Source organism: Schistocerca piceifrons, chromosome 7 (assembly GCF_021461385.2).
Source record: "Schistocerca piceifrons isolate TAMUIC-IGC-003096 chromosome 7, iqSchPice1.1, whole genome shotgun sequence".
In the NCBI taxonomy this organism is placed as follows: Eukaryota; Metazoa; Arthropoda; class Insecta; order Orthoptera; family Acrididae; genus Schistocerca; species Schistocerca piceifrons.
The window spans coordinates 521571469-521715647 of record NC_060144.1 but is presented as its reverse complement, the minus strand read 5'-3'; the positions used below and the strand labels follow the sequence as shown (position 1 = coordinate 521715647).

The window sequence follows — 144179 nt, the reverse complement described above, 5'->3', positions numbered from 1 at the left end:
AGATTGCTGTTATCTGCTATTGTCACTTTAGCAGCTGTGGTCGATTGGAAAGTGTTGAACGAGTCTCTTTGATTCGTCATGTGTCGTGAACGCCCGGAATCCACATACCAGCCATCACTATGATGCGAAGATGCAGTTAGAGCCATTAACACAGTTTCATTTTCAGTACTCACTGCATTCGCAGAATTTGAAAATTTATTTGGTTTCTTTGTTCTACACTCATTCGCCTTGTGACCAGGTTTCTGACATTTATAATACTTAAAAGGCTTGATATTTCGCACATCATGTTGGATATTTGTCTTCTGGTGTTTACTGTCCTGGTTACTAGCTACCAGTGCCGAATCTGTGGTCTCATTTGTGGATGTAAACTGACGTTTCATCGATTCTTGAATTAATCACTGACTTACTAAATCAATAGTAATCTTGACACCCGAATTCTCAATTGCCATAATCAAGGGTTGGAAATCTGCTGGAAGTCCACTTAGCATAATTGCAGCTACGAAATCATCGTCCATTTTCTTACCAATGCTTCAAATTTGTTGAGCAACTAACATAATTTTCGACAAATACGCCTCCATATTTTTCTCAGAAGGCAATCGTACATTCATTAACCATTGTAACAGCCCAATATAACTAGGTAAACTCTTATCTTCAAATGCAGATTGTAAATTTTGCCATGCTTCTTTGGCAGTCGTTGCTCCACGAAGTTTTGGATACACAGATGAATTTACAGATAAACATAATTTTGGTAATGCTTTCTGTACATTCTTCTCATCTTTGTCAGTGCCAGCAATTGTGTCCCATAGTCCCTCATGTTTCAGGTACATTTCCATCGTGAATTTCCAGTCGTTGTAGTTTGTCATACCGATCAAAACTTTTCAAAATTAAACAGTGATTGTCCACCCAAAGCCATCTTGAATACGTTCAGAAAATAAATCTTGAAAGTTTCTCTGGGGGGCGGGGGGGGGGGGGGGGGGGACAAAAAACGATAGCAACACGTTGAACACACGCGAACATTATGTAGCCTTGATTTATCAGTTTATTTCTTTGGTATGGAAAGTTCACTAATCTCTCCTGGGCCCATAACCTATTAGATATTGTCTCTAATTAGTCCTCTGTGAGATTATAAAGTTTTGACCTTTTAATCAAATATACAATACACCATATTGCCAGGAACACACATTTTTAGAGACTATTTATTCAGCGATGTTACATAACGAAGATCAAAGAGAAAACATAAACTACCATACATATAACACATCAAAGAGTAAAATGTGATTGTTCCCAATCTCCTCCACTTCAGCCCAAATGCAGTCATAGTCACAGGCAACATTGGCTGCGGTGGTAGTCCTCAACAGGGAAGTTAATGTGATAAAGATAATGGAACTATGTGATGAACATTTGGTTACCTAGAGGTAACACACGACAATAACACGTGGGTAATAGCATCACTATATGCCCAATACAGCCACACAATAGAGCCTTATGCAGATCAAATAAAACAGCTTGCCGACTATGTAAATGGCAGAAAACTGGTCATTTGCTCTGATATAAATGACAGTTCCACCCTGTGGAACTCTGACAGAACTTCTGACAGAGGTACAACTGTTAACGACATAATACAGGAGAAAAGACTGAGAATCATGAACATAGACGCACACATACTGACATATAGTGGGCATAGTGGACATACATCTAACGTCGACATAACAATTGCAAATAACGCCGCCAACAGACGAAATCTCAAACTGGATGATAATCGAACACATTACCACAAGTGACCATAACACAATAACATTCACCCTAGAACAGCAACAACACAGACACATAACACCACTTTCCAAAAAACTCATATTTAGCAAAGCAAACTGGGAGAATGTAAAACAAACAATCGTAGACAAGAACATAGACGACATAGCAGGTAGTGTAGACTACAGGGCACATAAACTCACAGAAATCATTACACTCACGCAAAACACTTCAATTCCAATAACTCATAGCACAAAACGACAATCAATACAATGGACCATATAGGCAAGCCAAGGACAGATACAAACAACAACTACTTAAGACAAGAAAGGATTTCTAGAACAGATAAGTAGCCACACAAACATATGGGGAGAACCCTACAAAGTAGTAATGGAAAAAATAAAGAGTCCACTAGTTCTGGATACACTGAGACAGGATGATGGCACAGTGTCAAAGGGATGAAGACAAACAGCACAATTCCTGCTAAACAAGCTCCTCCCAGATGACAACACTGATGATAACACCGACAACAGTCAGTCCTACTTACAGAACTAAACACACCATTCTGCACCAGTACCATCACCTGTCCATTTGCACAAGAAGAAGTCATGCTAACAATCGCAGAACTCAAAAATAAGAAAGCACCCAGGTCAGAAGGTATCCATTCAGAGATAATGAAACAAATAGCTCCACAGGTCACCCCATTTCTAACAATACTGCTAATTATGCATTAAGGCTGGGCTGAGTACCTCTGGTATGGAAAACCTCAAAAGCAGTCGTAATCAAGAAATCATTAGACAGTGATCCCTCAGAGCCTGTCATATAGGCCAATCTGCCTAATAAATACTTAAGCCAAGATCCAAGAGAAATTGCTCTGTAAACAATTACAAACACACAGAGTGCCACAAGGCCTAACCCCACACCAGTTTGCATTTTGATCAGGTAAATCGATCGATGATGCAATAAATAGAGCTCTCAAGATAGCACACACAACCCCTTCCAAATATGTAATGGCAATCATGATCGACACTGCAGGTCCATTTGATAATTTATGGTGACCTGCAATGTTCTAGAGGTTAAGACGTCTAGAGATACCAGAAACTTTCTACAATAGTCTATTCAACCACTGCAAGGATAGAACTGTCATTTGGAAAATGGACAGCCAGAAAGTGATCAAGCTTATCACGGAAGGTTGTCCCCAAGGGTCGATCTGTGGCCCCACCTTCTGGGACATCACAGTGGAACCCCTGCTACAGATACTGGAGGGACATGAAACGACAGATGGAGTTGTCGCTTACGCAGATGATCTAATGGAGGTCATAGCGGCTGGCGGCTACACGGGTAGCGGAGGCTGTGTGGCATGAACTGGGCGGTTTTTTAGGTTAGAAGGCCTCAGGAAAGTACGGGGTGGGCGGCAATCTCAAAGGGTGCATGGCAAATACAGGACGTGCTTGGATCAAGGAACAGTCGGAATTGTAGTTGTAAATTGTTGTAGTTGTGCTGGGAAAGTCCCTGAGCTTCAGGCGCTAATAGAAAGCACAGAAGCTGAAATCGTTATAGGTACAGAAAGCTGGCTAAAGCCTGAAATAATTTCTGCAGAAATTTTTACGAAGTCTCAGATGGTGTTCAGGAAAGATAGATTAGGCAGAATTGGTGGTGGAGTGTTTGTGTCTGTCAGTAGTGGTTTATCTTGTAGTGAAGTCGAAGTAGATACTCCATGCGAATTGGTATGGGTGGAGGTTATACTTAACAGCCGAACTAAGTTAACAATTGGCTCCTTCTACCGACCCCCAGACTCCGATGATATAGTTGCTGAACAGTTCAGAGAAAATTTGAGTCTCATAACAAATAAATACCCCACTCATACGGTTATAGTTGGTGGGGACTTCAACCTTCCCTCGATATGTTGGCAAAAATACTTGTTCAAAACTAGTGGTAGGCAGATAACATCTTCCGAGATTGTCCTAAATGCTTTCTCTGAAAATTATTTTGAGCAGTTAGTCCACGAACCCATGTGAATTGTAAATGGTTGCGAAAACACACTTGACCTCTTAGCCACAAACAATCCAGAGCTAATAGAGAGCATCATGACTGATACAGGGATTAGTGACAACAAGGTCATTGTAGCTAGGCTCAATATCGTTTCTTCCAAATCCACCAGAAACAAACGCAAAATAATTTTATTTAAAAAAGTGGATAAAGTGTCACTAGAAGCCTGCCTAAGAGACAATCTCCATTCCTTCCGAACTGACTATGCAAATGTAGACGAGATGTGGCTCAAATTCAAAGATATAGTAGCAACAGCAATTGAGAGATTCATACCTCATAAATTGGTAAGAGATGGAACTGATCCCCCATGGTACACAAAACAGGTCCGAACACTGTTGCAGAGGCAACGGAAAAAGCATGCAAAGTTCATAAGAACGCGAAATCGCGAAGATTGGCTAAAATTTACAGACGCGCGAAATTTGGCACGGACTTCAATGCGAGATGCCTTTAATAGGTTCCACAACGAAACATTGTCTCGAAATCTGGTAGAAAATCCGAAGAAATTATGGTCGTATGTAAAGTACACAAGTGGCAAGACGCAGTCAATACCTTCGCTGCGCAGTGCCGATGGTACTGTTACCGACGACTGTGCCGCTAAAGCAGAGTTATTGGATGCAGTTTTCCGAAATTCCTTCACCAGGGAAGAGGAATGGAATATTCCAGAATTTGAAACACGAACAGTTGCTAGCATGAGTTCCTTAGAAGTACATACCTTAGGTCCGGATTGTATACCGATTAGGTTCCTTTCAGATTACGCTGATACAATAGCTCCCTACTTAGCAATCATATACAACCATTCGCTCACTGATAGATCTGTACCTACAGATTGGAAAATTGCGCAGGTCGCACCAGTGTTTAAGAAGGGTAGTAGGAGTAATCCATCAAACTACAGACCTATATCATTGACGTCGGTTTGCAGTAGGGTTTTGGAGCATATACTGTATTCAAACATTATGAATCACCTCGAAGGGAACGATCTATTGATACATAATCAGCATGGTTTCAGAAAACATCGTTCTTGTGCAACGCAGGTAGCTCTTTATTCCCACGAAGTAATGGCCGCTATCGACAGGGAATCTCAAGTTAATTCCGTATTTCTAGATTTCCGGAAATCTTTTGACACCGTTCCTCACAAGTGACTTCTAATCAAGCTGCGGGCCTATGGGGCATCGTCTCAGTTGTGTGACTGGATTCGAGGTTTCCTGTCAGGAAGGTCGCAGTTCATAGTAATAGACGGCAAATCATTGAGTAAAACTGAAGTGCTATCAGGTGTTCCCCAGGGAAGCGTCCTGGGACCTCTGCTGTTCCTGATCTATATAAATGACCTGGGTGACAACCTGAGCAGTTCTCTTAGGTTGTTCGCAGATGATGCTGTAATTTACCGTCTAGTAAGGTCATCCGAAGACCAGTATCAGTTGCAAAGCGATTTAGAAAGATTGCTGTATGGTGTGGCAGGTGGCAGTTGACGCTAAATAACGAAAAGTGTGAGGTGATCCACATGAGTTCCAAAAGAAATCCGTTGGAATTCGATTACTTGATAAATAGTACAATTCTCAAGGCTGTCAATTCAACTAAGTACCTGGGTGTTTAAATTACGAACAACTTCAGTTGGAAAGACCACATAGATAATATTGTGGGGAAGGCGAGCCAAAGGTTGCGTTTCACTGGCAGGACACTTAGAAGATGCAACAAGTCCACTAAAGAGATAGCTTACACTACACTCGTTCGTCCTCTGTTAGAATATTGCTGCGCGGTGTGGGATCCTTACCAGGTGGGATTGACGGAGGACATCGAAAGGGTGCAAAAAAGGGCAGCTCGTTTTGTATTATCACGTAATAGGGGAGAGAGTGTGGCAGATATGATACGCGAGTTGGGATGGAAGCCATTAAAGCAAAGACGTTTTTCGTCGCGGCGAAATCTATTTACGAAATTTCAGCCACCAACTTTCTCTTCCGAATGCGAAAATATTTTGTTAAGCCCAACCTACATAGGTAGGAATGATCATCAAAATAAAATAAGAGAAATCAGAGCTCGAACAGAAAGGTTTAGGTGTTCTTTTTTCCCACGCGCTGTTTGGGAGTGGAGTGGTAGAGAGATAGTATGATTGTGGTTCGATGAACCCTCTGCCAAGCACTTAAATGTGATTTTCAGAGTAATCATGTAGATGTAGATGTAGATGTAGATGTAGATGTAGATGTAGTTGCGAACAATAGGCCCAGCTAGAAGAAAGAGCCAATGCCGCACTACGCACCATTATACGAGGGCCAGTTCAATAAGTAATGCAACACATTTTTTTTCTGAAACAGGGGTTGTTTTATTCAGCATTGAAATACACCAGGTTATTCCCCAATCTTTTAGCTACACAACACTATTTTTCAACGTAATCTCGATTCAGTGCTACGGCCTTACGCCACCTTGAAATGAAGGCCTGTATGCCTGCACAGTACCATTCCACTGGTCGATGTCGGAGCCAATGTCGTACTGCATCAATAACTTCTTCATCATCCGCGTAGTGCCTCCCACGGATTGCGTCCTTCATTGAGCCAAACATATGGAAATCCGACGGTGCGAGATCGGGGCTGTAGGGTGCATGAGGAAGAACAGTCCACTGAAGTTTTGTGAGCTCCTCTCGGGTGTGAAGACTTGTGTGAGGTCTTGCGTTGTCATGAAGAAGGAGAAGTTCGTTCAGATTTTTGTGTCTACGAACACGCTGAAGTCGTTTCTTCAATTTCTGAAGAGTAGCACAATACACTTCAGAGTTGATCGTTTGACCATGGGGAAAGACATCGAACAGAATAACCCCTTCAGCGTCCCAGAAGACTGTAACCATGACTTTACCGGCTGAGGATATGGCTTTAAACTTTTTCTTGGTAGGGGAGTGGGTGTGGCGCCACTCCATTGATTGCCGTTTTGTTTCAGGTTCGAAGTGATGAACCCATGTTTCATTGCCTGTAACAATCTTTGACAAGAAATTGTCACCCTCAGCCACATGACGAGCAAGCAATTCCGCACAGATGGTTCTCCTTTGCTCTTTATGGTGTTCGGTTAGACAACGAGGGACCCAGCGGGAACAAACCTTTGAATATCGCAACTGGTGAACAATTGTGACAGCACTACCAACAGAGATGTCAAGTTGAGCACTGAGTTGTTTGATGGTGATCCGTCGATCATCTCGAACAAGTGTGTTCGCACGCTCCGCCATTGCAGGAGTCACAGCTGTGCACGGCCGGCCCGCACGCGGGAGATCAGACAGTCTTGCTTGACCTTGCGGCGATGATGACACACGCTTTGCCCAACGACTCACCGTGCTTTTGTCCACTGCCAGATCACCGTAGACATTCTGCAAGCGCCTATGAATATCTGAGATGCCCTGGTTTTCCGCCAAAAGAAACTCGATCACTGCCCTCGATCACTGCCCGTTGTTTGCAACACACATCCGTTACAGACGCCATTTTAACAGCTCTGTACAGCGCTGCCACCTGTCGGGAGTCAATGAAACTATACAAGACGAAGCGGGAATGTTTAAAAATATTCCACAAGAAATTTCCGGTTTTTTCAACCAAAATTGGCCGAGAAAAAAAATGTGTTGCATTACTTATTGAACTGCCCTCGTATAATGGTGCAACGACAATAAACTCAAGATAGCAGAAAACAAAACAACATACACTTTGCTGAAAGGTTTCCTGCAGAGGAACCCACCAGTCAGAATCGGAAACACCAACATCAAACAATCCCAAGTCACACACAATCTTTAGGTTCACATTGACAAAAAATTGAATTTTCAGCAACACATAAATAGCATGATGGACAAAGCAGAAAAAATACTCCACAAACAGGCAAGGCTAAACTCAGACCACTTTAGACTCCCCTTATCAGTCATGAGAACATTCCATTGTGCTCTCTTCGAGTAAGTACTAAGCTTCACCACAAGCACATTGGCGCACAAACTAAGCCTCACTCAGAACAATTGTCAGATGTGGGCAGAGAAGTGTATTATTGAGACTATCTGGGGCCTTCGGCACCACCTCAGCTGATGCACTGTGTGTGGCACTTGTAGTATTCCTGATAGATCTCACAATAAGATACAGAGTGGCAACGTACTGGCTAAAGATGGGCAGGCAATACCAGGTTTGGAAGATCACTGGTGTACCAATACATACAATAAACTAAAGACATGGCGATCAGATACTTGGCGGGGTGAGTGGGACAACAGTGATAAGGGCCAGAGACTATACAATTTCTTCCCCAACATGAGGGAAAGTCTAAATCTTAGACATGTCGATCCCATCTGCAGTATGGTACACTTCCTAACAGGACATGGTCCTTATCCGACACACATGAACTGTGTGAGTCTGTGGCAGATACCTAGGTGCACATGTGGGGAAGAAGGTTCCCTTAACATATTGTCTTTTTCTGTGGATGATACACAAACATAAGACACACACTACGCGTAGATGCATCAAACATTGAACAAACAAAGACTTGATTTACAGTGATGAGCAATGGCCAACCATTAATAAATTTAAGTGACAATATTTCCAAAACTATTCATACAGAATACCTAATGACTGGACAGCACAGAAGGCGAGATGACAGGAAGTTCACAGGGTGGACGGTGATGAGACTGCATCTGAGGACATCTCATCAGATGGTAGCTGCATCTACTAGTGATTATATAATGTAAATGCATCTAGCTGTCTTCCAGATCATCAACAGGTCCAGTCCCACCAGGTCAGCAATAAGGAGCTTAATGTCAGGTAGCTCTTTAAGGGACCTTTGCCTCCCGGGGAGCAGCGATGAGTTGTGACAAAGCAAGCTGGGATAATTTTATTTCCCCTCTTGTTTTGCCATCTGCCTCCTTGAAATTAATTTTTTCATTTTTAAATTAATTACCATTAATATACACGAATATAGTCTGCATTTTCATAAAAGAGAAAGGTTGGTTATCAGTTTTAAAGTACATAACTGCAGATCTAATTTTGTGCTTAGTTTTATGTACGTAATTGATTTTCTGATTTATTTCAGCTATTCCTAGTTAGTATCTTTCATTATAGGGTGAAATCAGTGATTGTTTTGTAACTTAAATTCTATTGTTGACTTATAAACAAATATAAATTCTGTACTAATTATAAACATTTGGAAGATGCAACATTAGTAATCTTAAAGTATATATTTGGCTATGTTCGAAAACATGTTAGCAAAGCCAGCACTTGATTAATTGCAAAGTAATTTCCAGTTTCATCAAAAGTATCGGCTGCGTAACGATATCTGTTAATTTCATCATTTAAACAAATAATTCGGCTTAACTGTTGTGGTGGAAGAAACTGTTAAAAAGAACCAATCTTTCGATGTATTCAGTTAATTTAATGAGTTAAGTATTAATTGTAATTTCTGTAAATTTAATGTTGAACAATGTGCAGTTTCGGTCCCTATTATTGTGAGCATATAAAAGGGCTCAATGTTTTGTCCTGAGACAGTCAGTCCATGGCCGAGTTTCACACGAGAAACCTGTGTTGCTTAGAATGACAACAATGCATCAACTTAACAGTGAAATAAGTGTTACACCAATTAGGTCATATGTTAAAACAGTGACCATGTCTGCTCTGTACGTTCCTCTATATTCTTCAAGAGCTGTGAACTCTGTGGTTAGGTTTTTACTGCACGTAGGTGTTCAACAGTAAACTATTGTAGCAGTATGTGGATGGTTCACCTGCTAACTATTAATGAGGCTTATAGGAAGTTAGAACAACAGTGCACTGGCCATTTATAACTGTGTATTATTGGGGGGTTGTGAAAAGTGAAAGTAAAAGACTGTGAAATGCAACTGGGCATCTGTCAGCTACATCTTTTACAGAAAACAATACTGCATGTCCACCCCCTACTTTTTCAGCCAGTATGTAGACACCGAGGACAACAAACAAAGAGATAAGTAAAGCAGGCAAAACTGCTACAGAGTCTGAACAGAAGGATCTTAATTGCAGTTCCTCCCTATAGAGCCCAACCCGACAGATACGGAAGTAGATTGGGGAAAATCATTGGAAAGACTGAGTTGTTTGCATAACCTCAGAGGATCTAACCACCGGATTGTTGGCTGATGGAAGTAGTTCAAGCTGTAGTTTTGTAAATAGTTTAGTTATGTAAGTTAGAGTAGTTGTTACTTATAGTTTCAGCCGAGAAGTAGTAAATTCAAGGGTGTATGAATAGAAACTGAGAGCGGCTCCAAATAGGTGATGGGACACACTTTATTGTCTTTCTTTCCACTTCTCTCTACCCATCTTGATTCTTGTAATTACTAGATTTGTTTTATTTTATTGTTTCAATGGTTGCGGGATTGTATTTGTTTCCATAATTTGTATTATTGTGCAAAGTTTTCAATGAGCTGCAGGGGAAAAAAAGGCCCACCACCACATGGCAGGGCACGAGCAATGGTGAGTGTGGAGTCAGGCGCCAGGGTAGTATTACACTACCGCCTCGGACCCCAAGCCCAGTCACAGTTGCCAAGAGGCACTCGCAGACCCACCATAAGCAATCAGAGGGTGGGTCAGTAAACAAAAGCAGCAAGTGAAAAAAAAGTTACTGGGCTGTACACATCACCACTTAAAAGCAATATTATACCAGTTTCTTCCACAAGTCAGTCTTTCTTTGACAATCAACAATTGTTTCCTTTTGTTGAAAGCAGCTGTAGCAACAGCAGTCTCCAATCAAATTTATTTTATGCTAAGTTTTTGGCAAGCATTTTCCGCAGATGTAAAATCCTTACAAAGACAAGTAGTAGTTCTTCATCGCCTGCTGTTTCATAGTTTTTGCACTTCTCCCTCATAAATTTTCCTTTACTTCTACCAGAATGTTGGTGATGGTTTTTCCAATCTGTTTTCTCTTTCACACGTGCCAGTTCATATCTTTATTAATTTCATTAATTAGTTGCTTCCATGTTGCAAAATATCCACTGCCTTAGACAGTTATTATGTACAGCTGACAAAACAGAATTGTTAAGTGGTCTTGATAAGCATGGGTACCTTTGGTTGTGTACATTTCACACCAGTGCTAATGCTACACACACTGCCAATTGCAGCAGCGGCACATGTAACACACTTTCAGCACTGTATTTGTGCCCTTCTTATTGTAACAGTTTTACTCATATGTTGTAAATGGACAAATAAAAAATCTACTCCCCAAGCACTGGCAGGGGAAAACACAAAAAAGGGTTTAACTTTTACAAATTTTACTCGCAGATATTTTTTATTTCTGTTATTGTACGTAATTACTTCATATTGCCTTTTATATACACTACTTTCTCTTACTTTTATCTGTTTGAAATGCCAAACTGTTTTTGCTTTGAATGTATACAGTCCACTCACATAAATGTGATACTACCTATGTTCGACATCAACATCCAATAACCACACACACCAGTTGTCAGCAGTAGCAGGGGAAGGTATATAAAGTGTGTTGGGGTGGGGGGGGGGGTGGGGGGGGGGACAGAAGACAGTGCAGTCATCATCATAATGCAGAACTGGAGTAATTTATCTGATGTCAAAAGGACATGATCATTATCTTACAGACCAAGGGTGAAAACATTTCTGAAACACCTAAGTTTGTAAACTGTTCACATGCTACCATGGTTTAAGCATATCATGCAGGACAAAATGGCGCTATCCAAAACCGGGCATGCAATTGTGATGCATCACGAACCGTAGATGACTGGGGTGAATGACAGCTGTGGAGATGTGTATGGGCAAATTGATCTCTAACTATTGAGCAACTGATCACCCAGGGGCTACTGACAGTGTGCCCTCAATGACTGTTTACTGAGCACTGGTGCGTATGAGCCTCCAACGCAAGTGCCTATACACCCGTGCTGACTGCTGTTCATCAGCAACAAAGGGTGGAATTTGCATGCCAATACCACAACTAGACGCCAATTGAGGGGCAACAGGTGGCCTTTTCAGATGGATTATGTTTTACACTCCATCATACTGTTGGCCTTTGGCATCTATGGATCTAAAACAATAATTGTAAAACTCCAAGCTGGAGGAGGGAGAGTTATAGTCTGGGAAATGTTTTTGTGGCACTCTCCGAGTGATCTTGTCATTCTGGAAGGCACAATGGATCAACACAAGTTTGCACGTACCCTTGTGGACCATGTCCACCCCTACAAGCAATTTTTTTCCCCTTGGCATGATGGCATCTACCAGCAGGACAATGCAATGTGTCACACAGGTCACAGTGAATTTATGCTACTCCTTTGGCTACCAAACTCCCCAGATTTACACCCAGTCGGTAATCTGTGGGACCATCTCAATCGGGCTGTTTGGGCCACGGATTCTCAACCGAGAAACCTAGCACAGCTGGTCACAGCACTGGAGTTGACGTGGCTCCGTGTCCCTGTCAATACCTTCCAGAACCTTACAGACTCTCTTCCTGCATGTCTGCACTTCAACAGGTGATTATTCAGGCTTGTGACAGGTGGGCACATTAATGTAACTGAAACTTCTACAAATATGAGCAGAGCTGTTTAGTTACGTGGTAGCTGCATAACACCGTTTGAGGATTTGGATTTCCATGAAAGTAATTAAGGTCCGTGTCCCATCGATATCATGTGGTATTGTTTGTTGATGTTTTGCAGGCATTAAACAAATACACGAATATAGCCGAGGTAGGTCAGACACGATAAACTGTGCCGCAAACAGATATATGACAAACAGACATTTACTGCCAGGATGTCTCAGCATATGCAGGCCGTGAGGGATAGTGTCCTATCATTCGTCCAGTTTGATGGTTTCAGTGTGCTACATAAATGAAGTGATCCAGTTCCAGCAGGACCATTCATCGAGTCACACGAGTTGAATCATTCAGCAGTGGTTTTCCTAATAATCTGATGTCAACCTGAGTGACTGGCCTGTTCAAGAGCCTGACTGGATTCCCACTGAAAATTTGTGAACCAAAATGAATTGTCTCACGAAATTGACACTTGCCAAAACCAGCCCCCAGACATAAGGCTGGATACATGGCAGAGCCTTGCAGCTACTAAGACATATTTCCAGATGTGGAGTGCTTCCATACCTTGTTGAATGAGCCAGGTAACTGGTGCCAGTGATGGATGAATCTCATACTAACCTCAGCCATGATGTGAAACTTTCCTTGTCTCACATTACTCAACTTTGTATTGCAACATTTGATACAGTTGTGTGTGTTAAGTGGAAATCTTTGAGAAGTCACTGTACTTTACATTTTATTTGTTGAATTTGTGCTACCCAACACTTGTTGTTGTTGTTGTGGTCTTCAGTCCTGAGACTGGTTTGATGCAGCTCTCCATGCTACTCTATCCTGTGCAAGCTTCTTCATCTCCCAGTACCTACTGCAACCTACATCCTTCTGAATCTGCTTAGTGTATTCATCTCTTGGTCTCCCTCTACGATTTTTACCCTCCACGCTGCCCTCCAATACTAAACTGGTGATCCCTCGATGCCCCAGAACATGTCCTACCAACCGATCCCTTCTTCTAGTCAAGTTGTGCCACAAACTCCTCTTCTCCCCAATCCTATTCAGTACCTCCTCATTAGTTATGTGATCTACCCATCTAATCTTCAGCATTCTTCTGTAGCACCATATTTCAAAAGCTTCTATTCTCTTCTTGTCCAAACTATTTATCGTCCATGTTTCACTTCCATACAAGGCCACACTCCATACAAAAACTTTCAGAAACGACTTCCTGACACTTAAATCTATGCTCGATGTTAACAAATTTCTCTTCTTCAGAAACGCTTTCCTTGCCATTGCCAGTCTACATTTTATATCCTCTCTACTTCGACCATCATCAGTTATTTTGGTCCCCAAATAGGAAAACTCCTTTACTACTTTAATTGTCTCATTTCCTAATCTAATTCCCTCAGCATCACCTGATTTAATTTCACTACATTCCATTATCCTCGTATTGCTTTTGTTGATGTTCATCTTATATCCTCCTTTCAAGACACTGTCCATTCCGTTAAACTGCTCTTCCAAGTCCTTTGCTGTCTCTGACAGAATTACAATGTCATCGGTGAACCTTAAAGTTTTTATTTTTTCTCCATGGATTTTAATACCTACTCCAAATTTTTCTTTTGTTTCCTTTACTGCTTGCTCAATATACAGATTGAACAACATCGGGGAGAGGCTACAGCCTTGTCTCACTCCCTTCCCAACCACTGTGTCCCTTTCATGTTCCTCGACTCTTATAACTGCCATCTGCTTTCTGTACAAATTGTAAATAGCCTTTCGCTCTCTGTATTTTATCCCTGCCACTTTCAGAATTTGAAAGAGAGTATTCCAGTCAACATTGTCAAAAGCTTTCTCTAAGTCTACAAATGCTAGAAACGTAGGTTTGCCTTTCCTTAATCTAGCTTCTAAAATAAGTCGTAGAGTCAGTATTGCCTCACGTGTTCCCATATTTCTATGGAATCCAAACTGATCTTCTCCGAGGTCAGCTTCTACCAGTTTTTCCATTCATCTGTAAAGAATTCGCATTAGTATTTTGCAGCCATGACTTATTAAACTGATAGTTCGGTAATTTTCACATCTGCCAATGCCTGCTTTCTGTGGGATTGGAATTATTATCTTCTTCTTGAAGTCTGAGGGTATTTCGCCTGTCTCATACATCTTGCTCACCAGATGGTAGAGTTTTGTCAGAACTGGCTCTCCCAAGGCTGTCAGTAGTTCTAATGGAATGTTGTCTACTCCCGGGGCCTTGTCTCAACTTAGGTCTTTCAGTGCTACCCAACACTTAATAAAAGTAAATTTGAAAAAATCTCAAGCAAGCCAATTTGAATAGAAATTGTGGTATAACATGATACTGTTAGAGAAAACAATATCGACCAATATAAGAACAGGTAAGCCTTAAAATAATAATATTCTCTTCATTACTGTCTCTCCAACATTTTCTGAGTTTATTGTGCAAAAGAAGTCCAGGCAGGGCATTCAAAAGCTCTTTTTCAAGTTAACATTCTTCAGGAGCTCAAGGATAGCTTTCTATGCCCTGTTCCCATTTCTGTCTGTCTTTGAAGAAACAATCACTGCAATATATGCATTCAGTGTCTTCCTCTTTAGACTGCACATCTGAAGCACTGCCCTCAATTAAATTTGTATCAGACTACAAATGACTGGAGGATTGCTTCCCATGTTTCCTTCTTTTTCGAGATCTAAACTCTCACTAATTTTTCCTTTGATTTTTCTACAGTTTTCAGTTCTTCGAATTGTTTCAGATGTTCCTGTATTGAGATGATGTTAGCCACTTTACAGATTCAGAATATGCTGATTTTACTATGCCTGATGGCTCTCGAAGTGGCTTGCCAATTTTGGAAGGTGGCGAGGGATACCAATTGGACTCACATTTAGTCTGTTCTCTGGATCTCGTATATCAAACTCACAGTGGGTTGCAAAGTCACAGACTCTAAGTATATCCTGGGAAGAGTCCTGGTTTCCAGAGGATGTTTATAGCATTTTCCATTTACGATGTATACATGTAGACTGAAATGTCAAATGAAGATCTGTACCAAGGCTGGGATTCGAACCTGGGTCGCCCGCTCACTTGGCGGATGCGCTGACCACTACGCCACCCTGGCACAGTGGCTTTGCATTACAGCACAGATTATCTTAGCACACCTCCCTCCTCAATCCACATTCCCTTCCACACCTCAGCCCACTTCATATTTCCATAAACTCAACACTGTGCTAGGGTGGTGCAGTGGTTGGCAGGAGATCTGAATTCAAGTCCTGTCCTTAATACAAATTTCTATTTGTCACTTCAGTCTGTACAGATACATCATAGATGTCCAAGACCTGAAAAGGTCTTTGGAACTGTATACCGTATTTTCATTTTCCACTGTTACTGTTCTCAAGTAGGCTGTTCCAAATATCCTCATAATAATAAAAATTGAGATTGCTACTTGACCTGGCTTATTTGCTCAACAGGTTTCAATTTCTTGGAGATATGTACTTTTAAACAATCCCACAAATTCCACAGAAGAGGCTGTATTTTTTGCATGGAATGGATTGATAAATGGATGATGTGGACACAGTTTTCTCTTGCTTTGTCTGTCATGCAAATGTGATATGATGCCCAATAAGTATCATGACAGCAGGATCATGACCAGATGACTTCGCAAAGTTCAAAAAATTGTAAACCACTTAATAAAAATATGAATCTGAGTCCAGCTACTAGTGTGTGCTAATATGCAGTATTGTTGTGTATTAGAAATAAGCCCTCTTATGCTAGAAACCTAGGTTCAAAGCTATGTTTCTCAGTTTGAAGGACAATTCATTATAAAGGATGAAAGAGTACTTTGTATAGAATACAATCATATGACTATTGTTGCAACAGCTACTCAATTCAGATATTAAAGTCCTACAAACACATTTTAAAAAAACTTGAAATTCAACACTTTTAAAATCAAGGATCCTCAATAATGCTCTTCTTGTCACTGCTCTACAGCTCAGACACTGTGAAAATTGAGTTCTGACACCTCCTAACAAATCTGAGCACATACTTTAGCCAGAATCTAGCTGTCTCACATTAGGAAATTGCCCCACAATGGGCACCTTTCCTCTGTATTGAAACTCATTTTCAGTGATGATTTTATATTTCGGGTAAATTAAGGACAGTATCAAATCAGAACATAAACAGTAATTTTCTCAAATTAAATTCTAATTGCAGTAAGGCTAAGGGTAGTGCATTCCTTTAACTGGCACCTGTAGTTTCATACTACCAGACCACTGACATTATTGAGCTCTATTTTACTTTCAAATTATGGAGGAATGAATTATACTCTACATTGGAGAACCATATTCTACGCTTGTCCTGACAACTGATAGGCTGTGCAGTTTCACAGCTGCTTCCCTCTTTTGGATTATAGAAGTCCAACCGGACTTTAATCTTTTTGGGACGTGTGACCTGTATACGTGGACCAATGCGGCAGTCGCTACGGCACGCGAGGCCCGTATATGTGGCTCCGATTGTTGCATTACACACCCAGCACTGTATCTAGGGACTGGCTTGGAGTATTGACACAGGACGGGGCGCATCCTGACAAAAGGATAATTGTTCTGGCTAATGTCAGGTGGGGATTGTCAGTGCTTACTTGCTATATGTCATCATAACAAAGAAAAGAGGAGAGACACCAAAGAGTCATTTGTAGTTTTGGAAGAGTCTCATCAAGGAGCTCGTGGGCTACATCAGGGCTCAACCAACCCATCGAGGAAGAGGCCACGCTCTCACCATGGTGACCTACACAGGATGGATGGCCTGTACCATGCTATCACAAGAATGGACTCTGAAAAACAGGGTGACTGTGTCGTTTGCAGTGATCGCTCCAAGCCAGGAGGGCAAAAACGGTCCCCCTTTTTTTTTTGCAAAACTCGTCAGTCCAACCCTTCTCTTCATGGGCCTGAGTGCTTCAACAGGTATCACAAAGTAGCAAAGTACCGAAAGCACTTGTAAAATATGGTTGGCTATCGAAAAATCAATATGCCAAAGTTGTAAATGTTTGTTTTGAGCAAATTTTATGAAATTTTGTACTTTATTGGCATAAATCAAATTTTTCATCCCTCAAAATGTACTTTTTATTTTTCTTCCCAAGGATGTCCCATAAGAGATAAAGTTGTATTTTATAAGTCGTTTTAAAGCTAAAACTGTAAAGAGTAAGATACAACTAATTTTAATATGCATCACCTCTCAACTAAAAAAAAGTAAAAAAAATCAAATTTTTCATTTTTTTCTATTTAACAGCACTGCCAAGTCAAAAAGTGCACGATACGGAATAATGAAAATAATATGCCAGTAAATAGCGTTTAATGAAAGAAAACCACCTTTTTTTAAAAAAAATCATTTTAATGTTTCTCAAAATATTTATCATCCAAATTAAACTTATACACTGGAAACATTATTTCTGCTCTGATGCAGGTACTTCAAAAACAGTTTTTGGGAGGATTCAACTGCTTCTTGAGGCAATGCTAATCACTGTCCACACATTTTTTGTTTGGCATAAGGAAATAAAAAAGAAGTTATACTTCATATACAAAAAAATTACACCAATACGTCAAAAACTGTAGCTTTTATAAGCAACAAAAGAAATCTAAGGGATATGGAACCCGCAAAGTGCGGCCGAATTGCTCTGCTTTGGTGAAACGCGCTCCACCCCGAAAGGGTTAATAGTTATTGTCTGACAGAATTTAAATGCCTCTATATACAGAAAAGCGTAATTAATGTAAAACGAAATATTAACAATTTCCAATCCAACTCGGATCTACATACTTACAACACAAGAAAGTGCAATGACATTCATATAAAAAGAGTTAACAAGGCTTTGGCACAGAAACAAACAAACATACAAGGAAGTAGATTGTATAACAAACTACCGGTAAAGATAAAAGAAATAAAAAAATTGTCTTCATTTAAAGAAGCAGTATTCAAATTTTTAATGACCAACTGCTATTATAGTGTAAAAGAATACCTGGAATAGCTCCATACTAAACAATTATATTTATGTACTCTGTGCCAATAGTAATTTTTATCTGACTGTTGCTATGATCTAAGTAAATAATATGTACAAAAGTGCTAGAATTGAATGTGTTATATCCAAATATCAACTGTGTATTCCATGTAAAAAGTCTTTCTCATACATCAATGTAAATAATCAAAGTTGTACATGCTACTTCAATGTGGTCTGATGTTACGTAGTCTACTATGCACATCTGTATTTTGCATAGTATTGTTCACCCTATATGTGTGTATATATATACTATGTATTTTTTGACGAAATGCATGCAATGTAAATTGTCTCTGGATGAATAAACTACTACTACTACTACTACTACTATTACAGTTGAGCTTATTTTTCCCAGTGTATTCATAAATTTACTTCAAGACCAAAATTTATGATATTAAACATTTATTCCCTCTTGCTCAATGTTTCTGAACAATTTTTTCTTTTGTCTTTGCTTTCCTGCTATTTCTGCTACTTCTGTTAACAGTTTTATGCATACAGCCAAAAATTTCTCTTTGCCAACTTAATTTGGACCTGACTAGTTTAGAAACTGAGAGTAGCAGTGAATTTTACTGACCCTGAATGAAAGGGCAAAAGAGTTGCTGTTGAGCTTTGCACTTATATTTGACTGTGTAATAGGCTAAAAAATATACCATTAGTCGTTTTAATGATGCCAACGAACTGAATAATTATTTGATTATTTACTGTCTCATCATCTGAAATGCGAGCTCTGTAAAAGTTAAAATTTTACTGGAAGTCTGACTGATCTAACATCACTTACTTCTCAAAATAATAATATTCTCACACTCCTATAAAATGAATGCCCTTAAAATAAATTAGATGAATTTTGTTTAAAATTTTGGAAGTTTTTTGATACAGTCTCCATTAGCTCATACTGCAATAATTCTCTTAAGGACTACACATAATATGCACAAGTGTAGTACTCATCAAGATCAGAGAAGCTACCACACAGAGACCATTGGCACCTACCACGTTGGGGACAAATAAATATTGGCCAGATGGCAGAACCAAACTCTGGTTCAGTGAATGATGACCAGGCATTTTGATGACAAACTACTCGCAGAGCAAAGCTAACATCTCATTCAGACCATTTACAGCACCGTTGTTCAAGTCACTACATTTTTATGGTTGCTGTCAATATCCTACGACTCCATGTATAATGTTTAATTGGTATTAATTTTCAGTGTTATATATTGTATGTCTCACTGATAATGTGTTGTTGCTATAAAGCAACTTGGGCACTAATGGGGCAAAAGTGTTAACTCAAACTGTGACGTGGATGTACACACCGAGAATGGCCGATGTGGGACTTAGCCATTTTCTGTGCAAACAGTTTTCTTTTGTCAACTGTACTTGTATAAAATAGGATGGGATTATATGCCCGCAGCTTTTATGTTATTTTTTTCTTTTCAGTCAGTGCACATCTTACAGTGTTTCAAGAAATCCTTCGTTCCTTCCCTCGAATCAGCAGCTTTTTTTAACAACTAGGAAATAGATAATCAATATGTGGCACAGACATTTAACAGTGCAGACTTGGTTAGCTTTCAGGCTACAGCTCTTTCCCTAGCTTATGGATACACACAGCACCATGCACATACCCATATGTGGCCAGCCACTGCAGCCATCACAGCTGCAGGTGGATGAATGCTAGAAAAGAGCTGTAGCCACAAAGCTGGCTAAGTCTATGTTTTTAAGTGTGTACATGCACTTCACATCAGTCATGTGTACGTTGATTCCCACCTTTCAACAATTTTGTTTCCATCCTGGTATTTCCATTATTTTATCAGTCTTTGAAAATAACAAGGCTTACTTTTTTTTCTCTGGTTTCAGTACTGTATACTACTTAATACCTGGCATTCATTTGCTTATATTATTTGTTTTCTGTAAATCAGTATCAGGATAAGAGTAGCACAATCTCATTGTTAGTTACCTGTAAAATAGCTTTTTATATCTAAAAAAATGTAGCCTGTACTTCTGCGGGCTTCATTTCTTGGCAACATTTTGGAGAAAAATAATACTGCCTCGAAAGTGAAACTTCCCAGCAGATTAAAACTGTGTCAAACTGGGACTGAAACCTGGAGCCTTGCCTTTCGCGGGTAAGATTCCAGATGCAAGTCGTGGCTGTGCACACAGTTTTAATCTTCCAGTAAATTTCAGAACAGTGAACACACTGACACAGAGTGAAAGATTCAGCTCGAATGCAAATATTTCATCTGCTCTTCACTTGCTATGATTCCACTTCATCCCCAACACCCCCCCCCCCCCCCTCCCCCTGCCCCATTTGCATCAGTGTATCTTCTGTTTCCAGCAGCTCACATTCTCTGTCATATAAGTGCAAATCCATATAGTGTAGTTGGTACTTTTCTTCATGAGCATCATCAACAATAAAACAATTATCTGTACACAGATTCATCAGTGAGTTATGCTAAACACTTATGAGAGAGCCACCTTTCATGTTTAATGAAAGAAAACCACCTTTTTTTAAAAAAAATCATTTTAATGTTTCTCAAAATATTTATCATCCAAATTAAACTTATACACTGGAAACATTATTTCTGCTCTGATGCAGGTACTTCAAAAACAGTTTTTGGGAGGATTCAACTGCTTCTTGAGGCAATGCTAATCACTGTCCACACATTTTTTGTTTGGCATAAGGAAATAAAAAAGAAGTTATGGGTGAGAAATCATGTGACTACAGTCAATAAGACATTAATTTGATGTTTTCTCTGTCAAATAATCAATAGATAAATATGCAATATGCAGCTGGCAGTGTCACAACACGACATTTACCATTTTTTTTTCCTGATTTCATTGGTGACTTGTGACAAATTGTTGTATACCATCCAGCATTAACTGTTCTTTGATATACTAAATCAATGGTTGCAACAAAATGTACAGTGTTAAAATTACCAAATATGCAGCAACAAGTCACAAAATCATGTTTTATTTATTCCCTTTTGCAAATCGATTTCAACTGATTAACAGCCATCATCGGTGCTTTCAACCAATATGGGCCCTGAGTAGTAATACTGTTTTGGCACCGATGAGATCGACACCAGTATTGATCTAAGTATCATCTTTGAACCTAGCAGAACATTATCTTTGTATAGTTCCGCCATCCAGTGCTCTATAAGCCTTACTTGTGTGAAGAGGTAAATAAATGAACTCCTGATTATAAGGTGTTGTTTGGTGTATCTCACACGAGCATCCACCTCACTGGTGACCCCGAGTTATAACGTATTCCGTTTTCGCCGTTTTACTGTGTCCGCTGCCTCCGCGTCAGTTATTTTTGCATGTATTACATCAACACAACATTCGAACAATGGCTTCGGCCCAACACTTAACGCCGGATTTTGTGATCGACATGCATTGTGTTGCGGGTGATGTACACCCGCCAGGACCGCAACACAATGCCTCTCACTCGTCGATTACGCCAATTTCGCCGGATGTTTTCGTGCCTGCAACAATAAGTGAGGTTAGGGGTGTGCATGACTCCGGCTATCAGATGCCTTTGTTTCTGCCACATGTGCCCTCCCTCATCGACGGTGCAGTTACCTCTTACGGATCTCTGTGCAGTGCGGGATCAATGCCAATTTCTACAAATGCTCCGTCGGATAACCTACCACCGCCAGGACAACGATTTGCCATGCCACAATCCGTGCAGTACCACACAGATTCCTGCTACGTGGCCGGAACTGCTTTGTTCACAGGTCAACCTCCTCAGCATCCGACCACGCCAGCGCCTTCCTCGGTTCAGCATCAGCACATGCCTTCCTGCTTCAATACCTTGGCCTGCAACAGGAACAATAGCTTGTTATCTGTGCCTGACCTCCATCTCCGTCCTACTGCTACGCCTCAGTGTTTTGTGCCACGACATTCACCTTTTCCATACACCGTTTTCAGTGAGGTGACTATGAACAGAGAACATTCACACATTTTGCCCAATGTTAGACATAATTTTCCTAACTGTGCTTTTGGACAGCCTGCTCTTCCGCAGCCTCCCTGCAACACAAGTGGCTCCGACTCTGATCGCACGTCAAGTTTTCCGTGAACCAGCACGCGTTTTCAAACTTTGAACTTTCCCTCATCTGTCGTCTCCGTGCTGGCTCCAGTCGAACTTCCGCAACTGCAATTGACACATTACGGTGTCTCACCTGTGTCGGCCTTTCGCGTCATGACGGATCTCGCTCAACCACAACATGTCACCTTCACGCTGCCACTCGACCAGCCGTCATCGCCACATAGCCTGGAGACACACTCTCCTGGAATACTGCAGCAACAACAGCTCGTTTCAGGCAGTGCCCCAACGAATTCAACTCACCCTGTTCTTCCGAACGTTCTACAACGCTTACCAATGCTGCTGCCGTTCAATCCCGACAGGGCAACAACCTGGTTCAAAATTGTGGACGAAGTGTTCGACACTTCAAACTCGACGAATCACCCAGATTTCTGTGCCTTAACACCTACCTGCACGACCAGGAGGACTTGATTGCTGACTTGGTCGACGCACCGGACTCAGCTACCCGGTACACTCTAGCCAAAAAGACAGTTCTACGTCGGCTTGCGCGCTCAACTGAGACAGCAATACAGCAAGTGCTTCACGTCAAGCAACTAGGCAACGACAACCCTTCACAACTTTGGAGACAGCTACGGGCTCTGGTCAGTGACGATCTACTCTCTGACACAGCTCTCCTCGCCATCTGGACAGATAAACTACCTCCCCACATCCGCTTTGCTCTGACTCAGAGGTCTCCCGAACCTGTCGAGCAACGAATGACAATTGCTGACAAACTACATGAGGCATCACTGCTCAATTCCGCCAGCCACTGCCTACCTGGCAAGTCTCAGGTTCAGGCTCCTCATCCCGCGGGCGGGGCCGCACTGTACCGACCGTTCCGGTCACTCAGGGATGCAGTATACAAACAGCTGGGACGTCACCAGCTCCACCCTCGGTCACGCCCCCTCCTGCAACCGAACTGGCTGCGGCCTCCGAACCTCGGCCACTGCCTCTGGCAACGAACTTTCTGCAGGAAATGCAGCCACACTACCTATACTGTTACTTCCACACACGGTTTGGTGAGGAGGCACAGAACTGCAGACCACCCTGCTGCTTCCCAAACGCAAATTGCAGGTAGGTCTGGGTGCCGCCTCCTGCGCACAACATGACAGGCACCTCCCAGTGCTCCATTCTGTCCGGGAACAATCGGATAATTGCGGACAGCTTTATATTAAAGACATTTCGTCAGGATACTTTTTCCTAGTGGACACAGGCGCCGATGTTTCGTTGCTGCCTATGTCCTTAGTGTCGTTGAACATCCGCCCCCATAATACTTCACTGCAATCTGTGAATTCTACTAAACTACAATGCTCGGGTTAAACTTCCCACGTCGTCTCACTCTCCACAAACTGCAAACTCGAATGGACTTTTTTAGTGTGCAATATTGAGGAACCTATACTAGGCATGACTTCTTGCGACACCACAAACTTTCACCAGACCTAGTGCGAAACACCCTGTTTCATCACCTGTCCGAAACTCACTTCCCCTGTGCTCCGTCGAGCAAACCCCCGTGACACGTCGATCCGGCTCATCTCATCTGTACATGCTCGGCTCTGTCGACGACGCTACAAGAAACAACGCACAAGTGCCTTGTCGAGATTGAAAACGTCGCTCGCCTATGCAAGGAAAACTTCGAGCTCTTCCTCCGGCTCCACGAAACTCAGTTCGAGCTACCTGACGCAGCAAAGGAATTACAGACACTGCAGCAAGGACAAAGCAAGGTCAGTAAGTGTGCCGAATCTGCTTGTAGTCCCAGCAATCGAGCCTCCGTGTGCTTACCTCCCGCTACCCCTCGCAACTGTGCTATCAAGTCTACCATAACGTGTACTGAAAGTTCCACAGGACCACACCCCCCAAACACGGCAGCATTTGACACTCGGCCGGATATGAGTGTGCACGCGCGACGAGCGTCACGTGTTCCCATACTGACAGCTCCTACTCCTCCCTTCGCTGACAGCATCTCAAACTATGCAACTTCGGCTCCTGCGCGCCGCAGTGCGAACGCCACTGACAACACAAACAGTGCACTCGCGCCTACAGTTTCGCTCGTGACCATGCTGCCACAGGCTGCGCCCTCGGACAATGGACTAACTAACGGCTCACAAGCTCTACCGAGCTCACCCGACCACAGTGCCACTGCTTTGGGCCGGCGGCCATCTTGTCACGTTGACTCCTGGGGCACTTCGCCGCCTCGGTTCCTGTCGGATCCGCCGAGTGGCTCCGAACACCACGACCACGCCTCGCCTGCCCCGCCCGCCACACATTGTAAACAAACCGCCTCCCGTGCCGCCGGCAACATTTCCGTCGTCACCAATGGCACGGTTCACAAGCTTCGTCTCACGCCAGGTCCCCCGATCTCCAGTAAACTATGTAGACTTTGTCCCGAGTGCCTGTCCGACCTTAAAAAGCAGATTTCTGAACTTCTAAGCTCCAGCGTCATCGAACCCTCTGCCAGCAGCTGGTCTACGACCATTCATATGACACCCAAGAAAGACGGGTCATGGTGCATGTGCGGAGACTACTGTCGACTAAACGTATCAACAATTATGGACACCTACCCCATTCCCAACATTGCCGACTTTACCAGTTCCCTCGCAGATGCGACCACGTTCTCTGTCATTGATTGCAAATGGGCCTACCACCAGATCCCCATGGAAGCTGAAGACATTGATAAGACAGCAATCACCACGCCAATCGGGTTATTTCAGTTTAGATTCATGCCCTTAGGGCTAAAAAACGCAACCCAGACCTGGCAACACTTCGTCAACGAAATGCTATTCGACCTAAAATTCTACCTTGCATATCTTGATGACATTCTTGTGTTCAGCTCCTCCATCGAGGACAACATTCGACATGTGCAATCTGTTATGGACACTCTAGCGGCAGCTGGCATCGAGACCAACCAGGACAAATTGCAGCTACATCAAACCGCTGTCAGTTTTCTTGGTTTTCAGGTCCCTGCCGGCAGCATTTTACCGCCCCCTGAGAAAGTACAAACAATACTAAACCTACCCAGACCTTCGTCATTCAAAGAGCTCCGGCGCTTTCTGGAGACGGTTAGTTATTATGACATCTACCTTGGGCTGTGGAGATTCAGGCTCCACTGATGGATGCCTTGGCAGGCACCAAGACTTCTGGATCTCGGCCTGTTCCGTGGACCCCTGCTATGACTGACTCTTTCACTGCCCTCAAAAATCTTCTTGCAGAGGCCTGCACCATCGCCCATCCTCATTCCAATGCACAGCTTTCCATCACCACAGACGCGAGCGATACTGCCATCGGCGCTGTCCTTAGCCAGACAGTCGACGGCCAAACTTCGTCTCTGCAGTTCTTCTCGCACAAGCTCACCAATGCACAATGGAAATATTCCGTGTTTAACATGGTGTTGCTTGCAGTCTACAAAGCGATTAAACATTTTAAGACTGACGTTGAGGGACGCCCTTCCTATGTTTTTACAGACCACAAACCCCTGGCTGCGGCCATTTCAAACCCCGCCAGCTGACCCGCCTCCTCGCCGTTTCAGATACATAGACTTCAAATCTCAGTCCACCATCGATGTCAGACACATAAAGGGTGCCGACAATATAGTTGCTGATTTCCTTTCACGAGTCGACGCCGTTCATTCGCTGTTAGACCTCTCTGAACTGCCTAACCTGCAACCCCCTGACGAGGACACACAAAACCTGATTTCAGACTCTACCTCTTCACTACACTTCGTCCGCACCACCTTCCCTGGCATTTCTGGTGAGATCTTGTGCGACTACAGTACGGGCACGTTATGCCCCCTCATCCCAACCACACTCCATCCAGCTGTCTTCAACACACTGCATAATTTAGCCCACCCTGGTGTTAGTGCATCCACCCGCCTCGTAGAGGAGCGCTTTGTGTAGAGAAATGTCAACACGGACTGCCAGCAATGGGCACACTCCTGCGTCGCATGTCAATGCTGCAAAGTACACAAGAACACTTCACCCCCCTTGGCGCCTTTCCGATCCCTCCTGGGCATTTCCAGCATATTCATATTGACATTGTCAGGCCTCACGCCCCCCCTCTAACGGCTTTTGTTTATGTTTTCTCGTCTATCGACCGAACAACTCGCTGGGTCAAGGCTGTCCCCCTCCCCAATATTATGGCAGAAACTGTTGCTCGAGCTTTCATCGAGTCATGGGTATTGCGTTTCGGATGTCCAGCTCATCATCACGACAGACCAGGACAGACAATTTGAGTTGGCCCTGTTCAACGAGATTTGTAATATTTGCGGCATCCGGCGCATCCATACCACAGCATATCACCCACAAAGCAACGGGCTAGTCGAGTGCTGGCACTGCACTTTCAAGGCGGCTCTTCGATGCCACGACTCTCTATGGATGGAGGCCCTTCCCCTTGTGCTACTCGGCATTCGTGCGATCTATAAGGAAGACCTCAAAGGCACAATAGCCGAGTTCGTATACGGCCAGAACATTGTTCTCCCTGGCGAACTTGTGAGCCCTTCCGCTTCTCTCCCTCAGTCTGACTTACCTTCCTTCGCGGACCACATCAGACGCCACTTCATCAACCTCCACATCCCTCCGCCCCCCAGCCATTCCCACCCTAAGGTTCACATCCTGAAATCTCTGGACAATTGTGAGTACGTCATGCTCTGAGATGACACTGCCTGTGCTCCCCTCCAACCTCCACATACTGGCCCGTACCGAGTTCTCTGGCGCTCAGTCAACACCTATGACATCCAGATGAAAGATTCAGCTGTCACAGTCTCTATAAACAGACTTAAGCCTGCTCATGTCGAGCCTTCTTTTACCCCCCTTCAGGCCACGACCACACCACTCACTGCCGTGGCTCACGACGCTCCGACCAATCCCTCCACGTCGGACTTACACACTCGATCGAGTGACTTCCAGCTCTAATCGTCAAGCTCTCCTCCGACCTTGTCCTCTACTGAGGTCTCATGCAATCCATCGAGTGACCACATGCTCCCCATGTCAAGCTTACCTACGATCATGCCCTCACCGCCGGTCCCTTCGAACTCTCCACCGTCGCCTGCCTCCCCCTGTCGAGGTTTCTCATGCCCCCCCCCCCCCCCCCAATCTTGAATGTGCCCTCACTCGAGGTGTTTGTGCCTGTCCCCCCGAACATAATCCACAACATCTCAATAATACTGTGTGATGATAAACTGTTTGTCGTGTGTTTCTCTTCATCCAGCGCTAATGACACAACATCCACCATTCCCTGCCACCTGGTAAAATGTGGTCCCCTCTTGCCCAAGGTCGACCTGGACATGCTTCATGTGTTCGCCACACCCACCAGGGAAGTCATCGTCGTTCCGTTCCATCTGCAAACTGCTGGCGTATCTGTCGCTGCACGCCCAGTACGATACCCGGCTTGCTTCCACGACTTCCAGGTTCGGTGGCCGAACCTTCCTTCACGACGTCTAACCACGCAGCTCCCCGATGACCCTGCCGACGCCCTAGTCACCCCCTCCCCTGGCCTCTCAAGAGTACTCCGTACTGCAAGGCGGGGGGGGGGGGGGGGGGGGGGGGGGGGAGGCTATGTGGCGCCGATGAGGTCGACACCACACCAGCATCGATATACTTTTATCTCTAGACTCCGAGCATCGTCTTTGGACGCTGCGCTTTGTCTTTGGTCTGTTCCACCATGTCAGTTGTTTGTGAGCCTTTGATGTGTTTAGATGAATAAATGGACTACTGCAAAATGGGAGTTGTTTGGTGTAACCAACCCGAACTTCTCCCTCAGAGTCAAAGTTTCTGAGTTTGGGTCAAAGGATAAGCACCAATCCATATTGAAGGTTTTCTGGGTAGGGGGGGATGTATAACCCTCAGATGAGTGGCTTATTGGCCTTTTTCCAAAAGTGGATTGATCAAATTAAATATGTTGACAATAAACTGGATTCTGAGTTAATTTAACTAGGTCCTGTGAATAAATTGCCCACCCAGTTGATAGCTGCTGTGCCTAGGAATAATGTTGAGGGATTTATTAACATCCTGGAAAGAATTCAGAGTTTACCATAACAATGGGCCAAGGAACTATGGCAGATTCAATGACCAGGTGACTGGGGGAAATATGGAGTAAATACAGGGGAAATGAATAATATGAGGGTTGTTGTTGTTGTGGTCTTCAGTCCTGAGACTGGTTTGATGCAGCTCTCCATGCTACTCTATCCTGTGCAAGCTTCTTCATCTCCCAATACGTACTGCAGCCTACATCCTTCTGAATCTGTTCAGTGTATTCATCTCTTGGTCTCCCTCTGTGATTTTTACCCTCCACGCTGCCCTCCAATACTAAATTGGTGATCCCTTGATGCCTCAGAACATGTCCTACTAACCGATCCCTTCTTCTTGTCAAGTTGTGCCACAAACTCCTCTTCTCCCCAATCCTATTCAATACTTCCTCATTAGTTATGTGATCTACCCATCTAATCTTCAGCATTCTTCTGTAGCACCACATTTCAAAGGCTTCTATTCTCTTCTTGTCCAAACTATTTATTGTCCATGTTTCACTTCCATACGTGGCTACGCTCCATACAAATACTTTCAAAAACGACTTCCTGACATTTAAATCTATACTCGATGTTAACAAATTTCTCTTCTTCAAAAACGCTTTCCTTGCTATTGCCAGTCTACATTTTATATCCTCTCTACTTCAACCATCATCAGTTACTTTGCTCCCCAAATAGCAAAACTCCTTTACTATTTTAAGTGTCTCATTTCCTAATCTAATTCCCTCAGCATCACCCGACTTAATTCGACTACATTCCATTATCCTCGTTTTGCTTTTGTTGATGTTCATCTTATATCCTCCTTTCAAGACACTGTCCATTCCGTTAAACTGCTCTTCCAAGTCCATTGCTGTCTCTGACAGAACTACAATGTCATCGGCAAACCTTAAAGTTTTTATTTCTTCTCTATGGATTTTAATACCTACTCCGAATTTTTCTTTTGTTTCCTTTACTGCTTGCTCAATATACAGATTGAATAACATCAGGGAGAGGCTACAACCCTGTCCCACTCCCTTCCCAACCACTGTGTCCCTTTCGTGTCCCTCGACTCTTATAACTGCCATCTGGTTTCTGTACAAATTGTAAATAGCCTTTCACTCCCTGTATTTTACCCCTACCACCTTTAGAATTTGAAAGAGATTATTCCAGTCAACATTGTCAAAAGCTTTCTCCAAGTCTACAAATGCTAGAAATGTAGGTTTGCCTTTTCTTAATCTAGCTTCTAAGATAAGTCGTAGGGTCAGTATTGCCTCACGTGTTCCCATATTTCTACGGAATCCAAACTGATCTTCCCCAAGGTCAGCTTCTACCAGTTTTTCCATTCGTCTGTACAGAATTCGCGTTAGTATTTTGCAGCCGTGACTTATTAAACTGATAGTTTGGTAATTTTCACATCTGTCAACGCCTGCTTTCTTTGGGATTGGAATTATTATATTCTTCTTGAAGTCTGAGGGTATTTCGCCTGTCTCATACATTTTGCTCACCAGATGGTAGAGTTTTGTCAGGACTGGCTCTCCCAAGGCTGTCAGTAGTTCTAATGGAATGTTGTCTACTCCCAGGGCCTTGTTTCGACTTAGGTCTTTCAGTGCTCTGTCAAATCCTCTATTCAGTATCTTATCTCCCATTTCATCTTCATCTACATCTTCTTCCATTTCCATAATATTCTCCTCAAGAACATCGCCCTTGTATAGTCCCTCTATATACTCATTCCACCTTTCTGCTTTCCCTTCTTTGCTTAGAACTGGGTTTCCATCTGAGCCCTTGATATTCATACAAGTGGTTCTCTTTCCTCCAAAGGTCTCTTTAATTTTCCTGTAGGCAGTATCTATCTTACCCGTAGTGAGGTAAGCCTCTACATCCTTACATTTGTCCTCTAGCCATGCCTGCTTAGCCATTTTGCACTTCCTGTCGATCTCATTTTTGAGACGTTTGTATTCCTTTTTGCCTGCTTCATTTACTGCATTTTTACATTTTCTCCTTTCATCAATTAAATTCAGTATTTCTTCTGTTACCCAAGGATTTCTACTAGCCCTCGTCTTTTTACCTACTTGATCCTCTGCTGCCTTCACCACTTCATCCCTCAAAGCTATCGATTCTTCTTCTACTGTATTTCTTTCCCCCATTCTTGTCAATTGTTCCTTTATGCTCTTCCTGAAACTCTCTACAACCTCTGATTCTTTCAGTTTATCCAGGTCCCATCTCCTCAAATTCCCACCTTTTTGCAGTTTCTTCAGTTTTAATTTACACTCCATAACCAATAGATTGTGGTCAGAGTCCACATCTGCCCCTGGAAATGTCTTACAATTTAAAACCTGGTTCCTAAATCTCTGTCTTACCATTATATAATCTATCTGATATCTTCTAGTATCTCCAGGGTTCTTCCATGTATACAACCTTCTTTCATGATTCTTGAACCAAGTGTTAGCTATAATTAAGTTATGCTCTGCGCAAAATTCTACCAGACGGCTTCCTCTTTCATTTCTTAGCCCCAATCCATATTCACCTACTGTGTTTCCTTCTCTCCCTTTTCCTACTCTCGTATTCCAATCACCCATGACTATTAAATTTTCGTCTCCCTTCACTACCTGAATAATTTCTTTTATCTCATCATACATTTCATCAATTTCTTCGTCATCTGCAGAGCTAGTTGGCATATAGACTTGTACTACTGTTGTAGGTGTGAGCTTCGTGTCTATCTTGGCCATAATAATGCGTTCACTATGTTGTTTGCAGTAGCTTACCCGAACTCCTATTTTTTTATTCATTATTAAACCTAATCCTGCATTACCCCTATTTGATTTTGTATTTATAACCCTGTATTCACCTGACCAAAAATCTTGTTCCTCCTGCCACCGAACTTCGCTAATTCCCACTATATCTAACTTTAACCTATCCATTTCCCTTTTTAAATTTTCTAATCTACCTGCCCGATCAAGGGATCTGACATTCCACGCTTCGATCCGTAGAACGCCAGTTTTCTTTCTCCTGATAACGACATCCTCCTGAGTAGTCCCCGCCTGGAGATCCGAATGGGGGACTATTTTACCTCCGGAATATTTTACCCAAGAGGACGCCATCATCATTTATCCATACAGTAGAGCTGCATGCCCTCGGGAAAAATTTCGGCCGTAGTATTCCCTTGCTTTCAGCCGTTCGCAGTACCAGCACAGCAAGGCCGTTTTGGTTAATGTTACAAGGCCAGATCAGTCAATCATCCAGACTGTTGCCCCTGCAACTACTGAAAAGGCTGCTGCCCCTCTTCAGGAACCATACGTTTGTCTGGCCTCTCAACAGATACCCCTCCATTGTGGTTGCACTTACGGTACGGCTATCTGTGTCGCTGAGGCAAGCAAGCTTCCCCACCAATGGCAAGGTCTATGGTTCATGGGGGGAAGACAATTATTATACACAATTAAGTTATATTTTTGTTTATTTTGGTGGTATTGTCATTTTATGTTGATGACGCATGCTTTGTTTATTTGTTGTTATATCTTTGCAGTTTTCAAGCTGCTAGGTTAGTTTTATTATTGCTGCCGTGCTGTTAATCATGGCTGCTCCACTGTATATTTGCACCAAAAAAGAGTAATGTTCAGTGATACGTTTTTTGTGGTTGGGAGGCACATCAGGGGCTGAAATTCACTGCAGACTTTTGGTACAGTACAGGAACAGTATTGTGCCACAATGGAGTGTCTATGAATGGATTGAAAAATTCTGAAATGGTCGCACAAGTGTTGCGCACAATGAAGGAGCATGACGACTGTTTACCGCCACAAATGAAGAAACCACTGAGCGTTCATGTGAAATGATTCTCTTAGACACACAATTAACTATTGATGATGTGGCACATCGTCTGTAAATTAGTCATGGTTCTGCCTACAAAATCATCCACAACAGACTTAGGTTTCATAAAGTTTGTGCAAGAGGATCTCAAAACAACTTGCACAGTTGCATAAGCAAACGCGCTTGGACATCTGCAAAAAAACATTTGGATCGCTATGGTAACGAAGAGGACAACTTCTTAGACAGGATCATAACTGGTGACGAGACATGGATCTGTCATTATAAGACAGAGTGTAAATGGCAGAGTACGGAATGTAAACATCCAAATTCGCCATGCCAGAAAAAGTTCAAGACCAAACCATCCGCACGAAAACTGATGCTTATGGTTTTTTGGGATGCACAGTGTCCACTACTGGAGCATTATGGGGAAAGGAGCACGACAATAAACAGTGTGCGTTACAGTGAGATGCTTACTGCCAGGCTAAAACCTTCAATTCGAAGCAAACGCCGATGATTGCTGTCAAAAGGTGTTGTGTTGTTGCACGAGAATGCCCGTCTGCATACTGCTCTCCACACTGTTGAAATGCTCCAGAATCTCAAATTTGAAGTACTGGATCATCCTCCATATAGTCCCAATATTGCCCCTTCTGACTATCACTCGTTTCGTCCACTCAAACAGGCATTAAGGGGCCGTCGATTTGCCTCGGACAAAGCAGTGCAAGAAGCGGTGCATTCCTGGCTCGCAACTCAACTGAGAACCTTCTTTATGAGGGCATTAGTAAGCTTGTACAACAATGGACCAAGTGCGTTGAAATGCAAGGAGACTATGTCGAAAAATGATGTTCTTGTAAGTTTCCAAGTTGATTACAATAAAATTTTATAGCTACTTTGCTGATGATAATTGACTTACCCTCACAGAAATGATGAGCAAAGGATATCCCATGGGATAACAGTCGTAGCAGGGGATGGTCACCAAATGTAGTTAGGAATGTTGGACCCCTAGATGGAATTGAGGGCAACCCGAACTTGGCAGGGCAGCTCAGGGAAACTGAGATTATCTCCTACTGACCCGTTCACGAAGGGCCACAGGAATGGGCCGAGCCCGAAAAAACTTAGGCCAAGCAGTGGGTTTGAGTGTGATATGAGCTTCAAAATCGTTTGCATGGCCTAACCCAGGAGAAAAGAGGGATGAAAATGTCGCTGACAGGGAATCCAAGTGAGCATAAGAAATAGCATCAGAGACGATATAGACAGAGTCATCTATGGAGAACCCAAAAACACGAAAGGCATCGAAACCAAAAAGATTCTCCGCGTTACTATGGTCGACCACAAATATGGGAACTGTGCGAACGACACATTTGTAAGATACCTCAGCCTCAAATTGTCCCAAGAGAGAAATCTTCTGTTTATTGTACGTCTGTAATTGCCTAGTGACAGGTGATAGGATTAGAGAACCCAACTGAAGATACGTCTGAGAATTGATGATAATGGCAACAGAACCAGTATCCACCTGCATGTGAACATCCCAACCAAGTATTTTGGCAGTGATGAATAACTTCCCTGAAAGGGAAGAAGTACCTTTGACAGACGACACAGAAGCAGAATCACTGTCATGTTCATGAACATCAGGTATGCGGTCGGATTTGCAAACGGATGACACATGACCCTTCTTTTTGCAATTGTGACACACGGCCCAACGTTGGGGACAATCCTCCCATGAATGTTTTGTAAAACACCGTGGACATGAAGGAAGTTGCCGGGGGTTTTGCTGCAGTTTCTTAGAGGTTTGTTTACAGTTAGGCCGAGGCTGAGCTTGGGAGCGTACTGTGGCCACGTCGGCGGGCGGGGGGGGACACTGCACGCGTCATCAACAGCGCACAGAGGTTGTATTTCCCCGACGTCACCTCACGCCTCTATTTGTGCTCCAGCGGTGCGAGAAATTTCAAAAGACTGCACGATGGAGAGGACTTCATCGAGAGTCGGATTTGCCAACTGAAGGGCACGTTGCCTAACGTCTTTGTCGGGCGCCGACCGGATAATAGCATCCCATACCATTGAATCGGCATAGGATTCTGTGTGAACGTCAATAACAAATTGACACTTTCAACTGAGGCCACGAAGTTCTGCAGCCCAAGCGCGATAGGATTGAATCGATTGTTTTTGACAACGATAAAAGGCAACACGAGAGGCTACTACATGCGTATGCTTTTGAAAATCTATGGACAGAAGTGAGCACATTTCAGCAAAGGACAAAGATGCAGGATCTTTCAAAGGAGTCAATTGTGACAACTGGTACATTTGAGGTGAAATCCATGAAAGGAACAGAGACTTACATGTTTGTTCGTCTGAGACATGAAATGCCAAGAAGTGCTGTCGAAGACATTTTTCGTAATCAGACCAGTCTTCCGCCATCTTGTCATAAGGGGAAAAGGAGGGATAGACGACGACGAGAGACGCCCCGCATTGGATGCCACAACGAAATCACGAATCGCCGATGTGAGAAACGTTTGCTGTTCAATGAGACCTTGTAATAGTTGCTCTATAGTAGCCATGGAAACCTGTGGGTCAACGATGAAAAAGAAAAATTCACTACCTTGTCGCCAATTGTTATAACGTCAAGTTGAACACATATATTTCAAGGACAACACAACACATGTAAGTCACAGATCAAGTAAACAAAGTAAGATGTGTGTACAAGGTAAGTCAAATCAGCACCGAGTTCAAGTCTAGCGGCCGCTAGCTGGCTGGCCGCTTAGGTGGCGCGGCTGCTGCATGGCTGGCAGACAGTGCCGCATGTAGAGAACGCGCGTAACTGCACGGCAGCACTTTGAAAGATCGGCGAGTCACAACACTTTGTGCTTTCTTTCTGCATGTTACAATCCGATACTTTTTATGTATGAAAAAATACAATAAAATAAAAAAATCAGAAGCGTCTGTTTAAAAATGGACAAATTACAAAATGTAGCAGTAATATTCTAACAATAGCATACTAGCACTTAGCCTTTCACTATTTCAGCAGAAACAACAACATACCACAAATACCTCACTTAAATGCGTGGTCCACATATTACAGTGCTGTCACCGAGGCAGCTGCTGTTCCTTAGTGACATCACAGCGTTAGTCAATAGCAGCAGAGAACACTTACAGCCCAACCTTAGTTTTCTGTGGACCTTGGGGTCAATCATGTTTGGCCTACAATAAAAAACCAGTGCTTGGGAAAAGCCCTGGTGAACAGGTGGGTACAAAAGAGTAACTGCATATATTATGTTTTACTGTGTAATCAGAACATTTATCATCACCTGTATTATAATTAATTTACTTACGAATGCGGCTTGCTCTTTTTACAGCTTACGAATTATTTGGGAGTAAAGGGGACGACTCACCGCAAGGCAGAACTGCTGTGTCATCAATAGCCCACAGATGGCTCCCCACTCCCCCATAAGCCGCAAGATGCTTCCCCCCCAACACCCTACCTCATGCCTCTCTCCACCCCTCACCCCACCTCACACCCCCACGGTACACTTGCTGTGCAAAAGCTAACCAAGATCTGTACCTTTTGTTTGTATACCTATCGAGGACATAGTATTTCTGCCTTTTGGTGAGTCATCTCCCTTACTACTAAACAATTCGTAATCTCAGTTAGAACTTTCTGTACATTCTTTTCACAGATTGCTACCTAAAAATACCCCTGTAGACCACTAAGTTTTGAGTACAACAAAATGCTGTTTGAAGAATTCTACAGTTTAGACTATATAAAATTTAGACTATAACGTACAAACAGGACACTTAGCTTCGTCATGCACTGAAACAGCAGATATCAAATGCAGGAAAACTAAGGAGGGAATTACAGGCAGACACTGTATATTTAAGTACTTTTTAAGAAGAATTGCAGAACAAATTCGGATATGTCACAAAACTTTGTGCACAGTATATAGAGTTACTGCTAGATGTCTGTAAATGCACCAGGAAAAAGTAATATGTGGCACGCCCTTTGAAGGAGTAAGCATGAGAATCACCCATACAAACTGCAGGATGACCTGAAGGATTTGTTAAGAAACTACAATGAGAAGTTACCAAAACAACAAAGCCATTACTCAAGACATATCAATGAAAAGCTCTGGCTGAGTTCCAATTTGAATGTTAAAAACCTTTACCAACTCTTTAAAAGAAGTGAAGGAGCATACAGATAATATATTTTCAAGGGAGAATTTAATTTAATTTGCACTTTGGAGTACCACATTCAGACTCACGGGTGTTGTGACAGACCGTTCCTCTCGCTAGTTAACAATGAATATGAATCAGAAAGAAAGAAAACTGAAGAAGAGAGCAAACAGCACCATTTCTGGGTGGAAGCAGCATATTCAATGGTGTAGAATGATACAGAGGAGACTAGTACAAACAAACCCTATGTTATCATAAGCACAGACCTCCAGCAGGTGCTAGACTGCCCTATCTTTAACAATTCTGCAGTACTGTGTCAAGTTAGCTGTCAAACTATAATCAAGCAGTGCATAATGTTGGTGACAGTAAGGTGTGGATGCATGTATCGCCTGAAAATGTTTCCAGATGGGAACCACTGGAAATTACCTCTTTCCACCGGAAGTATATAACCTCTGAATTTTCAGTCCTAAAATCGGATGAAGAAAGAACTTTAGCAGTGTGGTCACATCAATGTACAAGACATAACTGGAAAACTATCTGATTAACTTGAAGTATTTAACATCAATCGAGCAAAAATTTCCAATCACAGGGCACAGCTTTTTGCCTTGTTATTGAGATTTTTCATTAACTGAGAGAAGCAAGAGGAACCACCTTGTGTATGAGCCATTTGAATGGGTCCAGATGACAGCAATTGCAAGACCAAACAACTCATTCTTCGTCTGTTACATTCAGCAACATAATTTCATTGATCTGAGCACAACTGAAAAGCAAATCCACAAAGATCCAAAATGCAAAATAACAGACTATGTTTGGATGAAGATGTCCTCAGACTCTCCAGCAGTACTTCAGTACTGCAAGAGTCACGGCTCCTTGCAACCTTGATACTCTCCAACTTAGCAAAACTTTGTACAGGTCAAAACAACACTACAGTTCCACCTGGGATAATTAGCTTGAATAGTCTACCCAGACTGTATGGAGCCTGACAAAATTGAGACTTTTATGGAACCTGAGGATAAAGTGAAGTGACAATGTGATGCTTAATCATTACAAAACATTCTTTTGCAACAATATTTCTAGTGTTCAGTGAATTCTGTTGAACAATGGGAAGCTCTAACAATAAATAACACAAATTGTAAGTATGATTTTATCTACATAGACTGAAATGGTGAGAGAAAATTTGTACCAAGGCTGACAATCGAACTCGGGTCTCCTGCTTACTAGGCAGGTGTGTTACCCACTAAGCCACCTTGACACAGCTGTTCACACAACTGCACAGATTACCCTGGCACCCTTGATCCAAATTCTAACTGCCATCCCTAACCTACTTTAAAATTCCCCCTTACACACAAACAGAACTGCCGGGCCCTCCATGTTCTGGTATAGCACCTCGGCTTTGAATGTAAATGGGGCATCCAGCCTGAAACCCAGGTTCAGATACTTATACAAATAAAACGACACAATTTCAGAGACTTTACTGATCTCATACAGATATGATTTTATGGATGTAGACTGAAGTGGCAAGTGAGAATTTGTACCAAGGTCGGGAATAGAACCCTCTGTATCATTTCTTTTGTATAAATACCTGCAATTGGGTTTCAGGCGGATCCCCCATTTACATTCGATACTGAGGTACCATTTCAGAATATTGAGAGGCTCGGCAATTCTTTTTGTGTGTAAGGGGGAATTTAAAGCAGACTGGGGATGGCAGTGAGAATTTGGATCCAGGAGGGAGGTGTGCCAGCGTAATCCATACAGTTGTGTGAACTGCTGTGCCAAGGTGGCTTAGTGACTAACACATCTGTTTAGTAAGCAGGAGGCCTGGGTTCGAGTTCCAGCCTTGGTGCAAAAATTTCACTCACCACTTCATTCTACATACATAAAATCATATCTGTGAGACCAGTAATGTCTCTGTAATTGTCATTTCATTTGTAATCATAAATATGTTTTCTGTTTCATTATTTTTATACAGAATAAAATCAAGAAACAATATTAAATAATTTCAGTAGCATAAATGTTGTAGCCCACAAAAATGTGCAAAGTACTTCTGTTAAAGTTACAATGTTTTTGCACTGATGTCTAACGATCATCTCTCTCATCTTGATTTTAAAGATGCACATTGTCAGAATTATTGTACATGAATAACTAATGAAATTCAAACAATGGAAACTCAAAGATGGATTATCAACAATATAGGGAAAACATCAGATTGTTACTCACTGTAAAGATGACACGCTGAGTTGCAGAGGGGCACAATGAAAAGGCTATTACCACTCAGTCAAAGCTGTTCCAGTACTAGCTGCCAGAGATGGTGGTCAAGTGTGCATGAGGCGTACTTGCTTGTGTAAATGAATTTGCGTGTGTTTGGTGGGGGTTCTTCTGTGGAGAAGGCTCTGGCCAATAGCGAAATCTTAACAGTCTTTTCATTGTGCTTGTCTGCAACTCAACGAGCCATCTTTACGGGGAGCAGCACTCTATCCTTTTCCTTATACTGTTAATAACTTGTGAAATCATTTAAACTGATTATCAATGAGCAAATAAGTATTTGGCAAACATTTCACCTGTTTACTTGTTTTTCTTCCCTCCTGAAAAATTTGCATGTTGAGGGTTACAATGTTTTTGCCAGCAGGTATTAGTTTATCATCAGTGAACACCTGGAAAGGCTTCAAGAAGAGTTCAGACTTTATTTTCCTAATTGGTCTCCAGAAGATTGGCAGCGAAAATTAGGACGATCACAACTAAAATGATGGATTTTCTGATGAAACTAAATTGGAATGTGATTTGGGTGCTGAATAACAATTGCAAAAAATGGCATTTGAAGACTTTTGGACCAGTTTCCTTCCTTTTTATCTAGGAGTGGCAAAGAAAGCCTTAAAAAGTTCTCATCTACATATGTATGTGAGACCAGATTATTCACACTAGCTATCATGAAAACAAAACACCACAGTCACCTAAATGTGGAGAGTGACCTTAGATGTGATTTAACTAGTTTGAATCCGAACATTCAGGATCGGCCTGACAGAGAGAGAGAGAGAGAGAGAGAGAGAGAGAGAGAGAGAAACATTTCAAACCGTCTCATTGATGTTCTGAATTTTTCTTGCAACTTTCATCACAAGAAGTGTTAGATGTGGAAAATGTTGTTCAACTGAAAACAATATCAGATATCCAAGATATAAAGACATTTCTATTCTGGCTAGCAAGTTCTTTGAAGCACTATAGTTTTGTATTGCTCTACATTTGATAACCCTCTTTTACTAAAGTGTAAACTGGAGGTTATTGTCAAAGTTTTTCAAAAGAAGCACAAAAATTAATTAATTAATACAGGGTGTTTATAAATGAATATCGCAGTTTTAACACTTTATAATATTAATTACATTAAACTTACAGTGATAAATGATTTGTCAAATGAAATAGCAACTACAACAGTTTTACCAAGAACCTTATAAATGTTCAATGTGAGCTCCATTTGTCACATGGCACACATCAAGTCTATAGTCGAGTTCTTCCCAAACGTTGATAAGTGTGTGTTCAGCAATTGTAGCAACAGCTGCTTCAATCCAGTTTCTTAATTCAGGGACCTCTGCTGGTAGCGGAGGCACATACACACAATCCTTGGTGAAGCCACAAAGGAAAAAATCGCATGGCATTAAGTCGGGTGAACGTGGAGGCCATGCAAAGCAAGCCCTGTCATTGGGCCCCTTATGGCCTATCCAGCACTTGGATACAGTTAAGTTCAACCAATGGCGTACTTCGCTATGCCAGTGAGGTGGGTGGCTGGAAAATGAAGTTCTCTGGCTCATCTTCTTCAAACTTTGGGCTACGAGTGAATGACTCTCTCACTCGCTCAACAGTCTCTTCACTAACTCTTGGTCGTCTTGAGCTCTACCCCTTTACGAAGGCAGCCAGTATCTTCAAATTGATGATACCCTCTACCATTGTTATCGACACTTGGAGGATCATAACCAAACTTGAGCCAGAACGCACATTGTACAATAACTACAGATTCGGTCTTTGCAAACTGCAAAACGCTTTCAGTTCACTAGTCGCCATCTTCGCTACTACCGCTGTCTAGCGGATTACGGCGGAAACATTGCGCATTGCACATGGGCCCTGGTGCCAAACACAACTGTTTGAGTTGCTCTTTCATTTATAACTGTAATTTTAATGTAATAAATATTATAAAGCTCAAAAACCCCGATATTCATTTATAAACACCCTGTAGATTAAATCCATATGCATAGGAGGCATGAAACATTCTGGGATTGCAAAGAGGGGCACCAGGTAGAAAAGGTTGGCAACCACTGCTGTAGAGGGTAAAAGCTGTATGGGTAGAAGGAACTGGAATACAGCCAACAAATAATTGAGGATATAGGGTGCAAATGCTACTCTGAGATAAAGAGGTTGGCACAATGGAGGAATTCATGGTGGGCTGCACCAGACAAGTCCAAACAGTAATTTAAAAAAAAGGAATAGAATCATTCACACCATCCATCTCTGCTCTGCTTTTATAATTTCCTTACCGTGTCACACACCTGCAATATCACCAGGCGACATTCAGTACTGAAATGGGCAGATGTCATAATTTTTTGGCTCATCAGTGTATGAGATTCTGCAAGTATGTTACTCTTCATGAGATCTTGAAACTGATTATTAATGGTTTTGACAAGGATATTCAAAGAAATTGATTCGGAGTTTACGAAGAGTGCACCTTGGTATTTCCTTCGAGTGGTTTAGAGAAGTATAAATTAGGAGGTGAATGTGACTTCCTCCAGATCATTCTCTGGTGCTTCTGTTGTATTTGGGAATTAAGGCTTGTCATCAACTCCATGAATCAATTTACTAAACATTTATTTTCACAAATTAAGAAGTAAAACAATTGCATTTTTAAACACAGCTTGCTGTGCTCTGACTACAATACCATTACCATTAGTGTGCGCATACATACACACACACATGTGCACCCCAAGGCAGTCCCTTGCAACATGTGTACCATCAGGAAGTGATTTGGAAGGAATAAAAGAACAACACTGAAACACTCACACAGTTCATTTTTAATATGTAATGTAGACAAGTACATTTTGTAGAAATACCTATTCATATTCTTATCACAAATGTATCACAATAATTTTAGTATGAGTCTTTATATGTCATTCCGTCTTCTTTGTCGGCACCTTATTATTCGTACAGTTCTGAACAATTTTTTGAAATGACAGCAAATATCCAGCACCGACTAGACGAAATGGGCCCATTAGTAGCACCTGGAAAATTGAAGCAAACAACACATATATCAGGTCAAGAATAACAAATGGTTACACATAATTAATGCTTTTGTGGAAGAAAGCCATATATAGAGTGCCAATAAAGACAATAAAGTGAATAACCGAAGTCAGTTGTTTCATTGCAATTCCGTGCATGTGTACAAAGCCTGTGAACCTTGGTTCATATTTGATGATAAAGGAAAGGAGATGATGTCAATATCTTCCCACATTTCAGTTCCCTGACAGAAATCATTGTGTCAGAGCAGCTGTAACTTCCCAAGATGACTGAAGAAAGACTATTAAATTAGCATTGTTTTTCAGAGCACATTACAGAGATGACAGAATCAAGCCAGTGGTACTGTAGGGACATTAGGACATGCTGGAAGGGTAGTTAAATATATAATCATTGTAGTTTCAGTTTGATCACAATATGCTCAAGCCTAGAGATTTTTGTGCCATGACTGAAATGAATATTAAGGTCAGTACTATACAGTAATAGCAGTACGCATGGGCAAAAAATCATTCACATGCTATGACTCAAGTTTCTCAAAAATATGGTCCTGCTTGTGGGAGAAGTAAAATCTTAAGAAGCCAGCGTACAGTTGTGAGATTTCACTCTTACGTGCCAAAGATAATCATCAGAGTAGACTGGCCATCTGGGCAAAATTGCTACGTGATTTTTATCAAAATGATATTCAAAATGCCAAAACATCAGAGGTGTGCTACTCTTGCCAAAACATCAGAGGTGTGCTACTCTCACAGATGAGTCACATGCAGGTTTTTTTTTTCTTTTAAGTTTTCCTAATATTTTAACACATTCAGTGAACTTTAATATGGGGCAATGTCTTCATGATGATCACATGTCCCATGATCATTGGTCACTCTTCATACTGCATTGTAGGAATCAGTTGGAACAGGCCTAAGGACTAATCCTTGAGTGGTTTTTATCATCTTTTATATGAATTTTTTAAACCTTCCTCTGTAAAATGCTTTACGTGCAGTACATTAATAAAGCTTGTGTTACAGCAGAGATGGTACTTCTATTTTCAGTATATCCCTGTCTGTATGTAAAATGCCTATATGATGACAAAAATGGCTCTAAGCACTATGGGACTTAACATCTGAGGTCATCAATCCCATAGATTTAGAACTACCTAAATTTAACTAACCTACGGACATCACACACATCCATACCCGAGGCAGGATTCGAACCTGCGACCCTAGCAGCAGTGCGGTTCCGGACTGAAGCACCTAGAACTGTTCTATATGATGACAAACCAGCAAATAATGCTCTAGGCAACGACACACAGACAAATGCATGTTGGATGAGATGCTGTAATATGAGCATTGTTGTAATAACAGAAAAATAAACTACAAACCTGTGAAAATAATTCTATCAATGAGGTCACTGGAGCCATTCCTGCACTAATAGTTCTCAGAAGCCAACTCTCAAATCCCACTGTGCTGAAGAACTCCTTACACTGCAACAAATTTTTAAAAAAATAGTAATAAATAATAATCATATGTCAACATGATTACTTAAAAAATCTAAAAACAAAGATGATGTGACTTACCAAACGAAAGCGCTGGCAGGTTGATAGACACACAAACATACACACAAAATTCAAGCTTTCGCAACCAACGGTTGCTTCATCAGGAAAGAGGGAAGGAGAGGGAAAGACGAAAGGATGTGGGTTTTAAGGGAGAGGGTAAGGAGTCATTCCAATCCCGGGAGCGGAAAGACTTACCTTAGGGGGGAAAAAGGACAGGTATACACTTGCACACACACACATATCCATCCGCACATACACAGACACAAGCAGACGTTTGTAAAGGCAAAGAGTGTACACGATCAAAGGCAGAGCCACGTGTGAAAGCACCCACGTGATTTACCAACTGACCTGCCTACACTGTGAAGCTTTCTATGTGGGAATGACCAGCAACCAACTGTCCATTCGCATGAATGGACACAGGTAGACAGTGTTTGTTGGTAGTGAGGATCACCCTGTGGCTAAACATGCCTTGGTGCACGGCCAGCACATCTTGGCACAGTGTTACACCGTCCGGGTTATCTGGATACTTCCCACTAACACCAACCTGTCAGAACTCCAGAGATGGGAACTTGCCATTCAGTATAGCCTCTCTTCTCATTATCCGCCAGGCCTCAACCTCCGCTAATTTCAAGTTGCCGCCGCTCATACCTCACCTGTCTTTCAACAACATCTTTGCCTCTGTACTTCTGCCTCGACTGACATCTCTGCCCAAACTCTTTGCCTTTACAAATGTCTGCTTGTGTCTGTGTATGTGCGGATGGATATGTGTGTGTGTGTGTGTGTGTGTGTGTGTGTGTGTGTGTGTGTGTGTGTGTGTGTGTGCGCGCGCGAGTGTATACCTGTCCTTTTTTCCCCCTAAGGTAAGTCTTTCCGCTCCCGGGATTGGAATGACTCCTTACCCTCTCCCTTAAAACCCACATCCTTTCGTCTTTCCCTCTCCTTCCCTCTTTCCTGATGAAGCAACCATTGGTTGCGAAAGCTTGAATTTTGTGTGTATGTTTGTGTTTGTTTGTGTGTCTATCGACCTGCCAGCACTTTCGTTTGGTAAGTCACATCATCTTTGTTTTTAGATATATTTTTCCCACGTGGAATGTTTCCCTCTATTATATTCATATGATTAATTAATAACATTTACACACTGCCTGAAAGTTCTTTGAAAGCCTCTATTTTACACAATATTTCTGCAAGTATAACTGTAGATATATATGCCTTAAATAAAATGCCTTAGAGTCCCATCCTTGACCTGTTGAACAAACAAAATCCAAAACCTGTAGACATCTGTTTTGTGGTAACTGTAATTTTCCTATGTTAATAAGTTGAGATGATCTGTGAGCTCCAATTTCTTACAATGAATGTGTCATCAGTGTAGCTCCAGAACACAGTTATTTTCAAAACTGAAAACTTCAATGCCCCTCTCTTCAAATTCTCCAAAAGTAAATTATCTATCTGGAGTAAAATATGGCTTTATATGGCAACAAAGTCACTGTCTTCAAAATATTTCATAGGAGATAAAAGAAAGGCTCTAAGCACTATGGGACTTAACATCTGAGGTCATCAGTCCCCTAGACTTAGAACTACTTAAACCTAACTAACCTAAGGACATCACACACATCCATGTCTGATGCAGGATTCGAAACTGCGACCGTAGTGGCCGCGTGGTTCCAGACTGAAGCGCTTAGAACCACTCGGCCACAGTGGCCAGCTCCATAAGAGATATTAGCAATGCATTAAACTCACCATTATATGAGACAAACTATGTGCACGATGCAAGAATGAAGTATCAAACAATGACACAATTGCTTTCTACAGACAAATAAATATGTTGGGAATGAACACTGGATTTACACTGGTCATTTAAATAAATAAAACACTTGTTAGATTCTGACTACAGCCCCATGTTCTTGAGATTCACTCAGCAGGGAACTAGATCTACATCTCCATCTACACTCTGCAAACCACTGTGAGGTGCATGGCAGAAGGTATGTCCCACTGAAAACGGAGTTAAGCATTTCAGCTTTCGCTTTGCTACCCTCAATTTCAGTTCCTGCCTCCCTCGCTACGGACTGGAAACTAACTTTGGTGTCACTAACAGTCTTTACATATGGCCAGAATTTCTTTGGATTTTGTGACATGTCATTTGACAATATTTTGCTACAGCAGTCACTGAAGGCATCACACATTGCTCTCTTGACAGCCAAATGCGTTTCATTCAGCATATCTCTATCTATAGCCCTATGATTTGTTTTGCTCTTATTGTGCAGTAATCTCTGTTTCTTTTGAAGTTACTATACAGTGACTGATACCATGGAGTTCCCACTCATTATGAACTGTTTTACTCAGAACTAATGGACAAACCATTGATAGGCAGCTTAATCAACAAGGATGAGGATTTGCAGTTGGACAATTCAAGTATCCATTTCCTTCTTAGTCTTACTCTTGTATGAGTTTCTGTACTGTCTGATGCTTACCACCAATTTGACACACCCATGTATATGTATGTCACATTCACACCATTTCATTGTTGATGCATTTGTTATCAAGCCACCAAAAAATAATATGTCACGTAGGTGATGCTACAATAAAAATAACGCATATATGACACATATGCCTGGAATTTTGCTGTAGATAATCTGGCATATCAAGAAATAAAAAACCAGAAATTCACACTCAAAGTCCGACACCAACTGGCATAAGCAAATGCTAGGATTTGAGTCAAAACAGTAGAAATAATGAACTGGCTGCAAGCCCTAAAATGGAACATTCAATTCTCCACAAAAACTTCAAGATTCACAATAGTGCATTATTACCTAATTTTGATCTGGTTTGTCAGACAATGCTGTTATTTGTTTATTGTGACTATCACCTACAATTTTACTTCAGTAGTATCAGCTATTAAGGACAGAACATTTTCAATTTTAGTCAATAGCTTTCTTCTTTTCATTATGGCCAACATCAGGAACATATGCCAGTTTCAATTATGTCAATATCAAAATCAGGATTTTATTATCTCATAAGTTGCGCACATAAATAGACAACATAAGTAATATAACTGACTCATATATAGTGTATTAAAAATGAAATAAAATTAATATTAATATCTAACCATCATACAAGCTTATTAAATAACTCTTGAAGAAAACTTTATCACTATGAAAAATTTCACATTTTCACACAAGACTAGTAGGTAACTTTTTTTTTTTTTTTTTTTTTTTTTTTTTTACACCAAGCTAGTTCCACAATGTGAAAATTTTCAGTTTTTTTTATTACCAGCCTTTTCCCCACAGCTTCATCTTCATATGCATTTGATGTAGAAATTGAACACATCTCGTCCCTTCCCTCTTCTTGTCTACCTCTGTCTATCTATTTCCTCTCCCCCCCCCCCTCTCTCTTCATCTTCCTTTCTCTCTCTTTGTCCATTTCCTCCACTCCTCTCTCTCTGACCAAATCTTCCTCCCCTCTCCCTATGAACATAATCTCCTCCCTCTCTCTCTTTCCAGCTCCACCTCTCCCTCTTCCTTTTCCACCACCCCTCTACACCTTCCTCGTACATCTCCTCCTCTCTCCCCCCCCCCCTCCTTCTCTCTCTCTCTCTCTCTCTGTCTGTCTATTTCTTCCTACCCTTCCCTCTGTCCATCTCAACCTATCTGCAGCCATGCTCATCAGCACATGTAGTCCCTGCAATACAGTTCAAAGCAGGCTAACACTACTGCCACAACATGCCTGCCATGCGGGGCAGGGTACACATCAAGGGCTTGGAAATCACTTACTTGCACCTGATGTACAGGCCGCCATGCAAAGCAGGTTGATTTTACCCCAAAACAACATGCCTGTTGTGCAAGCCTGCCTACCTAATGGGGCCCAGAAAACAGTTTCTTGTTCCTGACAGATAGGCTGCCTTGCAAAGCAGATTGATTTGGCAAACAGATGCTGTCGCTACACAGAACGTGTGTCAAGCAGGGCAGCCTATATGCCACCAGGCGCAGGAAAAAGCACACATATTTGCCTATATCTCCCCGTGCCAAATTTGGTTGAAATCGACCCTGTTTTACCTACTCCACAAAACACAATAGCATAGGTCTTCCCACTGGTCGTATTGTTGTGGCCAGGTACAATGCTCCGATAGAATGAACCTCTGCCTTTGTTGACCAACACCTCCAAATACTGACCAACTCCCATCCTACATTCAAGACACTGCTCACTTCTCCAACCACCTTTCCACAGTTCCTGTCCCGTTATCATCAGACTCCTTGTTGGGCTGTGGATACAACATCCTAATATACTAACATCCCACTGCCCACTATTTTTCCCAATGACATCCTGATGCCAAAATCACCACCCATTTCCAAATCCTCTTAGCCAACCCCATTCCAGTCTACAATTATTTCACTTTGAAAAGCCAAATGTATAAACAAACCCACGGTCCTGCTACAGGTACTCGCAAGGCAACAACCTATGCTAATTTATTTATTGGTCATCTGGAGGAATTCTTCCTACCAAGTCCACATTTAAATCCCCTCGTCTGGTTCAGATTCATTGGTGAAATTTCCATGATCTGGACTCATGTGAGATAGCAATTTGGAACTATTCCATCTATAATGACTTCAACTCCTGTTAATCTGTAATTTTCTTTTTCCCTTGGCTTATTTCTCAAATTTTGCACATTCTCTAAATCGCACACATGTGGGAGGTGTTTGAAAATTCCAAAATATCAAGCTGTTTCCCACTTGGATTCATTATTTACAGTAACAATTTTGATGTGCTGATATTGATGCTGCACTTTGTTCTACTGGAAAATCAGTTAATTACAAGTTATACCTATTTGAAAATTCCACCTCATTATATAATAACAAAAAACTTGTGAGTCAATACATATTTCTAGTGATATCAAGTTACAAAGAGTTACAGCTCAACTTTCAAATAACATATTTCAGATTCTGTTTACTTAATTACTGAGATAATTAATATCCAATTTCAGAAGCAGCCACATTTTCCACTATGCTTGTTAAATTTCCACCTTTGCCATTATACTTCTGCAGGCCTGAATTTTATGCACAAGATTATGTACTTTGCTTATTTATTACGTCTTTACTTAAGCTTACACATAATTTACCATGATTTTCAATATGATGTTTGTATTCCTAAGTTTGGTATTCGTGGCACAGATGCATAAAATGATTCCATAAAATTTTCTAAATTCTTACACCACAGCATTTTTCACAACCCAAATTTTTATTTATACTTATAGCCCATCTTGCACAGTAAAATTTAGCCTAAAGATTTCTCAAATGGTTATGTAGTTTCTGAAATAAAAATTTGTTCATACAAAAGTCTTTAATTAGTTCAGATGTCACTCAATGTCAGTCCGTCTGCATCCAGTCCTGGTCAAGTTAACAAATATGTAACACCTATGTTGAGTGTGCTCTCAGCGTCCGCTCACGCAATAGCTAGTCACAATTTGTTCATGAAAATACATGTAATAGAATGAACAAAAACTCAGTAATGTCAATGCCTAAAAATATTAAAGTGATTTCTGTAATTCAAATTAATGAATATTCTGACCGAGTTGTGTTTTAGTTGGCAAGAGGCTTGGACTATGATTGTTTCTAGTACAAGTGATTGTTGACAGTGGTAACTTTAATTAAGGACTTAAAACTAGTCTTTGTCCCAACAATGAACCTTGTGGCTAATAAATGTGTGGGAAAGTGATGCCAAAACTGTGGGGTTGTATGTGTTATTCAGTAAACACCATCCTGTACTTACGATTTTCAGTTGTATGATGACAAACTGACATGAATGTGAAGAGACTACAGAAAACAAGTTGGTGAGCTCACATTTCATCCATAACCTCAACACCTACTCCACAATCTGCATCACCTGCTTCTTTTCAACTCAATGAGCTATCTTCTAAGATCTTGATCTTCACATCTCAAATCGCTCCATACATACATCTTTTCATATCAAGTATGGCAACCACCAACAGCCTTTATCCACAGATAATATCCTGCCCAGCTCATGATGAACAGATCTCCCATTCCATCTCCTCCTCTAATGCCAATAAACCTGTTGACCAGCCACTATCAACTTGACCTTAAAAAGCTCAACCACATCCTTCACCAGGGTTTTGATTATTTCTCATCGTGCCCTGACATGAGGAATATCCATCCCAAAATCCTACCCACATCACCAAAAGTATTATTCCGCCACTCACAAAACCTACAGAATATCTTTTGTCCATCCCCCCTTCAATTCTGCTCTGAATACTGTACCCCATGGGTCATTGCCCTGTGGTTGATGCAGGGCAAGACGAGTCCCATACACCCCTTCACCACATCCTACCACAGTCCAGTCACAGGCACGACCTACTCTATAAAAGGCATGGCCAACTGTGAAACCAACCACGCTATATATCTGCTATGCTGCAACTACTGTACAGCATTCTTTGAGAGCACGACAAGTAACAAATTGTCCACTTGCATGAATGGCCACCAACACACTGTCAACTGTAGACTTGACCATATAGTTGCTGAACATGTTGAGCATCACAAAGTAAATGACTTCAACAGCTGCTTCCCTTCATTGGCCATTTGGATTCTCCCTTCCAATACAAGTTTCTCTGAACTATGGGAACATGGTAATTATCTCTCCAGCATATCCTGCACTCTCACAGTACTGCTTGCCTGAACCTCTGCTAACCAGTTTTCCACTGCCTCACTGCCCCCTCCCCTCTCTTTCTCTCTCCTCCACCCTCCCTTTCTCACCTCTCTCTCTTTTTTTCCCCCTCCATCTTCATCTTTCTCTCCTCTCCACTCCTCCATTCCCCCTCCCATTCTCCATCGTGCTCTCTCTCATATGCTCTACCCTCTGAATTCCTTTCATCTTGTGTCATCTTGTGCAGCTGCTGAGTCATCTCTTGAAAGACCTGCCTCACACTATCTCATTATCCCTTCCTTTCCTCCTGTGACCTTTCCTATTCCCTCCCCACCTCCTCCTGATCAGGCAACTGCTCTCCGATAATCAATAATCAGTCTCGCTGTGACCATGTGTGTGTGTGTGTGTGTGTGTGTGTGTGTGTGTGTGTGTGTGTGTGTGTACACTTTTACTAGAGAAAGAGCAAGGGCTCAAAAGCTAGAGTGAATACTGTTTTCTGTTCTGTGTTTCTGTACACCACTCATTAGTCCACTATAGGTGAGTGGTTGCCTTTCCCTTACTTTACGTATTTTTCCATCAATGAATTTCCATTATTGTTAGTTAAGTCTTTGTCATGTTTAATTTTAATCCGTTTAGATCAAACCAATATTCTAAACTCTTTAGGGAGCCAACGAGTCTTTGGGAAATTTGATCTGTGGTCTCACTTTCAGCAAGTAAAGAAGTATAGTCCACACATAAAACTGAGTAGGATGTTATATATAGAGATAAATCGCTTATATAAAACAATATGATTAGACTAAAATGGTATCTTGTGGAACTCCCTGTGAAATAATTTTGCAGCCTGAAAAACAATTTACTGACCCGGCATTACCCATAACCTTTGCTTTCTCTCTGCTAAATACGATTTGAACAATTTCAAAGCACTACTGTTGATTCTGTATTAAAAGTATTTTCTGTATCCTTCTATTTTGTGGAGTAGTAAAGATTGGTTAACACAGTCAAAAGCCTTCATAATGTTGATGGCACTTGTTATACTTTTGCCTTTCTGGAAGCCAATCTCATTTAACATGATGATATTAGATATTGCTATGAAATTTTGGATCCGAGTTGTACAATTTTTTTCAACTACTTTATTATTAATAATTACAGATAGGGGTTTTGATATTTTACCAGAAACTCTTTTAGATATTCTAGTGGATATTTCATTCCATCCATTCCAATTTTTATTTCTTAAGGACAATACTACTATTCTACATCTTCTGCTCCAGTTTTTCCAAATTTAGTTAGGGCTTCCCTGTTATCCTGCCTGAATCCAAAGCGATGGACATTCTCTAGGTAACTACTTACAACAACATCTGATTTTGATACATATATTAAAAAAATTCACTGAAGTATTCTGATTTTTCAGAGGAATTTACAATGGATTTGTCACCAAACTTGATTTTGGAAATTTGTGGACTGCCATCTATGACACCAACTTCATATTTATGACTTACCACACAGCATTTGGTTTATTTGGATGGCTCAGAATGAATATTTTGTGTGCAATTTCTTTTGCTGTCTTTAGCATCCTTCCAGATAGAGTTTTATACCATTTTATAAAATCTATGTTTGTATATTTTTCAGTTTTTTAACACTTGACAGTTTTGTGCCAGCAGATGTTTGTATGTAATTTTTTGTGGCAGGCTGTAGTGGGAAAAGTTTTGCAATAAACTTCCAAGAAAACTATCATAATTTTTATAACTTATATTCAATGATCTGAAAGCCAAATTACTTCTTCAAGCCTACAACAGAACAAGCTTAGGCATATTTTGTTTGCTGAGGTATTGTTTGATGCTTGTTTTCTTAATGCCTCATTTATTTATTTACAATGCAGAATGATCAGATATCCCTAAATCAATGCAGCATTTTCTTGTATCATCAAATGTATTAGTCAGAATTACAGTTTGCAGTATGCTTATTTTCTCTTGTGAATTCTGTGAAATTCAACTTGAAACCAAATTGCTTGAATCACATCAATAAATTGTGATGATTCACTGTATTCTTTTTTTTTATGTTTATGTTAAAATCAGCAAATTTCATCCTTTTCTTTTTCTCTTTTATTAGGTTCTGTAAGAGGCTCCCTCTTCTTTTAAATAATTTTAATCTCTATCACTTAGCTTATGTAAACATTTCTTTTTGCTACTGCTTTCTCTATGTCCTGCATTTCTAAAACCTTTTTATTTCTTGAACCTAGCTTACTCTTACTGTCTTGTCCCAGATATACTTTAAGATTTGTTCTGACTGCCAACTGTTGTTGTTGTTGTTGTTGTTGCTGCTGCTGGTGCTGTTGTTTTTGTTGTTAAAAGTCTTCATTATTCCATATCCTTTTTCGATTTAGTCTGACATTTAATCTTTGGCAGATTGCTTTAATCAATTTTCTTTCATTATCTCTCCTAGATTTCTAAACATGTTTTTTGTGTTGTAAATGTAGGTCATTAAAAATTTTGGTGATTTTTTTTTTGTTAGCAAAAAATTTCATCTTCTCTGTGGGGGTTCTTAAACTTGCTTTCTTGGCTATCTACTCCAAGTGACTGATTTACATTTCTGTGTCTTCTAAATTTACAGACAGTACAACACAATCATTCAGGAATGCCAAACAGTTTACTCCAACACCTCGTTTCCCTCTTCCCAGTTTCATTGGCAATACTCAGTACCCTTTTTAATTATCTGTTCCAAAGTCTTCGTATTTTTTAATACACTGTTTAAAAATGAAGATCACTTTTTAATGTTCCATTGGCGATAATGTCATTAAAAACAGACCACAAGCTCAGACTGAGGAAGGAAATCAGCTACGCCCTTTCAAAGGAACCACTATTAATATCAGAAACAAAACCACCATCATCAGCTGATACAGCACAGCCATCAACAGTGGCAGCCAAAATCAATATCAACTGAAGCAAAACAGTCCTCTTCAGAAGTGGCAGGAACTACAGAAGCACCATCATCATCTCAATCTACAGCAGAACCACCACCACAGTGACAACAGTGTCACTGTCACCAGTGGCAGCTGCATCAGCATCGCCAGAATCAGGACCATTATCATCACAAGGACAAGCAGCAAGGAAATAAACAACAGCAGCAGCAGCATAAGAATCAACAATATCAACAGAAGAAACAACAGCAGAAGAAGCAATAGGGAGTCAGTCATCCTCATAACAAGAGAAAAATTTCACCACCAAACCATGTTAAGGATTTTTAGTAGAAACTGGAGTGAAAGAAACAGTAAGATAAGTAACCTACAAAAAGTTCTTCCTGGTCAGTTTAGAACAGATAATTTTGATGACATCATATCTAGAACTGCAAATAATAATCTTATCATGCTATCATGCATTTAAATATTGGAAGGTTTATCAAATAATCCGGTCAATAAGCTTCACGACTTGGAAGTACTTCTAGAGAACAAAATGGTCTGGGAAGGTCATTTTCTTATGTGAACACTGGCTTACAGATGAATATACAAATTTATTGAACAAACTTACAGATTATGAAGTAGCAACTGGCTTCTGTAGAAACAAAGGTATGATGGCTTGAGTATTATGGTTCATTCATCAGTAAAATATCATATCAGGCAAAATTTCAATGATTTAAATTAAGAACACAGATTTCAGAGTTGCTGCATGGCACTTAAGGATTATAACATGCTGATATTGAGCATATATCGTACCCCTGGTTACTCAATATCCTGCAGTTTTCTGGTCAAGCGCGAAAATTTACTCCATTAACTCAAAACTGAAAAGTTACATAAAAAATTGTTGTTTGTGCTGATTTCAATATATATGTGAGAAGAAAATGGAAATTTGCCTTTAAGATGAAGGAGCTGATGTCCACACATTGTTTTATTCTAAATTTTATAGAAATGACAAGTTTAGATAATACTGCTAATAGCTTAAATTACAGAGTAACAGGAAAATATACAGTAAACTTAGAGATCTCAGACCACAATGCTCTATTAGTGCCATTACTTTGTGTTACCCCAAGGTACACAAATAGGAAGGTCAGAAATTTTAAACAAGAAAATACGGAAATGTTAGCCAGTAAAATCAGCCTCATCTCATGGCCATTTACTGCTCAGTCCTCAGTAAATGAAAATTTCAATAACTTTCTGGAGACCTTCCTGATGGTGTTCATGAATGCTTTCCTTCTGTAACTATAAAAACTGACTTGCCTAAGAAGGGATCATGGATAACAAGGGGTATTCAGATTTCAAGCATGAGGAAAAGAGAACTTCCTTCATATGAAGGCATAAGTCAATACAGACCCAGAATTCTTAAATTATATAAGGCAATATAAAAAAAATCTTTGACAAAGTAGTCAGACAGGCAAAAAAAATTAGTGAATAATATTTACATTTCAAATGCTAAAAATAAGTTTAAGGCAATATGGTCCATTGTAAACAATGAAATAGGTATAAAAAAGGCAGACAATCAAAACTTGAACTATATAGTTGCAGGGGAGACTGTTCTGAACCCTACACAGATCTGTGAAGCTTTTAACAGCCACTTCATAAATCCATGTCCAACTGACGAACTTTCAAACTCCAAATGTGTATCCTGTTCCTACTTTACCTAACTCCACTGAATTCAAATTTGCACATATATCCCATTCAGAAGTAGCTGATATAAGGTCTTTGAAGAATTTAAATTCTGTAAGCTGGGCTGAAACTCCTAGAAAAATAATAGAGGCAATCACCAACAGTATTGCATATCCTCTATTCCTTATAATCACTCAATCTTCCGAGGAAGGATGTTTTCCCAGTAGACTGAAGTATGTTGAAATACAACTCATTTATAAAAAAGACAGACATGATGATGTGGGTAATAATCAACCAATCTCTTTGTTATCGATAGTTTCCAAAATATCTGATGAGTAGCACGCAACCAGATAGTTAACTATAATAATCTGCATAATATTATCCAGAACAATCAGCATGCTTTCCAAGGACGACACTGCACTGTGCAAGACATCAATGAACTTATTACAGAAATTAGTAGTAGTTTAGATAGTAAAATGGGTGTATTAGGCATCTTTTGTGACCTAACTGAAGCCTCTGTCACAGCAGATCACAAACAACTACTTTGTAAGTTACAAGCATATGGTTTCAGTGAAAATTCGCTGTGTTGGATGTCATCTTACCTATTAAACAGGAAATAAAGAGTAGTAATAGAAGAAAATGGCAAGAGATACTTCTCAAGCTAGAAAAGGACAGAATAAGGCATACCACAAGGGTCTATCCTTGGGCCCGTTTGGGCCAATACTGTTACTGCATAATATAAATGGCATGCCAACTAACATAAATTCAGACACAATTCTTTACACAGATGATTCAACAGCGATAGTCAGTGTAGTGTTTCGAGAATTTCTGCATGAATTCTAGAACCACTCAGCCTTCTACCATTTCCAACAAACTGTTAGATTTGTTGTGAGAAAAGTGAAAATTTAATTAGCCATCTTCAGCTGACTCTTGTTGAAATCGGGACCTGGGTGAGAAATATGCACTGAAACTAAATCTAATAAAGACACAAATCATCCACTTTACCACAAAACAAACTGTACCAGATCTTTTTGAAATACAGGGTTATTACAAATGACTGAAGCGATTTCACAGCTCTACAATAACTTTATTATTTGAGATATTTTCACAATGCTTTGCACACACATACAAAAACTCAAAAAGTTTTTTTAGGCATTCACAAATGTTCGATATGTGCCCCTTTAGTGATTCGGCAGGCATCAAGCCGATAATCAAGTTCCTCCCACACTCGGCGCAGCATGTTCCCATCAATGAGTTCGAAAGCATCGTTGATGCGAGCTCGCAGTTCTGGCATGTTTCTTGGTAGAGGAGGTTTAAACACTGAATCTTTCACATAACCCTACAGAAAGAAATTGCATGGGGTTAAGTCGGGAGAGCGTGGAGGCCATGACATGAATTGCTGATCACAATCCCCACCACGACCGATCCATCGGTTTTCCAATCTCCTGTTTAAGAAATGCCAAACATCATGATGGAAGTGAGGTGGAGCACCATCCTGTTGAAAGATGAAGTCGGCGCTGTCGGTCTCCAGTTGTGGCATGAGCCAATTTTCCAGCATGTCCAGACACACGTGTCCTGTAACGTTTTTTTCGCAGAAGAAAAAGGGGCCGTAAACTTTAAACCGTGAGATTGCACAAAACACGTTAACTTTTGGTGAATTGCAAATTTGCTGCACGAATGCGTGAGGATTCTCTACCGCTCAGATTCGCACATTGTGTCTGTTCACTTCACCATTAAGAAAAAATGTTGCTTCATCACTGAAAACAAGTTTCGCACTGAACGCATCCTCTTCCATGAGCTGTTGCAACTGTGCCGAAAATTCTAAGCGTTTGACTTTGTCATCGGGTGTCAGGACTTGTAGCAATTGTAAACGGTAAGGCTTCTGCTTTAGCCTTTTCCGTAAGATTTTCCAAACCGTCGGCTGTGGTACATTTAGCTCCCTGCTTGCTTTATTCGTCGACTTCCACGGGCTACGTGTGAAACTTGCCCGCACGCGTTCAACCGTTTCTTCGCTCAGTGCAGGCCGACCCGTTGATTTCCCCTTACAGAGGCATCCAGAAGCTTTAAACTGCGCATATCATCGCCGAATGGAGTTAGCAGTTGGTGGATCTTTGTTGAACTTCGTCCTGAAAGTGTCGTTGCACTGTTATGACTGACTGATGTGAGTGCATTTCAAGCATGACATACGCTTTCTCGGCTCCTGTCGCCATTTTGTCTCACTGCGCTCTCGAGCGCTCTGGCGGCAGAAACCTGAAGTGCGGCTTCAGCCGAACAAAACTTTATGAATTTTTCTAGGTATCAGTCGTGTGTCGTGACCATATGTCAATGAATGGAGCTACAGTGAATTTATGAAATCGCTTCAATCATTTGTAATAGCCCTGTATAATATGAGGAAAATCACCTTGTCTTCACAAACTGTACCAGATTTCTACGTGTAATACTGAACAAGAATTTATTATGGTCAGATCATGTAGATGTCATGTGTCACCGTCTAAGTAGTCCAAGATTTGCAAATGAATGTTATAAGTAGTATAATAGAAGTGCCAGTAAAAAAAGTTATATATCACACGTATTTTGTGTCTGTGATTAGATATGGTATAATTTTTTGGAGATCAGAGAAAACAAACTTACAGACAGTTTTTAGGCTACAGAAAAAATCATTAGTCACTGCAGATGCAGAAAAAAGACAATCCTGCAGATTTCTGTACAAGGTCCTTGATCTTATGGTTGTTCCTGGCTTCTATTACCTATGAGACAATTTTTGAGAATAGCCTGTTTACGCATGAAACAGATCTCAGTATAAGTTACCAACTCATAGGCTAAAACTACTGGAGAAGATGCCCTACTATATGGGTACGAGGCTGGGAATGAAATCTGTGAAAAATTTAAAAATTATGAACAAGCAGATTTTCATTTAAAAAAGCGTCTTAGCAAGTAAATGTTACTACAGTGTAGAAGAATCTATGACTGATTGTCACAAATAACTATGCCTGATGTGTAATTTTATTCTATTTCATGCTAAAAAGGTACTTTAAGTAAATATTTACTCTTAATTTTACTTTATTTTAAACATGATTATATCAAATCATTTTATTGTACATAAAATTATGAAACAGCTGTGAATTATTCTGTACACTTACAATTAGAAAGTAGCTTTAACCTGACAAGACACCTATGTTCCAATCATTTGATTGTAAATGACATGTTATGTGACAATAAAGTTTCTATTCTATTCCAGCTTTCACCTTCAGCAATACAGAGAAGCTAAGTCTGGATGGCCTGGCAGAGATTTGCACAACTATACTACTGACTTACCACCCCACTCAGTACAGTTTAATAGGACTGCTGGAGATAATTTTCATCTTGTCTTACACATGTATCTGTTATAAAGGACTTAGAGATTATGACCATCAACTTCTATTCTGAGAATGTGTCTAAGTGTTTCAAAGGCTAGGTTTGCCAGTTTAGATGGAACATTTCCCTAAATTAATGTGCATACACAACAGAGAGAGTTTTCTTTGCAAACATTCTCGTACTGACAACTTCTGTACTTTGACTGCAAACTAAATAAATATTAAGTAAAAATGAATGACCAGTTATTTTTTTATTGCTACGTCTCCTACTGAAAAAGCTTTAAAACAGAATAGAGCAATATTACTAACTATAAAAAAAGAGAAAACCACACCAACTAATACGTTTTACATACATCTTAGTTCAGTTGTCAACTTACCAGAGTATCCTCTACTAGCTGAGTAGCAACTTTTTCAGCAGAGTACAGCCCTGCAGTCTGTGAGATTAGTTTGGTCTCTATTGGCTTTGTGCGCTCCTCTTCAGCAAATCCTGGTGTGTCGGTATCAGGAGGCAAGGCTAAGGTCACTGATATATTGTAAGGCTTACACTGCAGGCAAAAAAAGTAAAAAACAAGCATAAGGTTTCGTTGCTGCCAGACCATTGTCAATAAATTTATTTCTAAAGTATTTGATAAAAAAGAATAATTTACATTTACTGCACTGTCAGTCATTATTTAAAACAGAAGCCAAATGTTTGAAGAGAAGAGATGCCTTCTCAAAAATGAAATCCATGACTGACAAAATACACTGATCAGCCAAACATTATGACCACCTATCTAATAGGCAGTACATCCAACTTTTGCGCAGACACACACACACACACACACACACACACACACACACACACACACACACACACACCACCTAATTCCTGTAAATCCTAGGGAGGGGGGGCGATGCCACGTTCAATCACATCACATTCTAGATATGTTTGATCGGGTTCAGATCTGGTGAACTGAGGGGCTCATACATCAATTGGAACTTGCCACTGTGTTCCTTGAACCACACCATCACTGTCCTGGCCTTGTGTCATGGCGCATTATCTTGCTGAAAAATGTCACTGCCGTCAGGATACATGATCATCATAAGGGGTATACGTGGTCTACATCGAGTGTATGATACTCCTGGGCATCATGGTGCCTTTCATGAGCTCCACTGGATCCATGGATGCTCATGTAAATGTTCCCCAGAGCATAATGGAGCTGCCACCAGCTTGTCTCTGTCCTGCAGTACAGGGTGTCAAGAAGCTGTTCCCCTGGAGGACGTTGGATTCGTGACCCCCCCGCCCCGTATGATGAAGAAGATATCAAGATTCATCAGACCATGCAACATACTGCCAATGCACCTATGTCCAGTGCCAATGGTCACATGCTCATTTCAGTCACAGTTGCCGATGTTGTGGCGTTAACATTGGCACACGAAAGGGTCATTGGCTGTGGAGGTCAGTCCTTAGGAGAGTGTGGTGAACTGTGTGGTCACGTACACCTGTACTCTGCCCAGCATAAAGTTCGATGTTAGTTCCGCCGCAGTCCGCTGTCTGTCCTATTTTACCAGTCTGCCCAGCCAACGATGTACGAGATCTGTAATGAGAGATGGTGGCACAATTCCATGTCTGGACATGGTTTCACCTTGGTTTCTCCATGTGTTGAAGACACTCACCAACAGCACTTCTTGAACACCTGACAAGTTGTGCAGTTTCTGAAATGCTCATACCAAGCCTGTGACGAAGCAAGCTGCGATATTTTTACTCCCCCTCTTGTTTTGTCATCTGCCTCCTTAAATTCGTTTTTTCACTTTTAACTAATTACCATTAACATATGTGAGTGTAGTCTGCATTTTCATAAAAGAGAAAGGTTGGTCCTCAGTTTTAAAGAATATAACACCAGATCTAATTTTGTGCTTAGTTGTATGTATGTAATTGATTTTCTAATTTATTTTGACTATTGCTAGTTAGTATCTTTTATTATAGAGTGAAATCAGTAATTGTTTTGTAAATTATATTCCATTGTTGATGTGTAAACAAATATAAATTCAGTACTAAGTATAAACATTTGGAGAAACAACTAATAGTATTCTTAAAGTGTTTATTCGGCTCTATTTGAAAACCTGTTAGCAAAACCAGTCCTTAATTAATTCAAAAGTATCTGTTAAAAGTATTGTTTGTGTAATGATATTTGTTAATTTCATGATTTAAACAAATAATTCGGCCTAACTCTTGCAGTAGAAGAAACTGTTAAAAAGAACCAAATTTTCTATGTATTCAGTTAATTTTTAATTGTAATTTCTATAAATTTAACTTTGAACAATGTGTAGTTTCGGCACCTATTATTGTGAGGATATATAAGGGCCCGATTTTTTGTCCTGAGACAGTCAGTCCACAGTGGAGTTTCAATCAAGGAACCTGTATTGGTTAGATCAACAACAATGCATCCATAAAATAAATGCAACACAATTAGGCCGTGTGCTAAAAAAACGACAATGTGTGTTCCATGCGTACCTTGCTATTCTTCAAGAACTGCGTGTTTAGGTTTTTACTGCTCATAGATGTTCAACAGTAAACTATTGTGGCACTATGTTGATGTTTGCCTGCGAACTATTAATGAGGCTTATTGTAAGTTAAACAATAGTGCACTGGCCATATAAATGTGTATATGTGGGGTTGTGAACTGTGAAAGTAAACAACTGTGAAACTCAAATATGCAAATGTTGGCTACATCATTTAAAGTCGTCCCTGTTTGACTTCCCTCCCTCCCATTTTTCAGCCAGTATAGCAATGTAGTACTTCGACACCAAGGACAACAAATGAAGAACCTGTCCTCAGTCGAAATCAGAGAGCTCATGTGCCTTCCCAATTCTAAACATGGACAGCATGCTCACTGAGACCACAGGCACTATGCACGTGTCGAACTAGCAGTCATTCCTCACCAGGTGATGCTGCTATCGCCTGGACAGGTTTATACTGTTAGTAGGTAGGTGGTCATAATGTTCTGGCTCATCAGTGTAAATTGTATTGATCAAAGTGAAGATTTTAGATAAATTATAGTTTTGGGATGTAATGTGGAAAGCAGTGTCATGTATAATACATATTATTTCCTCATAGTACACTTCCGTAGATACTTTCTAACTTACAAAAATCTATCCAAAAACCATGGAAAATTCTGGTCCTATGTAGAAGTCACTAAAAAAGACAAAAGCTCCTATTCAGTCACTTCTCAATCAGCGTGGTGCGGTTACTCCACATACAAGAAGCACAAAAGAATGGATGTGCAAAATTATAGACCAATACCCTTAACTTTGGACTACTGCAAAAATCATTGGTTGTTTTTTAAGTTAGAATTCAATTTCCTAGAGAGAGTATTCTGTCCATAAATCAATAAATATTAAGAAAGCACTGCTCATGCAAAACAGAGCTTGCTCTTTTCACACACAATAGCCTACAAACCATGGATGCAGGACAACATGTAGATTCTATATTTTTAGACTTGACGAAGTGTCTCCTTCCGTAAACAGTAAAAGGTGCAGACACACTGAATAAATAGGCTACTCAAATGTGTGACTGAATCCAACACTTGATGTGTGATATAACCCAACACATTGTTCTGGACAATGAGTGTTCATCAGAAACAAAAGTAAGTGCCACAGGGAAACGAGGCAGGACCACTCCTGTTCTCCACGTAAACTTGACAACTGAAAAAGTGGCAGTCTTAAATTTTAATTGCCAATTGAGTATACAGAACTGATAATAAGAGCAACTCAGTGTGCAGTACTGCTAATAAGAGTAAAGGACACTTGTAATTAAGTTATGGCTTACTGACACTAAGCATGAAGCACACGCCCTCGAAAACCACAAGAAAATCTGATCCGTATCATCCCTAGGATTTTATTATGTAGAAAAGGCTCTTGGCAGTAGTAAGGCACAGCCAAAGATGGGATAACAGTATGAAATACCTTAGGATGATAGCTCTTAGTATAACAACAGTGGTGGCACAGTCAACAAACTGATAAGCATAGTGGCAGGATTCTGATCTTTATCATTTAACATCCCATCCAAAGGCCTTCCATTTCAATGACCATCTGAATTCTGGAAAGTAGGGAGTCTACGAGGTGACTAATAAGCATCTCATTTTCTGCAATCTGCTCCGAGATGGCTAGGGCAATATACAAAAGGTCAGACAGGTGCTTGGTGCAGGATCAGGCCAGTTTTCTTGAAGTGTCTGTTCCATGCCCATTCATATGTTTCCAGTGAGGCTGACCTCTGGGGCACATGTAGGTTGGTCACGAAGAAAAATTTCATTCTGTTTTGCAAATCAATCCTTCACCATAGATAATATTGTACTGGACACTGATCTTGCTGGAAACAGACTAATCCCTCAGAGTTAAGGAAACTGGTACACTTGCCTAATATCATGCAGGTCCCCAGTGAGCACACACAAGTGCCGCAACATGACGTGGCATGGACTTGACTAATATCTGAAGTACTGCTGGAGGGAATTGACACCATGAGTCCTGCAGGACTGTCCATAAATCCGTAGGAGATCTCTTCTGAACAGCACATTGCAAGGCATCACAGATATGTTCATGTCTGGGGAGTTTGGTGGCCACCACAAGTGTTTAAACTCAAAAGAGTGTTCCTGGAACCACTCTGTAGCAATTCTGGACATGTGGGGTGTCGCATTGTCCTCCTTGAATTGCCCAAGCCCACTGGAATACACAATGGACATGAACAGATGCATGTGATCAGACAGGATGCTTATGTACGTCTCACTTATCAGAGTCATATCTAAACTTATCAGGGGACCCATATCATTCCAACTGCACATGCCCCACACTGTTACAGAGCCTTCACCAGCTTAAGCAGTCCCCTGCTAACATGCAGGGTCCGTGGGTTCATGATGTTGTCTTCATACCCATTCACATCCACCTGCTCGAGACGATTTGAAATGAGACTCGTCTAACCAGGCAACACGTTTCCAGTCATCAAGGGAAAATGAGTGGGCCTTCAGCTCCAAAAGCCCATATCGATGATGTTTCATAGAATGGTTTGCACACTGACATTTGCTGATGGCCCAGCGCCGAAATCTGCAGCAATTTGTGGAAGGGTTGCACTTCTGTCACGTTCAATGATTCTCTTCAGTTGTCTTCGGTCCCATTCTAACAGGATCTTTTTCCAGCTGCAGCAATGTCGGAGATTAGACGTTTACTGGATTCCTGATATTCACGGTACACTCATCATACAGGAAAATCCCCACTTCATCACTACGTCAGAGATGCTGTGACCTATCGCTCGTGTGCCGACTATAACAGCTCGTTCAAACTCACTTAAATCTGATAACCTACCATTCTAGCAGCAGTAACCAATCTAACAACAGCGCCAGACACTTGTTGTCTTATATAGGTGTTGCCGACCGCAGTGCCGTATTCTGCCTATTTACATATCTCTGTATTTGGATATGCATGCCTGTACATTTCTTTGGTGCTTCAGTGCAGTTCTCACTCTAGTGTGACCATAACAATATGAGTATACTGGGCAGCTTCACATCAGCCACTTACTCTGTCACACACCCCAACCCCACAGGAACACATCAAGCCCCACAGCCACTGCGAGATAATGTGCAGATATATTAGGGGTCAAAACAGATAACATGTGACTTTTATATCTGTGATGGACCATCGCTCCCAATAAATATCTTTATGCGTGTTTGCAAGTTCATTAGTGTGGACTAGTATCATTACATTACACACCAATAGCCCAATTCCCACATGCCTACTGGATTCTCCAGTATCACAATATTGCTTTATTCATCATCACCCAGTGCCCTCAGGAATGCCATAGTGTGCAATGCATAACATGTCATGATCTCTGACACTATCAAATTCCCATCCTCCATTAGAGCAGCAACACAGCAAGAAACAGCCTGTTGGTGACAAGGTATGGCTCATGAATAAAGTGGATGCACTACTCAATGCAAAGTGGTTCAAGAGTACAGTCATCAGCTGTTACAGAACGATGATGTGATAACAGACATAACTCTTTGCATTAGAGTGTCAGTCAATGTTGCAGAATACTGCCACCACATGAGTGAATAACGTGAGAACTTCGTGCAGAATAATGCCGCTCGCCCCCTTAGGGTAAGGTGCTCCCACAAGCAAGTAAAGTAATTCAGTCTCTCTAAATGTGTCCATACAGGCTGACTATGCCTTATTGTTCGAAACAATAAGGTTAACAATCATGTTGAGCTCATTTCAACATTTACCTAGAGAGTTGGTGGAATGATAAGAGGGACTGCTTACTGAGCACTATAACATGGGTTCAAATTGCACAAGTTTGATTTTAATTTTTTCACACGAATAGTTAAAAGTATTTACTAAAACTGAAGATTAGCTTTCTGCAATAATAGCAGTATAATATACCAATATAGTTAAAATATAATACGATATGCTGTTATAGATAATCAAAACACATACCATTTTATATTGTGATTCATGAAGGCCTCTCACCGTCAACTAATTACGCACAGGCATGTTTCCATGAATATAATTCAAATTTCTTTAATGGCAACTAGTATGAAAAAGAAATGTGCATGCACCGAAGTGTGTTTTATTCAACACGCATGGTGCAGAAAATGTGTCTGTTTTGAATGATTTTATGACATCTACCACATGTCTTTCAGGACAAAGTTCAGGAACAGAAAGGAACGGTAAGACTTGTAATGTCGAAACCTGTCATTTTTTTGCCACTCATAGTTAACATCGCTTAAAATCCATTGCCAAATTTCAGCTGTGAATTCACACTGGAAGTTACCTTAAATAAATCGTAAAGAATGTGTATTTCCTAGCTTAGCACTTGAAAGTGAGAGATGAATAGCCCTGGATTCATTAGTTATTGTTTCGGCAAGTGTAGAATATATAATCGGAGAAGTTTGCACATTGACAAAGTAGCTCGCTTCAAGGCTTTGTTCTGATCATAGTTTCAGCTCCAAAAAATATTGTGTACATTCAATCTCACCTGCATAAGTGAATTTAAATTAACACACACATATGGGCAGAAACAACTTGAACACTATATACCAGACTACGAATACATTGAAAGTGAAGAAATTGAAATTAGTTATCCTCATGAAGCAGTGGTGTATTGGAGAATGGATGCAGTAAGAAATGCCTATATCAGCATTGTCAAAAGAAATATCGATTTGTCCGTCCTGTGAGTGAGTTGTATAGGCAGAAAAACAAAATTGCAGAACAATATAACTGTCAACTGGAAATAACACAAACATTAAATATTTGTCTCCCTGTCTGCACTTACATATCTATACAAAAGAATGTCCATGCTCAGTCTGGATGACTCATTGTTAACTGCCTTATGAATTTTTCTTTGAGAACTGACCAGAAGCTTTGGACCACATTTAAAGTAGCAATGTTCTTCACACAAGATCTTATAGCGTACTAAACGAAGTTTGGGAAAATGGAAGAGAAAATGTTTATATTTTTATGTGTCATGTTTTCTTCTGATCTGTGGGTACAAAATACCTTCTGTTTCTAGCTTGTTAGTCGCATCATACAAATTCTGACTTATTATCAGCTGCATTTTGGGCTCATACTGTGAAAGAGAATTATGCTTCATATTCCACCTTCTACAACAAATGAAATTCTAATTTCTGTCACTAGACTAAGAATTTCTCCATCAGAGGAAGGAATTTTATCAAACATTTGTAGACAAAATTGTTATGGGCAGACGACCAAAGTTTTCAGTATACTGCTGTGGTAATATTCTTAAATTTCAGTAGTATGTTATACATTTTCTTCTCCTCAATTTCAAAATCTGATTAAACATCCATGATATTACTCAGAATCTACTGACATTAGACTAGACCTGGTACGCCTTGTGGTTTCCATACTGCGGAACTCTGTAACATCAATCGGAACTAAGCTGGACCCTGGAATACTTTTACAGATCAGTCTGACACTATGACTGAGATGTATGGGGACGGGGAGTGTTTGTTGGGCAGGGGAGGGAGGGGAGTAGCAGCAGTGGCAGAATAGCGCTAAAACCAAAAGCTCACACTTCACCTTCTTGACGTTTCATATTCAACTATTAAATAATACAAAAAACTAACTCCAAGACAACATCTATAGGTACTTTAATGCTGTTTATGCATAACATTTTATGTGCTTTCAATTCTTAACTTGCGACATTTAATGTTTTATATGTTTTTACACTGTAGCATTTACGAGTTCACGTGATGAAATAGTGATGTTCCTGCGACATCCCAAGTACTGTGCTTTGATTGTGATTTTTGTATGAATAAATACATAATGAACAGTGAATCAGATCAGGCAGCAACTCAGAAAACAATCGCGCACGCACGCCCCCCCCCCCCCCCCCCCCACACACACACACACACACAGACACAGAGAGAGAGAGAGAGAGAGAGAGAGAGAGAGAGAGAGAGAGAGTGAGAGTGAGAGAGAGAGTGAGAGAGAGAGAGGGGGGGCTCATATGTACATTGCAGTGCCAGACAAACAAAACACAAAACACTTGAGACATTCGCATCAGCACTGCAGTGAGTCCTAGCACACCTAGATTTACTTCTGGAGGAGGTGAAGCAGATACTACTACACACACAAAATATTAGATCAGTTTATTAAGACCTGAACAGTCTGAAATAGTTAACTTGGAAACAATCTATGTCCACAGATTTTTTACTATCTCTCAACTGTGCAACCTATCACTCGATACAATACAAAATTATAGTCTCCTCTTAGTGTACAACTGACTATAAACTTTGAGACACAGTTCTGGCTTCTAACATAACTCTTGCTGCTACATCTGCCTAAGATAATACTGTTGTATGCAATGACTGCAGAGGATGAGTTGGATTGCACTATGACTTAAGTAATCTTCTGACAGTGGTGGCATATGGAACTTTTTGAGGGTATGTCCATGCCGACATCTCTCATTCGTTGCTGCATATGGCAGCAGCTGTCATTACTTGTGGTTCTGTTGTAAGGTACCAACTTTGATAGGGAACCTTATTCTTCAGATGTTACAGTGTATATTTATATTAAATTGATAAGGAAGTCCCAGAATCTTTCGGAACACATGAAGGTGAATAAAAAATCTGGAGGAAGCAGGACAAGAACACATGAACTTTGGCATCATAAGTCTGTGTCTTTATCCTCTAAAATACCTTAATCCTCCGGACTTGTGATTCTTATTTTATATGATCTCTTAAAGGCATTAAGCCACATTAACTGACATTTAATTATAAGAAATTATACCAAGAATGATGGGCTTTTGATTCATCTTCAACACACTATTAGACTGAAATGGCATATTTTCATAAAACCAAGTTCTAATGCAAAACCAATGAAATATGGAAGTTCTTTCACCATGAATACGAAGTTTCCCACCATTTTCCTACATCAAATCATAGCAATAATGACATATTTTTTGCTGGTGCTTTGGAGCAACATATAGTCATAGGATGTAAGTTATAATATAAAACCCACCAAATATGGGCTTCATAAGATTAGGACAAAATTTAATATGGCACCTCCCAAGTTCTGCTTGAGACATAGACTTGACAAAGGTGTGAAACAGGACAGCAAGGCAGAAGTGACTGAGCCTTTGGGAAGCCTGTAAGAGCTGTACTCTGTAGAAGCCATACTCCTAAACCTTTGCTACATATAGCTAACTGGCAGTTCAAGGTGCAGCCTTAAGACTGGCCATTACCTTTTTGAGAAACATCACTCAAGATCAACAGCTCCAAAAATGTTGACTGCCACCACACAAAATTTGTGCGCGAAGTATCCTAAATGTGTCGTGATGATTTAAATTCTGTAATCCATTACTGACAAATGTATTTTAACGTACATATTTTGAGCCGACTATCTCAGAGCCTTTAATTAGGAGTCAGGTATGGGCCAGACTCACTCTTAACTAAGTCCGGCCGTGACACACAGGGCTGACAAATGTAATTCTTAATTGACTTCTTGTAGCCTTGTATCAATATTTACAATTGTTGCAATAGTTGCAAGAAATTAAATTAATTTTGACTTCTTGGGACTCGCATTCGGGAGGACCACGGTTCAATCCTGCATCTGTCCATCCTGATTTCCCTAAATCGCTTCAGGCAAATGTCGGGATGGTTCCTTTAAAAGGGCAATGGCCGACTTCCTTCCCCTTCCTTCTCTAATCCAATGAGACCAAAGACCTCGCAGTTTGGTCTCCTCACCCAAATCAACAACAACAACTTGTTGGGAATTCTGCATTTACATGCATAGTCTCCTTACCAATTTGGAAACAATATTTTCTGTAAAATATAAACTGTATTTCTCTATGAATATTTGGTTACCTTTTGATTGCTTTCAATTAATGATTCAGTACTGAACTCACTAAGCAATGAAAGAAGAGAGATGGGAATGCTGTAACACATAATAGACCAATTGCAGTTGCAAGTGAGGGAACTGTGAAAAACATATTATACTTCTTAACTTTTTAAGTAACTCCAACTCTCTCTTGGGAAGTAAGGTATTTTTGCAAAGGTGAACTTAAAAAAAATCAAAACAAGTTTCAAAATGACAAGTCTGGCTGTCTCCTTGTGAGACAGTTTGCTGACAACACTGTTGGGTACTGCTAAAACTCATCACTGAGTGACAGTTGTTGGATTCAGGATGACATACTGAATTTCTACTTCGGGAAATGAATGGCAGCTTGCCTCCAATCTGGCTAGATGTAAATTACACTGCCTGGCAAAGAAACTGATGCACCCAGAAGACAAAGTCGACAGCTTGTTTGTTCCAGAATGAGATTTTCACTCTGCAGCGGAGTGTGCGCTGATATGAAACTTCCTGGCAGATTAAAACTGTGTGCCCGACCGAGACTCGAACTCGGGACCTTTGCCTTTCACGGGCAAGTGCTCTACCATCTGAGCTACCGAAGCACAACTCACGCCCGGTACTCACAGCTTTACTTCTTGAAACATCCCCAGGCTGTGGCTAAGCCATGTCTCTGCAGTATCCTTTCTTTCAGGAGTGCTAGTTCTGGAAAGTTCGAAGGAGAGCTGCTGTAAAGTTTGGAAGGTAGGAGACGAGATACTGGCAGAAGTAAAGCTGTGACTACCGGGCATGAATCGTGCTTCGGTAGCTCAGATGGTAGAGCACTTGCCCGCAAAAGGCAAAGGTCCCGAGTTCGAGTCTCGGTCGGGCACACAGTTTTAATCTGCCAGGAAGTTTCAGCTTGTTGGTTGTCATGCCCACATAGAATGCAGCACAGTGGTTGCAGCTTAGCTTGTAGACCACATGACTGGTTCCACAGGTAGCCTTGCCTTTGATGGGATAGGTGATGTTAGTGACTGGACTGAGTAGGTGGTGGTGGGAGGAAGTATGGGACAGGTCTTGCATCTAGGTCTATTACAGGGGTATGAGCCATGAGGTACGGGATTGGGAGCAGGGGTTGTGTAAGGTTCAAATGGTTCAAATGGCTCTGAGCACTATGGGACTAAACATCTGAGGTCATCAGCCCCCTTGAACGTAGAACTAGTTAAACCTAACTAACCTAAGGACATCGCACACATCCATGCCCGAGGCAGGCCTCGAACCTGCGACGGTTGTGTAAGGATGGACGAGTATATTGTGATATTGTGTAGGTTCGGTGGACGGTGGAATACCACTGTGGGAGGGGTGAGAAGGGTAGTGAGCAGGACTTTTTCCAGTGTTTGATTTGTCGTACCCACTATCGATGAGTACGTTAATGATTACTGTTGCACTTCTCTGTGACAGGTGTAACAGCCACCTTTAGTGCATTAGTACTGTTCATGTTTAGTGTTGTTGCAAGGTTTGTTTGGGTAAACAAGAGACGTCAACAGTGTCAGGTGCTGAGTAATCCCTATGAAGGAGTGGAGGTGCCACACACTAATGTGAGACAGTTTTATTAGCACTTGGCACAAGGTTAAAAAAGGTTTCATTGTGGGTCCCCATTTGTTTGACTGGTGAAATCATGTTGTTGTTGTTGCTGTTGTTGTTGTTGTCTTTAGTCCAGAGACTGGTTTTATGCAGCTCTGTGCAAGCCTCTTCATCTCCGAATAGCTACTGCAACCTACATCTTTCAGAATCTGCTTAGTGAATTTATCTCTTGGTCTCCCTTTACAATTTTTACCCTCCACACTTCCTTCCAATACTGAATTGATGATCCCTTGATGCCTCAGAACATGTCCTATCAACCAATCCCTTTTCTAGTCAGGTTTTATCACAAATTTCTCTTCTCCTCAATTCTATTCAGTACCTCTCCATTAGTTACATGATCTACCCATCTAGTCTTCAGCATTCTTCTTCTGTAGCACCACATTTCAAAAGCTCCTATTCTCTTCTTGTCTACACTGTTTATCATCCATGTTTCACTTCCATACATGGCTACACCCCATCAAATACTTTCTGAAAAGACTTCCTGACACTTAAATCATACAACATCCAAATTTCTGCAGCATTTTGATGTGACAGTGACCTGATGCTGCACTGCGTGGGAACGCAAGGGCAGGGATACCCATTGGGCGAGGTTCGGTTGGCCAACATTCGGCCACTAAAGTTGGAACTGCTGTATGGGCACCAAACACATTGTAACACCTTCACATCTGCAACTGCCATCCAAGAGCATGTAATGGACTCCTTGCAGCATTCTGTGTCATCCCGCACGTTTGGTTGGAGACTAGCAGCTGCCGGACTAGGGAATTATCGTTCCACCTGCAGTCTGTCGTTAACATCACAACACAAATGGCTGCATTTGGAGTTGTGCCAGGACCGGGAAGAATGGGCTGTACATGAATGGCAACGCACAGTGTTCGGCAATAACTCACAGTTCTGAACAACTCCGGATGACCGTCTTCAATGTTGGAGAGATCCCATTCTTGCAATGTTTTGGAGAGGCACAGCAATGATTCTCTGGCCATCATCATGTAGGGAGCTGTCAGGTATGACTTCAGGTCACGGCTCGTAGCACCTAAGACACTTCTGATGCCACAAGGTACATCAAGGGCATCCTGTGTACCTATGCGTTAACTTTCATGTGGCAGTATCGTGCTGACATTTTTCAACAGTACAATGTTCGCTCACACACAGCATGTGTGTCTATCAACCGTATGCGTGATGTTGAGTTACTCATGTGGACAGCAAGATCCCTAAATCTGTTCCCAATAGAACGTGTGGAACCAGTTCAGATGACAACTTCATCCCAGTGCCAGCACATCAAGAAGCAGTTACAGCCACTGAGGGGCCAGTTTGCTTCATGAGAGGATATAATGGCTTTACAACACTCTTCCTACCCAAATCAGCGCATGAATCCAGGCCAGAGAGGGTGCAACATCACACTGGTAAGTGGCCTCCTACCACCACGTTCTTTACAAATTTGACTCAGTTTTGTATTCAGTGAGATAACATCAATATGTAGTTTCATTTGGTTTCCTCCTCTCCGTCTGAGTGAGTCACTGTTTTGGTCAGGTAGTGTAATATGAATGAGTGAGGGAAACTGAATTATTTGAACAGTATTAATGATACACCATTTGACTCTGCCACTTCAATTAAATACCAAGGTGTAAGATTGCTAAATGAGATTAAATGGGACAACCACATAAGATCAGTTGTAGGAGAGGCAAATGGATGACTACAGTTTATTAGCAAATTTATGGGATAGTTTATTGCAACTCTAAAGGAAATCGTGTACAGAATGCATGGGCAACCACTGCATGACTGTTTGGGATTCTTACCAGGTGAAACTAAAAGAATACATCAATGCAATTCAGAGTGGTGTTTGTAGATTTCCTATGGACTGGTTTGATCGATATAAGGGTGTCGTAGCAATGCTTGGTTAGCATAGTCAGGAATGCTTGGAGGGAATGGAACTACTATCTTTTGCAAAACACTATTATAAACTTTGGGAACTTAAATGGGAATCCATGGAAGAAAGATGATATTCTTTTTGATGAACGTTACTGAGAAAATTTTGAGAACTGGAATTTAAAGCTGACTACAGAATGATTCTACTGCTACCTACGTATAATTTGCGTAAGGGCCATGAAGATAAGGTATGGGAAACTAGGGCTCATACAAAGGCTTTTAGACAGTCATTTTACCCTAGATTTATTTGCGAGTGGAACAGGAAAGAGAATGGCTAGTAGAGGTACAGGGTACCATCCGCCACACACTGTACGGTGGCTTGTGGACTATGTATGTAGATATAGATGTAAATGTAGACTGATGGAATTTGGGCACCTAGAATTTGCAACAGTTTGCAGAAAGATTGTACTGTCTCCAACATTCAGGTCAGGTAAGGACAAAATAAGGGAAATTATGGCCCAAGCAACCACTTCTTCCTTAGTCCATCTGAGACTGGAACACGAAAGGGAATGACTGGCAATGGCCCGAAGTACCTCTACTGTGCACTGTATTATGGCTTGGAGGAGGATATATGCAGATTTAGACCTAGGACAGAGAGTTTATGATTTGGAGTGGGGGGGGGGGGGGGGGATGGAATAAATAGGAAATAAGAAAGAAAATGCAGTAACCACAGTATATATAGGAGAGAAAAGTGGTTTGAAAAAAACAATTGCAGAACTGATGGCTTGAAACAGAATAACTACTGCAGATTAAATTGAGCAAACCGTCCCCCTTCCACCCCCACCACTTATGGAAGACTTTATCAACAAAACAGAACAACATAAGTAAAAAAAAAATTACACGAGCAGGAAAATTTTTTCTCCGAATTTACAAACATGAAGTGACAGAATGAAATAATGTTGTAATCCATGGCTGTAGTCTTATTTTATGTTCCTCATATGGGTGTAGAATGCATAGAACGTAGGCCTACTTGCTGTGCTTGAATAGGTGTTCACAAAAATTAGGCAGGCAAGTTGCAGGAGAAACAGTGAGATAAAATAACTGAGAAATCTTCATAAAGTTAGCAAATCTGACAATTTTCAAATCTTTACATCCATAAGCCAACGTTTGGTAAGTACTGGTTGTTACTTCACTTTGGAACACACATTACTGATCCACGATTTAAACCTTTATCTGAAATATGAAACGATTAAGTTACTGTTATATCAGCAGCATGCAAAGAAAACAATGATTACAGTACTAACCTCCATCTCAAGGGCCTCGGCCAATCCCCTGATGGCGAACTTGGTGCTGCAGTAAGCACTGAAACCATAGAGGCCTAAGAGGCTAGCTTGGGATCCTACAAGCACAATATGGCTGCCCTCCCTGTTGTTCTTCATCTGAGGCAGCACTGCATGTGTCATCTGAAGGGTGCCCAGCAGGTTTATGTTCACCATTTTCTGCAGACAAAATCACAGGAACTTCTTACAATGCATGTCTTTGCCTTCAGCTATTGTTCCTTGTCAATGTACACTGATGTTTGTGAAAATTACACACCCAGAAATAATGGAGTGAATAATATTAAGAACAACAACAATAATAATAGCCTATACGACTATAAAAAGACAAGTTGTTATTTAATATTGTTAATGTACATCTTGAAAAGTCTTAGACCAATTTGCTTCAAATTTTTACACAATGCTCTAACAAACATTCACACGATGGTATTTGCAAACATCTCAAAAAGGTCTTGACTGATTTACTTAAAATCTTTACATGATACTCTACTAAACTCAGAAAACACACACACACACACACACACACACACACACACACACACACACACACACACACAAACCATGTAAAGACAAGTTGTTGTTTATAATTTTTTCCAATAATTTTGACGAGTTCTAGACCGAATTACTTCGACAAGTTCTAGACCGATTTACTTCATACATTTACACGACACACTCTAATAAACATTTAGATGGACAAAGACCATACTTTTTTTAAACATATATAGTACATAAAGGGGGAAGTTGTACGCAAAAATCTCGAAACCTTTTCACCTGATTTACTTCACATTATTCTAATAAAAATCACATGGACGTAGACTACATACTTCTTAAATATATACTGTATAAATATATAAAGGGGTATTTTGTTGGCAGACATCTTGATAAGTTCTTGACTAATTTACATCAGTGTTTTACATGATGCTCTTATACACAGGTATGCTATTGTGTACTGATATGTGTCATGTAACAAGCATCTGTGTGCAATATGTATATGGACACAGCCTTCCAGACAAGGTGCTCTGTGTTTTTAAGTATTTTTGTGATGACAAATATTTATAATGTGCTGAATTTTATCCAGTTGACACCTTGTGCATGAAGTTCAGAGTGAAAGAACATCTTTAACCAAAAAAGTTTATGCCTTGAAGATAACAATTAAGACTGTTGAAACTGGTTGTCTTGAATAAAAAATATTTTTGTGGTCTTGGCCTTTGAATGGTTTTTAACAATGTACATAGATCACCTTTCAGTACTCTCATGATGAGAAAATTCACTATAATACACATTTACAAAGTATGAAAAGACAGTTTATGATTTACCGTAAAGAAGACATGTTAAGTTTGCAGATAGGCACAAATAAAAGACACCCACACAGAGCTTTTGGCCACATCCTTCATCAGCAAAATTAAAACACACACCATTCATACACACAAGCAAGCACACCTCATGCACACATAACTGCCAACTCCAGCAGTTCAGGGTGGAATGCAACTATAATGTGCTACAATAAGCAGCAATCTATCTTTTCCTACATTGTTGATATTCCTATCCAGAGTATCCATTGCCTAATAAACATTTACACAGACAGACATTATACACAAATCAGAGGATGCTGAGGGAATTAGATACGGAAATGAGACACTTAAAGCAGTAGATGAGTTTTGCTAGTTGGGCAGTAAAACAGCTGCTGATGGCCCAAGTAAAGAGGATATGAAATGTACACTGCCAATGGCAAGAAAAGCTTTTCTGAAGAAGAGAAATTTGTTAACATCAAATACAGATTTAAGTGTTAGGAAAATCTTTTCTGTAAGTATTTGTATGGAGTGTAGACATGTATCGAAGTGAAACATGGACAATAAACAGTTTAGACAAGAAGTGAACAGAAACTTTTAAAATGTGGTGCCACAGAAAAATGCTGAAGTTTAGATGGGTAGATCACATAACTAATGAGGAAGTACTGAACAGGATTGGGGAGAAAGAAATTTGTGGCACAACCTGACTAGAAGAAGGAATTTGTTGTAACTTGGACACACAACACAATCAAGAATGTTAGTACAACTTTTATTAGACTCTGGCATGCATGCTGGTCACCACAGCACACACTGAACACAATAACATAAGGCAAGTGTATGCAAGCAGTAAAAACTTGATAACTGAGTGTGACTGTAGTGCGGCAGGTTTTAAACATGCACTCACCAGTGGAGGGCTCCAACGGAAGTTCACACAGTATTGCTCTTTCAAGGTGCACTCTTGTGGATGACAACACACTGTTAATGCATGCGGCTTTCAAGTGTGCCCACATTACTTCATTTCTCTTCCCTTGGGGAACAGCTCAGATTCGCGAGATGTCCACGACGTCTTCTTCCGCAAGGCTCTGATTAAGATGTGCTGATACTGGGGCCTATGGTTGGAAGTACTTGGAGCATGGGCAGTGTTGCAGTCCGCCTTCTCGTGTCAACTCATATGATAGGATTGGTGACATTGGTACGAACTCCATGTCCACATCAGGTCCAGAGCCTGGTGGTGGTGGTGCCCCGGCAGCTGGCGGTTGGGACGGCTCCGATGTGGGCGGTAGCTGAGTTGGTACTGACAGGGCTATTGGAGAAGCTGAATCAGGCATGTCCGCCAGTGATGGGGGACTCTCGTAAGGGTCCCAGCCACATCAGGTGATCTGTTGAGAAATGCAGACTGGAATGGCGATGTTGGCATCCCGGCCAGGGTTATCCAGTCATCCATGTGCAGGTGCAAATGGTCATAATGACATGCACGGAGGCCCTCCCCCATATAGACGTCATAGAGGCAGTGGCCACGGCATTGAGAGATGATGGCAGGAATCCATTTTGGGTGACGGTCAAACCTGCATGCACATATAGCCACACTGGACCAGAAAGGGACAATGGCTGCACGGATGATGTCCCTGACTGTGCCACAGGGGATGTAAGAGCATCCAGGATTGACACCCCTGGAGCAGTTCAGCAGGGCTGTTGTCGCCGAACTGTGTGAACCGACAGGGAGACAGACACTGATCCAAGGCAACATTAGACAGGGTCAGAGCACATACATTTTCATTTACATTTTAAATGTTCTAACCAACCTTTCAGCCTCACTGTTGGACTGTGGGTGGAAGTGAAGGGGAAAAAATGTGGTGAATCCTGCAGGAGTTCAGGCATTGCAGATGGAGGCAAACTCCTGCGACACAAACTGAGGGCTGTTATCAGAGACCAATATAGCCGAAAGTCCTTTGATGGAAAAATTTTCAACAACGCTGCCCGGGTGGCAGATACAGAAGTTGATGGCCAATGAATATCTTATGGGAACCAAGAGAATGCATCAACGACTATCAGGCAGTATGCATTATGAAAAGGGCCATCGAAATCGATGTGGAGACGGTTCCATGCCCGTGAAGGTTGTGGCCACGAAGACAACATTGCCTGCGGGGAAGCTTGCTACAATGTGCGTCACGAACATGCTGTAACCGAACAATTGATGTCATCATCCAAATCATGCCAAAATGCATGACAGTGGGGTAGCGCCTTGGTGCTGACAACCCCCCCCCCCCCCCCCACCCTCCCTCCCAATGATCAGCGCACAGCAATTGCAGGTGCTCTGAATGGAGAGCTAAGGGAACTAATACACGAGGAGCTGAACAGTCTGTATCGAAGAGTAGAACACCATCAATGACAAACAACAATGCTGAAACACGTAGTAGTTATGGAGGGGGTCGGATGCCCACAATGGAGGTGCCTCAGGCAAGCCACATTGTATCATTTCCTCCCAAAACCTGGGTCTGGACCAGCTGGAAGACAGGAGAGTGCATCTGCATTTGCATGTTTAGCCGTGGGGCGGAATTGAATCTTGTAGTTGTACTGAGAGAGGAGCAGCGCCCAACATTGAAGGTGATGCGCTGCTTTGTTTGACAATGACAATGAGGGGTTAAACAGTGAAACTACTGGCTTCTCATTCGTGATGAGATAGAATTTTATATCATAGAGGAAAATACGAAATTCTTCATGGCATAGACAATGGTGAGGGCTTCTTTCTCTCTTCGTGAATATCTAGTCTGAGTCAAATTAAGTGTCTTTGACGCATATGCAGTAGGCTGCTCAGAGCCATCAGAATATTTATGAGCTAACACCACCCCCAGCCCATGCTGGGAAGCATCTGTTGCTAACACTAACTTTGGCCCGATTGGTATGTTACAAGACAAGATACAGATTGTAACAAAGACTTTAGTTTGGAAAGGGCCATTTCACAACCTGCAACCAGTGGAAAGACGTCCCCTTATACAGCAAGACATGTAACAGTTGTGGAACCGATGCTGCCCTTAACAAAAACTGATAATAATAAGCAATCTTACCTAAAAAACCTAGAGTTCCTTGACCGACGAGGATGCGTAAGAGCCAACAGTGGCAGAGATATTCTGATGAAGGTGTTTGATACTAGCACTAAGAGACCTCGAACCCACCATAAACAATAGAAAGCTGAAAGAAGCAGCACTTAACCAAATTTCATTTTAACCTGGTGGCCTGTAACACTGAAAAGAGGTACGTAAGGTGTTGAGATGTTCAGCAGTGGTGGAGCCGGAGACCACAATATCATCAAGATAGTCGGCACAGCCTGACACAGGCCTCGTGAGTTGTTTGAGAAACCACTGAAAAATCTCTGGGGCACTGGCCACTCCAAATGGTAACTGCAACAACTGATACGAGCCAAAAGGCGTGTTAACGACCAAGAGCCATCAAGAGTCAGCATCAACGGGAAGCTGAAAATATGCATCAGAGGTCGATCTTGGAAAAATACTGACCACCAGTGAGCTTAGCAAAAAGTTAATCAGGGTGTGGCAAGGGATGTGTGTCAATGATAGACTCAGCATTGACATGAACTTTGAAATCACTGAAAAAGGTGTAACATCCCAACAGCTTCTTGACAATGACTGTGGGGGTAGCCCATTCATTGGATGTGATTGGTTGGATGACTCTGGAGGCTGTGAGGCGGTCAAGCTCTGCCTTCACTTGGTCATGGAGTGGCATTGGCACCAAGCGAGCCATAAGGAAATGGGGTCTGGCAAAACATTTCAGGGTGACGTGGGCTTTGAAATTATTGGCACAATTCAAACCCGCAGAAAACGAGGCAGAAAATTCAGAGCTAAAGGGTCGAGTTGTGTATAAGGCACTTGATCAAAGATGAGATTAACTTCACTGGAAATAGTGTTCATTACTTGAACTGCTGCCACCATATCATACCCCTGTGAACCGTCCGACAAACGGCAGAGGGAAGCAGTTCAAACTTCTGCAACCTCACACCATGATTCAGTCTGAGTACCAACAGTCCTTGAAGGCTCAAACAATTGTGCAATAGTCAGAACATTGGAGAGGGAGGTGTTTTGCACACTGAAGAGCACACTCATGAACCTCACGATCGGGGACCAACCAAATGATTGCGTCACAAACCATCTGGTCAGCATATGTCTCCTTAAATACATCAGTGACAAAGTGGCAATGGCAGCTTAATCTGTGAAGCTCAGGTGCCCAAGGCTTATAGGAATATTCCTGTTTCCTGCAATGCCGATACAACTCAACCCTAGCAGCAACCATGTGTGTCCGTTTACAGCAGTATTTTGAAAGAAGGTTGGCACATGTTATCAAAAGAGAGTAAAGACAGATCCTGTTGGGGATCAGTTGGCAAAGGAGTTGATACAAGTGAGGCAATAACCAAGACAAAAAGAAAGCATGGCATAAGGTAACATCAGTCATTCCAAATGCAGGAAAGTGCTGCCACAACTGTTTTTTTGTTTAGTTCCCATTCTTTGAAAGACTCATAAAACAGAAACAGTGGGGGATAAATGACCAGGACAGTGACAGGCAAAACAGGAGGTGCAAGGGGTGATGTGGCAAGTGATGTAGACTGAGACAGACCCAAACTGGCCAATACAGAGGCAAGCATTTGCAATATGTGGGTGTGACTGTGTTGCCCTGTGGCAAATGCCTGCTGCTGCTAAGATGCTGCAACACTGCATTAAGAACCCCTTGCCAATCAACCAGAGTGAAAACTCATCAGTACCACCATCAGACACTGTACACACAATGGAGGACCAACCAGAGACTGGAAACCATGCGGAGAACAATGCCACACTCCTCTTCACTTGTGTTGTAACTTGGACACGCAACACAACCAAGAATGTTAGTACAACTTTTATCAGACTGTGGCATATATGACAATCATCGTAACATACACTGAACAAAATAAAATAAAGCAACTGTATGCAGGCAGTAATAACATGATAACTGAGCGTTACCATAGTATGGCAGGGTTTGAACAGGCACTTGCCCATGGCGGGCTCTATCAGAAGTTCAGAGTATTGCTCTTTTGCAGCACACTCTTACGGATGAGAAAATACTGATAATGGGTGAGACTTTCAAGTGAGCATGCACTATTTCAGGAATGGTTAATAGAAACATTCGGAGACATCAAGGGATCAGTAGTTCTAATTGGAGGAAAGGGAGGGGGGCAGGGGGGGGGGGGGGGGGGGAAGGGGAATTGGGTGGGTAAAAGCTGTAGAGGGAGACCAGGATATGATTACAGTAATTAGATTCAGAAAGATGTAAGATGCAGTAGTTATTTGGAGATGAAGAGGCTTGCAGAAGATAGAATAGCACAGAGAGCTGCAGCAAACCAGTCTCTGGACTGAAGATCACAACAAAAAAAATCGACTGCGTAAAAAAGTGGCATGCTGTGCTAAGAAAATGTGTTGTTTCATTTTCTTTCTCGCAGTTAGTTTTAAGTGCAATAACTGAGCATTTAAACAATTACACAAATTGTTTCTTTCATATATATTCTCTCTCTTTACATAGAATTTTACACAAAAATTGTATACACAACAATATGTTGTTCAGGTTTCTTCCTTGCAGTCAGCTTTAACAGAAAACAGGTAAGTTGTAGTTATGGCTAACTTCGTAATCCTACCCCTTCACAGATTAGAACTATGTGAAATACTATCATTGACGCCACTACCCTCACAGATCCAAAAGCTGCAGAGATGCTTCTCATACCCTGTACACCAATGATCACCACCGGTTTATCCCATCATTTTAAACAAATGCAATTCCCAGTCAAGGTTTTGTTTGCAATAACAATAAACAAGGCTCAAGGTCAGAGAGAGAGAGAGAGAGAGAGAGAGAGAGAGAGAGAGAGAGAGAGAGAGGGGGGAAAGGGGATCGAAAGAGAGGAGGGAGGAAATGGACAGAGATGTGGCAGGAGGACATGAACAAAATGGCAGGGGGGGGGGGGGGGGGCAGGAGATGGAAAAAGACAGGGGGAAGAGTGGGGAGAGGGATGGAAGGGGGAGGGGGAGTGATGGGGGAGTGATAGGGCAGGGGGAGGGGGAGGGAGGGAGAGAGGGGGGAGGGGGAGAGGGGGGAGGGAGAGAGGGGGAGGGAGAGGGGGGAGGGAGAGAGGGGGAGGGGGAGGGAGAGGGGGGAGGGAGAGAGGGGGAGGGAGATAGGGGGGAGGGAGAGAGGGGGGAGGGAGAGAGGGGGGAGGGAGAGAGGGGGAGGGGGAGAGAGAGGGAGGGAGAGAGGGGGAGGGGGAGAGAGAGGGAGGGAGAGAGGGGGAGGGGGAGAGAGAGGGAGGGGGAGAGAGAGGGGGAGGGAGAGAGAGGGGGAGGGAGAGAGAGGGGGAGGGGGAGGGGGAGGGAGAGAGAGAGAGAGAGAGAGAGAGAGAGAGAGAGGGGGGGGGAGAGGGAGAGGGAGAGGGAGAGGGAGAGGGAGAGGGAGAGGGGGGGGGAGAGAGAGAGAGAGAGAGAGAGAGAGAGAGAGAGAGAGAGAGAGAGGGAGAGAGAGAGAGAGAGAGAGAGAGAGAGAGAGAGCATGTTGGGAGGAAGAGATGGAAAGGGAGAGGAGGAGCAGATATGTACTCAGAGAGTGGGAAGAAAGAGGAGATGAAGAAAGAGAGGGAGGATGAGGAGATGGACAGAGAGAGGGAGGACAAGGCAATTAGGATGTATATCCAATTCCCACACATACTTAGCAATTACGAAGCATTGCCTGGTTCACTAGTAGTAATAATAGTAATAATAATAGTAATAATAATACCAACACAAAATCACACATTTGCTATACATGGATGACCTAAAACTACTGGCAGCAACAATTAACAACTCAACCAATTACTAAAGATAACAGAAGTATTCAGCAATGATATAAATATGGCACTTCCTGGCAGATTAAAACTGTGTGCCGGACCGAGACTCGAACTCGGGACCTTTGCCTTTCGCGGGCAAGTGCTCTACCAACTGAGCTACCCAAGCACGACTCACGCCCCGTCCTCACAGCTTCACTTCTGCCAGTATCTCATCTCCTACCTTCCAAACTTTACAGAAGCTCTCCTGCGAACCTTGCAGAGATTTTCACTCTGCAGCGGAGTGTGTGCTGATATGAAACTTCCTGGCAGATTAAAACTGTGTGCCGGACCAAAACTCGAACTCCGCTGCAGAGTGAAAATCTCATTCTGGAAACATCCCCCAGGCTGTGGCTAAGCCATGTCTCCGCAATATCCTTTCTTTCAGGAGTGCTAGTTCTGCAAGGTTCGCAGGAGAGCTTCTGTAATGTTTGGAAGGTAGGAGACGAGATACTGGCAGAAATGAAGCTGTGAGGACGGGGCGTGAGTCGTACTTGGGTAGCTCAGTTGGTAGAGCACTTGCCCGTGAAAGGCAAAGGTCCCGAGTTCGAGTCTCGGTCCGGCACACAGTTTTAATCTGGCAGGAAGTTTCGTATCAGCGCACACTCCGCTGCAGGGTGTAAATCTCATTCTATATAAATATGGCTTTTGGAACAGACAAATGTAAGAAAAATAGCATAGTCAAGGGAAAACACACTAAACAAAAAGATTACATATTGGATAACCACAGCAACTGCATAGAAGCGATGCAAAAAACAGATGCCTATAAATATCTAGGACACAGACAAAAAATAGGAATAGATAATACAAATATTAAAGAACTAAAAGAAAAATATAGACGAAGACTAACAAAAATACTGAAAACAGAATTGACAGCAAGAAACAAGACAAAAGCTATAAATACTTATGCTATACCAATATTGACCTACTCATTTGGAATAGTGAAATGGAGTAACACAGGACTAGAAGCACTCAATACACTTACACGATCACAATGCACAAATATATAATATATCACATACATTCAGCAACAGAAAGATTCACATTAAGCAGAAAGGAAGGAGGAGGAAGGGGATTTATCGACATAAAAAAACCTACATTATGGACAGGTAGACAATTTAAGATAATTCTTTATAGAACGAGCAGAAACTAGCAAAATACACAAAGCAATCACTCATATAAATACATCGGCTACACCACTGCAATTTCATAACCACTTCTACAACCCTTTAGATCACATAACATCAACGGATACAAAGAAAGTAAATTGGAAAAAGAAAATAGTACATGGCAAGCACCCATATCATCTAACACAGCCACACATGGATCAAGACGCATCCAACACATGGCTAAGAAAAGGCAATATATACAGTGAGACGGAAGGATTCATGATTGCAATACAGGATCAAACAGTAAACACCAGATATTACAGCAAGCATATTATTAAAGACCCCAATACCACAACAGATAAATGCAGACTTTGCAAACAACAAATAGAAACAGTAGATCACATCACAAGCAGATGTGCAATACTAGCAAATACAGAATACACCAGAAGACATGACAATGTAGCAAAAATAATACATCAAAAACTTGCCATACAACATAAACTAATAAAACAACATGTTCCCACATACAGAACCATTACAACAGAACCATTACAACAGATAAAACAACACCACATAACAAACCTGACATCATACTAACCAATAAAAAGAAGAAATTAACACAACTAATCGAAATATCCATACCCAATACAACAAATATACCAAAGAAAACAGGAGAAAAAAATTGAAAAATACATCCAACTGGCTGAGGAAGTCAAGGACATGTGGCATCAGGATAAAGTTGACATTATACCAATTATACTATCAACTACAGGAGTCATACCACACAATATCCACCACTACATCAACGCAGTACAGCTACATCCAAACGTATACATACTACAGAAATCTGTAATTATTGATACATGTTGAATTACCCGAAAGTTCCTAAATGCAATGTAACATATACCGTACAGTTAAAAGGAAGTCACGCTTGATCAAGATCCGCGTCACTTTCCATTTTTGACCAGACGTGGCGTCTGAGAGGGGAGAGAAATAATAATAATAATAATAATAATAATAATAATAACAACCATCTTCTACAGATAAAGACCAGATTACAACCCAATAGAAAAAAGCCAAAACTAAACAAAGTGCTGAGACCAGACCCCGAATACATAAAACTCAACAAGGAAAACATCTTACAGGAAATTAGTCAGACAAACACCACAAACTGGACAGAACTTGTGGACGTCATCAAATCCACGATGATATTGGGTCAACCCCCGAGAAGGAGAAAACACAGGTGGTGGAATATAGTATGTGACCAAGCAATAGAAGAAAGGACCAATGCCTGGAAAAACTTCAATAGTCACAAAACATCAGAAAAATGGCAACAATTTCTAGTAATCCGAAAACAAACACTGAAAACTATTCGGAGGGAAAAAAGAAATTATGACAAACAGCGACTAGATGAGATAGAACAAGACTTTAAGAAGAACAACACCAGGAATTTTTATAAGACGTTTAAAGAACATATTGCAGGATACCAGCCACCCAATCTTTGCTTCAAGAAACCAGATGGTTCACTAGAAACTAACACGAAGAATAACTGCCAAATCCTCGCAGACTATTTCAACAAACTTCTCCTACAGAGGATATTCACTACGAGACGTCTACATCAAATCCTGACGCTAAACCGCCAACCATCAACGAAATAGTAGAAATTATCAAGACACTGAAAAACAATAGAGCCCCAGGAAAAGATGGAATTATTGCAGAACTATGGAAACTAAATGATGAAAGATTAACAGGAAAAATTCACAAAATCATATTAAACATTTAGGAAACAGAACAGATCCCTTCTGAATGGAAATGCGCACTCATCCATCCACTCCACAAAAAAGGGGACAAAACTGAACCAAATAATTACAGGGGTATCTCACTCGTACCGGTCACATATAAAATCCTGTCAAAAGTTCTCATGAATAGCTTAGAAGAACAAGCTGACCCACAAATACGAGAATACCAGGCTGGTTTTCGCAAGGGATGATCATGCATAGAGCAGATCTGGAACCTGAAAATGATTCTCCAGATGAGAAACACCTGAAACACAGTGGTTACTTTTGTAGATTTTAAAAAGGCCTATGACTCTATAAACAGAGTAGCGCTCTGCAAGACACTGGAAGAATTCAGCATTGACAGAAAGACAAGAGCAATCATTCGGGAAACATTAACTGACAGTCTCCAAGGTTAAATTTATGGGGGATATCTCGGAACCATTTGAAATCCAAACTGGAGTGCGACAGGGTGACGGACTTTCACGATTACTCTTTAATATCATTCTTGAAAAAATTATCAGGACATGGGAAAAAGAAGTCAAAGGAATCCAAATTGGCATTAGAAAAGATAATAGATTCAATTTGAAGTGTTTAGCTTTTGCGGATGACCTTGCAATCCTCACAAATAATAGAAAAGAAGCCACTAACGCCATAGAGAAGTTACACGAAATTGCACAAAGAACTGGCCTGCAAATCTCATATGAGAAAACCCAGTACATAGAAAGAGTGCCACAAGACAAATTGCCTATTGTGACAACCCATGGGAAAATCATACAAGTACGACATTTTAAGTACCTGGGAGAAATCATCCAGCCATCAGGGATCAACCTAAAGGCCAATGAGGAAAGAATAAAAAAACTACAGAAAGCATATAAACTCACGTGGAACTATTATAACAAAAAGTCCATATCCATTAACGCAAAATTGAGGCACTACAACACTGTCATACTTCCGGAGGCACTGTATGCATCTGAAACAACACAAATAGGTGGGCAAACTAAAATCAAAGAAATAGAGAAACAAGAAAGGAAAATTCTCAGGAAAATTTTTGGCACGATACAAGAGCAAGGAATCTGGATGAAGAGACCAACATCAGAATTATACAAATACACAGACAAGATTACGGATACAATAAGGAAAAGAAAAATGCAGTTCTACGGACATATCCACAGGATGAATGAAAACAGAATTTCAAAGTGAATTCTTAAAGTCATCAACTCAGACAGGGGAAAAACAAAATGGATAAAAGAAGTTGAAGTTGACCTCAGACAAGCACACATAACAGTAAACGATGCAGAAAATAGAACTGAATTCAGGATCATCATCAAAAAACATAAATTTGACACCACAACACAGAACAGACCAGGATGCAAATGGACAGCGGAGCGAAAGAAACAACACAGTGAACACATGAAGAAAATTTGGGCTCAGAAAAAACATAAACAATCATCATAAAGGAATTCAAGTTCAAACGCTCTCTTAAATGGGAATAATCGAAAATAAATAAATAAATAAATAACAGAAAACATTGGTTTGTTTACCATTAAATTTTGTACTCACTTTTGATAGAGAGATCCCAAAATTTCCCATCTCCATTGTACCGTAGTAGCAGACAGTTCGGCACAGCCTGTCACCCAAGATCAAGGAAGTCAAGCAAGGAAGATGTGGTGAACAAAAGCTAAAATGCTCAGTGATCTATGGCTGTTTATTGTGGTTATCAACTGCATTAGAAAATAATGGAAAGTAAACCATGTAGCCACGTTATTAGTATGGGGAGCGCACAACAAAGGGTGCAGAGATTTGGCTCAAACTGTGTGAGTAGAAGCAGGTAGACACTCCTTTCAACTCCCTAGAATATCTTGCCTGAGTGGGCCATAGGAAAAGAGAAACACACTCTAAAAGTTTTCGAGTACAGTGTCATGGATTTTTGAACTACAAGGCTAAAGTAAAAGGGGTAGTGCACTGCTCCTGTAATTTTTTTTCTTTTCGATTTTATTTTATTCCTTGCAATGTTACACTATTATTTATGAAATTTAAACATATTTATCAATTCAATATATACAAGCAACATTAATTTATTCTGTAAAAAAGTTTCTGTTCGACGGGCTTACAGCTCAGAATTGGTATGCCAATCAGGCAAAATCACTGTGAGCAATGAAGCAATCATCTGACTGACACACCATGTTGAAGATACCTGTTTGGTAAAACACCATACCCCGCTGCATAAAGAAGTCTGTAACTGCCTCTTGCTGCATCAAGAAGACCGTAACTGCCTGCTGCACATCCTCGTCCAACAAGAATCGTCAACCCTTCAAGAACTTTTTTAAGGGATTGAAGATACGATAATCGCTTGGGGAGAGATCAGGATTATACAGCGAGTGTAGAAGTGTCTCCCATTTGAGTGTGTGTAACTTCTGCATTGTGACATTTGCAATATGTGTCTTATCATGAAGCAGCACCACTGTTTGGCAAATCATTCCACTGAGGAGGTTTTCAACAGACATGCTGTCACACATTCTTAATTCTCTGATGGAAGCCCATCAGTATTTGTCATTTGCTACCCAAGAAAAGAATAACTGCACGTTGGTCCAGTTCGGATGCATTTGGCAATTATATCACCATAGTTCACATCTACTACAAGCATGTCAGAAAGACAAGAATGCTGCCCTAATCCCTTACCATGTTGGTGCTTACATACCCACATTGGAGTTGTGCTACAGCAAGGCCCTTGAACAGAAACTTTTTGATCGCCCCATGATTATTTAAATTTAGTTAATTAATTCATTTAAACAGGAATTGTTTTAAATAATATATTTCAGACAGTTTGTGATTTCAACTCCCCTTCAGTAGCAACATTCTGTTGCCATACCCGCACTATCTTCTTTTTCTTTGTTCTCCTTGGTGCATGCATTCGGAGCAAATTCCCTATAATTGGAGGTTACTGTACCTGTTTTCCAACAGTTCATAACAGTCTCTACAGTTGTGAACAATGTCTCATATCTGTGGTGATTTTCTGTGCAAACCTATTATTTTATTGAAAATGGAAACCCATCAAGAATTTTCTACCATGACATGATTGGTGAAAATATCAAAACTATAACTTTTGATAAAGATTTTCTTGAAAAAAAAAATTTCACCAGTGGTCTTCATTGCACTTCTTCAATTCATAAAGAAAAGGTATGATCACCAACTCCCCTGCGCCTCTGGGTCCTCTAGCAAAAGCTATGGGTCAGCAGCTCTAGAGCATCTTATTGAAATTCTGAATGATAATTTCATAGTAAATGATGAAGATTTGATACTATACACCAAACTTGACAAAATATTTATGAAGAGGTATGTGGATTCTCCCTCTTTCTCTCTCTCTTCTTCACATACACTTTTACTACATACAGTCCGATTTTATTTGCAACAGATTTCTTCTTCAAGTACAGACATGAACAACAATGATTATGATTGTAACAGTTATTAATCTTATTCTTTGGTGTTCTTGTCTGATAAGAAGAAAGTCATCAATTTTCGTGATGGTCATCCACATCAGAAGTTTGCATTATTAAAACAACAATTCCTATCTCAGGGGAGGGGGGGGGGGGGGGTAGCTTGGGGTTGGGAGGGGGGGATTTATCTTCAAATTTGGAGGAAAGAAGTAGAACAACTTGGCACTAGAAATGACGAAACTGCATTCATGAATTCAAAAACATGGGAACAATTTCAGGATGCACAAGGCCGTTACAAACAAGTAACAATGAGAACATTATGACAATGGGCATTACCGCTCCAAGGAATTAAAAAAAGAAGGAAAAATGATGGTAACAGGAGGAATCACACCCAAGCTGGCAAACTGACAGTCACTGTATTACTTTAGCATTGTTGCTCAAGAATCCCTCACACTGTACTCAAAAATCTTTTAGAGAGTGATTTTTATTTTCCTATGGCCCACCCAGATGAGATATTCTATGAACTTCAAGCATCTACCAGCTTCTACTAACACAATTAGAGCCAAATCAGTGACCTGCGTCCCGCGCCCTCCCCTTGTAAGACAGCCTGGCACAGTATCATATTCAGGATATTTTCATGTAACAGTGTGGTATTTTATTTTCTACGTCCCCACTTGCTCCATCTGAATGCTGTCTGTGTGGCTGTTACAATGACAATGTTACTCCGTGGACTTACATATAAATCATGCGGAGGGCAGTACCACAGGAACAGACTGAGGTTCTCTTCTATCCCATGACACAACGTTTAAATGCTCTGTTTCCACCATGTGAAGCCTTCACACTATATCAGGTTCTCAGAGTCACAGATTTTGGTACAGTTCTGTACTCCTAATCATCTGTCTATTGTGATGTACCAAATTTAGTGACATTTCTTTTTGGTTGGCTGGTTGGTTTAAAAGAAGGGGGGAGGGAACCAAACTACGAGGTCATTGGTCCCTTGTTCCTGATAAAACAATGCCACAAGTGTTACAATAAAACAGACGAGACATATAACACAAAATGGAAAGAAAGGAAAAACAACAAGAATGAAGGAAAGGCAAGGAACACTAAAAGGAACAAAAGAGGACTAGAAAACAGAGAGACGCTAGAAACAGAAGAGAATAAAACAAGAAAGCAGATTACAGTGGCTGGCCAACCACGAGATTAGAAAGGAAAAGTCAGCCACTCTGCAAGACATTAAAACCTCCACCGTATTTACACAAATCTAAGCCACACTTTTTTTTCTGGTTTTTTAAATCCAAAAACCGCCTGCGGCTTATGATCAAGTGCAAAGTAAGTGGAAGTTCTGAAAAATGTTGGTAGATGCTGCCACAACTAACTTCTGCCGTCGAATATATGTAGCACTACACAGGCATGCTTTGCAGGCACAAAGATAAATACTACTCTTCGTCAGAATATGGGCAGTATGACATTTCCTGAAACGTAGCGGGATAAATACTGGCGCCAAAACCTCTGCATCAGTAAATAAATTTAAAAAAAATGTAGAAGAATGTAAACATTATGCCATGTATTCTTTCGTGTTTGCTGCTATCTCATTTAAATCCTGTCTGCCTAATAAACTATGAAACTAGAGTGAGACAAGAGCAAACACAGAAGAATATACATATCATGTCATGTTTATATTTGTATTATTCTTATGCTGAATAGCGATACAGTCAGAAATGAAACATGGCAACTGACTAGATTTTTAAATCTAAGATGACTAATTTCTGTGCAGAATGTAATGTACTAAAGAGGGGCCTGCAAAGATTTTCAAACAGAGAAAAATTTTCGCTGAACTCTCCTTCAGAACATCATCTATCATATACAGTCTATTATTTGCTTCTTGTTGATCATTATCAAAGAAAGCAGCAGTGTAAGTAACAACAAATAGCAGTCTCTTGCCATTGTTTCGCTTATGAGACAATTCCTCCCCTTTTTTTTTTTATTGTAAGCCGCGGTAGTGCGCACAAAAGCAAGTCATGCTGTGAGCAGCGACAGGTTGTAAATACTCGTTATCAGAATGCGACAAACAATGCATGACACAGTACAATACTACATTTTCAGCTTAGAGTGACGTAAATACCTATAACAAAGAGAACGGCACTTATCAGATCTAGCAAAATAAGCAATCTATTCAAACCAGACAAAGCACGTGAAAAAGGAAGGGTACCCATATAAATACGGACGGAGCGCATGACACATAGCAATGGCTACTTGGTAAAGCTTAATTGTTAAGCTTACGACTCAAACCAAACTACTGTAGCTGTATCTTCATCCATTCAACCTAAATTGTGTCTCGTGTTACAATGGACCAACTTTGTTTCAATTTGGAGGTGCAGTCTAAAACTTTTATCCCCCATTAATTTCAAGCCTCTAATTTCAGGTGCGGCTTGGATTCGGGAAATTTCTTTTTTCCTCGATTTCGAATCTCATTTTTCAGGTGCGGCTTAGATTCGAGTAAATACGGTAACCTAAAAGAACTAGGGTGGAGGACACAGCGGGACAACGGATATGCGCTAAAACTTAGATCAAATGATAAAACCCACCCTCATGAATAAAACATAAAACTAAATCAGCCAATGAGGTGTTATCACATAAAATGAGCATCAACAAGTCCAGTAACCGAAGATTTTGTCGTTGGGCAGTCAAAGTGGGACAGTACACCAGAATATGGGTCACTGTCAACCAGGCACCACACCGACACTGAGGTGGGTCTTCATGGCACAAGTGTGGCCAATGCGGAGCTGGCAGAGAACAACTGATACCCTGTGAGAGGGTCGCATGGAAGACTTCCACACATTCGTAGTCTCCTTAATGACATAAAGTTTGTTGTGCACACTGCTACGCCATTCTGTCTCGAAAAGCAGAAAAACCCTGAGGCATAAGTCAGTATGCAGGTCAGGTTCAGAGATGCCCATCTGCAGAAGCGGATGCCGACGTGTCCTGCGGTCCACACAAACACCACTGAACGACCAGACTGATCCAGGGCATAGATGGACTTCTGGGTGGACGCCACCAAAGGATGGTGAGGGTAGCACTGGTCGATAGCTTGTAGGCTGCTCACAGAGTCAGTACACACAACAAACAATTCATCGGGGCATGAACATATGTGCTCAAGAGCATGATATAGTCACCAGCTCGGCAGTGAAAACACTGCAGCCATCGGGGAAGAAATGCTGTTCAATACGTCCTCCATGGACATACGCAAAGCTGATGTGAGCATCAGTTATCGAACCGTTGGTGTAAGCCACTTCGTGGCCTTAGCACTTGTCAAGAATCGAGAGGAAGTGGCTGCGGAGAGCCGCAGGTTTATTGAGTCCTTAGTGCCATGTGAAAGGTCCAGGCGAAGCTGCAGCCTAGGTGTACACCATGGAGATGTACGTGAATGGACCTCAAGTATTGGTGGTAAAGGCAAGGACTCCAGTTCGGAAAGAAGGGATCAGACATGAAATGCAATTGGAAGCCCTGAACTGGGCCGCTGATGCGGGAGATGAGCCACCGTGGGTGGGAAAAGGAGACAGTGATTTGGATGCACAGGAGAACTTCGAATGTGCACTACGTAACTGGCCAGCAGGTGTGCACACCTAACCTGCAACGCAGGCACTCCCACTTCCACAAGGACGCTGGACACCGGACTCGTCCTAAAAGATCCTGTCGCTAGGCGAATGCCACAGTAGTGCACTGGCTCGAGTAAATGCAACACTGAGGGTGCCGCCGAACCATAAACCACACTCCCATAGTCAAGGCGAGATTGAACAAGGGCTCTGTAGAGCTGCAGCAGCTTAGAGCAATCTGCATCCCAGTTGGTGTTGCTCAGGCAGCGGAGGGTATTGAAGTGCTGCCAGCACTTCAGCTTAAGCTGACAAAGGTGAGGGAGCCAAGTGAATCAGGCATCGAAAATCAGTCCTAAGAATCGATATGTCTTCACTACAGTGAGTGGATCGTCATTAATGTAAAGTTCTGGTCCCGGACAAATGGTTCGACACTGACAGAAGTGCATAACACACGACTTTGCTGCCAAAAACTGGAAACCACGGGCTAGAGCCCATGACTGTGCCTTGTGGATGGCTCCCTGTAGACTCTGCTCAGCAACACCAGTACTGGTGGAGCAGTATGAAATGCAAAAGTCGTCTGCCTAGAGAGATGGTGAGATGGACGGCCCTACAGCTACTGCTAGACCATTAATGGCCAATAAAAATAGACACACTTAATAAAGAGCCCTGCAGGACCCCATTCTCCTGGATATGGGGGGGAACTATGGGAGGCACAAACTTGGACACAGAAAGTACAAAGCGACAGGAAATTCTGGATAAAAATCGGGAGTGAGCCTTGGAGACACCACTCATATAATGTGGCAAGGATATGATGTTGCCAGGTCGTGTCATACACTTTTCATAAATCAAAAAAGATGGCAACCGAGTGTTGGCATCTGGAAAAGGCTGTTCGGATGGCAGACTCCAGGGACACAAGATTATCAGTGGTAGAACGACCCTGGCGGAAGCCGCCCTGACATGGAGCCAGTAGGCCACGTGACTTTAGGACCCAACTCAACCGCCGACACGCCATACATTCCAGCAGCTTACAAAGAACACTGGTGAGGCTGATGGGCCGATTGCTATCCACATAAGTGGGTTTTTACCGGGTTTGAGCACTAGAATGATGGTGCTCTCCCACCATTGTGATGGAAAAACGCCATCGCACCAGATCCGGTTGAAGATGACGAGGAGATGTCACTTGTAGTCAGATGAGAGATTTTAAATCTTCTGACTGTGGATCCGATCTGGTCCAGGAGCTGTATTGGGGCAATGTGCTAGGGCACTGAGGAGCTCCCTCTCCGTAAACGGGGTGTTATAGGATGCACTGTGGCATGTAGTAAATGAGAGGACTTTCCCTTTCAGCTGCCGTTTGAGAGTGTGAAAGGCTGGGGGTAGTTCTCCAATCCAAAGGCTCGAGCATAGTGCTCAGCAAAACGCTCGGCAACCGTGCTTGCATCAGTCAATAACATGCCATTTACGTTAACACTGGGAACACCTGTTGGGGTCTGGTAGCCAAAAACACGTTTGATTTTTGCCATGGCATCCAATGGTCGAGACGTATCTCTCCTAACACTCCTGCTTCCATCGTCTGATACGTTGGCGAACGTGAGCATGGAGCTGTTTAAAGGCTATGAGCTACTCCAGAGAAGGGTGCCGCATATGCTGCTGTAGAGCTCGCTGAAGCTCCTTAATTGCTTCAGCGACTTCTGGTGACCACCAAGGGACTGTCTTTTGCCGGGGGCACCCTAAAGAGCGAGGGATCGTGTTTTCTGCCACAGAAACGATTGTTGTAGTCACCTGCTCAACCATCACATCGATGTTCCTGTGTACAACAGTGACAGCAGAGATGATAGTTTCCCAGTCTGCCTTGTTTAAAGCCCATCTGGGCAGGCGTCCATGCAGCTGATGCTGGGGCAGTGACAGGAAAATGGGGAAGTGGTCACTACCACACAGGTTGTCATGTGCTCTCCAGTGTATAGATGGGAGAAGTCCTGGGCTGCAAACTGATAAATCAATGGCCGAGTAACTACCCTGAGCCACACTGAAATGTGTGGTGGCCCCAGTATTTAAGAGGCAGATGTCGAACTGAGACAGTAAAGTTTTGACATCTCTGCCTCGACCAGTATACACAGTGCCGCCCCACAAGGGGTTACGGGCATTATAATCTCCAAAGAGTAGGAAAGGTATGGGGGGTTGATCAATCAGTGCAGCTAATACATTCGGGTATACAACATCTGGAGGAAGATATACATTGCAGACAGTTATTTCCTGCATCGTCCTTATTCTAACAGCCACAACTTCAAGAGGGGTTTGAAAGGGCACATGTTCACCACAGTCTGAGTTTAGGACGTATACACAAGCTACACCTGACACTCAATTATAGTCACTGTGGTTCCTGCAATATCCCTTATAGCTGCAGAGGGCAGGGGTCCACAATGCTGGAAACCAGGTTTCCTGGAGGGCAATGCAGATAGCAGGTGTAAAGCTTAACAGCTGCCGTAGCTCACCCAGGCAGTGGAAAAAACCACGCAATTCCACTGGAGGATGACATCATCGTTAGACTGGGAAGGCATGGAACATTCAATGAGGCAGTTTATGCATCAGGGTCACCTGCTGCCACCGACTTTTTGCCTGAGCAGTCTATATCCATTTTGTCTGAGGGTCCGGCGAGATCTATGTCCTCAGCAGACGCCAGAATCTCCACCTCATCCACAGATGCAGAGCTTGGAGGTAGCGGTGGTGTGAGTGCCACCACAATTCCCTTGGTATTGGTGACCTCCTTTTTGGATTTCTCTCGCTGTTCCTTGGGTTTCCTTGGCTGGGAGGACTTCACTGATTCAGTCTCCGGGACTGAGGATGAGCATGAAGCCCTGTGACCCGCTGCTTTTGGGCTCTTCAACCACTGTCAGGTGTCATCTCTTCCACTAGCAAAACCTGAGAAGGGAGAGACCAAAGGGGCCCCCTTCCTAGCGAGAGCAGCTGAAGAAGTTGTACACTTCTCAGGCTGAACAATGGGGATGGACGTTCCCGATGGTTGGGGGGAGTTACGCCTGAAGTAGGTAGTGCAAGAACAACAGGGAGCCCCACCATCAAGGAGGCAGATGTAGTCTTCTGGCTCTGAGAGGTGACTGGGGGCTGGCAGAGCTGATGGGGCTAGAACTGTTGTAACAGCGGGATAAGATAATTTCATATGTACAGGATGTAGACGTTCAAATTTCCTCTTAGCCTCCGTGTAAGTCAGTCGGTCAAGAATCTTGTACTCCATGATTTTCCTTTCTTTCTGTAGAATCCTGCAGTCTGGCGAGCAAGGCGAATGGTGCTCTCCACAGTTGACACAGATGGGAGGCGGGGCACATGGAGTATTGGGATATGATGGGTGTCCGCAATCTCGACCTGTGACACTGGAAGTATAGCAGGAAGACATATGACCGAACTTCCAACATTTAAAGCACTGCATTGGGGGAGGGATATAGGGTTTTATATCACAACTGTAGACCATCACCTTGACCTTGTCGGGTAACGTATCACCCTCGAAGGCCAAGATGAAGGCACCAGTGGCAACCTGATTATCCCTCGGACCCTGGTAGATACGCCGAACGAAATGTACACCTCGCCGTTCTAGATTGGTGCGCAGCTTATCATCGGACTGCAAAAGAAGGTCCCTGTGAAATATAATACCCTGGACCATGTTTAAGCTCTTATGGAGTGTGATGGTAACAGAAACATCCCCAGCTTGTCACAAGCAAGTAAAGCCCGTGACTGGGCAGAGGATGCTGTTTTGATAAAGACTGACCCACATCTCATTTTGGACAAGCCCTACACCTCCCCAAACTTGTCCTCTATATGCTCAACAAAAAACTGAGGCTTCATCATCAGCTCTCGAACATACAAGGAACCGGGGTGAGTAAGAGCAGCCATCCTTAGCCTGATGTTCCTGCCATGGTGTGGCCAGAGAGGGGAATGATTTGGGGTCGTACTTCTGTTGAATTGAGCTCGTGAATGCTTCAAGACTGCTGGTATTTCACCACCAGCAAGAGATGATGGACTACGCTTCATCTCATGTCATCCGCCCTGATGCCACCCACTCTGACCAGGAGCCCTCCCCACAGGTACCACCCAGAACCAACAGGGTACATGGCAGCCCCACCATAACCGTCTGGCTACTGTGCTGGATACCAGGTGTAACCAAGCAAACAAGTCCATTGCCATCGTCAGCGTAGAAAACGATACTGCACAGCTGATGGAAAAATACGCACCCAGGACGGTGACCTCACCCAACAGCTGGAGAATGAGAAGAAATGCAGATCCATGTCGACAAAGGATGCGAGAGGTCTCAGCACAAGATGGACACGATGCACCATGTAAGGCGCCCTTCCCCCATTGGCTCACTCCTCAGGAAAATTTTGAAAAATGGAGGTCAAACTCTACAGAGGACCATCACAAAGGCCGAAACGTGAGAGACTCCTTTCAGTCGCCACTTACGACAGGCATGAATACCTTGGGCCTATTCTAACCCCAGGACTCGCAGGGGGTTTCTTTTTGGTGTTGCAATTTGCACTAAATTTTGTGTATTTCCTGTTGCAATTTGAAATGATAGAATGGCCAAATTTTCAACCATATCAGAATATATTTTAAATGCTGAAGATCCAGCACATATACAGATCAAATGAATAGTGTTGCAATTAAATGCTTACAACTATCACAAAGTGTGTTACATTCTGGGCATCAGCAATTGTTGAAAGGCATGATGTTAACAAGAATTCCACCGACAGCTGGTAAAATTGTTGTTTTATTGATAGACAACCAGTCTAACCACCTAAAAGCCACATCATCAGGTGCAACAATGTTAAAAGGTCATTGGCATACCCATTGCTCCTAGTCAAGATACATTATTCAATGATTATTATCTATATCACACTGGTGAACGAACGTTGACAAAGACATGATCCATTAATTTTGTTAAATTGCTGGTGGGTGGATCATGTAATTTAGGCCCTTGTTTTAAGATTTGCCTGTGTCAGTGTGATGGCAGGGCAAGAGTAGACGTGCCCATTGAAGCACGAGCCTGTTAGCCAGTCTTAGTCACCTGAGCGGGCCCCTTCTACTCTTCCCACAGCTAGGTTGTCCTACCATCACACCAATGCACGCAAATCTTAAAACAAGGGCCTGTAACGACATGATCCACCCACCAGCAATTTAAAGAAATTAATGGATCACGTCTTTATCACCCATTGTTTCACAGTGTAATGTATATAACATTCACTGAATAATATACCTTGACTAGTTGTGCTGGGTACAACTATGACCTTTTAACATTCTTGCAACTGATGATGCGGTTTTAGATCATGAAATTGGCTGTCTATCGATAAAACAACAATTTTACCAACTGTCAGTATAATTCTTCATAATATCATGATTACAATTATATTCAAATATGCCAAGCATTAGAAAGTGTTACAGGGAGGACATCACAAAGGATGGGTATTCTAAATTGCTGTTCCATCAGAAACAAGTATGATTGACTTATCAAAACAAGATTTTTTTTAAAAAATTAGTTACTGTAATACACCGCTGTTACTAACACCTCTTGCTACAAACCTTTATATCCTCTATCGACAAGTCTTCCAAGCGGCCTGCCACCGACGTTCCTGCACAATTGACCAACATCTGCACTGAGACTCCACATGTTGCTTTCTCCACAACAGATTTCACATCTTCATAATTGCCACCCACATCCACTGAAATTAACTGTCATAGTAAAACAGCATTGCAACCGAGTCAGCACAACTCTCAGAAAAAAATATACAATTTATTTGCACCTGTAGTAATTTCCAGGAAAGAACTCTGCTTAGAGAGAGTATTATAATGGCCACAATATTTAAGAATTTTCAGTTGCACTTACATGAAAAATACTTAAGTTCCTGGTTCTGGGTATCGGTAATGCACGTCTTCAGCTCTTCGTATGCCTGGCTCAAGCGTTCTTGGTTTCTTGCAATTAATGTGACACTTGCACCTCTTCTTAGAAGATTTGCTGCAACTTCCTTTCCAATGCCGCTCGATCCTCCTGTCACCTACAATAAATGTCACAGCTGTTAATATATATGTTAAGTTGGGGCACAGACCATCCAAGTTTCCTCTGAGACACCTCAATCCCAGCTATATTCTACAGCTATTTTGTGACCTACTTAGAGCATACTGCATGTGACAAAGAACTAATTTCCCATCACTCTGTTACCAGTGACATAAACTAACTACTCATTTCAGCTTCTGAAAAGCTATTCCTGTTTCTAATGTCACACACTGATGTGCCTACACTACCTTTGCTCCATATGAAGTCCAGTTAACAGTTATTGATGGTGTTGGATTCTGTACCCAATGGCATAGCACACACGTCTGATATTAATGATATGAAAGCAATCAAACATACTGACCCTGCCAACATAAGCCAGATGTACTCAGATGCCCAATCTTGCTCAGCTTGTGTGTTACTGTTAACCAAACACTCAACATACAGGGTGTCCAGAAAAGGACTCCCTGATTTCAAAATTAAATATCTCGAAAACAAAGATCGATAGAGGAATGCAGTAAACAGTATGTTTATTGTGAAAGCTGTGAGAAGTTTACACAGCAGTTTGAAATAATAGTCACAAACCTGCTAACAGATGGCGCTGTAATCGCCATATGTAATGCCTAGTATAAATAGTGATCCGAAGCCCAGAGCGATCAGTTCCACTACTGAAATGTGAAAGGGGGTTAGCGTACCAAAGGAAGAGATTGAAACCATGTATTCCATTGAACAACGCGTTTTTCTGGTGCTAGAGTACCACAGGTTAGAAGAGAGTCCTACGGCAACAAGGCGAAGTTTTCAAGCACAATTTAATGTTCCAAAAGGACGCGATGTGAAAACCATTCGTACACTCTTCGCAAAATTTCAACGAACAGGCAGCGTAACTGATGATCTAGTGGGCATGTTGGCCGCAAGCAAACCGCAGTTACGCCTGAAAATATCGCCACAGTTTCTGGAATTATTCAGCGAAATCCAATGTCATCCGTCCATAGAATTGCATCTGAGACTGGTTTGAAGCGTTCCAACACGCAGAAAATACTGAGAAAGAGCCTACACATGTTTCCATTCAAAATTCAAACGCACAAGGCCATACCCGTACGAGCTGTGCAACAAAGGGTTGCCTTTGCTAATCAGATGCTCACAATGATTGATAGTGAAGGATTTGATGTTGGCTGCATCTGGTTTACAGATGAAGCACACTTCCACCTGAATGGATACATGAATAAGCAGAACTGGCGATTTTGGGGTTCCGAAAAGCCATATTGGTGTGAAGCGACACCCCTGTATTCTCCTAAAGTTACTGTGTGGGCTGCAGTATGCAGCAGAGGCATTATTGGCCCTTTTTTTCATTTAAGAAACGGTCACTGGTGCACATTACATTGCAATTTTGGAACAATTTGTCGCCACACAGCAAGCGTTAGAGAATTGACCAAGTACTGAAAGGATTATGCAAGATGGAGCCCGACCACATCGGACCGAACAAGTGTTTCGCTTTCTTGAGGAATACTTCGGGGATCGAGTCACTGCTTTGGAATATCACAAATTTACTGGTGCAGGCATGGATTGGCCTCCATATTCGCCAGATTTGACTCCCTGTGACTTTTTTTTGTGGGGCACAGTGAAAGACATGGTCTACCCGAAGCATCCCGCCACACTGGACGAGCTTGAATCGGCGATCTCTGTGGCATGTGAATCCATTTCGGTTGAGACACTACGAAATGTGATGGCGAATTTCATTCTTCATTTGCGCCACCTCTGTAGTGCCAATGGTGAACATTTTGAAAACATTGTGATGTGATTGTTTGCAAAGATTGTTTTCATACGATTATTTCACTTATGTGTGCCGATATGAGCTGTACAGCGTACAGCACCATCTGTTAGCAGCTTTTGTAACTATTATTTCAAACTACTGTATAAACTTCTTACAGCTTTCACAATAAACATACCGTTTACTGCATTCCTCTATCGATCTTTGTTTTTGAGATATTTAATTTTGAAATCAGGGAGTCCTTTTCTGGACACCCTGTATGATGCAGTGGGCTCACAGTGACATGCCACATCAAACTATTTTACTTTACATCACAGCAACAATTTGTAATGCACTTGCTGATCAGTGTATACGTAGAAGCATTACATTTGCAGCATACTGCTTTCCAATGCAAGAAATTAACATAAGCAAGGAGCTGTTTACTTCTCTGCATATTTTCTATTCTTTTTTATCTCTCTGTTAACTTGTTTACTTTTAAATGTTTCCTGTTAAATGTTGATAGTCACAAATCAATTAACCGTAACAGTTCACAATGTGAACCTCTCATACTCTCCACCATATAGCTGATCTCTTCTGGTCCCTGGCAGATCAGTTCCCGAGAATATATAGAGTACTAAACAACTGATTTCAAGCAAGTTCATTAATCCATTTTATCTAAATATGAGTGATCCTCTCTCTTACTGGCAAAAAAAAAACAAAAAAAAAAAACTATCTAATATATAAAACAATTATGATACATTTAAGGACAAAACTATTATTTCAAGTAGGTTGTATTGAAGGACAGCTCCGTAAATTCCTGTCAATTAGTTTGATAGCTAAAATAAAGCAGATATTCATGTACAGGAGTAGAACTTAATTTTTAAAAGTATAATCTGCAACTCTCAACAGTACCTTTCTCCATAACAAATCTGTTCATTAAACAAAGATCCTGTAATGGACTTGGATGTGGTGTTATTACCTTAAATTTCTTTCAACTGTAAATGCAACACAGACATTACATCACAAAATTCCCACCGATACCCAATATTTATGTTATAGTTTTATTCGCATGCACTTCTTCAGTGAACATGACATTTCAGGCTGTTTCATGGTTTTCACATAACCACGTTCATTCCATAAACACTATTGGGGGGGGGGGGGGGGGGGGGGGGGGGGGAGCTACACTAAACTCTCACTAATCCCACCCTCAGTAGTCTGGCCTCTCAGTAATATCCAGCCCACATCCTAAACAGTGCACAATAATGAATTATTGTGCACAAAAATTTTGTTAGTTAAATATAAAGTTAAACAATGCTACACACATATGAAATTGTGCCATTCTATATAGTTCAGTATCATGTCTTCTACAAGGACACATGTTGCAATAGACCTCAAACAGAAACTTGAAATTTCAGATAAAGAAAGATCTTATTTGACAGTATGCAAACCAAATCGATAGTGGGTTGGGAAAACAGAAGGCTATGTGAAAGAGTGTGAATGAATAACCAGATATAGCTGTTTATATACAGTTCATACAACAGTGCAGTAAAGGCGTTCTCAACACAGTGACATAAACACACTATCAGTGAAATATTGTGCTCACAAGAAAGTGTGGATGGACAGAGAAATATTGTCTCGGTCGTTCCACTAAGTGTTTGCACCAGTAGGTAGAAAAGAGCTGAAGAAGAAAAAGCTTTCACTGAAAGCTACCCTTACTACTGACAATGTTCCCAGTCATCCTTCTGACTCTTAATGTCCGATGTTATACAAACACTCATTCTTCCACCCAATGTGATATCCCTGTTTCAGCCCAAGGACCACAGAATTTTGGACTCAATTCAACGTCATTATCGACATGCACTTCTTTTCTCCTTTCCAAACGAATGTCAACATGACTCTGTCAAGACTATGCTGAAAGTGTGGAAAGCAATCAAGTTATGTGATGTTGTTTTGGAAGCAGCCGAGACATGGTATACAGTGGGGAGTGTTATCATAATGAAAAGTTGAAATAAAGTTTGGCCATCCAATGATGCAGAGTTGGATCTAGTACTGAGCAACAGGAATGGGCCAGTCAATTCGGAATCATCAATTGCTAATAGCTTGTACACTGCAATGTTCCACACACTCCCAAGAGAAGGAGAAATTAATGATGATGATTAGGCTAAGTGGCCAAATGAGGGAAACTAGGAGACAGACCACACTTTAACAGATGAAGAAATAATGAAAAGCACGCAGGAAAGTATTGATGAAAGTGATGAAGAAGAGAACATAGGACAAGAGAGCATGAAGATTTCTTACACTGCTGGTGCTGGAGCTGCAGATGTGTTCCTGGAATATATTAAGCAACAACCAGATACATGCAGTACCGATATAATGCTTGTAAATCAGTTGTGTGATAAAGCATGCTGCCACTGTGTATCAGTGTTGTGACAATTAAAAATTTGGGACATTTCACACTGAGTGATACTACTGTATAACTATGTACACACTCAAGGAAAACAAAATTTAAAAATGAATGTATCCTTGGATTTTATAAAATATATATGTCAAGTTTTTAAAATTGCATCTTTGGATTTAATAAAATATATTCCCTATCTTTTTAAAATAAATTTCAAACACACTCAATAATACAGTATTTGTGCTAATCTGGCACCCAAACGTCCAAGGAATGGCTGGATTCAATTTACAGAAAATATCATATGGGAAACCGTTGATTCACCTGATATTAGCCACATTTCTAATTGTCGTCAACCAGCACTACACAGAGTCTTAACAGTCACAAATTTGCCACTCGTTAACACTTTAATTATAAGTCAATATACTAAAAAAGATAAGTTTTCAACTTACAATGGCATGTTTTCCTTTAAGGCTGACTTTTTTGCTCTTTTGTCGTAAGATCCAAATGAGAAATATTACAAACACAAGTGAAATGGTAACAGCCAACAAAATCAACATTTTCACACCTGAAAACAAAAATTCACTCTAGTTTAATCTACAACCAATTAAATTTATGTACAAAACATAATACCTACTCTGCCAACAGTACACATCATCAGGTGCCAATCATTAAAGCTGTTTCATTCCTATACATACACCAAAGACATTCCTACAAGAAATATGCCTAATGTCTCATGATAATGTATTTCCTTTTGTAAATGTCACTGGACCATAAAACCTTCTTGGCTTCTATGTAAAAGCTTACATATTATATGCAATGAATTACTGAACTAATTTAATGCTTTCAAGAGAAGAATTAAAACTTGGAAATGTTCTTGATGTAATGTGGGTCACGTAATCTACACAGTATTTCCATCTGAGCCTTTTAACTTTTCTGCAATACATTACTCAAATAATCCCACATGTTCATACTGTGATCTAAGTGCCTATCATCATCATGATTATTATTATTATTTTTATTATTATTGGGAAGGTTTTGTAATACTTTTGGTATTCATTGCTTCTGGTCAGTTATAAGATAGGATCTTAAGGCCCTAACTGGTTAGGTCAAATATGCAACAAATAAAATAACATTATATAAAATAAAAAACAATCTACTCACCAAGTGGCAGCAGAGGAACGCACACACACACACACACACACACAAAACAGGATTTAACTTTCACAAGCTTTCGGAGCAAGTGGCTCCTTCTGGCAGAAGTTCTGGGTGGTAGTCATGTCGATATGAAAGGCCGAATAGTGCTTACATAACAGCTGGTACATCTACATCTATGTGATTGCTCTGCTATTCTCAATAAAGTGCCTGGCAGAGGGTTCAATGAACCACCTTCAAGCTGTCTCTCTACCGTTCCACTCTCGAACGGCGCGTGGGAAAAGTGAGTTCTTAAACTTTTCTGTGCGAGCCCTGATTTATCTTTTTATATCGTGATGATCATTTCTGCCTATGTAGGCGGGTGCCAACAGAATGTTTTCGCAATCGGAGGAGAAAACTGGTGATTGAAATTTCACGAGAAGATCCCGTCGCATCGAAAAATGCCTTTGTTTTAATGATTGCCACTCCAATTCATGTATCATGTCCGTGGCACTATCTCCCCTACTTCGTAATAATACAAAATGAGCCGCCCTTCTTTGTACTTTTTCAACGTCATCTGTCAGTCCCATCTGATGAAGATCCCACACCGCACAGCAATACTCCAGAATAGAGTGGACAATTGTAGTGTAAGCAATCTCTTTAGTAGACCTGTTGCACCTTCTAAGTGTTCTGCCAATGAATCACAGTCTTTGGTTGGCTCTACCCACAACATTATCTATGTGATTGTTCCAATTTAGGGTATTTGTAATTGTAATCCCTAAGTATTTAGTTGAATTTACAGCCTTCAGATTTGTGTGACTTACAGCGTAATCAAAATTTAGCACTCATTACTTCATGAGTATAAAGAGTGTTTCGCTAGAACGATATTTTCTGAATCCGTGCTGACTACATGCCAATAAATCATTTTCTTGGAGGTACTTAATAATGTTCGAATACAGTATATATTGCAAAACCCTACTGCAATTCGATGTTAGTTATATGGGCCTGTAATTCAATGGATTACTCCTATTTCCCTTTTTGGGTATTGGTGTGAATTGAGCAATTTTCCAGTCTTTAAGTACAGATCTTTCTGTGAGCGAGCAGTTGTATATAATTGCTAAATATAGCAATAATATTCAGCCTTCACTGGCGGTAATTATCTTAAGGCCCTAGTTCACAACCAGATATCCCGGGCCATCACATCCAATCCTGGTGATTCCTCCAAAAAACAGCTTCTGAGCACACCACTAGTACTGGTCTTGAACGTATCAATCAGCTAGTGCGACAAGGCCATGACTTCCTAAAATCATGTCCTGAAATTAGATCCATCCTGTCTGAGAATTTGCCCACCACACCCAGAATAGCTTTATGTCACCCTCCCAATCTGCGCAATATCTTTGTCAGACCCTGTGCTCCTTTTGCACCCATCTGGCTGTACCCACTGCAAGACTTGCCCTATGCACCCTCCTGCCACCACCTATTCAGCCCTGTAACTGACAAAACATGTACTAGCAAAGGGAGAGCCACTTGTGAAACATCATGTCACATAGCAGCTTTTATGTAAATATTGTTTGGCCTTTTATATCAGCATGGATACCACCGAGTTATCAGTCAGGAAGAATGTGCATAGGCACAGGGTGTATACAGGCAAAACACAATATCCTGTTGCAGGGCATGCTGTACAACATGACAGTCATGACCTCAGTGCCTGTTTCACCACATGCGCTATCTCGATTCTTCCCCCAGACACCAGTTTCTCAGAACTCCGCTGGTGGGAACTAGCACATGTCCTTCGTTTCACCACCCACCTGGCCTTAACTTAAGTTACTTCTTTCTGTCTCAGCATTTATTCACAGGAAATACTCCTTTCTTCGCTATATTTTAGTTTTCTACATCTTTCATTTTCTGACTTGTCTATTTTTCGCCATCCCCTCCCACCTCTGTTACATGCAATGCACTTAGCTTTTCACTATTATTAACTCATGCATGGTATTCTAGTAGTAATCTCTGTCTTGCATATTACCCTGTCTTCCACCTTTAAGCTCGCAGGTTTTCAAATCTGATCCACTGCAGTGCTCAACAATCAGTCCTTCCTCCTTATCCTGTCCCGTAAGTCTCCCCTGACCCGGGTTTTGGTGACTTTTCTAAACTGTATCCCTTCCCCTAAACATTTCCAGTTCTTATCCTTCACCCCTCTTCCTTCCCCTTCAACTCATCTGCCAGAATCTTGTAAAAAGTTAAATCCTTTTGTGTGTGTGTGTGTGTGTGTGTGTGTGTGTGTGTGTGTGTGTCCCTGCCAGCATTTAGTGAGTAGATTTTTTATCCATCCATTTAAATTATATTATCAATAAGTGATTGTTTTCGTTATTATAATATAAAATAAGACATTCTTGTACACTGCTCTGTACATCATATTTAATACTTACCACCTCACTTTATCTAAATATTCTACAGTAAGTCTGAAAAAGCTCATATTCATGTTTGTCCTCTCCCTCCTCAAATTTTAGATCATGTATCCACTAACTATACACATTGATATGATACTAAATGGATTTCATTTATTCTATTTTTGTGATTTGATTACTAGCACAGCAAAGAGCACCTTTTCCCATCCATTCATTCATTCATCATGTTCTGTATGTCCCATGATGGAGGAGAAACTTCAAGGATACAGAATGAGTCAAGATACATATTAAAAAAAGAGAAGGAAAGTAGTGTGTGTGTGTGTGTGTGTGTGTGTGTTTTTACGGCACTCCACAACAAAGTTATTAGAGCCTTTATGTTGCAAAATTGTCTCAGATGAATATAATTAAAACAGAAAACAAAAAAATGCCTAAAATATAATTTCACTTAGAAACTATATAAATGGCGCTGCTCTTGGTGAAGGCTATCACTGTTCATGGTGAGAGGTAGTGGCTGAAATTTGACATTCTCAGCACACTTGTGACACTGTGGATCTCAGAATATTGAATTCCCTAATGGTTTTTGAAATGGAATGTCCCATTTGTGTAGCTACAACTACCATTTTGTATTCAAAGTCTTGATTCCCTTCATACTGCCCAATCACATTGGAAACCTTTTCACATGAATCACCTAAGTGCAAATGACAGCACCACCAATGCACTGTCCATTTATACCTCGTTTACACGATACTCCCACCATCTGATTATGTGCATATCGCAATCCCATGACTTTTTTTCACCTCAGTGTAATACGCAAACAATATTTTTTTATCCTGTCAGTGTTAAAATATATCATTTAAATCTTAACTCAACCACAGAACAAAGAATAAAAAGTAAATCGAGATAATGTGACTGGCTGATCACTTCCTAAAACCCAAGATGAGCCAGGCAGCTTACACATTTTTTACCTTCTCCCGGAACTTTATGGGAAATATCTGACATCCCACAAAATTTTAAAAATCATACCACATTTGTTTCATTGTCAGCTAAAATAAAGGGCAGATCAGCTGGCAAACTAACCTTTGACCTCTAGTCTGAATATAAAATACAATCAGTTACAGTCTGACATATATACTGCAAGCACCCTGGGTCCTTGCACCAGAGCAGGGACCCATGTTATCTGACAGTACCCTATCGGAAGGTGCGGCCAAAACAGAGTGGTTTTCGAATGAGAACTGCAAATGTTTGATGACGAGGTGACGAGACAACCAAATCCTCCAATGGAAAACACATCTGGTATGTCATACAAGGCATTAGTGACAGTACATGTGTCATATGGTAGGAATGTCTTACCAACGCACCTAATTTGTATGCTTGGTAGGTGAGTGAGATTGCCACCTTGACCAATTTATGTGTTAGTAGGAATGTGATCACTCTCAAGAAAATGATGAAAACACAATAATTTGTCTAATAAGCTGCAACAAATGAACGCAACAGTTTCACAATCGTGCAGTTTTCCTGTGTTCTGGCAAAACATGTGTTTTAATGTGTTTGAAGTTGTGTTCTGTTTTGGAAGTTTTGACTCTTGAATTACTTTGTTATAGCATAGTTCACACCTGTCTATTTGTTGTTTTCATTTCTGTGAGACATCTACAAAATCTGTCTAAAAAGTATCCGTCCTTTGATTTTCCCACGTAAAATACATACGATAGCACGGTACCACCCTACACAGTAAGGAAGAGGCCTATATGCACATGCGTGAATTTTGTCCCTGCCTTCCAGCACATCAGTTGCTGCCTGTTGGTCGCAAGGTGCTACACAACGTGTTCGTCGGATTACTGACTCTCTCAAGATGACTGAACAAGCTGAGCAAAGATACTGCATCAAATTTTGTCAAAAGCTTGGTGATTCTCAAATGGAAACAATTTGTAAGATCCAGCAGGTGTTCGGAGAAGATGCGATGGGTGTAACACAAATTAAGGAGTGGTTAAACGATTCAAAAATGGCCACACATCAGCGGAGAGTGACCAGCGTTCTGGCAGGTTACTAACTGCTCGGAGTGCAGCTGTTGTTGATAGGGTGCAAAATTTGGTGATGGCAGATCATCATTTGACTGTGCGGGAGACTGCCCAAGAGGTTGGAGAGAGTAAAGATTCTGCACATGCACCAAGTGGCTGCGAAATTCATGCCCAAGTTGTTGTCATCGGAACACAAACACCTCCGTTTTGACATTGCACAGGACCTTCTGGACACCATCAACAATGATCCTGGGTTTCTGAACTCCGTGATAACTTGAGATGAGTCATGGGTGTACAGGTATGACCCAGAAACAAAAAGAGAGTTGTCGCAATGGAAGCATCCAGAGTCTCTGAGGCCGAAGAACGTGCAGCACGTGCGAAGCAAAATCAAGGTGATGCTAACTGTCTTCTTTGATGTCCGTGGAATTGTGCATCACGAATACGTACCGGGAGGACAAACAGTGACAAAGGAGTACTATCGAGATGTTCTCCGGCTGTTCGGTGCGAAAGATCAGACGTGTGGACGGCGAAAAACTGGCAACTGCATCACAACAACGACCCCGCACATTCATCCCATTTGAGCCAAAATTTCTTGGCCAAACATGGAATTACAGTATTCACCAACCTCTGTACTCTCCAGAACTGACTTCTTGGAACTTCAAGGTTGTTTCCAAAATTGAAGACGCCACTGAAAGGATCCTGTTTTGAGAGTTGAGAAGAGAGAGTGCGGAACACGAGGACAGAACTGAATGTCATTCCAAAAGAAGACTTCCAGAGGTGTTTCCGGCAGTGGAAGGATCGGTGGGCTAAGTGTGTGCAAGCACAAGGGGCCTACTTTGAAGGGGATTAGGGTCCAAACCCCGTCAGGTATTCAAAACATTTTTTCGGCCACACGTTGGATACTTTTTAGACAGGCCTCGTATGTGGTACCTCTCCTGCTCTCAATATTTATCATGTTTACTTGTGATGGTATTCTTACCACATGACTTATACTCAATAAACGGTGTATAGTATGACAAGTGCCAAGACTACAAAAGGGGAAAAGACATTTCAGTGACTAGATGGACAGTTCATAATGTTGTGGGAAAAAAAGTGAAGGACAGGAGAGAGAGGAGGTTCGAACACGGGTCATCCGCACGGCAGTCCAACACCGTGACCACTGAGCCACGACAAAGCTGCTATTTCAAGCTGCTCTATATTTCACTTCTTATCCTTCGACTGTTCAATGTTTCTATTCTGCCTTTTTTTCCACAGTTCAGTACATCTTTTTCCTGTTTTCATGCTTGATCTGTATCCACTGAACCATCTACCACAAAATCTGAAGGGGAGTTTCCTTGTTACATCTGCTTGTAAATATAGCTGCATCATTGAGGCACTCACCTAAAGTTTCAATGAAAATGGATTAAAAACACATACGAGTGCAGTTTCTACAGTACCTCACTAAAATTCTTGGCCTCTTCAGTAGCTGTGTGGCAGTCAGCTCCAGTTCTGAGTCAGTGTCAGTAGTTGGGGTAGACAGAAGCGTCCGATCCCACGCATCGGCTTTGACCTGTGACGTAAGGGTGTTGTCATGTGTGACGTCATGACGACGCGGAGTTTGGTTTGAGTGTGGCTGTCTCCAGTTCTGTTTTATCTTATTTTATTTACTTTTCTGATCTGTTCGTTCTATCTCATGAGATTTTTTTAAAATTTAAAAACACTTATTACTTATGTTAATTATCTGTTTCCTCCAATTTCTGTTTTAGTTTATTATATTTATCTTTCTGATCTGTTCGTTCTATCCCGTGAGATTTTTTTTTTTAAAGACAAAAACACTAATCAGCTACTGAAGCATCTGTATCTTATATGGGTTGCAGGGGTTACGACCCCTGGGGAGGTGGGTGGGTATTCATGCATGGCTGTCTTCACTTACACGTTGTAGCTACGCAAGGCGTCTAAATTTGTTTATATTTAGTTTGCCCCCCACCCAAAACACCCCATTTCCCGCGCTTGTCCCGTTAGTGTCATTAGGCTTCTTGTGGAAAGTGTGTGTGTGTTTGTTTTTGTTTCCGCCATATTTGTGATATCATGGGTCAAAGCAGACGGGCGGGATCGGACGCTTCCATTTTTCCAGTAGTTGGCCTATACCACGTGTCAAAAGATTATGAATCACAAAAAGCTTCATTGTTCAAACATGATTTGCAAAAACTACCTCCATGGGAGGACATATGGTTTGGTATGCTTGTGAATCTAGAAAAGCAGAAACCTGTACATCTCACACACCATGAGGAGCTGCTTCTGAATGGCAAGTGGCAACAACCCAGGCTCAGGCAGTTCTGCCTTGCTGCAAGCAGGCGCTGAGTATTTGATGTGATTAGATCTTTAGTACCTGCGACTATATGGTGATGCACATGGACTTCGTGCTACAATGGTGTAACAAAATGATTTATTAAGGGTAGCCTCCAAGTATTCCAGTATTAATTACTTGAACCCATGCCGTATCTCTCACATATACTGTGAGTTATTCAGAGTTCCATCCATACTGGATTGCCTTTGTGGACGCAGGCAGATTGTTGGCTACATGACAATATTCCTAGGCATCATTATATATAGTTCATAATGAATGGGCTTTCATAGCGTTGTTATTCAAAGTTCATGTTTTGTTTTTTGTTCAGTATTATTTGCTACAGGCATCCATGTGCTCAGTCTAAGAAGCAGGCTGTACCTATTTTTGACCGCTTTCTGTTTGAATGCCACATAGTAATTATGGTCTTGATATAGGCAATCACATCACTCAATATTTCCGTGTTCTAAGCATTGCGTGTTGCACTATAATGGTATAATTTTAAGACTACTTTTGTTAGTTCCAGACTTTGGGTTGAACACCATTGTATTTCAATTATCTCCGAAAGCTTTTTTTGCATTCAGTCAAACTATGATATGTATGTTGGCGCTTACTTAACTATGCTGTAATAAAGGCACTTGCAGTTTTGTGATGATATAATATATATTGCATTTATTGGAAATATAATGTATAGGATGTCTTAACTATGTTTTATCAGGAAGAAATCATAAAAAGTGTTTTTTTTTTAACTTTTATACTTGGAATCACAGTTGGTTTTAAATTACGTATTTCACTTTTAATGGTAGAAACTATGCACTGCAGTGACACCTGTCGTACTTGTTGCCAGTTCATCTTGTGCACTGGCTGTTAACAGTCTTGTGGCACCCTAATAGGCACGATGTGTGATCATATAGATGCAATGTTGTGGCAATTTATGTACACAGCAATTTTAACTTTTATTTTTGGCGAGCCAACACATCGTTCATGTCATATGTCATGCATTTGGTGATTTAATGGAAAGATTTTGTGTGCATCTGGCACAAGATTTTTATAATAACCTGTGCAAAGGTATGTTGTCATTGATTCCTCTATGGGTTAATCTGGCATTATCTGTTTAACAGTTTGTAGCACCTATTGTAATGTTATTACAGATCTGATGATAGTAACATAGTTTACCGAAACCAATTAGGCTATCCACAATACAGTGTTTTATTGCTTTCGCGGATAAGAAGTTTTTCTTCTCCTAAAGAATATAAGATGGGTACAAAGAATAAACAATGAAGATATTCTGAATCAAATTGAATAGGAGAGGTCTCCATTGCACAACTTGACTAAAACGGGGATAGGTTGGTAAGACATATTTCGAAGCTGAAGTAGTACTTTGTTTATTAATAGAGGAGGGGGGGGGGAGGTTAATTGTAGTAAAGGGAGACCAAGGGTTGACAACAGGAAGCACATTAAAATGAATGTAGGCTTGTGTACAACCTAGAATGGAGAATTGCATCTCAACAGTATTGAGACTGGGTACAACAGTAGAAATGCTACCTCCTCATTAGCCACTCTTTCGATAAATTATGTGATGTCAGGGTTGATAAGCTCAGTTAGCTTCATGGAAATAATAATAATGATGATGATGATAATAACAATAATATCGAGTGGCAACAGTAGCAAGCTGAGAAAACTTCTGAAACACTTATCCAATCCGAACAAGACAGTGTCCATATTGTTTTGTAATGCAGCATTACAAATGAAGCAGTTTTGACCCAAGGAATACTGCGAAAGTGGTTAGTGTTACCACTCAGTAGCCTAGCATGAGTGGAGGAAATATTTTGTTCATGCAAAGTAACTACTGTCAGGTACATTTTTAGACTTTGAATTAACTACTGAACATTATAGTAATTTTCTTGCGCAAATTTTTTCAATTTGCTGTTATTACCATGTAACTGAATGCCACGGTGACAGTATCTCACACCACACAAAACTGTCGTTTATGTGCTGTGACATTTGCATATCCATATGAACAGAGAGAGAGAGAGAGAGAGAGAGAGAGAGAGAGAGAGAGAGAGAGCTTATTATTGGAATATGGGTTACAAACATATTTTCACTGTCTACGAAGTAGTAGACGTTGTATGGCTACATACTTCGGTTGGCGTAGAAGGTGTTCCTTCACGAAATTAGATTTTCTTTTTCCGATTAAAAAACGAGACGGCATTTTTCCTATGATCATTAAAGGTAATTACGATCCGTTCGATAGATCCCCCTCACAGAATTACGAGATTAGTTAAACACACACACACACACACACACACACACACACACACACACACACACAAAGCTGACTAAACAAAGTTTTGAAAATAGACCGGAGGTATTAAGAAAGTTGTTACGCCTCAGTACAGCCCCAAAAAAACACTATAACACGATGTTAGTTAGTCACATGAATTCTGTTATGTTCACACACCATTCGAAAACATCTGACATTGTTCACTGCAGCTCATTTTCCAGTTACAGTTTATACTGACCGGTAGCACCTGTAGATGTTGTCACACGATATAAACAACTACTAACTTTGCCAGCTAGTATACTTACAATCTTTGGTCTGCAACGTCGATTCAAAGATGTAAGTAAATCCTTGCCAAATGGCACATGTCAACTAGCAAGTAAACTTCTGCAAGTAGCTTGCAGAAGCTAATTCTGTACGTTACTCGCTATTTCCGTCTACTTGCAGAAGTAGTTTCCGCAAAGTAGTGGAAAGAGTTTCTTGCATTTTGCTGCAAGTACGTGCCACTTGCTGTTAGTTCTTCTCAAATTTGCAGGAGTTTTGTGTGTTCAGTACCGGTATAACGTCAGGGTTGAAAGGGAGAATGACACAAAGACAGATGAACGAACCAAAGAAATGTACAAAACCTAAACTTGTTTCAAATCAATTCAAGGATCCCCAGTAACCGATTTCACATCTAACGCTGAAGAGCGACCTTAAGTCTTGCAATTACAATACAATATATCGATCACAACACGCAACAAAGAAACGCATAGTGCACCCTAAACGTCGTAATACATGTGTGTTTGCTTATTTGACCTTCAGTGTGAGTGCACTATTTAGCCACTAACAGCGAAAATTGGAATATGTTCAACTTCTTGACAGGTATCGAAGCACTACTCTATCATTACATATTAAAAGACTAATAATACTTGTAGGGAATGGAAACTTAAGATTGTTAAGATATGAAAGGAATTGTTGTCAAAGTTGATCATTCATTCTATTTATTTATTTCAAATTCCATGAATCCATATAGTGACGCGCAGTCCGGAACCGCGCGACTGCTACGGTCGCAGGTTCGAATCCTGCCTCGGGCATGGATGTGTGTGATGTCCTTAGGTTAGTTAGGTTTAAGTAGTTCTAAGTTCTAGGGGACTGATGACCACAGTAGTTAAGTCCCATAGTGCTCAGACCCATTTGAGCCAATCCATATAGTGATGAATCACAAGGATATGGAATGAGTCAGGTTTACATATTTACAGATGCACAATACACATTATTACAATGACAGGAAAGAAGCAATCTGGTGATATAAGCTTAAAGCACTCCGTCTTCAGACCACAAGTGGCCCATCGGACCATCCGACCGCCGTGTCATCCTTAGTGAGGATGCGGATAGGAGGGGCGTGTGGTCAGCACATAGCTCTCCTGGTCGTTATGATGGTTTTCTTTGACCGGAGCCGCTACTATTCGGTCGAGTAGCTCCTCAATTGGCATCACGGGGCTGAGTGCACCCCGACAAACGGCAACAGCACATGGCGGCTGGATGGTCACCCATCCAAGTGCTGGCCACGCCCGACAGCGCTTAACTTCGGTGATTTCACGGGAACCGGTGTATCCACTGTGGCAAGGCCGTTGGCATAAGCTTAAAGGGTGTACTAAAATCAAATAGATACAGTTCAAATAAACATGATGTAAAATACTGAAAATAACTTTTGGTACAGAAAAAAGAAAATTCGTAGATTGATCATCTGAGGTAGCGAAGACAAATTACACCAACATAATACAAACAGAGACTAGAATATGAACAGGAAATATAATAAAAAATTACAAAGACAGTCAATGAGTATGCCTACTCTGCTGTAGGCTTTGATATCAGATGGAAGAGAATTGAAAAGTTTTGTGACAGAATAATGAACGCCTTTTTGTACGATACTTAGCTGTTTTAGATCTCTGTGTAAATCATTTTTAGACCTAGTATTGTGATCATGGCATGCATTATTGAATGTGAAAAGAGAGTCGTTATTTAAGACAAAAATCATCAAAGAAAATAAGTACTGGCATGTGGTGGTTAATATTTGGAGCTTACAGAACAGGTTTCTGCAAGAATATCCTGTATGAACACCACTCATGATTCTAATTGCTCTCTTTTGTGCACTGAAGATTATTTTGGTTAAAGGTTGATTACCCCAAAAAATTATACAATATGACATGATGAAGTAGAAATAGCCAAAGTAAGCTGCTTTGATAGTATTCATATCACAAATGGGGGTAGTTACACCCAGGGCATTAGTTGCTACACTTAGTCTTTTATGAAGATCTAGAATATGCCCAGACCAGTTTAACTTCTCATCAATTATAACGCCCAGAAACTTAAAGGTGACACACTGCAATATATTTTGACTGTCAAAGTGTAAGTCGATAGCTTCATTTTCTTGCAGTGGTCCATGAAATTGAATATGATGTGTGTTTTTTTTTTTTTCAATATTTAGTATGAACCCATTAGACTTAAACCAGTGTAGGACAACTACAAGTACAGCATTACATTTATTTACTTGTTCACTGATTGATTAACTGTCAAGCATAATAGTAGTGTCATCAACAAAACGAGTGAATTCGCTCTCAGTGTTTGTACAGAGTGGGAGAACATTGACAAAGATAAGAAACAGTAAAGGCCCCAAAAGGGATCCTTGTGGCACTTCAAAGTTTATTGTTCGCCAGTCAGATGAGACAGGACAGCAATCAAAATCATTTACTATCACCTTCTGTTTCCTATTGTGTAGATATGATTTAATCCCTCTACCAATAATACTATTTAAACCATAAAAATTGGCCTTCTTTAAGAGAATGTTGTAATCAACACAGACAAAGGCCCTTGACAAGTCACATAAAATTCCAGTATGTGACGTTTTGTTATTTAGTGACTCAAGAATTTCAGTTGTGAGAGGGAAAATAGCCTGCCCTATTGTTCTGTTCTTTTGAAAGCCAAATTGATTTTTGTTGAGGATGTTGTGAATAGTGAGGTGCTCTATGGTAACAAAATAGCAATCTTCAGTCTCTCTGGGACAAAACCATGCTGCAAATATTCATTAAAAATGTGGCACTGAACTTGACATATATAATTACTACAGAGCTGTACAACTTTCGATAAAATGTTATCGATACGTGAGGAATTTTTGTTTCTTAAAGATTTAATCATACTTTTGACTTCACTAGTGGTGACTGGAGCTATATAAATTGGGTCATATATGCTGCGGTCAACTCTTTCTAAGAAATTCATGGCCATGTTTAATGAATCCTTACAACCAACATGATCTGCAGCAGTTAAGAAATGATTGTTAAATATGTTAGAAATTGCTACAGGATTATGTACCACCTTGTCATTATGGCTTATCTTTATGGTGTTATCATTCTAATTATTTTTGCCAGGCGCTCCCTTTATGACATTCCAAATTGTTTTAATTTTGTTTTTATAGTTATCAGTTTCAGATTTAATATATAAGCTTTTGCATTTGTTTATCACCTATTTTAAAACTTTATAGTAAAGTTTATAATAAGATCCTTTAAGGGGATCATTTCACTGTCTTTCACAGGCATGTAATTCCCTCTTAGCCCTGCAATAAATTTTTATTCCTTCTGTAATCTATGGTTTACTAGAAGAAGCCTCAGTGTTCGACTTACAGTTCTTCTTTGAAAAGACATTTCAAATAGGGAGATAAATTCATTTAACAAATTTTTAATTTATCATGTACGTCACTTGTCCTAAAATTGGGTTCCATTATATTTGTGATAGATGGTAATTAAAGCCAGAAAGAGTTTCAGTATTTACACATCTAAAGGACTGGTATATCTGTGAGGCTTTGCTGTACAAACTGATATTATTAACCTTAAGCAGTTGGCCATCATGATCAGAAAAGATGTTTATGACTTGGATTATACTTGCATTGTTGATTCTGTTCTTTTCAACGAAACTACTGTCTATCGGACGTTTGAAATTTCCTGTAACTCTTTTGGGGAAGTTAACTATAGCAACCAAGTTGTAAGAATTCATTAAATGTATCAGGTCAGTCTTACTGTTACTATCAGTTAAGAAGTTGACATTTAAGTCCCCAGCAACTATTAAATTTCTGAATTTGGAAAAAAGTTTGCCCAAAAGCGTGTCTAACTTATTCAGAAAAATACATTTCCCTGCAGGAGCTCTGTAAATTGTAAGCACTGTAACTGACTGGTTCTTTGCAGTTATTTCAATCCCACAGTCTTCAAAATGTTGATCTGCACAATATTTGTTTAAATCTGAAGGTTTATAAATGATTTTGTTGTCTGTCTACTTGTTCCACAATAATAAGTAGCTAAATTATACCATTCAAGTTGCAGCCCTTCAGTTGCATTTGTCATATGATCCTCAGTAAGGCATAAAACATGTCCATGATTAATAAAAACCATATCACTGAGATTTACAGATAGAAAGTCTAATTTATTTTTGAGAGGTCTGACATTTTGAAACCAAATAATAAGATTGTTGGAGCTATCTTCACTGTCCTGTTGTGAGTCCCTTTCTATGTTCACACCATATTTCACTTTTTTTACTTAGAACTGAATAATCCCTCCAGTGACTTATGTCACAGCAAGGGGTTTGTCCACTCGATGATGTCTCTGTGGTTGTGAGGGTTCCAGCCATAAGAAATCACTGCTTCTTTTTTGCACTGTTCTTACTCTTGATAAGACTCATGGTGCAGATTTTCGCTTCTGTATATAGCAGTAGAATTATTTCCAAGCTCTTTAGGTCTTTTGGATGAAACATCAGATGGCATTGATGTTTCCATGGATGAAGTATGTGAGAAATTTATATTATTGTTGTTGTTAGCCCCTGAAGAAGGCTTTACCATATGTTGAGGAAGCAAGCTATTATCTCTAAATTTAGCAATGTTAGGCTGAGATGCATGTATTTGTGTGTCCCCTGCATTCTAATTTGTTTCCTTGATAGAATTGTAGCACAATAACTGACTATTGTGGCAGAACAGGTTGAAAGAGTTTTTAGTATTGTAGTCCAGTTCCATGGTTTTGGTATTACTGATGCAATGTTTTTTCATAGTTTGAACTTCCCAGTGTTGTTTAGTTGTAGTCCATAGTTAGTGTAGTCACTTCTTTGCAAAAACGGATTGACATCAATTATCTTCACATTAGCAAACCACGATGATATGCTCATTATATAGCTGTTAAAATTATACAGTATGGTTGACTACAGGTATGTCATAACAGTAAGGAGTGTACACACTAATAAGTTTGTGTCAACAGGTTTTGAGATCACCTTTTCTAAATCACAGAAAAAGTTCGTTTTATTATGAGCAGATTAAATGACTAATGCCCCCTCCTCCCAACATCTGAGCTGTTGCAACCACAGGTGTCAGGATTTCATATTGTACATTAAATAAATGCACAGGACACCTGTTGTGATTGTAGAGATAACTCTGCAGTGTATAGACATGTTGTGAAATCACAGAAAGCTGGGAATGTTGGGTTGTATCCAACTATAAAAGGTTGTAAGACATTTCCAGGGGCAGATGTGGACTATGACCACAATCTATTGGTTATGAACTGTAGATTAAAACTGAAGAAACTGCGAAAAGGTGGGAATTTAAGGAGATGGGACCTGGATAAACTGACTAAACCAGAGGTTGTACAGAGTTTCAGGGAGAGCATAAGGGAACAATTGACAGGACCTATCTGGGCAGGTCTCAACAGAGGAGCCAGACAAAGTGTGCCTCACAACAACCCTTCTTATATCCTATATCCTATATATACTATTCCCTACCCTCTCCTTAGTTACCATTCCTTTTCTTTCTCTAATTACCTTAACACACCACTGCCTTGTGGTTGGTCTTGGGAGGGATGAAGTCTAAGGGAGAAAACTCTGAAAGAAAATCAGGAGGGGGGCCCCAAAGGCGGTTGGAAGGCGTACTACGTCCCCTTTCGGCAGCTCCTGCAACCGAAGTGATACCAGACGTATTGGCTTGCCTTTCCTCTGGATATTATCATTTAGGTCAAGAGGGAGACCATGATGATTGGGCAACTCACATGTCTTCATACTTATCGCTCAGGCTTGTAGCTTCCTGGAGAGGACACTTCAGCAACGTCCGAGGACTTCCGCACAACACGGGAAGAGGCAGTTACCGGTTGTAAGCTCTGTCTGATTGGCGTAAGACTCGAGTGCCAGGGGCCACTTCCGACGGTGGGAGAGATCATTGGACAGCTACCGCCCGCCTCAAGCTGGGCAGCCCCCAGCCAATAAGGTGCTATCCCGCCACTATCCATCTGCATCACGTGGTGTGTGTGGATCTTAGAAGTAATCTTCGACAAGCGGGGAGATATAGTACACCTACTAAAAACAAAAATGGAATAATAAAGAAATCACTATTTCGTATTGTCACCTGGAATGTTAGGACCATGTGTCCAAGGTACATTGACGCTGCCCAAGAGGTTGATTTCATCCGTAAGACTGCCGTAATTGACAGAGAGCTCCATCGTTTGAATGTTGACATCGAGGGACTGCAGGAGACGCTGCTTCCAGACGCGGGTTCTATCAGGGAGGATAATTACACATTCTTCTGGCAGGGGAAGTCTCAAGACGAGCCAAGACTTCATCGCGTAGGATTTGCTGTTAAAAACACCTTCCTGGACTGTACTGTGCCACCATCCGGTGGAACAGAACGAATTATTGCTTTAAAAATATGCTCCTCAAGCGGCACTGTCAACATCCTAAACATGTACGCTCCCACCTTATCATCCAACATGGAAGAGAAGGATCTGTTTTATGATTTACTCAGCGACAGAATAGCCAAGGTACCTAGCACCGAGACATTGTATATTCTAGAGGACTTTAATGCTAGAGTTGGATCAGAGAATGACATATGGCCGAATTGCCTGGGACATCGTGGGGTGGGAAAAATGAATGAAAATGGCCAGAGACTGCTTGAAGTTTACTGCTTTTATGGACTCTGCATTACAAACACATATTTCCAGCTTAGGGATCAGCACAAGGTGTCCTGGCGACACCCGCGCTCTCATCACTAGCATCAACTTGACTTAGTCATATTGCCCGCATCTCGTGGTCGTGCGGTAGCGTTCTCGCTTTCGCGCCCGGGTTCCCGGGTTCGATTCCCGGCGGGGTCAGGGATTTTCTCTGCCTCGTGATGGCTGGGTGTTGTGTGATGTCCTTAGGTTAGTTAGGTTTAAGTAGTTCTAAGTTCTAGGGGACTGATGACCATAGATGTTAAGTCCCATAGTGCTCAGAGCCATTTGAACTTCGTCATAGGTAGGCGTACTGGTCTCAAAAATGTGCTTCTGACACGAAGTTATCATAGTGCTGATTGCAACACTGATCACGCCGTGGTGGCGTGCACATTGAGGCTCACTCCTAAGAAATATCACCACGCTAAACCGAGAGGTCATCCTCGTATCAACTAAGATCATGTTCATGACACACAAGGAAAGGAGGATTTTGCCAGTAATTTTGAAAGTGCTTTCTCAGGAAACGTGCAAGCAGAAAGGAATGTTGATAAGAAATGGGCAAAACTCTCGGGTGCAACTCAACAGTATTGACCTATGGAATAAAAGGAAAAAGAAATAAGGACTGGTACGAGCAAAATTTGGAAGAAATGGAACAAGTCACTGAGGCTAAACAGAAAGCCCTGCTTGCTTACAAAAGAAACCCAAATGAAAGAACGCGAGATGACCAACGAAAAGCAAAGAAAAGGGCACAGCAAACATCCAAGAGATGTGCAAATAACTAAATAACTACTGGCTGAATTTATGTGCAGGTATACAGAAAGCGGCCGATTCTGGGGATGCTAAGGCAATGTACGATGGTATTAAGAAAGCAATTGGACCAACTGTCAGAAAAACAGCTCCTCTGAAGTCCAAGACGGGTGAAATCATTACTGATGAAGGCAAACAAATGGAACGCTGGGTTGAACACTATCTCAAGTTGTATGCAGCCGAGAATGAAGTTAGCAAGGATGCATGCGACGCCATCAAACAATTGTCAGTTATGGAAGAACTAGATGCAATGCCTACTATGGAAGAACTCAATAGAGAAATAGATTCTCTTGCTAACGGAAAGGCCCCAGGTGAAGATGGGATCGCTGCAGAGGTTATTAAGTATAACAAGTCGGTTCTTCTCAAACATAGATGTTCACTTATCACAACCAGCTGGGAAGAAGGTTATGTCCCGATGAGTATGCGGAATTCGAGGATAGTTACCCTATATAAAAAGAAAGGGAACAGAAGTGACTGTAACAATTACCGAGGCATTTCATTACTAAGTGTAGCCGGGAAAGCTTATGCAAGAGTCATCTTAATGCGATTACAAACCTTAGCTTCCGGAATCTACCCAGAATCTCAGTGTGACTTCAGGCCTGGCCGATCAACCGTAGATATGATCTTCTCCTTGAGACAGCTACAAGAGAAATGTCGTGAGCAGCAGAGGCCACTTTATATTGCTTTCATTGACCTTGTTAAAGCGTTTGATTTCGAGAGCAGAAATGGGCTTTTCAAACTATTGCAGAAGATTGCATGCCCACCTAAACTACTACAAATAATTGTCTCTTTCCATGAGAAAACACAAGCAACAATCTGCTTCAACGGTAAAAGATCAGAAGCATTCCCTGTTAATAGGGGTGTTAGTTCCTACATTATTTGGGGTTTTCTTTTCCCTTCTGCTCGGATTTGCCTTTGAAGACTGTGAGGAGGGAGTGTATCTACATATGAGGTCTGATGGAAATCTTTTCAATATTGCTCGCCTCAAGGCCAAGACCAAAGTAAATACAGTTGTTGTCTATGAGTCGTTATATGGGGACGATGCAGCTCTAGTAGCGAACACCGAAGATGAGCTGCAGTATATAATCAACAAATTATCACATGCCTGTGAAAAATTTGGTCTACTCATCAGCCTTTAAAAGACTAAGATCATGGCGCAGAGCACTACCAACTTTCCATCCATCAGCATTGATGGCAATCCTCTACAGGTAGTTGATGACTTTACCTACTTGGGATCCACAATATGTAGCAACTTGTCCATGGAGACTGAAATTGCTAACAGAATCGCAAAGGTATCATCTGTCATGGCTAGATTGAAAAACAGAGTATGGAACAATGGACTGCTTACCACAAAAACTAAATTAAAAGTCTACAACACTTGTGTTATAAGCACCCTTCTCTACAGCTGTGTGACATGGACAACTCTTTCTAAGCCTGAATCTCGACTCAACAGCTTCCATCTCCACTGTCTCCAGAAGATCCTTCAGATCTCTTGGAGAGATAGAGTACCCAACACCGAAGTCTTTCATTATGCAAGCACAACAAGCATCTTTGCACTCCTGAGTCATCGATGTCTAAAATGGTTGGGACATGTCAGGCACATGGATCCTGAACAGATACCAAAACAACTGCTGTACAGAGAACTTCAGGAGGGTGTGAGGCCAGTGGGATGACGCATCTTCGTTTCAAGGATGTCTGCAAGAGAGACCTGACCAAGACCAGAATCAATCCAAGTCGCTGGGAAAGCATTGCAGATGACCGTGTCAAGTGGCAAGTAACTGTGCGCAGTGGCGTCAAGCTCTCAGAGTACGAACGCACACAGGAGCAAATTAGGAAGAGGACAAAGCGAAGAGACAGAGCGGCTTCTGTTCGAAGTCCCTCAAATTTCACATGTCCAAACTGCAGTAGGGACTGCTACTCTCGAGTGGGTCTTTTTAGCCACAGCAGATGCTGCGGACTCTGAACCAAGCATGTTACACCATCATCCCTCAAGGATGGACGGATGCCATTATTGCACCTATGCTTATTGTCAAAACTATGATCATATGGGGTATCAAGTGAGATTTGTGACTGGACTGAGGACTTTTTGATACGAAGGACACAGCATGTCATCTTGGATGGAGAGTCATCAACACATGTAGAACTAACTTCGGGTGTCTCCCAGGGAAGTGTGTTGGGATCCTTGCTATTCATGTTGCATATTAATGACCTTGTAGACAATATTGGTAGTAAAATCAGGCTTTTTGCAGATAATGCAGTTATCTATAATGAAGTACTATTTGAGAGAAGCTGCATAACTATTCAGTCAGCCCTTGATAAGATTTCAACATCGTGCAGAGATTGGCAGAAATGTAAAATTCTGAATTTCACAAAATGAAACACATAGTACCCTATGACTATAAAATCAATGAGTCACTGTTGGAATCAGCCAATTCATACAAATATCTGGGTGTAGCACTTCGTAGAGATATGAAATGGAATGATCACATAGGTTCAGACTTATTTAAAGCAGGTGGTAGACTTTGGGTTATTGGTAGAATGCTGGGGAAGCGCATCAATCCACAAAGTAGATTGCTTACAAATCACTTGTGCGATCAGTTCTACGATATTGCTCAAGTGTGTGGATCCATTTCGGATAGGGCTGGTGGGGGGTATTGAACATATACAGAGAAGGGCAGCATAAATGATCGCAGGTTTGCTTAAACCACGGCAGAGTGTCTCAGAGATACTGAACGAACTGAACTGGAAGACTCTTCAAGATAGACGTAAACTATCCCAACAAAGTCTACTAACAAAGTTTCAAGAACCAGCTTTAAATGATTACTCTAGGAATATACTATAACCCCCTACATATCGCTCACATAGGGATTGTCAGGTTAAGATGAGAATGACCTGGATAAACTGAAAGAACCAGAGGCTGTACAGAGTTTCAGGGAGAGCATAAGGGAACAATTGACAGGAATGCGGGAAAGAAGTACAGTAGAAGAAGAATGGGTAGCTCTGAGGGATGAAGTAGTGAAGGCAGCAGAGGATCAAGTAGGTAAAAAGACGAGGGCTGGTAGAACTCCTTGGGTAACAGAAGAAATATTGAACTTAATTGACGAAAGGAGAAAATATAAAAATGCAGTAAATGAAGCAGGCAAAAAGGAATACAAACGTCTCAAAAATGATATCCACAGGAAGTGCAAAATGGCTAAGCAGGGATGGCTAGAGGACAAATGTAAGGATGTAGAGGCTTATCTTACTAGGGGTAAGATAGATACTGCCTACAGGAAAATTAAAGAGACCTTTGGAGAAAAGAGAACCACTTGTATGAATATCAAGAGCTCAGATGGAAACCCAGTTCTAAGCAAAGAAGGGAAAGCAGAAAGGTGGAAGTAGTATATAGAGGGTCTATACAAGGGCGATCTCCTTGAGGACAATATTATGGAAATAGAAGAGGATGTAGATGATACTGAAATGGGAGATAAGATACTGCGTGAAGAGTTTGACAGAGCACTGAATGAGCTGAGTCAAAACAAGGCCCTGGGAGTAGACAACATTCCATTAGAACTAGTGATGGCCTTGGGAGAGCCAGTCCTGACAAAACTCTACCATCTGGTGAGCAAGATGTATGAGACAGGCGAAATACCCTCAGACTTCAAGAAGAATATAATAATTCCAATCCCAAAGAAAGCAAGTGTTGATAGATGTGACAATTACCGAACTATAAGCTTAATAAGTCACAGCAGCAAAATACTAACGCGAATTCTTTACAGACGAATGGAAAAACTAGTAGAAGCCGACCTCGGGGAAGATCAGTTTGGATTCCGTAGAAATATTGGAACACATGAGGCAATACTGACCTTACGACTTATCTTAGAAGAAAGATTAAGGAAAGGCAAACCTACGTTTCTAGCATTTGTAGACTTAGAGAATGCTTTTGACAATGTTGACTGGAATACTCTCTTTCAAATTCTAAAGGTGGCAGGGGTAAAATACAGGGAGCGAAAGGCTATTTACAATTTGTACAGAAACCAGATGGCAGTTATAAGAGTCGAGGGGTATGAAAGGGAAGCAGTGGTTGGGAAGGGAGTGAGACAGGGCTGTAGTCTCTCCCTGATGTCATTCAATCTGTATATTGAGCAAGAAGTAAAGAAAACAAAAGAAAAATTCGGAGTAGGTATTAAAATCCATGGAGAAAAAATAAAAACTTTGAGGTTCGCCGATGACATTGTAATTCTATCAGAGACAGCAAAGGACTTGGAAGAGCAGTTGAACGGAATGGACAGTGTCTTGAAAGGAGGATATAAGACGAACATCAACATAAGCAAAACGAGGATAATGGAATGTAGTCAACTTAAGTCGAGTGATGTTGAGGGAATTAGATTAGGAAATGAGGCACTTAAAGTAGTAACGGAGTTTTGCTATTTGGGAAGCAAAATAACTGGTGATGGTCGAAGTAGAGAAGATATAGAATGTAGAATGGCAATGGCAAGGAAAGCGTTTCTGAAGAAGAGAAATTCGTTAACACCGAGTATACACTCCTGGAAATGGAAAAAAGAACACATTGACACCGGTGTGTCAGACCCACCATACTTGCTCCGGACACTGCGAGAGGGCTGTACAAGCAATGATCACACGCATGGCACAGCGGACACACCAGGAACCGCGGTGTTGGCCGTCGAATGGCGCTAGCTGCGCAGCATTTGTGCACCGCCGCCGTCAGTGTCAGCCAGTTTGCCGTGGCATACGGAGCTCCATCGCAGTCTTTAACACTGGTAGCATGCCGCGACAGCGTGGACGTGAACCGTATGTGCAGTTGACGGACTTTGAGCGAGGGCGTATAGTGGGCATGCGGGAGGCCGGGTGGACGTACCGCCGAATTGCTCAACACGTGGGGCGTGAGGTCTCCACAGTACATCGATGTTGTCGCCAGTGGTCGGCGGAAGGTGCACGTGCCCGTCGACCTGGGACCGGACCGCAGCGACGCACGGATGCACGCCAAGACTGTAGGATCCTACGCAGTGCCGTAGGGGACCGCACCGCCACTTCCCAGCAAATTAGGGACACTGTTGCTCCTGGGGTATCGGCGAGGACCATTCGCAACCGTCTCCATGAAGCTGGGCTATGGTCCCGCACACCGTTAGGCCGTCTTCCGCTCACGCCCCAACATCGTGCAGCCCACCTCCAGTGGTGTCGCGACAGGCGTGAATGGAGGGACGAATGGAGACGTGTCGTCTTCAGCGATGAGAGTCGCTTCTGCCTTGATGCCAATGATGGTCGTATGCGTGTTTGGCGTCGTGCAGGTGAGCGCCACAATCAGGACTGCATACGACCGAGGCACACAGGGCCAACACACGGCATCATGGTGTGGGGAGCGATCTCCTACACTGGCCGTACACCACTGGTGATCGTCGAGGGGACACTGAATAGTGCACGGTACATCCAAACCGTCATCGAACCCATCGTTCTACCATTCCTAGACCGGCAAGGGAACTTGCTGTTCCAACAGGACAATGCACGTCCGCATGTATCCCGTGCCACCCAACGTGCTCTAGAAGGTGTAAGTCAACTACCCTGGCCAGCAAGATCTCCGTATCTGTCCCCCATTGAACATGTTTGGGACTGAATGAAGCGTCGTCTCACGCGGTCTGCACGTCCAGCACGAACGCTGGTCCAACTGAGGCGCCAGGTGGAAATGGCATGGCAAGCCGTTCCACAGGACTACATCCAGCATCTCTACGATCGTCTCCATGGGAGAATAGCAGCCTGCATTGCTGCGAAAGGTGGATATACACTGTACTAGTGCCGACATTGTGCATGCTCTGTTGCCTGTGTCTATGTGCCTGTGGTTCTGTCAGTGTGATCATGTGATGTATCTGACCCCAGGAATGTGTCAATAAAGTTTCCCCTTCCTGGGACAATGAATTCACGGTGTTCTTATTTCAATTTCCAGGAGTGTAGATTTAAGTGTCAGGAAGTCGTTTCTGAAAGTATTTGTACGGAGTGTAGCCATGTATGGAAGTGAAACATGGACAATAAATAGTTTGGACAAGAAGAGAATAGAAGTTTTCGAAATGTGGAGCTACAGAAGAATGCTGAAGATTAGATGGGTAGATCACATAACTAATGATGAAGTATTGAATAGAATTGGGGAGAAGAGGAGTATGTGGCACAACTCGACAAAAAGAAGGGACCGGTTAGTAGGACATGTTCTGAGGCACCAAGGGATCACAAATTTAGCATTGGAGGGCAGCGTGGAGGGTAAAAATCATAGAGGGAGACCAAGAGATGAATACACTAAGCAGATTCAGAAGGATGTGGGTTGCAGTAAGTACTGGGAGATGAAGAAGCTTGCACAGGATAGAGTAGCATGGAGAGCTGCATCAAACCAGTCTCCGGACTGAAGACCACAACAACAACAACAACAATTACTGCATGCACAGAGGCATTCGAACAATCACTCTTCCTACTCTCCATATGTGAACGGACAGGAAGAAACCCTAATAACTGGGTACCCTCTGCCATGGACCTTACAGTGGTTTGCAGAGTACTGATGTAGATTTAGATGTTGATGTAAAGATGCTTTTAGAATCAGCAATTATTACGATCCTTTCGTCATTCTGGGTTAAAGAGTAGTTAATGACCGCCATGACTGGTACTGCTTCAGCCTGATATGAAAATGCTGATGAAAGACTCTTACACTGCTCAACATGACAGATTCTTGGACATAAGAAAGCACAAGCATGTTACCTTCTGATGCGAGTTTTGAACCGTCAATGGGAATATGTAGAACTTTGTTCCATTCATCTGGAGATATGTGCAGGCTATCACATTAAGGCTACTGCAATGTATGCACTTAAGTTCAATTAAAGCACTGGGCCAGAGAACGTGCAGAGACGCAATGGCCTCTCATAAATAGGAACTCTTCTTTTGTTATAATAATTTTCAAAAGATGGTTCAGCATCTGAAAACTTCTAAATAAATTTGGAGGTTCATATAATATTCTGCTGTTCAAGATATTGTGTAGCACTTCATATTTCTTAATTACTGAATGAGTTGTAAATGCTATCCTTTCCAATATACACCGAGACAACAAAATTCATGGGATAGCAATATGCACAAGTAGTAGGGTAGCGTTCATTCTGGTTCACTGTTGATATCAAATTTATATGCCAATTAATTATATTGATCAATTAAACCGCCCCTCTTCTTCCCTTTAACCTAATTTTGTGCTAAGTGGTTTATGATTCCCGGGAATACCTAGTGTTATGTTAATTGATTTTTGACCCCTGGGGATAATCAGTACTTCTGAGAAAGCTACCACCCATCCCACTTCCCCTCCTCCTCACCCATCCCTTCTCAGAAAAGGGACACTTGTTCGGTTCTGAGCCACTTTCCCCCTCCTAGGAAATCCCCCCCACCCATCCCCCAAATGGAAACTGGCGGGAAAAAGACTCAGCCTGTGCTGGAGAGTATGGATCTCATGACATGAAATTCAAATCAGTGTCAATAATCGGTTGCCACGTATTCTTTATTTAATCAGTTTGTGGGAGACACGACTCCTCCCTGGTGTGAAATAACTCAATTGCTGTACCTCCACTCTAATGGTGTCACCTCAAATCCCACTGGTGGAGGCTGGGTCAGTTAGGTCAAAGTAATTACTCCATTGATCCCACAACGAATCAGTTCCTCAGAATAGTCAGGCACTGTTGATTGATTGCTTGCATATTTGGCAGGAAATACCTCATCACATTGATTGATTGGAATATTGCAGTTTGCAGGAGAAACAGTCGTCATATATCCAATGTCTTGTATGTACCAATGTATGATTACGACGCTGGGAGAAGCAACTTCCCTACCCCTCCTCCCTCCAATCTCCTCCTCCCATCTCCTCACCCCTCCGGTTACTACCTGTCAGGCAATGTGTTAAGTGATGGCAACTCTTTGCTATTGATATCTGGAAAATTCCTGTCAAACGCATGCTAACTCTCTCTCTCTCTCTCTCTCTCCCTCTCTCTCTCTCTCTCTCTCTCTCTCTCTCTCCCTCTCTTTCTCTCTCAAGTGGCTGCAGCAAAGAATGTCTGTACATGCAACTGGAATGCACACTAACCTCACTTTTGTCCTGAACAAAGCAGCCTGGTAAATCCCCAGCCATCATAAAATATTGGGCTGTGGATGTCTTGGAAGTGGCCCATTTGTGCTACTCCTTCTAAATCAGATTCATTGACTACCTAATTAAATCGATACCCTCTGTGTCAGTCTCTCCTTGCTTCCTGTTGGTAGATACTAGGATTGGCGTATTTGGCAGGAAATTCTGTGGCTATCCAGGATTCCACTCTACAACCACCTGGTTTCTAAACCCTACTCTTCTCCCCTTCTGGATTCTCCTTGCATCCTGTTTATGGATATTAGCACAGTTTGGTGGGAAATCCATTACATTGGGGATGGCTGGAAATGGTAGTGAGAATTTCAAAAAATGTTCAAATATGTGTGAATTCCTAAGGGACCAAACTGCTAAGGTCATCGGTCCCTAGACTTAAACACAACTTAAACTAACTTACACTAAGAGCAACACACACACCCATGCCTGAGGGAGGACTTGAACCTCCAGCGGGAGGGGCCGCGCAATCCATGACATGGTGCTTCTAACAGCATGGCCTCTCCCCACGGCTGAGAATTTCACATTTCAGCTCAGTTGCGCTATGTCCTTAAACAGTTTGCAGGAGACAGTGCAGGGGATTGACTGGAGTGGGCTCGCAATACTTCTACCGGAAAAAATAAACTAATAAAACGGGAATTTAACGTTCCAGCAACGTACCATTCCCGACAAGTAGCGTGATTATCATTTGTAAGTGTATACCATCTGAAAAATTATGGTATGTCCACATTCACTCCAGCTGGGTGTCGTTTTGGATTACCTACCATAGCTTCCCATTAGCAAAACCCTCCCACCATGTAGTTATTATCACATTTTTGGCGATTAATAAAGGGTATAATTACAATTAAAAGACCTCATGTCTTTTGTTTATGTTATGTACATCCTTACATGATAGTCGGTGTATGCCGGAGCAAGAAGAACTGATACTCCCAAAAAGTCACAGACCTCTGCTAATTCTCTCGAAATCCCATAATGTTGCGACAGCAGTGCTCTATTGTAATACTCTATGTGCGCCCATAACACTTAGAAGAAGTGGTATAGAGCACACGCCTCAACTGCCCTATTGTCAGAGTATATGCTTACCTGTCATATTCTCACGAATCTCCTAGTCTTCTATATATAGCATCTGAATCCAACTGATTTTGATGAGCGAGAGATATTCCTCACTACGTCACAGGTCCCTGCTAATTCTGTCAAATTCCATCATGTTTCTACAGCAGTGTACTGATAATTATAGTGCTGTGTATTCCCCCATCCATCACTGACTAGGTAGATGCGCACAGGGTATACACAGACTGCACAAGACAATTCAGGAGCATGACACCTACAATTGATTGATGTCGAATGACTGCCTACAAATTTCCAATGCACAGCTCCTAATCCCCTTAATCTATCCCTGTGATTACTACACTAGATATATCACTATTTATTGGCATCAGAATTTTGATTGATAGCATAGTGTCTCTCTCTCTCTCTCTCTCTCTCTCTCGCTCTCTCTCTCTCTCTCTCTCTCTCTCCCTCCCTCTCTCTTTCCCGCTGTCTCTCTCTCATTATTTTTATAACATCCAACAGAGTATACGAACTGTAAAAGCTTCGCTATGGTCACCTTGTAGTGAATCCGATAGGGCTCTACTGAGTCTATCTTTTCCAATATGTCCAAAACAAATACTGTGTGTGCCTTGAAATTGACCATAGGTGATGATCCCATTAAAACTACATATTTTGGTCCATTAGAGCAGGTGACCAGTGATCGTAGTCGCCTGCACAGCTTTGTGTTAAGTTGTTGTGCCTGCACTGTAGGAAAACAATATCCCACAGACTATCAATTACAAGAGACAGCTCTTGTGTTGTCACAGGCAGTTTGATAAACTGCTTTCTTTTGTTTTTCTTTTTGCCGTAACACGTCCAAGCATTGTATGAGTACAGTTTTGGACACAGCCACGCATTTTGTTATTCTAGTATGCTAATGAGGCCTGTGTCGGCTGCTAAACTGAAATTAACACGTTTCAATCCATCGACTTCTACAGGAAGCTGGACATCACATAGTGTAAGGTAAGCTGCTCCACAACACACAGGATGGTTGAAATAAAAGACAGGTGGTGTTCATTATTGACAAAAATGTCGAAGACACGAGCTATCCAAATGTGATAACTTCTACATTTACTCTCATGTTCTACATTGACAGGGTAACTCACGTCAAGATGTTCCGTTTTTGAAGAGACCAAGAGCATTGATCTCTTATATTTTCGGTGCATATTCCAGCCAGGTATACGATCACTCTTTCTGTTGCTAAGGTGGTGGTCATCATGACATCCAATTGTTTGGACACTGCGTCTTTCATTTTTTTGGCTTACAATGCATAACCCTCTGTAGAGCAAGGGTATTTTCGATACTAAAAGCCATAGAGCTCGACTAGTGTGTACCATCAGTTGTCAATCGCACCGGTGGACGAATGGAATGATTTTCATACTCCAAGGGGACTATGTAAGTACCCTCATTCATCCACGTTTTTGCCTCAGTTTTATGTACTTTCCTTCAATATTCGTAATTTTACCAGGTTTCCCATAATTTAAATGCATTCCATCCAGTTACTAGAGTACCAAACCACCACTCTCGACGACTTGTCATGTCAACGAAACGTCTCATCGGTCGATCTCGTGATGCTTTCAGCCAATGACTTGCAGCGTGATTCTCAAGTTATGTATGATTGCTACACCAACCACAGTCATTACCTTGCGACTGCTTTATACATGTGGACATGTCACGAACCCTGTTACACTGCTTACACCACATATCACAATACTGTTTCTTAGTGTACGAAATAGCCATCAGCAGGGAGGAGGCGCAAAAACTACGTTCCTTAGCCAAAACACTTTACAAATTGGGTAAGATTTTATTTCGACTGGCCATCGCTCCCTATGTTGATGGGTCACAAAGTATTCTCGCATTCGTGCATCCTGAAAAAAACTCTAGATGATCTCTCTATGAATTTTGCAACTGTTTCTCTATCTTTAACCAATCGTCTGTGCAACATTGTCTCCAAATTCATTAGAAACTGGTCAGAAGTAGAGCACAATATACGCTACAATCGAAGTCTCATAAAGCAACAGAACGCGCTGGGTTCCACATAATCTATACATTTCGATATTTTGCTTTCGGAAAGAGCTTAGCATCTGTTCCAAACTGATACAGCCTATTGATGCTAGAGATATAGACCTGTGTTCTCATACCAATACTGTAACTGCTGATGACATTGCTGTCCTGAGTGAAAGTGAAGAAGAATTACATAATCTGCTAAATGGAATGAAGAATCTAATGAGTACAGAATACGGACTGAGATTAAATCGAAGGAAGACGAAAGTAATGAGAAGTAGCAGAAATGAGAAGAGCGAGAAACTTAACATCAGGATTGATGGTCATGAAGTAGATGAAGTTAAGGAATTCAGCTACCTAGGCAGCAAAATAACCAATGATGGATTTAGCAAGGAGGACATTAAAATCAGACTAGCACTGGCAAAAAGGGCATTCCTGGCCAAGAGAAGTCTACTAGTAGCAAACATAGGCCTTAATTTGAGGAAGAAAATTCTGAAAATGTATGTATGGAGCATAGAATTAGGTGGACTGATAAGGTTAGGAATGAGGAGGTTCTGTGCTTAATCAGAGAGGAAAGGAATATGTAGAAAACACAGATGAGGAGGAGAGACAGGAACAGAACATCTTAGACGTGAGGGAATGACTTCCATGGTACTAAAGGGAGCTGTAGAGGGCAAAAACTGTAGAGAAAGGCTGAGACTGGAATACATCCAACAAATAATTGAGAACATTGATTTTAAGTGCTACTCGGAGATGAAGAGGTTGGGACAGGAAGGGATTCGCGGCAGGCCGCATCAAATCAGTCAGAAGACTGATAACCCAAAAATAACTGCCGTTCTGCAAAGACTGTTTCGTACCAATGTTACTCATGTCACCCAGCCAATTACACACGATCTCTCTAGATGCATGCATGCTGAGGAGGTTTGCACTCCTTATTGGTGTATAGTTGATATGACCCTGAAACAACTGAGGGTATTGTGATGATATAACCGGCGGTTAAGAAGAAGAAATGTATGGTTTATGCATGATAGAGCTCCAAATGAAGAAGTTTGAAACATTTTACGTAAATCACTTGTGCTATCGATTCTGCAGTACTGTTTGCGCTGTTTGGATTCCATGCCAAGAAGGTGGTGGAAAGAGAGAACTGATCATAGAACATAAACGCACACTCCTAAGGCTACAGGGTTCTGCACTTAAATCCGTTATAATGTTAAAGCAGTGTGGTTTTCCGATGTATTACTTGTGTGGAAATATATTGCCAACACCTCACATACACCCACCCCTCAAATTTTGTACCACTATGGACACAAACTTTAAGATGATAAAGCTACTACAGTCTACACTAATGAAATAAAATAGATTCTTTGCTATACATGCACTACATAGATTTCTGAAGGTGTATAGCGCCCACACTTCACACAAGACTACAGCTTGGAAATTATGCTATATTGGCATCAGCGTGTTTAAGTGCAGAACTGTGTAGCCTTAGGAGTGTGTGTTTATATTCTATAATCATTCCTCTGTTTCTAGTACCTTCTGGGCATGAAATCCAAACGCTGCAACTGTACTGCACAATCGATAGCACAAGTGATTTATATAAAATGTTTCAAATTCCTTCATCTGGAGCTCCATCACACATAAATCATACGTTTTTTCTTCTTCTTAACCGCCTGTTATATCATCACAACACTCTCAATTGTTTCATGATCATGTCTGCTATAAACCAATAAGGAGTGTTAATCTCCTCAGCATGCATGCATCTAGAGAGGTCGTGTGTAATTGGATTGGTGACATGAGTAACATTGCCGTGGAACAGTCTTTGCAAAATGGCAATTACAGTATTGGTATGAGAAAAACGGTCTGTATCACTAGCATCAATAAGTTGTGTCAGTTTGGAACGGATGTTACGCTGTTCCATAAAAACACGGGGGAACTGCCGGATATCAGTAACTTGTAATGTAGTGGCAGGAAGTTACTGATATCCGGCAGTTCTCCCGTGTTTTTATGGAACAATCAGTACGCCGGGAAAGCTTTAAACATCACAGATGTTATGCTCTTTCCAAAAGCAAAATATCGAAATGTATTGATTACGTGGAATCAGCTAGTTCTGTTTCCTCACTAGACATCGAATGCGGTGTATACTGTGCACTATTTCTGATAAGTTTCAAATAAAATCGGAGACAATGTTGCAGGGAGGATTGGTTACAGATAGAGAAACACTTCCAAGATGCACAGAGAGATCATCTAGAGTTTTTCTCAGGATGCACGAATGCAAGAATACTTTGTGACCCACCCACCCCACCCACATAGGGCGAGATGGCAAGTCGAAAGAAAATCTTACCGGATTTATAAACTGTTTCGGGTAGGGAATGTAGTTTTTTCGCCTCCTCTCTACCAGTGGCGGATACAGAAAAACCTCAAAGAGGGGGACTAAAGATAACTTGAGCTAACTTTACTTTTACTGTAATAAAAAATAATCAAGTCACATGTAACGTTTAAGAAAGTTTTATTTAAACTGATTATACACATATACAAGACGATGCCTTCTTAGGATATAAAAAAGTTACAATTGTGGTTCTCTTCCTTAAGTGATGAATTATACACATACGTGTCAGTAATTTCCCATGTGAGAAACTACTGTTACGTTATCAGTAAATATATTATTACAAGTTTTGTAATAATAATAACTATGAATTACTATTGTTAATGCTTCACAACAACTGATCACTCTCACTCTTGACTAATCTTCACCCTTGCACTTGCTACAACTAGGGATTTTTACTTATTCATTCTTCAGTCTTAATATTTCTGCTTCTCAATGTAAACTAGCTTCCTATACGGCGAATAGTCCGTATTTATAATGCTACACATCGATGGTTCTCTGTACAAGAAAACAGTAGAATATTCGCGTCTTTTCTCCAACAAATGCCAGACAGAATAATGTACTGACAGAACCAGAATGGCTGTGACTTTTCTCGCAGGTATGTGTTAACTATCTGTGTGCCAGACGGAAACGTATAATATACGATGACGTGGACGCGCATGCTATAGGAAAGTACACATACTCGCTAGCTTGATTCAGTCGAGTCGACTGATGAAAGAAACGAACGAGTAGCGTGCGAGCTGACTGACGGGGGCGGTGCGGGGGCAATGCAGGCAGACCCGCAATTGGAGGGCGCCCCCCCCCCCCCCCCAATATGTATCGGCCACTGCTCTCTTCTGATGACTGTTTTGTACACTAAGAAACAGTATTGTGTTACGTGGTGCAAGCACTGTAACAGGGTTCGTGACATGTCCACATGTATATAGCACTCGCAAGGTAATGGATTTGGGTGGTTTAGCAATGATACATAAATTGAGAATCACCTTGCAATGTCATTGGCTGATAGCATCACAAGATCGTCTCGATGAGACATTTTGTTGGCATGACAAGTCATTGAGAGTGGTGGTTTGGAACATGAGTAATTGGGTAAAATGTGTTTAAATTATGGGGTAAAAAAAGGACTCCGTCTTCAGGCCACGAGTGGCGTACCGGGACCATCCGACCGTCGTGTCATCCTCGGTGGAGGATGCGGATAGGAGGGGCGTGGGGTCAGCACACTGCTCTCCCGGTCGTAAGATGGTATTCTCGACCGAAGCCGCTACTATTCGGTCGAGTAGCTCCTCAATTGGCATCACAAGGCTGAGTGCACCCCGAAAAATGGCAACAGCGCATGGCGGCCTGGATGGTCACCCATCCAAGTGCCGACCACGCCCGACAGCGCTTAACTTCGGTGATCTCACGGGAACCGGTGTATACACTGCGGCAAGGCCGTTGCACTTAAATTATGGGGAACCTGGTAAAATTACGAAGATTGAAGGAAAGTACATAAAACTGAGGTAAATACAACAAAAATGTGTACGAATGAGGATACTTACCTGATCTCCTGGGTGTATGAAAATCATTCCATTCCTCCACCTGTCCAAATGACATCTGATGGTGCACACTAACCGTGCTCTATGGCTTTAATTCATGTAAATAGCCTTGCTCCACATGTATTTATGCATTGGAAGGTATAAAAATGAAAGACACAATGTCGAAACGATCGAATGTCATGATGACCACCACCTAGGAAACCGAAATAGTGATCATATACCTGGGTGCAATATGCACTGCCAATGTGAGTAATCAGTGGTCTTGGTCTCTTCGAAAATGGAACATTGAAACATTGGCTACCCTGTCACTGTGGAACATGAGTTTAAATGTAGAGGCCATCACCTTTGGAGAGCTGTTTGGAAATGCTCCACAATGCGGCAGACTCTTCCAGTTTCCATATGTTGCGATGTCTTCGACATTTTTCTCAAAAAGAAACACCACTTCTGTCTTACATTTCTACCATCCTGTGTGCTGTAGGGGCAGCTTAAATTGCACCATGCGATGGCCAGCTTTCTGTGAGACCTGAGGGATAGAACTGTGTTAATGCTGGTTTAGCAGCTGACACAGATCTCAAAGTCACAGCGGAAAAACAAAATGTATGGCGATGTACAAAGCTGTAAACATACGCTGCTTGGATGTGTTACAGTAGAAAAACAATATATCAAACTATTTGTGAAAGAACAACACAGAAACGCTCTCTTGTGATTGATAGTCTGTGGGATGGGATATGGTTCTCCTACAGTATGGGCAACAAAACCATACGCAGGTATGTGCAAGTGACTTTAATCACTGGCCACCTGCCCCAGTGGACCAATGTGTGTATATGTAATAGGATCATCACATATGCTTTATGTCAATATACAGGCGGTATTTGTTTTCGAAATACTGGAAGACGGGGCCTTGTTAATACCTTATTGCATTCTGTACCAGGTGACATTAGGAAAGCTTTTGTAGTTCGTAGTGTTACTCTGTTGGATATAATAAAAATAACGAGGTGACAGAGGGAGAGATAAAGAGAGACTGTGTTGTCAAGCAGCCAAGCGACTAGCGCGAGGTTTGGTGTTCTCGTAAAGATAAGTTATTTTAGATTATAAAACACATAGATTAGTACTGATTACGTGGTAAATAAGTGTGTTAGTGTGCCGTTTAAGTGTACCATTAAAGGTTTCATTTCTCATTACGTAATATAGCAGAAAACGCGAAAAGACCGTACAGTCGTATTTTCTGTTTACGTTCTGCTGCAGCAAATCTATAGAATTTCGTTTAGTTGTTCCTTGCTCTCTCCAGCAATTTAACTTAGCGTACCTCTTCATTATTTAACTAGCATTTCCGGAAAGTAGCGTAAAGTTTAACTTGTTGTTTCAGAAACTTTGCACTTTTGTTTTTGTTTACACACAGTTGCGTATAGGCCAAATTTGTGTAACCATATTTTCGTGTTTATCTGTAATTTAACTGACTTATTCTTAATAAATTATTACGTTTATCATGAGTGAAAAGTGCTTGACTTGCCGTAGAATTGTTAGGTCGGGGCTTTGGTGTGATGGGTGCTGTAGTTTTTTCCATGTGGGTGACTGTAGTGGCGTGGGAATAGGGGAAGTAAATGAGACTCATCAGTGGTTTTGTAGGATTTGTAGTAGAGATAGGAAGATACTGGAACAGGAGGGGAAAATTGCTGCCCTTCAGGCTGAGTTAGACAAGGCCAGGGGAGATCTTGACAGGTTAAGGAGGGAGAAGGGTAAAGAGAGGTGGGAAGTGGCAACAGGCAACAGGAGGAACAGGCCTAGAACTTTGTCTGACAGCTTTATGGTGAATGTGGAAAATAGATTTGACCTGTTGCTTCAGTTAGAAGCTGGTGAGCCTCAAGCAGTTACAGGTGTAGACAGGGCACAACAAACTTTCAGCAGCAAATTGAAAAGTAAGAATGTAGGGAAATCAGTAAAGAGAAAGAAAGTGTTGTTGTTAGGTAGTTCCCATGGAAGAGGTGTTGGCCAACTCTTGCAGGATGAACTAGGATCAGAATACCAGGTCACCAATTTTTTTAAACCTAGTGCTGGTCTGGAGCAGGTGACAGAGGATTTAGGATCACTTTGCAAAGATTTCACTAAGGAAGACACCGTGGTTATAGTGGGTGGGGCAGGTAACAGTATTGACAGAGATCCTGGGTACAGCATAGAGTGTGACCTGGCGAAGATTGCATCAGCATCGAGGCATACCAGTGTTGAGTTTGTATCTGTTCTTGGGCGCCATGACCGACCTCATTTGAACTCTTCTGTCAAGAGAGTTAATTTGGAGCTGGAACGGCTGCTCATGTCGGGTGCGGGGTCACACATTGGTGTGGTTCATGTTGATTCTGTCAGTAGGTGGGATTATACTAGGCATGGCCTTCACCTCAACAGGAAGGGGAAGGGTAAATTGGCTGGGGAAATAGCAGGAAAGTTAAAGGGGGGAGGCACTGTCATGAGTGGTAAAATACCAGTGGTTATAGGATTCAGAAAAGACCCTTTTTTAGGGTAGGGAGGACAGAAAGAAAACAAATTTTAAGAGAGGTTAGAACTGAGACAAACCTTCAGTTTGAGAAAGAAATCAAAAAACATAATTCCAGCTTATTACATCAACATAAACAGCCATTGGTTAAGAATTTTCAACTGTCAGCAGATATTTTAACTCCATCCAATTTTAAGTCAGTCAATGTGAAATGTCAGCTATCTTTATTGCATCAAAATATTCGAGGACTGAGAAATAAAATTAATGAATTAACTATCTGCATAGATGAATTAGAGTCTTCAAACCCAGCTGACATAATCTGCCTCTCTGAACATCATGTGACCACTGGTATAGAACTTTTAAGTGTTACAGGGTTTAGGTTAGCATCTCACTATTGTAGATCAGAAATGGAGAAAGGAGGAGTTGCCACATTCATCAGGAACTGTCATAAATTTAAGAACATAGACATTCATAAATTTTGCCTAGAACAGCATATGGAAGCATGTGCAACAGAATTAGATTTTCACAAAAAATCTTTCATAATATTAAGTGTATATCGAGCACCTGCAGGTAACTTTAATCTGTTTGTAAACCACCTTGAAGCTGTACTGGCCCATTTAACAACCAAAAACAAAGAAATAGTGGTTGCTGGTGATTTCAATGTAGATTTCCTTAAAGACTCTCCCAATAAGAACCTATTTGAGTTAGTAACACTATCATTCAACTTAATTCCCACAGTAAAGTTCCCCACTAGGATAACCACTTGCTCACAAACAGCCATTGATAATATCTTTATAGAAAAGTCAAATGAACAAAATTATATTACAAAACCAATAGTCAATGGCCTCTCAGACCATGACATGCAGTTCCTTCTGTTAAATGTTAATACTGAACAGGATATAAAATCTGTTAAATCTGAGCTCAAGAGGGTAATCAGTAAGCCAAAAATTGATTATTTTAGGACACTCCTCAGAGACATTCACTGGACTGATGTTTACAGTGCTCATGGCATGAATGAAAAATATAACATTTTTGCTAATAAAGTGCTTACCTTATTTGAACACTGCTTTCCCCCAAAACTTACCAAGGTTAGAGCAAAGTCTACAAAGAAGCCATGGATTACTCGAGGAATAGGGGTATCTTGTAAAACAAAAAGAAAACTGTATCTGTCAATCCGAAACATTTCCAATGTTGATGCTATAGCACATTATAAGAAATACTGCAAAATATTAAAGGCTGTAATACGGATGTCAAAGCAAATATATTACAAGGAAAAGATAGTCATATCAGATAACAAAATAAAGACAATATGGGATATAGTGAAGGAGGAGACCGGTAGAACCAGACATGAAGAGGAACAAATAGCATTAAGAGTAAATGATGCATTGGTGACAGATGTGTATAGTGTTGCAGAACTTTTTAACAAACATTTTATAACTGTTACTGAAAAGATGGGGTTGTCAGGTTCGGTAGATGCTGCTATGGATTACCTTAGACCAGACATTTCAAGTAACTTCCATAATATGAATTTGACCCTCACTACCCCAACAGAAATAATGTCCATCATAAAATCTTTAAAATCAAAAACATCTAGTGGGTATGATGAAATATCAACAAAGTTAATTAAAGAATGTGACTCTGAGCTAAGTAACATATTAAGCTATCTGTGTAACCAGTCGTTTATCAGTGGAATATTTCCCGAATGGCTGAAATATGCTGAAGTTAAGCCACTGTTTAAGAAGGGAGATAAAGAAATAGCATCAAATTTCCGTCCAATTTCACTGTTGCCAGCATTCTCAAAAATTTTCGAAAAAGTAATGTACAGTCGTCTTTATAACCATCTTATCTCAAATAACATACTGTCAAAGTCACAGTTTGGATTTCTAAAAGGTTCTGATATTGAGAAGGCTATCTACACTTACAGTGAAAATGTACTTAATTCATTAGACAAAAAATTGCAGGCAACTGGTATATTTTGTGATCTGTCAAAGGCATTTGACTGTGTAAATCACAATATCCTTTTAAGTAAACTAGAATATTATAGTGTAACAGGAAATGCTGCAAAATGGTTCAAATCTTATATCTCTGGCAGGAAACAAAGGGTGTTATTAGGAAAGAGACATGTATCAAGCTATCAGGCATCATCCAACTGGGAACTAATTACATGTGGGGTCCCACAAGGTTCCATTTTGGGGCCCTTACTTTTTCTTGTGTATATCAATGACCTTTCATCAGTAACATTACCAGATACCAAGTTTGTTTTGTTTGCTGATGATACAAACATTGCAATAAATAGCAAATCAAGTGTAGTCTTAGAAAGATCAGCCAATAAAATATTTGTAGACATTAATCACTGGTTCCTAGCCAATTCTTTGTCACTAAACTTTGAAAAAACACACTACATGCAGTTCAGAACTTGTAAGGGGTGTCCCAAGAGTACATGTCTAACATATGATGACAAGAAGATAGAAGAAGTGGACGGTGTTAAATTCTTGGGATTACAGCTTGATAATAAATTCAACTGGGAGGAGCACACCACAGAACTGCTGAAGCGTCTTAACAAATCTCTGTTTGCAATGCGAATTTTGTCAGACATAGGGGATATAAAAATGAAAAAGCTGGCATACTATGCTTACTTTCATTCCATAATGTCATATGGGATTATTTTCTGGGGTAATTCATCAAGCCAAGCTAAAGTTTTCCGGGCACAAAAACGTGCAGTAAGAATTATATGTGGTGTGAACTCAAGAACATCCTGCAGAAGCCTGTTTAGGGAACTAGGGATACTAACTACAGCTTCCCAATATATTTATTCCTTAATGAAATTTGTCATTAAAAACATATCACTTTTTCAAACCAACAGCTCAATTCATGGAATCAATACTAGAAATAAGAATAATCTTCACAAGGATTTAAAGTCACTTAGTCTTGTACAAAAAGGTGTGCATTATTCAGGAACACACATTTTCAATAACTTGCCAGCAGCCATAAAAAGCTTAACAACCAATGAAATTCAGTTTAAGAGAAGCCTAAAGGATTTATTGGTGGCCAACTCCTTCTACTCCATTGATGAATTTCTGAGGAAAACCAACTGATTTGTATATAAGTACAACATAACTTCTGCACAATTTCAGTGCAGTAATGTGTTCACTGAAAATTTGTGTGTGTGTGTGTGTGTGTGTGTGTGTGTGTGTGTGTGTGTAATCTAACTTCTGCACCATTTCAGTGCAGTAATGTGTTCATTGTAAATAAGTATTACAGTAGTTGTATTACATGTTTCTTACCTTATAAATAAATATAAAACTTTTTTATTTTAAATTCAGTGCAATAGTATTTGTAAAATGACTCTTAGTGTTCATTAAAAAATGACGATCATTCCACTTGGGACCTGTGGAATGGTACATTAGCTTATTTGTTTTAGTTTAAATATTTGTCATGTATTGTTGTTTTTCTGACATGTTCCACATCCTGGAGGACCTCCTCACTACGGATCAATTGGAATGAAAGTAAATCTAATCTAATCTAATCTAATCTCTGACGCCATTACACAACCGTATTTCTAATGCAGTAATCGTAGGAATATGGTAAGGACATGTGCAGGGTTATATTTACAGACAATCGTTCCATATCGATGAATTGTAGGTGTTATGCTTCTGAACTGCTTTGTGGGGACCATGTATACTCTGCATGGCTGTAAATATCCTTCTTTACGTTAGTGTGCTATTTTTCTCGTTATGATAGCTCTTTACTTAGCCAGCGATGAGTGGAGAACTAGACAGCTGTGTAGTTAATGGAACACTACTGTCATAATGTGAAAGGATTTCGAGAGAAGTAGCAGGCGTCTGTGACTTTGCAAGGGACATCTCTTAATCGTGGATTGAAATGCTATTATCAAAGACTGGAAGATTTTTGAGAATACAGCACTTATGCGATACTCTGTCAGAAGGAGAGCTGAGAGGTGACTGTATACCGCTTCTTATAAGTGTTGTTGGCAAACATATTTCAACCTCTCACATACATCTCACAAAGTGACTGCAATGAGAAAATTAAGAACTTATACAAAGATTTTTACCGATAGACGGTCTGCAGCAGAAGTTGCATCTTTTGTTCTAACGATAAATATGAGACAACATTCTTGCGTGAGATTTGTGTGCCTACAAATTGATGGAATGACATCTTAATAAGTAGACTAAATTTACATTTATATCTACATGCTTACTTTGCAAACCATCATTTGGTGTGTGGCAGAGGGAACCCTGTGTCAGTGTCAGGCATTAGTAGTGAGAAAAACTATTTTCTGAGACACTTTGTTAGTGTGCATTGCATGTATTCAGGGGCAAATGTGATTGATTAAAGGCTGCCGTGCCCCTCCCCTCAAACGATTGTTCTGCTAAGTGGTTCATGACCTCCTGGTGGTTGATTTATGACCTCATGAGGATTATTTGTCCTGAGAAACTCTCTCACCCCTACCCCTCCCCCTCCACCCCCTCGGGAAACCGCCAACCTTCCACCTTCACCCTTTCTGATACGAGAACACTTTTCATATCATATTAATTGACTAAATAATTTAACCAATAAATTAATTTAGACATCACCACTGGGAACCTCCCCTACAGTATCTGGAAATTGGTGGCTGAGGAAGTATCTCATAACAGGAAATTCAATTATGTAGCAAAGTATATACTGTTTATTTATAAAATCCAAATTCCAGGGGTTGTATTCTCTTGCTCATCATTCTCTGCTGTTTGGGAAGATGCGGCTCTTGTAAAATACATTGATTGAAGTAATTAAGTAGATCACTTTCTTCTGACTGTGCAAGGAATACCGTCAACACAACTCATATCAAGTAATTACACTGGTAAAAATCTTTCAGTCGTAAAACGAGCACTGTCTGCCTTCCCCCGGGCCATACGGTGCGCCAGCCACCTCACATACTACCGCACGCGCAGCGCCGACTCTTGCGGCACGCAGACTGGAGGGCGCACTAATCCTCTGAATAAAAGCTTCAGATGGCGGAAACCTTTCGCTATTTCATGCCTGGAAAACCACCTCCACTCTCTTTCAATTTCTTGTTTCTGCCTGAACCAGAGTGTCCAAACCTGTCCACATATACTACAATCTGATTGGTTCTCACCAAACCAGCAGGCAGAGCTTGTGTCTATACAGGGTGTTACAAAAAGGTAGGGCCAAACTTTCAGGAAACATTCCTCACACACAAAGAAAAAAATATGTTATGTGGACATGTGTATGGAAACGCTTACCTTCCATGTAAGAGCTCATTTTATTACTTCTCTTCAAATCACATTAATCATGGAATGGAAACACACTGCAACAGAACGTACCAGCGTGACTTCAAACACTTTGTTTCAGGAAATGTTCAAAATGTCCTCCGTTAGCGAGGATACTGTAACCTCCCCACAAAAAATAATAAAATAAATATTATGGATACTGATTCTAATTTTAGTGTGACCTCAAAACAAAATTGGTTCCCATTTATAACCTCCCTACAGAAATTCGTTCACATTTAACCTCCACACAAAATTTGTTTCCCATTTAATGTACCCACAAAATTCTTTTCTCATTTAATGTAAGCTCGAAACAGAAAAATTCCTAAACCTCGTAATAAAAAATAAATTCAGTAACCTGGTAAATTTTGGACGACAGCAGTGCTGCATCATGGCCCTGTAAGATCATTCTGAACAAAAAAAGGAAAAATTCTTACCTCAGTAGAATTGCCGAATATATCTGCTCTTACAATAAATTTTTCCGCACAGCTCTGTGCAATCCTGGCCGGTAGATTTGTCATTTATGAAAGGAAGCAACTGATTTTTCTTTTGCAACAATCGGAATGATCATGGATTGGAGAAATTAGTAAACTGTTTAAATTGAAATGAATGCTCGTAAAAAAATTACTTTATATGACAAAGATTATTATTAGGACATTTTTAAAACATTTGCATGGGAGTTCAGATAACATTACTAGATATGCGCGAGGCTGCTTTTTACCTTATACAATAATACTCAGGCTCCGGCATCGCTGCACCGCGACCGGCCCAGCCAACACGATACACCAGACCAGACCATAGCAGACTCCACACCAGACTAGCGCAGACTAGCAACGACTTACTGCTACAGCTATACAGCTCCTACTCAGTCAACACTGCTTTCTGGTCAGCGATTCTCTTATACTTGCATATCGCAGGCAGCGCATGAGCAATACATCGAAATTACATCTGCTCGGACCTCTTACAATGCATGCATCCACCCTCCGTCGCATGGAATCCCTGATGCGCTGATGCAGCCCTGGAGAATGGCGTATTGTATCACAGCCGTCCACAATACGAGCACGAAGAGTCTCTACATTTGGTACCGGGGTTGCGTAGACAAGAGCTTTCAAATGCCCCCATAAATGAAAGTCAAGAGGGTTGAGGTCAGGAGAGCGTGGCGGCCATGGAATTGGTCCGCCTCTACCAATCCATCGGTCACCGAATCTGTTGTTGAGAAGCGTACGAACACTTTGACTGAAATGTGCAGGTGCTCCATCGTACATGAACCACATGTTGTGTCGTACTTGTAGAGGGACATGTTCTAGTAGCACAGGTAGAGTATCCCGTATGAAATCATGATAACGTGCTCCATTGAGCGTAGGTGGAAGAACATTGGGCCCAATCAAGACATCACCAACAATGCCTGCCCAAACGTTTACAGAAAATCTGTGTTGATGACGTGATTGCACAATTGCGTGCGGATTATCGTCAGCCCACACTTATTGATTGTTAAAATCCGTAAAGAGAGCATTTGCACTGAAATGAGGATTGACACATTGTTGAATGAACCATTCACAGAAGTGTACCCGTGGAGCCAACCAGCTGCTGATAGTGACTGCACACGCTGTACATGGTACGGAAACAACTGGTTCTCCCGTAGCACTCTCCATACAGTGACGTGGTCAACCTTACCTTGTACAGTAGCAACTTCTCTGACGCTGACATTAGGGTTGTCTTCAACTGCACGAAGAATTGCGTCGTCCATTGCAGGTGTCCTCGTCGTTCTAGGTCTTCCCCAGTCGCGAGTCATAGGCTGGAATGTTCCGTGCTCCCTAAGACACCGATCAATTGCTTCGAACGTCTTCCTGTCGGGACACCTTCGTTCCGGAAATCTGTCTCGATACAAACGTACCGCGCCACGGCTATTGCCCCGTGCTAATCCATACATCAAATGGGCATCTGCCAACTCCGCATTTGTAAACATTGCACTGACTGCAAAACCACGTTCGTGATGAACACTAACCTGTTGATGCTACTGATGTGCTTGATGCTAGTACTGTAGAGCAATGAGTCGCATGTCAACACAAGCACCGAAGTCAACATTATCTTCCTTCAATTGGGCCAACTGGCGGTGAATCGAGGAAGTACAGTAC

General features: G+C 41.3%; 1 protein-coding gene and 1 pseudogene across 1 annotated transcript; both read right to left on the bottom strand.

The window, feature by feature from the left end:
* Nucleotides 1-41374: 41374 nt before the first annotated feature.
* Nucleotides 41375-111633, bottom strand: LOC124805202 (3-ketodihydrosphingosine reductase). The gene is made up of 8 exons (XM_047265698.1): nt 111572-111633; nt 101625-101740; nt 96866-97034; nt 96562-96701; nt 72860-73054; nt 58109-58276; nt 42984-43085; nt 41375-41604 (listed from the first exon to the last, which is right to left on the bottom strand). The coding sequence occupies exons 2-8, from the start codon at nt 101730-101732 to the stop codon at nt 41494-41496; spliced, it is 993 nt and encodes a 330-aa protein (XP_047121654.1). The 5' UTR covers nt 101733-101740; nt 111572-111633; the 3' UTR covers nt 41375-41493.
* A 22427-nt stretch (nt 111634-134060) lies between these two features.
* Nucleotides 134061-134178, bottom strand: LOC124709283 (annotated as a pseudogene).
* Between the last annotated feature and the right edge of the window lie 10001 nt (nt 134179-144179).

What these genes read in the sequence shown, in the direction of transcription:
- LOC124805202 (XM_047265698.1), bottom strand. Translation starts at nt 101,732, where the DNA reads ATGTTGATTTTGTTGGCTGTTACCATTTCACTTGTGTTTGTAATATTT. An exon ending in CCGAGGCCCTTGAGATGGAG is followed by an intron (nt 58,277 to 72,859) that starts GTTAGTACTGTA and finishes TTTTGCCTGCAG; the next exon opens with TGTAAGCCTTACAATATATC. An exon ending in TGATAGAATTATTTTCACAG is followed by an intron (nt 41,605 to 42,983) that starts GTTTGTAGTTTA and finishes TCAATTTTCCAG; the next exon opens with GTGCTACTAATGGGCCCATT.